Consider the following 131,088-nt stretch of genomic DNA (forward strand, 5'->3'; position numbering starts at 1 on the left):
TCTTGCAAAAGGAACAAGGTGTCTTCCCACCCTGAGCTCTGTGGTGTTCTTATTCCCAACCCTGCTCTGCTCCATTACATGTCAAACAATATCTAATACATTTTTCCTCCATTACATTTATTGTCATTCTCCATCCACTGCTCATAATTCGAATCCTGTCCGCAATTTCATTTGACTATAGTTCTTTCTCAGATATTCCAGAAAGGGTTTCCATTCTTCAATAAAAAGTCGGTTGCTTTGGCCTCTTACTCTTGCTGTCAACCTTGCCAATTCCGCATAGTCCTTGAGTTTTGTGATCCATTCACGTCAGATTGGTTTTGGAGGATCTGATCAAAGACTTTGCAACTGGAAAATGTAGGTGAAAGATTTTCAGATATACATAAAGTGGATGTATATCGAAATGAACATTATTTCCCATCTTGATTCATTTGGAAAAATAAAATTTTATTTTACGGTTTACTCTTGTTCACATTTTGAATTAGATATATATGGGGGCACTTAATCTTATCCTGCTGCTCATAACTTTCACCACCTCCATGTTTTCCAGTCAAGCTCTGCGTGTTCAGCTTTCTCCCGATTGAAGTGCAAAGTGTTTGAGAACCAGGACATACTCAAGGAAACCAAAACGCTTGTTTACAAAGCTATTGTACTACCAACCTTACTACATGCTTGTGAAACATGGGCCACTTATAAATGCCATCTCCAACTCCTCAAAAGATTCCATCAATGGTAAAATTTTACACATCACTTGGGAAGACAGGCGAACTAATACCAGTGTACTGGAAGATGCAAAGATCACCAGTGTTGAAGCAATGATTCTTCAACATCAATTTCACTGGAATGGTCATGTTGTGCGGATGCCTGATTATAGTCTTCAAAGCAACTACTCTATTCCAAACTTAAAAATGGAAAGCGTAATGCTGGTGGTCAACAAAAGAGGTTTAAAGATTCTCTCGAGGCAAATCTAAAAAAATGTAGTATAAACACCAACAATTGGGAAACACTTGCCTGTGAGCGCTCCAGTTGGAGAATAGCCTTTACCAAAGGTGTCATGGGCTTAGAAGACACTCGAATTCAGGACACAAAGGAGAAATGTTCTAAGAGGAAGGCACACTTGGCAAATCCACACCGTGATCACCTCCCACCCAGGAACCAATGCCCCCACTGTGGAAGGACATGTGGATCCAGAATTAGTCTCCACAGTCACTTATGGACTCATTGTTAAAACCGTGTTTATGGAATATAATAATAATAATAATAATAATAATAATAATAATAATAATAATAATATATTTATACCCCTCCCATCTGGCTTGGTTTCCCCAGCCACTCTGGCTTCCAACAAAACAGTAAAATACAGAATGTCTTCTAAAAGTTTGGTAGTTATTTTTCTCTTTGACATCTGGTGGGAGGGCATTCCACAGGGCGGGTGCCACTACCAAGAAGGCCCTCTGCCTGGTTCCCTGTAACTTGGCTTTTTGTAGTGAGGGAACCCCCAGAAGGCCCTCGGCGCTGGACCTCAGTGTCCGGGCTGAACGATGGGGGTGGAGATGCTCCTTCAGGTACACTGGGCCAAGGCCATTTAGGGCTTTCAAGGTCAGCACCAACACTTTTATTTGTGCTCAGATACATACTGGGAGCCAGCGTAGGTCTTTCAAGACAATCTTACTCAGCTATGAGTGATCGCCAAAGAAGAAGAGTCTTCCCATCGCCACCTGCTGCCACCTTCTCTGCCCCCAACCACCCCCCATGCTTCCTCAGCCTCCTCCTGCTCCTCCATGGTTGTCCAAAATATCATGCTGAGAACAACTGTGGGAAATACTTAGGGAAGCTCCCCTCCATCCTCTGATGGCAAGAGTTTTCCAACTTCAGAAGCATGGGTGGTTCCCCCCTCCCCACCTTCCCTATAAAAAGAACACGCCACTTATTTCAAATTTTGAAATCCTCCTGCCTTTGCTATTGTTCAGACAACTTTTGGCAGATCCCTCCATCCCGTTGTAAATAATAGATGTTTAATTTGCAAGGAGCAAAGCTCTCCTCCCCGACTCCTGGCAAGCTTTCTGCATCAGCTGCATTTCATCTGGCTGTAATTCATCCCGCTGGCTCGGCGTCCGGACTGGCAGCCGGCGTTTTCTCTCCCCTTCCCATGCTGGACGCGCCAAACTCCATCTCTGCACACCTCGCCACACTGCGGAAGGAGGAGGAAAAGCAAGAGGGAGCAGGGGGGGAATTTGCAGGATTTGAATGATGGATAGATCCAATGCTGTTTTTCTTAAAACATGTTTAGGGTTACTCAAGAAAACCAGTAGAGAAAAAAGTAGAGACATCACCTTGCCAACAAAGGTCTGTATAGTTAAAGCTATGGTTTTCCCAGGAGTGATGTACGGAAGTGAGAGCTGGACCATAAAGAAGGCTGATCGACAAAGAATTGATGCTTTTGAATTATGGTGCTGGAGGAGACTCTGGAGAGTCCCATGGACTGCAAGAAGATCAAACCTCTCCATTCTGAAGGAAATCAGCCCTGAGTGCTCCCTGGAAGGACAAATCCTGAAGCTGAGGCTCCAAGACTTTGGCCACCTCATGAGAAGAGAAGACTCCCTGGAAAAGACCCTGATGCTGGGAAAGATGGGGGGCACAAGGAGAAGGGGACGACAGAGGATGAGATGGTGGGACAGCGTTCTCGAAGCTACCAGCATGAGTTTGTCCAAACTGCGGGAGGCAGTGGAAGACAGGAGTGCCTGGCGTGCTCTGGTCCAGGGGGTCACGAAGAGTCGGACATGACCAAACGACTAAACAACAACAAGAAAACCACCATTTTAAGAGTTCACATCAAGAAAAATAAATATGGTAAATGGAGCAAGGTACAAAGATTCACAAAATGTTTAGGGGTCTGCGTGCCCCCGCGTTCACCCAGAAAAAAAGCACTGGAATGTGCGATGGTACCATGTATTTTGAACGTGGTAACGGTCATAGGAACAGAACTGGCAAACTGGGTTGTCAGGTTATGTTTTCGAGTGAATCGGAATTAGAATGTTATCCCTGTGGTGTCTTGTTGTTGTTGCTGAAATAAGATTTCACTAAAACTTTTTCATAATACAAGAAGATTAAAGAAACTAATGCAAATAAAAACAGAGAGATAGAGAGACACCAAAGGGAAACCAAAAAAAGAGAGAGGAAATGAAAATTTAAAAAGAAGTAAGATGATGTTTTATATAAAGCCCTGCCTATAATTTTGCAGGAAAATGTCACCAATCCACCTTAAATTCTTTAATTGCTGAGCTTCAGCAGCCAGGCATTTTTAGGAAACGTGTGGAGTGTTTATTCCTTTACAGTGGAACCTTGGTTCTCGAACTTAATCCATTCTGGGAGTCCATTTGGCTCCCAAAACTGTTTGAAAACCAAGACACGGCTTCCGATTGGCTGCAGGAGCTTTTTGCACTCAATTGGAAGCTGCATCAGACGTTCAGCTCCCACAAAACGTTCGCAAACCAGAACACTTACTTCCGGGTTTGTGGCACTCTGGAGCCGATTTGTTCGGCAGCCAAGCCAATCAAGAACCAAGGTGCCACTGTATTGTAAATTTAGCCTTACACTGCAAGCCTTTACATGTCTACTCAGAAGTAAGTCACAATGTATTCAAGAGAGCTTACTTCCAGGTAACTGGGTAAAGACTGGGCAGCCTTATAGTGCAATCCTAAGTATTTTCTCTTAGAAAGTCCTACTGAGATCAATAGGATTTACTCTTTGGTATGTTCCTGATCATTCTCACAGTTTCTATTATTATTATTATTATTATTAATCACAGCTTTTTCCCTGACAGGGACTCAAGTTAGCTTACCAATTTTTTTTATTTAATTCCATTTATCTGCAGAAGGTGTTGTACACAATCCCTTTCCTTGTACATTTTTTTTTCTTCACAACAACCCTGAGAGGGTAGCCTGAGAGGTTGTCATTGGCTCAAGGTGACCAGTGTTGATGTATATGTGATGTCTATGATTCCATCAACGGTGTCTCCGAAAAATTTTACACCTCACTTGGGAAGACAGGCAAACTCATGTCAGTGTACTGGAAGAAGCAAAGATCACCACTGTTGAAGCGATGATTCTTCAACATCAACTTCATTGGACTGGTCATGTTGTGCGGATGCCTGATGATCGTCTCCCAAAGCAACTACTCTATTCCAAACTTAAAAATGGAAAGTGTAGTGCTGGTGGTCAGCAAAAGAGGTTTAAAGACTCTCTCAAGGCAAATCTTTTTGAAAATGTAGTATAAACACCAACAATTGGGAATCACTGGCCTGTGAGTGCTCCAGTTGGAGAACAGCCTTTACCAAAGGTGTCATGGGCTTTGAAGACACTTGGACACAAGGGAGAAACGTGCTAAGAGGAAGGCACGCTTGGCAAATCCACACTGTGATCAACTCCTGCCCAGAAACCAATGTCCCCACTGTGGAAGGATGTGTGGGTCCAGAATTGGCCTCCACAGTCACTTACGGACTCATTGCTAAAACCGTGTTTATGGAAGACAATCTTACTCGGCTACGAGGGATTGCGAAAGAAGAAGAAGCTATTTCTTTTTCTTCACACGTTAGAAAGCATGTACCACTATAGCTCCCCTTCCATGCAATGGAATGAAATCCTGACCACTGCCCCTCCCAGGCTACCACCACCACTGAAGCAGCCCAGGCCCCCAGAGATGATTTGGGCAAACTCCAAGAGATATTAGCAGCTCCGACGAATTTCTCGGATCAAATTGCCAAGGCTGCTGAAAGCTTTGGCCGGCCATTTCAAAGGGATCGACAGCATCTTTCTGGGTCTGGGTTTTTTTAAAGCGTTTCTCATGTCGAAAAACAAAACCCTCCAGCTGCCGGCCCTTGCGTAATCCCCATATGCTGCGCCTCGAGGCCTGCGATGGCTAATGCATCCCAGGGCAGCCTCTCATTGGGGGGAAACTGTGCCGGGCCTGATTCTGACAGGGAGTCGGAGAAAGCTCTGTTGACCGAGTGCCAAGAACGCCTCTAGAGCAAGCCAGCTCGTTCATTGTTTAGTCGTTTAGTTGTGTCCGACTCTTCGTCACCCCCTGGACCAGAGCACGCCAGGCACTCCTATCTTCCACTGCCTCCCGCAGTTTGGTCAGACTCATGCTGGTAGCTTCAAGAACACTGTCCCACCATCTCGTCCTCTGTCATCCCCTTCTCCTTGTGCCCTCCATCTTTCCCAACATCAGGGTCTTTTCCAGGGAATCTTTTCTTCTCATGAGGTGGCCAAAGTATTGGAGTCTCAGCTTCAGGATCTGTCCTTCCAGTGAGCACTCAGGGCTGATTTCCTTCAGAATGGAGAGATTTGATCTTCTTGCAGTCCATGGGACTCTCAAGAGTCTCCTCCAGCACTAGAATTCAAAAGCATCCATTCTTCGGCGATCAGCCTTCTTTATGTTCCAGCTCTCACTTCCATACATCACTACTGGGAAAACCATAGCTTTAACTATACGGACCTTTGTTGGCAAGGTGATGTCTCTGCTTTTTAAGATGCTGTCTAGGTTTGTCATTGCTTTTAACCTTTTAAGCCCTATACAGCCTAGGACCCTCATACCTACGGGACCGCCTCTCCTGGTATGCCCCACAGAGAAACTTACGGTCTTCAAATAAAAACATCTTGAAGGTCCCAGGCCACAGAGAAGTTAGGCTGGCCTCAACTAGAGCCAGGGCTTTTTCGGCTGTGGCTCCGATCTGGTGGAACGCTCTGTCACAAGAGACCAGGGCCCTGCGGGACTTGACATCTTTCCGCAGGGCCTGCAAGACGGAGCTGTTCCACCAGGCCTTTGGCCAGGGCACAGCCTGACTCCCTCCCTCGGCAATCTTCGCGGAGCTCTGGTCCAATGGTTGCCAGTGGCTTGAATTAATTAATTTTATAATGAATGATTTTAGAGTGTTGTTTATGCTGTACTTTTGTACTGTTTTATTGTTGTTAGCCGCCCTGAGCCCGGCTTCGGCTGGGGAGGGCAGGATATAAATAAAATTTATTATTATTACTATTATTATTTTCTCCCAAGAAGCAGGTGTCTTTTAATTTTGTGGCTGCTGTCAGCATCTGCAATGATCATGGAGCCCAAGGAAGTAAAATCTCTCACTGTTTCCATTTCTTCCCTTTCTATTTCATAGAATCATAGAATCATAGAGTTGGAAGAGACCACAAGGGCCATCGAGTCCAACCCCCTGCCAAGCAGGAAACACCATCAGAGCACTCCTGACATGTGGTTGTCAAGCCTCTGCTTAAAGACCTCCAAAGTAGGAGACTCCACCACACTCCTTGGCAGCAAATTCCACTGTCAAACAGCTCTTACTGTCAGGAAGCTCTTCCTAATGTTTAGGTGGAATCTTCTTTCTTGTAGTTTGGATCCATTGCTCCGTGTCCGCTTCTCCGGAGCAGCAGAAAACAACCTTTCTCCCTCCTCTATGCGACATCCTTTTATATATTTGAACATGGCTACCATATCACCCCTTAACCTCCTCTTCTCCAGGCTAAACATGCCCAGCTCCCTTAGCTGTTCCTCATATTTGCCTATCTTTTTTCGCCTACCTCATAGCAAATTGTCACAACTTTTAAGTATTGGCGGTTAGGCACTGGAATATGTTTGTGTATTGGAGGGCAGGGTGTGGCCATTGCCTACCCCTCCACTTTATGGGTATTCCGGTAAAGGAATCCGGCGGTCGTGGATCCTGTCCAACGCCCCTGATGGTGGCTAGGGCCATGGCACGACCCCCGGTGACATCAGGGGGCGCTTCCAGTTGTATTTGCGTCAACAGGCTCCTCCCACTGGTGGTTAACCCTCATTAGACTCACCCCTCCCTGAGGGGGTGGAGTCACGCTCTGTTGTTTTATCCAATGCCTAAGCCAATACCTCTCACATGCCGTAATCAATAAAGTTTTGGCCTTTTTTAGCCCATTAACCTAATATACTGTGTCCATGTGTCTTTCTTATCCCCAAGCAGGTGGCAAGTCCTTGAATCACCTTGATCCCAGACCGAACGAGACCCCTCCTTTCTTCCGCCATCCAGCCCCTCGCTCCCACCCCCAGCAATAAAACAAACCCACGTAATTCTGCAGAAAAAGGGTTATCGCTTCATGTCAGGCGGACGGTTGGGGTGGGTGTACGGGGAGCGGGGAGGTGGGGAGATAATTATCCATTGTGAATCCTCCCGGCTTTTGTCTCCCTCTGAAGGGCTATTAAGTGACCCAGGGTGGCTGCAGACAGATACCTGCAGACAAAAGGATCAAGGGGAGAGAGCACAAAGCCCCCTGTGTCACGGTCCCCCTCCCCACCCTCGCTGCAGCTGCAGGAGACACAGACCAGGTGGTTCCAAAGGCCCCTTTTGTCTGAAGCTGTCAGGATGGAGAAGTTGATTCATCTCCTGTTCCATCCCCAAACTCTCTGTCAGCTGCGTCAAGAAGACATCTCTTTCCCCCCCCCTCCATCTCTCTCTCTCTCTCTCTCTCTCTCTCGTCTGCCCCTCCTTGCCCCCCGCCCACCCGATCAGGAAGTCTGCAATGACATGCCTACGCCTTAAGCTCCCTTAATGTGGTCCGGGGTTTAAACACTTGATGCCGAAAGTGGATAATTGCTGTCGGTGGGCTTTTAATAGCTGACACAGGTGCCTTTGAACAAAGGTCAGGAATCAAGTGCATCTCTCCCGGAGAGCCTTTTTCTGGCTTGCGTGGCCCCACCCCCACCCCCATGCGCCTCCACCAGCAAACGTATCTACCACCCCACCCCCAAAGACGGCAGCTCTTCTTATTATCGAGAGCCCCTCAGGAGCCTGGAGGGAACTGTTACTCATTTAGGCCTGCGTGTTCCAAATAAGAGGAGAAAACAGAGCCACATGTGCGATGGGTCCCTCCGACTCTCCCCCATTGCCCCCCAGCGGAGCTGCACCACAGAAAAATAGGTGGTCACAACAGGCAATCTCTCTCTCTCTCTCTCTCTCTCTCTCTCTCTCTCCCCTGTTAATTGAATCATCTGCTCCTCTCAACCAGAGTCGGGAATGGAGGAGAGTTCGCCACAGGACGAAAGGGCACAGAGAAGAACTTTGGGAATACGTCGGGGCTTTCTGGGATAAGGAAACCAAAAGAAATGGTTAGGTATTATTTGTTTTGTTGCATTTATGATCTGCTTCCTAGAAAAGCAGAGGGAAACCGTGACCTGCTCGTTCCAGGGTTCCCAATGAGGGGCACACACACCACAGGGGGCCAAATTTGATTTTTAAGGGGGGCAAATCGAGGAATGAGTTATTAACAGTGAATAGACTTTTAGGCTTCCTCGACGTGAATAGGAGTTCACTTTTTGAATAATAAGAATGACATGTGGTGGGGTGGCATCAGGATGTTAGAGATGCTTTGGTGGGGCATGGCCAAAAATGGTTTGGAACCACTGTGCTAGATCAAGCTAAAGATCCATCTCAGAGGAGGGCATAGTCCTCCCATTGAAAATGCCAAGCAATTATAATTATTATTATTATTATTATTAAAGGTAAAGGTAAAGGTAAAGGGACCCCTGACCGTTAAGTCCAGTCTTGGCCGACTCTGGGGTTGCGGCGCTCATCTCGCTTTATTGGCCGAGGGAGCCGGCGTACAGCTTCTGGGTCATGTGGCCAGCATGACTAAGCTGCTTCTGGCGAACCAGAGCAGCGCACGGAAATGTCGTTTACCTTCCCACCAGAGTGGTACCTATTTATCTACTTGCACTTTGATGTGCTTTCGAACTGCTAGGTGGGCAGGAGCAGGGACCGAGCAACGGGAGCTCACTCCATTGTGAGGATTCGAACCGCCGACCTTCTGATCAGCAAGCCCTAGGCTCTGTGCTTTAACCCACAGCGCCACCCGCGTCCCTATTATTATTATTATTATTATTATTATTATTATTATTATTATCATTAAAATCCCTTTGCAACATCTCGAAATTATCACTTGGCTGGGAGACTGCATTGCAAAATTCAGAGAAGTGCAAATTTCAAAGGCTGTCTTTCAGGTTGCATGCCCTTCTCATGAACACTAGTGTGCCATGGACCATGCCATCCTCTGGCTCTGAATTCCAGTTGATAGGAGTGGATTATTGGAGAGCACTGCTGAGTTTATGTCCTGCTTGCACGTTTGCCATAAGCATCTGTTAGGTCATGGTGAGACTGGGATGGTGGACTGGAGACGTCTTTGGTCTGATTCAACAGAGCTCTTCTTACAATAGTTAGAACAATGATCCTGGACTGCCCCAAGGAAGAACAAATGAGAACCTGAATCTTGGCTGATTTGTTTTTATTTAACTAATTAGGAAAAATGCCGCATTATGACATTTTCCCAAACTACCTCATATATCTTACGTAGTGTTTCTTCCTGTGACCTTTGTGTGCGAAAGAAAATCAAATGCATTTAACTAAATCAGTATTTACATTCAAAATTAAAGAGTGGCAAAGCCAATAAGAGAAGGGGGAAAGAAGCTGAACTTATAGGAAGCCTGAAAATTTGTTTATCTATATACCATGAGTAAGCAAACTAAGGCCCGGGGGCCGGATGTGACCCAATCGCCTTCTCAATCCGGCCCAAAGACGGTCCAGGAATCAGCGTGTTTTTACATGAGTAGAATGTGCCCTTTTATTTAAAATGCATCTTTGGCTTATTTGTGGGGCATAGGAATTCGTTCATTTCCCCCAAAAAAATCTAGTTCGGCCCCCCACAAGATCTGAGGGACAGTGGGCCGGCCCCCTGCTGAAAAAGTTTGCTGACCCCTGCTATATATGCACAGCATACAGTAGTACCTCGGGTTAAGAACTTAATTCGTTCTGGAGGTCCGTTCTTAACCTGAAACTGTTTTTAACCTGAAGCACCACTTTAGCTAATGGGGCCTCCTGCTGCCGCCCCACGATTTCTGTTCTCATCCTGAAGCAAAGTTCTTAACCCAAGGTACTATTTCTGGGTTAGCGGAGTGTGTAACCTGAAGCGTCTGTAACCTGAAGTGCTGACTCTGGGGTTGCGGTGCTCATCTCACTTTACTGGCCGAGGGAGCCGGCGTACAGCTTCCAGGTCATGTGGCCAGCATGACTAAGCCGCTTCTGGCGAACCAGAGCAGCGCACGGAAATGCCGTTTACCTTCCCGCTGGAGCGGTACCTATTGATCTACTTGCACTTTGACGTGCTTTTGAACTGCTAGCTTGGCAGGAGCAGGGACAGAGCAACAGGAGCTCTCCCCATCGCGGGGATTCGAACCGCCGACCTTCTGATTGGCAAGCCCTAGGCTCTGTGGTTTAACCCACAGTGCCAACCGCGTCCCTATGTCCCTATGTGTAAAGTTGGGGCAGAGCAATTCTATACTCGTATTGCACTGAGATTGAATATTGCCACTTCCTGGAGTGAAGCAGGTGAAAGCCGTTGAATTGCTCAGGTTTCGCAGCTAGGGGACCAACAACCCTGACTTGAGATATTTGCTCTTGACCATGCTCATTCTGGGCTGCAACTCCAGCTTGGTCGAGTAAGGGTCAAAGATGCTCTTAGATCCCCACCTCCCATGTGTGACCGGTGGTGATATGTGTGAGAGAGTCAAAAGAGGTGATGTTCACATGGCCTCCAAAGACTTCTCTGTGATCTAAACTAGTTTGACCTCTCATCATGGCGTACCTAACACCTGTGTTTTCCTTAAAAGTCTTGCCTCAGTGCTCCCAGCTGGTGACTTCAGTGGCGCAATGTCAGCAGGAACCAGCTGGGTTCTCAGACATGATTCCAGCAAGGGATTTTCAGAAAGTTTTCCTGGTTCAGTCCCGCAATGACCCCACCTGGACAGCTCTCATACTGACCTCCGTCACAGATGTGGACTGCTAAATAGCTCTGCGACTGAGTTTCCCCCAACATGGTGCCACCAAGAATCCCTTTAGTGCCCACCAAGACTCCCTGTTCCTCCCAGATTTATTAAATTAGTTAATGGTTTTCTCCCCGAAGGTGGCGTAATAGCTGAGGCGATAAAATCGGAAAATACTGAATAATTGTGAGCAGATAAAATGGAATCAAAATACTTCAAGAAGCTTTCGGAAAAGATGAATGGAGATCCCATATATATGTATGAATTTGGTAGCCACCTAAGAAAATAAAATAAATTTGCAAAGATGACTCTTGATTTCTGAGAATCCTCCGGAAAAAGAATCTCTCAAAGGACCTGTTGATGGCATTTTACCATTGTTGAGAGTGTATTAACTTATGGTCTGTGTGTGTGGTTTGGGAGCTGCACGGTCAGGGAAAAAACAATGCTGTCCAGGATTGTAAAGACTGCGGAGAGAACAATTGGGTGCACTCTTCCCACCTTAGATCAAATCTATGCTTCCAGGTATCATAAGAAAGCTGCAGAGATAGCGCAGGATAGTGCGCACCCCGGAAATGATCTCTTTCAGCTTCTGCCTTCTGGAAGAAGGTGCAGGGTTATAAAGACTAGGACTAGCCACCTGAGAAACAGTTTTTATCCAAATGCAATTTTGGTTTTAAACGCCGCGTAAGGTAGTCTCTATTGGAGTATACTATATTTAATTATGGGGTATCAGAGTTTTTAGGGGGTTAACCAGGCTGGGATTGCTGGGATAGCAGGCTTGCTGGTTTTTGAATGTCTGATGTAGATTTTTTCAATTTCGTTGTTCTGTATGGGACAATGGCAATGAAGATTATCGTACCTTGAGTATTCAGGCATTTGTACCTTGCAGTTCGAAAGCACACAAGAGCAAATAGATAAATAGGTACCACTGCGGCGGGAAGGTAAACGGCTTTCCGTGCGCTCTGTCTGCCGTCACGGTGTCCCATTGCGCCAAAAGCAGTTAAGTCCTCTGGCCACATGACCCAGAAAGCTGTCTGTGGACAAACACCGGCTCCCTCGGCCTGAAAGCAAGATGAGCGCAGCAACACCATAGTCGCCTTTGACTGGATTTAGCCGCCCAGGGGTCCTTTACCTTTATCTTCCTTTTTTTTCTTTTCTTTTTTTTATAAATATTAAGTTTTAACAAATAAGAAAAAATACAAAAACAAAAAGAATACAAAGTCGCAAAATACAGTACAAAAATACGAACATTAAAGACAACGAAAGAAAAAAGAAAAAGGAAAAAAGAGATAAAAACACATATAATAACAAAAAACAAAAATTCTCTCTTTCTTAGTTTCACATCTCTAATTAACTTATTTTCCCGACTTCCTCACGTCTCCCTTTCTTGTATGCCTTTTAAGAATTAATTCAGCAAATTCATATCCTATTAATTTATCCATTATTGATCTAATCTTACATTTTACTTTGTTGCTAGAACCCCTGCAGTTCATTTCAATGCCATCAACATTCAAAAATTTTACAATGTTTCTGCAAATAAATTTTAAATTTCCTCCAATCTTCCTCCACCGACTCTTCTCCCTGGTCTCGGATTCTGCCAGTCATTTCTACCTTTATCTTACTTACCTTTTACACAGTCAACATCACTTGCATACAAGCCAACTCCTAGGAGCCGATAGGTCCAATAAATTATTTGAGGGGGTCAGGCTCCCCAGAATTGATGGGCATTGCCATTCAAATGGGGTGTGTGCACCGCATCATGTGATCGATTTTGCGGGGCGGGGCTTACCTGGGGTGGGGCTTACGCAATATTTTATTCAAGTTGGCACCGCAATCACCAGCACCAGGGTCAGGCCCCTCCCCCCCAATTTGCTCTCCTCTACTGAATATGTTGTGCATTCAGGGCCGGATAATGGGGCCCTTTATATGTCCAGCTGTCCTTTGTCAACAACAAATTGTTTAACTGAAATACAATTAAGAAGAAGTATAGTAATAGTGAAGTAATTCTTAAGCTCTAACTTAAAATGATTTTTTATTCCTAGCGAACTTAATAATGCAAACACATAGGCATTTGGCAATAACAACAATTCCTTTAGAAACACAGTTTACAAAGATTCATAATCTAGTCTCTAGAAACTTGCTATAACATGAAATAATAATAGGTATGGTGCAAACTACTAATAATTATAAATAGCAAAATGTAGGCACCCTATATATAGAAAGGAGCAAACCAGTGACATTTTAGGGAGCAGGCTAGCAGGCGGGGCCCATGACTTCCATCATAGGAGCCTACACAATACAAAACACTCTTGCTGTATGTAGGTTTTATTTTATTTGTTTTTTATCTTATATTTTGGAAATGTGCATCCAGGGTGTTTCTTTTGTTTTGGGGGGTTTTTTGGGGGGGGGAGAGTGGGGCCCTAAGCTATAGCTTGTTTAGCTTATACGTAAATCCGGCACTGTGTGCATTACATTATTCACAAAAGCTTGTGTAACCCTCAGTCGTCCGCGACACTTTGGGGAAAATGTGTGGGAACGTTCAGGGATGCAGGAGAGGATATATTGTTTGATTATAGCCTTTCCAGCTTGTGTTAACAAGTTCACAATTTAGCAGAGTAACATTCCCCTTTTTAAACTCACAGCGGATGTGTTTGCTCAGGTTCGCTAAAGCCTCTGTAATAACTGTTCTGGTATTTTCACCTTATTCCCTCATAAAAGATAAGACATGACACAGTCTTCTATAAAAGTATAAAAAGAGTTTACTCACATTCTGTTCACAATCGGATCCCAGAAGGCAGACTTAGCTTAGAAAAGTAACATACAGTGGTGCCTCGCAAGACGAAATTAATCCATTCCGCGAGTCTCTTCGTCTAGCGGTTTCTTCGTCTTGCGAAGCAACCCTATTAGTGGCTTAGCGGATTAGCACTATTAGCGGTTTAGCGGCTATTAAAGGCTTAGCGGCTTAGCGGCTAAAACGTTATTAGCGGCTTAGCAGCTTAGAAAAGGGGGGGAGCGAAAAAAATCGCAAGATTTTTTGTTTTGCGAAGCAAGCCCATAGGGAAATTCGTCTTGCGATGCACATCGAAAAACGGAAAACCCTTTCGTCTAGCGGGTTTTTCGTCTTGCGAGGCATTCGTCTTGCGGGGCACCACTGTACACCTGGAAACTATCTCATAAGGAGACAGTCCCTTTATCCGCTCTTGACTGGAGGCCAAGAGAGCATCTTTGGCTAAGCAGATGTTGCTTCTTCGATGCATGTAGTCAAAGAGAGAGAGAGAGGTGGCTGCCCTGCCCTGTGCTTTTGTCGTTACCTGCACAGGTGAGGCCACGCCCACCTCTAGTCACATGCAAAGGAAGTCTGTCCCAGCCCAGAAGCAAACAGGAAGTTTACCTGCTGGCTGGACAAACATTCCTCCCCATGTGTAAACATGTTCACTCTAGGAATGTTGTGCTTGACTGCTCTTGTGTTTCACATCCGACAAAATGTTCATTCCTAAGATCATAAGAAGAGCGTGGCTGCTGGATCAGGCCAATGGTTTATCTGGACCAACGTCCTGTTTCCACAGTGGCTGAGCAGGTGATCGAAGAGGAAACCCATAAGCAGGTGATTTTATTATTATTACAATCAATCAGTGTATACATTTTATTCAATAAATAGTTTAGGAATAAGAAAGCATCCACAATAAAACAATTTCACATGTCAATGCAATTAAAACAACTTCGAATCCAATAGTGAGGCTGACTGGGGCAAAATCCTCCCTTCTGAAGTCTTGTTGAAAGAGAGAGGTGCTTTGGGTGGCCGCGAACGTTCATCCACAAATGTTCATCCTGCTCAGAGTAGGTCCATTGAAATCAATGGGCATGACTAACTTAAGTCCGTTAATTTCACTGGGTCAACTTTGAGTGAACCTTAGCTGGATCCTTGGCCTCCGTGCTGTGATTTAAGTTTGTTCAAAAATATTTTATTTTATAGAGAGGTCTTTCGAGGGCACAGCTTTGAGTCCAAACTTGGAAGACCGGCCAGATATTTTAAAACGAAAATAGTACAAAATGAAAATACAGAGCGATTGGAGTAAATGTTTGGTCCGCTGGGCTTCTCGTTTGAGAAAGGTAGAACATCGTTTCTTTCAAAACTCCAGCTCTTTGTTGCGGTTAGGATGGTAAATCTATTAGCAGAGCTGAGGCACTTAACAAGTTGAGCGGCTGAAGGGAGAGCCCTTCTGGATTTGGGGCCTGTCTGCAAACCTCTCCGAGTGACGAGTTTTTCTGAGAAGGCCCACCACCCACCATGACCATCGGGGATTTTTATTTTTCTTATTTCCTCAAAACTGTAATGATGGATGGCACCAGTGGGCTTAAAATGCAAGGCTTGACTCCGTCCAGGAACCTTGTTTTCGAAGGCAATGATGCAGCGAAGAGTAATTTCTATCAGTGCATCTCGCTGAAAGGGAATCGTTCCCAACAAGGCCCACGAGAAAGGATGTTAATTTGAGTACAGGACCTGTTTTCTCCCGGTTAGGAACTGTTTTCTGTGTCAAGGCTCAGTCACAGAATGTGTGAGGAAAGGGTGGTGGCTGCCATTAGAGCATGTGCAAAGCGCATTTCTGTACCCAACAAGTAATGGCTGCTTATTTGGGGATAAAGGGTAATGTTCAACTAAGTTCTAAGTTCTACTCAGAGTATACCAATTGAAGCTAATGGGCATAAGTATGTTAGCATTTCAACATTCTTCTTCTTCTTCTTCTTCTTCCTCTTCCTCTTCCTCTTCTTCTTCTTCTTTATCCTCCCTTCACCCTAAGGTCCCAGAGTGGGCTACAACAATTTAAAACTTCAAGAAGTCTATCAGTTGCAGGATTTTGAAAGCAGCTCAGCTGAGGAATCTGCTGTGGACTTTATCACAGCAAGGATTTTGACTCAAAGAACCCTCTCTGGGATCAGAGAAAGCAAAGACTATTTTTAACAACTGTAAATAGAGGTATATTAGTGGCACATGCTGGTGTTGGCCTAGGAGAGACAACTCTGCTAAACAGCTGTTTTTTGTGGTGAGCTTAACCACTTGGCTGAGCTTCTGCAGCGCATACACCTCACAACCCCAACAAATGGGAGTGAGAAAAGGTGCTCACCTGAGGATCTTAGCACCTGGGTGGGTTTGTATAGGGAGACATGGTCTCTCCGGTAGCCTGGACCCAAGCTATATATAACAAGCCCAGCTGCTAACAACAGAACCATAGAATCATAGAACTGTAGATTTGGAAAGGAGACCCCAAGGATCATCTAGTCCAACCCTTTGCAATGCAGAAATCTCAGCTAAATCATCCATGACAGATGGCCATCCAACCCCTGCTTAGAAAACCTACAAGGATGGAGAGTCCACAACCTCCAGAGGGAGTCCGTTTCACTGTCAAACAGCTCTTACTGTAAGAAAGATCTTCCTGATGTTTAGCTGGAATCTCCTTTCTTGTAACTTAAATCCACTGAATTGAGTTCTCCAGAGCAGGGTTTTTGGAGGTTTTTAAGCAGAGGTTGGATGGCCATCTGTCATAGATGACTCTTAGTCATCCAACTCTACAACTCTTCCTACAACTCTATTATTCTATGATTTCATGTGACAGCCCTTTAGATATTTGAAGGTGGCTAACATATCTGGTGCTTGAGAAGACTCTTGAGAGTCCCATGGACTGCAAGAAGATCAAACCTATCCATTCTGAAGGAAATCAACCCTGAGTGCTCACTGGAAGGACAGATCGTGAAGCTGAGGCTCCAAGACTTTGGCCACCTCATGAGAAGAGAAGACTCCCTGGAAAAGACCCTGATGCTGGGAAAGATGGAGGGCACAAGGAGAAGGGACCGACAGAAGACGAGATGGTTGGACAGTGTTCTCGAAGCTACCAGCATGAGTTTGACCAAACTGCGGGAGGCAGTGGAAGACAGGAGTGCCTGGCGTGCTCTGGTCCAGGGGGTCATGAAGTCGGACACGACTAAATGACTAAACAACAACAACAACAAATTTCCTCTCAGTCTCCTCTTTTCCAGTAACAAACCAATAAGAGATGAACCAATAAGAGATTTAAATGCAGTATCGGTATTCTGAAGTAATTGCTTGAGGAAAGAAGGGGATGGAGGAAATGTTTGTTAGAAGGCCTTGTAGACAGAGCCGGCCCTCCCAGGAGGCAAAGTGAGGTAGCTGCCTCAGGCGGCAAATACTGGAGGGTGGTGAATGGGCAGAGCTGTGCATGCATACACCTTGTGGCATATCCTGCAACTCCTAAGCTGATCTTAGCTCAGGTGCAACCGAAGATATGAAGTAAGATTCAATTGCCATTCCCTGGGCATCCTTTTCTCCTTTGCCTCAGGCAGCAAAACATCTTGAACCAGCCTTGCACTCTGCCCACCCTGCCCACCCCTAATGAAAATGTGGATCTTGTTTACTTCCCAACAATGAACATCACTCTTGTGTGGGTCCCCCCCCCCCTCCAAAGCCAAATTGATATTACCTTCTAATTCTCTACCTCATTTTCTAGGAAAAGGTTCAGGGAGCTTTTTTAAAAATACCCAAAACAACTAGTAACAAATGATTCATTTCCTCTGGCGCTTTTTAAACATTTATTTTTAGTCTTTATTGACCAAGAAGCTGCTCTGGCCCACACTCCCTCCTTCACCTGCTCATGCATATTGGGCCAGCAAAACTCGATCTCGTCTCAAACCACAGGTCACTGCAGCTTTCGAAACACCCTCAGGGAGCCAAAGCTCTTTCTCTGAGAGCACCAGACGAAGTGAAATCTACCGTGCACGTTTATATGATGCTTAGCTCCACTTAGTCTTGTATTTTATTCCACATGAAGGATTTGCCTTTTCCTATTCACAAAACAATCTCACAGGGGGCTTTGAGCAAGAATTAACCAGTGAGGAATGTGGAGGGAGACATCGTTCCTAAATGTCTTTGCCGTTCCTTCATGCACAGGGGAAGGAATAAAGATCAGCTAAGAAGAACAATATTAAGGCAATCACAGAATCGTAGAGTTGGAAGGGAGACCATGAGACATTTTGGGGGACAGGAGGCAGGCAGGTGTGGAGGACTCCCTGGTCCTGAATGGGGCAACTGTGCCCCTGAAGGACCAAGTGCACAGCCTGGGAGTCATTTTGGACTCACAGCTGTCCATGGAGGCACAGGTCCATTCTGTGTCCAGGGCAGCTGTCTACCAGCTCCATCTGGTGCGCAGGATGAGACCCTATCTGCCCACAGACTGTCTCGCCAGAGTGGTGCATGCTCTGGTTATCTCCCGCTTGGACTACTGCAATGAGCTCTACGTGGGGCTACCTTTGAAGGTGACCCGGAAACTGCAAATAATCCAGAATGCGGCAGCTAGACTGGTGACTGGGGGTGGCCGCTGAGACCACATAACACTGGTCTTGAAAGACCCACATTGGCTCCCAGTACGTTTCCAAGCACAAGTCAAAGTGTTGGTGCTGACCTTTAAAGCCCTAAACGGCCTCGGCCCAGTATACCTGAAGGAGCGTCTCCACCCCCATCGTTCAGCCCGGACACTGAGGTCCAGCTCCGAGGGCCTTCTGGCGGTTCCCTCACTGCGAGAAGCCAAGTTACAGGGAACCAGGCAGAGGGCCTTCTTGGTAGTGGCACCTGCCCTGTGGAACACCCTGCCACCAGATGTCAAAGAGAAGAACAACTACCAGGCTTTTAGAAGACATCTGAAGGCAGCCCTCTTTAGGGAAGCTTTTAATGTTTGATGCATTACTGTATCTTAATATTTTCTTGGAAGCTGCCCAGAGTGGCTGGGGAAGCCCAGCCAGATGGGCGGGCTATAAATAATAAATTATTATTATTATTATTATTATTATTATTATTATTATTATTATCATTATCATTATCTAGTCCAACCCTCTGCAATGCAGGAATCTCAGCTAAAGCATCCCTGACAGATGGCCATCCAACGTCTACTTAGAAACCTCCATGGAAGGAGAGTCCACAACCTCCCAAGGGAGACTTTTCCATTGTTGAACAGCTCTTACCGTCAGAAAGTTCTTATTGATGTTTATTCAGAATCTCCTTTCTCGCAACTTGAAGCCATGGGTTCGAGTCCTACCCTCCAGAGCAGGAGAAAACAAGCTTGCTTTAAAATAATAAGTAAATAAATAAAAGTTGCACACCCTTCTCTAGTTGCGATTCTTTCATTAGATGACCCTTTGGGTTCCTTCCAATTCTATGATTCTAACAGTAGCATTCCTCCCCCAGATCAAAAGCCTTCTGTGGACGCAAGCAGCCTTTTTCATTTGTGCAAGGCAAAATCCGGGATCCAGCTCATAGCTAAGAGGAAGAATGTGAACCAACTTCTCTGCCCCCAGGAGCTTACACTGCAAAAAAGGGGAAGTAATATTCAACAGATAACTGGCACAAAAAAATTGTAAGATGTGAAATATCTGATGGCTGCTTGGGGGAAAATATTCAAACATCCAGAGCCTGTCTGGAGAACATCCAACATGAAAATTCAGAGGGGTCAAAATAAAAAAAATCCTTCCAGTAGCACCTTAAAGACCAACTAAGTTAGTTCTTGGTATGAGCTTTCGTGTGCATGCACACTTCTTCAGATACACTGAAACAGAAGTTGCCAGATCCTTCTATATAGTGAGAAGGTGGGGAGGGGTATTACTCAGAAGGGTGGTGGGAATGGGAGATTGGCAGATAGCTAAGATGAGCCTGTTGACGACTCTTAACGACTGCAATAGGTCTTCCAGGAAAAGGCAAGGGGTGAGAAGGTGAAAAATGGCTTAGTCATGTATAATGAGATAAGAATCCAATGTCTTTGTTCAAACCAGGTCTCTCCATGGTTTTGAGTTTGGTAATGAGTTGCAATTCAGCAGCTTCTCTTTCCAGTCTATTCAGAAGGGTGTTAGCAGGATCAGGCACATTTCACTTTGGACCTCGCGAGTTGCAACTGAGCAGGGCTTCAGGCTAGCTTCACGAGAGAGCCTGCTAATGACATGATATTTTGCCATAGTCAGAAGGATAATTTGCCTTGTGGCTCCCTGTGTTTTGCTTCCAGGCAGCCCTGACCAAGAAGTGCTCAACTTGTCACCTTTGTCCAGAGGTTGAATGGAGGATCTGAAAACTCACTTAAAGGAGCCTGTGAATTTTTTTTTCCAGCCAAACTTTGCAGCCCAGCTGGGTTTACTGCTCTACGTACGCTTATCTGTTTTGGTTGTCAGAGTGACATATTTTCCCTTGATCTGCCATGGGAAAGTCATTTACACAAAGCAGGAAGGAAGCTGCATTGCAGGCGAGTGATGAAGGACTTGGCATAAGCCGCCTTCCCACTTTTCCAGAGCGCTTTCCGGAATCACACCACCACTGGGAATGGTGAAATCCTTTTGACACTGAGCTCAGAACTCATTCCCGGCATCCATTTGCATTGCAATGCCATGTCTTAATCAGAGGAGGCTGGTCAGAAGGAAATAGGAAGAGGCTTCTGAATCAGACCAGTGGCTCATCTGGTCCCAAATGTCCTGTGGTCAGTCAGAGGAGTGATGGGAATTTTATGGTCTTAGATATATGGTAATGTTCATAAGCCTACCAACCAAGCACTTACATAGATCAGCACAGGAAGACCGACCTGGAACCATTTTGATTCCTAAACTGAGGAAATGTTTTCTCTACAAGGACAAAGTGGGAAACCTCCCCATTGTCTCTTTCCTCACAAATCCTGTCTTAAAGGTAAAGGTAAAGGGACCCCTGACCATTAGGTCCACTCGTGACCGACTCTGGAGTTGCAGCGCTCATCTCGATTTATTGGCCGAGGGAGCCAGCGTACAGCTTCCGGGTCATGTGGCCGGCATGACTAAGCCGCTTCTGGTGAACCAGAGCAGCGCACGGAAACGCCGTTTACCTTCCCGCCAGAGCGGTACCTATTTATCTACTTGCACTTTGACGTGCTTTCGAACTGCTAGGTTGGCAGGAGCAGGGACTGAGCAACGGGAGCTCACCCCGTCACGGGGATTCAAACCACCGACCAGAGTCCTAGGCTCTGCGGTTTAACCCACAGCGCCACCCACGTCCCTGTCTTAAGGGCACATTTAAGATATGAATAGGGTGTGAGCCTGTGACCTGGCCCAGGAACTAAGTATTTATCATTACAAAGGACTGGCCAAGCTACCCAGGCAATCCAATCAAGTAACCTGCCAGACAGGAGATAAACAACAACAGGAGAAAAACAACATTCGAATTTCTGTTTTAAGACTGCCTTTTCTGTGATGTAGGTATGATGTATCTGAGGGGTGGTCTTAGGTTACACCCTTTCTGTGATGTATGTATGATGTTTCTGGGGGTGGTCTTGATCTACAGGGTGGCAATTTCAAAAGTCTTTATAAGGCCTTGCCCACCATTTTTCTGGGTTCCTCCTCCTCTCCTGTGAGTGAGGGGAGCACCCTGTTGCAACAGATCAATAAAGATCAAGCTTACTAGTTGCTTTGCTTCTCAATATTCTCTGGTTGGCCTCTGTTATTCTCTCCTACCAATAGGGAACCTATGTAAGGACTCTTATATGGGCTCTTGGATACCCCATAAGGGAAAGGGGCAATTTTTATTTACAACAGGGGCTTGTAGGAAACCATCAAGCAGGGTCCAGGCACAAGGCCACTCCCCATAGCTGTCAGCCGTCCCTTATTTGGTGGGAAACTCCCTTATCCCAGCACCATTTCCCGCTGTTGTCCCTTATTGATGATGTTCCTTAAATTTCCCGGGTTTCATGCTCGCCTGGCTCGGGAGGGAAACAGTGGCTCAGCGTCCTCTGCCTCAAGAGAGAGAGAGAGAGCGCATAAGCTGCCGCGTCTCCGTCTCTCCCTTTTCCCCCTCAGAGGCGCATCATGAGGAGACAGGTGGCGGCGGGCGGGCAGGCAGCCCCTCTCTTGCGAGACTTCTGCCACGCTGCCAGGGGAAGCCGGAGGTGGCAGCGGCAGCGGCGGCTGAGGAGGCAGCCTGAGGGAGGAGGAAGAGGAGGGGATGGGGAGGGATGCAGAAGGGCGGAGCTTCAGCGGCCACCGCAGCGGCGCAACCGGCTCATGCCGAGCTCGCGGGCGGCGTGCGCAAGAGTCTCTCTCCCTCCTTCCCTCTATCTCGGGCAGGGAAGGGCCGATGGAACTCCTCGCGGCAGGACGATGGCAGCCCCGACATGCTGCTTAGATAGTTCAAATTTTTACTACAAGTTTTCTGTCAATCCTACCAATTTATAAAAAAATTCCTTCCAGTAGCACCAGAGAAACCAGTAGAACACTTCAATCTCCCAGGACATTCTATACAAGATCTCAAAGTAGCTGTCTTATTACAAAGGAATTTCAGAAATAGACTGGAAAGAGAAACTGCTGAATTGCAACTCATTACCAAACTCAAAACCATGGAGAGACCTGGTCTGAACAAAGACATTGGATTCTTATCTCATTATACATGACTAAGCCATTTTTTACCTTCTCACCCCTTGCCTTTTCCTGTAAGACCTATTGCAGTCGTTAAGAGTCGTCAACAGGCTCATCTCAGCTATCTGCCAATCTCCCATTCCCACCACCCTCCTGAGTAATACCCCTCCCCACCTTCTCTCTATATAGAAGGGTCTGGCAACTTCTGTTTCAGTGTATCTGAAGAAGTGTGCATGCACACGAAAGCTCATACCAAGAACTAACTTAGTTGGTCTTTAAGGTGCTACTGGAAGGAATTTTTTTATTTTGACTATGGCAACACGGCTACCTATCTGTAACTACTACCAATTTATGTAACTCTTTACAATAGCTTTTCAAACAAATTATAAACTTTTCCCATTCTTTATTAAAGAGGTCCTCTTTAGATGGAGGGCACAAGGAGAAGGGGACGACAGAGGACGAGATGGTTGGACAGTGTTCTCAAAGCTACCAGCATGTGTCTGACCAAACTGCGGGAGGCAGTGGAAGACAGAAGTGCCTGGCGTGCTCTGGTCCAGGGGGTCACGAAGAGGCAGACACGACTAAACGACTAAACCACAACAGCCGCTTTGAGACTCCTTAGGGTAGTGATAAAGCGGGATATCAAATCCAAAACTCTTCTAGAAAAACTTTTCTCAATAAACTTCTATCTTGACACCTCTTACTCATCTTGTCCCTAAATGAAGAAGTCCCCACTGCTGCAACCTTTCATGGGCATAGCCAGGGGAGGACGGGGGGGGCAATTGCCCCTTCCCATCAAAATACTTAACTGAAACCAGAAATGGACTAGGCTTACTGAGTGTGTGCAGAAAAACTGCACTGGAAAAAAGGAGGAACTGCTGGAAAGGTTTTCAGCAAATCCAAGAAAACTTGTTTTGGTTTAGATTTTTTTAAAAATAAGATGGAAAAAGGTGTGTTCTTTGTAGTTTTGCGAAACAGACTCATTAACCGTATGATACTGCGTGCTATGCCTACAAAGTCCAAACCATTTTGCAGCATTTGGGTTCCGTTAATATTAGAGACAATCTCCTTTTGTTTCACTGTGGTGGCTTGGGCAAATGGGGGTGGGGTTTTTCAGCTGAACCCCCAAAGCAAAATGAGAGGTGAAGAGTGGAGTAATTGGGGGGGGGGTAGTGGGAAATTCAGGCCCTGCCTGAGTCTATATTTGCCAGGAAACTTTATCAAACCACCATCCATCCCCTCCTCCCCCCTGCACAACCCTCCCCGTCATTTTTTTTAAAATCAGGTTTCAACTGGTGTTGACTTGAATTGCAGCCCGCTTATTTGAAAAGCTTGGACAGCCAATAACCTAACTGCCCACTTGTTCTTATCTCCATGAGGACCAGGAATCTGGCAAGTTGCTCTCTTCTGAAGAGGATCTGGCAGAAGCAGGGAGTTCGCTTACCCCTTCACTGCCCTCATCTGCTGAGAGTGGCATGTGAGTCATGGGCGGGGGGTGGGGGGCTTCCTCCTCTGGAGCTAAGAGAGCAATCTCCTGGGTATTCCTGGGGAGATAAGTCCCTAAAGAGCTGTGGAAACAGAGGCGACTTCTTCTGGAATTTTAGACTCAAATTGTTGTTGTTTAGTCGTTTAGTCGTGTCCGCCTCTTCGTGACCCCCTGGACCAGAGCACGCCAGGCACTCCTGTCTTCCACTGCCTCCCGCTGTTTGGTCAGGCTCATGCTGGTAGCTTCGAGAACACTGCCCAACCATCTCACCCTCTGTCGTCCCCTTCGCCTTGTGCCCTCCATCTTTCCCAACACCAGGGTCTTATCGAGGGAGTCTTCTCTTCTCATGAGGTGGCCAAAGTCTTGGAGCCTCAGCTTCACGATCTGTCCTTCCAGTGAGCACTCAGGGCTGATTTCCTTCAGAATGGAGAGGTTTGATCTTCTTGCAGTCCATGGGACTCTCAAGAGTCTCCTCCAGCACCATAATTCAAAAGCATCAACATAGGCGCCGACTCCATGGGGCTTGAGGGGGCTTGAGCCCCCTCAAAAAAATTTTTGGGGGGGCTCAGCCCCCCCAATAATCTCGGGCGCCGCCGCCGTCCCCCGCCTCCTCCCCACCTGCTCCCTCGCCAGCCAGCCAGCCGCGCGCCCTAGCCGGAGAGCCCCGGCCGTCCCCCGCGAGATTAGGGAATCCCCGGGGGCGGGGGCTCCTGCCTCTAGCCCCAGGTTTCCCGCATATCAGCTGTTCCGGAGCTGATAAATAGGCAGCAGCACGCTCTCCCCTATTCGCTCACGAGGGGGCGGCGCCACTTTATTTGCATATTCATGAGCTTATTTGCATATTCATGAGCTTATTTACATTTCACGAGCTTTCCCGGGCCCCCCCAATATTTTTTATAAGTCTGCGTCCCTGAGCATCAATTCTTCGGCGATCAGCCTTCTTTATGGTCCAGCTCTCACTTCCATACATCACTACTGGGAAAACCATAGCTTTAACTATATGGACCTTTGTTGGCAAGGTGATGTCTCTGCTTTTTAAGATACTGTCTAGGTTTGTCATTGCTTTCCTCCCAAGAAGCAGGCGCCTTTTAATTTCGTGGCTGCTGTGACCTCATGGGTAGAGACTTCATTTTATCTGTCCTGAGTCTTCCAGCGCTCAGATTCCTTAGATGCCCATGTATTCTAGTATTACAAGAGAGAAAATTTTTCACAATCCACTTTCTCCGTTCCAGACATCGTTTTTTAAACCTCTAGAGAGACTTTGCCAAAGTGTAAGTAACGTCCCTGAAGATTTTACCCCACTACTTACTGGTGTGCTGAATCAAAAAGGATTTGAAATCTTCTTTTAATTTAAATTTCCCAGCTGAGACACCGATTGGGTATCTGATTGACTTTTGATACAATATTCTACAATATTCTACAATATTCTACCTCAGACTTCTGTCATGTTGCCTCCTTCACCTGTTTCATGGCTGCATAACAAAGGAGTGCTTGCGAAGTGTTTCCAAGACAGTGCTGTATAAATATTAACCCTACCCAGAACAGATCTTGTGTAAGGTGCAAAGAGGCCCTGGCAGGTATAAGCCCAATCTGTGCAGGGGAAATTGTGCTAATTATAGTGTTTGATGGGTGCGGACGTTTAACCCATAACAGAACAGCCAACACCTGTGGCTCACCCATCCTATTAAAATGTAATTTTTATTTTCATTTTTTAAAGCACCCATTGGTTTGACAGCGTGAAATGGCTGTGTAAAAAGAGATTTGAACTGCCACCCCCTTAGGAGTCTGCAGATGTCTTTTTTCTAAAGGGGTGGGTTTCAAGGCTTGACCGACGCTGGAAGCCATGTTCTTTGTTGAAAGATGCAGCATGCGGTCTATGTATCTCTCTGGACTGCAGTTTCCAGGCATCTTTCATCCTAATCATCACACCCGAGGAGAGGAAGAACATGTGGCTGCCAGACCCGTTTTCTGCCCAAGGCCACACACTTTCCACTCATTCTCATTCGATATCCAAAGCAGTAGAGGTAGACAACGTCTTCTTCTTTGGCTATCACTCGTAGCCAAGTAAGATTGTCTTCCATGAACACAGTCTTAACAGTGAGTCTGTAAGTGACTGTGGAGGCCAGTTCTGGATCCACACGTCCTTCCACAGTGCGGACATGGGTTTCCGGGCAGGAGTTGATCATGGCGAGAGTTTGCCAAGCGTGCCTTCCTCTTAGCACATTTCTCCCTTGCGTCCTGAGTTTGAGTGTCTTCAAAGCCCATGACACCTTTGGTGAAGGCTGTTCTCCAACTGTGGCGCTCGCAGGCCAGTGTTTCCCAATTGTCAGTGTTTATACTATATTTTTTTAGATTTGCCTTGAGAGAGTCTTTAAACCTCTTTTGTTGACCACCAGCTTTACGCTTTCCATTTTTAAGTTCGGAATAGAGTACAGTGGTACCTCAGGTTACAGACACTTCAGCTTACAGACGCTTCAGGTTACAGACTCCGCTAACCCAGAAATAGTACCTCAGGTTAAGAACTTTGCTTCAGGATGAGAACAGAAATCGTGTGGCGGTAGCACAGTGGCAGCTGGAGGCCCCATTAGCTAAAGTGGTGCTTCAGGTTAAGAACAGTTTCAGGGTAAGAACGGACCTCCGGAACAAATTAAGTACGTAACCAGAGGTACCACTGTAGTTGCTTTGGAAGACGATCATCAGGCATCCGCACAACATGACCAGTCCAACGAAGTTGATGTTGAAGAATCATTGCTTCAACACTGGTGAATGTATACCAACACTGGTATACGTTTAAAGCGTTACTATGCCACTTCACATGGGGCGCGGGTGGCGCTGTGGGTTAAACCACAGAGCCTAGGACTTGCCAATCAGAAGGTCGGCGGTTCGAATCCCCGCGACGAGGTGAGCTCCCGTTCCTCGGTCCCTGCTCCTGCCAACCTAGCAGTTCGAAAGCACATTAAAGTGCAAGTAGATAAATAGGTACTGCTCTGGCGGGAAGGTAAACGGCATTTCTGTGTGCTGCTCTGATTCGCCAGAAGCGGCTTAGTCATGCTGGCCACATGACCTGGATGCTGTACGCCAGCTCCCTCGGCCAATAAAGTGAGATGAGCTCCACAACTCCAGAATCGGCCACGAGTGGACCTAATGGTCAGGGGTCCCTTTACTTTTACCACTGTATATATTTTTGGGGGGACGGAACACTCCCCATAATACACCAGCAATAAGAAGAATAATTAATATGGTGGAATTTCCCTGGGGAGTTTCCCCTGGGCCTGTCTTCTGTCATTGCAAAACCAGAGCAAAGCTTCAAGGGACAAGAGGCATTTCGCTCATTAACGAAGAGGCTTCCTGGGTCTTTTGCCAGGAAAGTGACATAAAGCCACTTCTTAGAAAGCAGTAAATGGAAAAAGGCCTTTTATCACGGCTGGTTTATTGTTTGCCGCTCTCTCCCTGTCCCTGTCTTCTTCTGTTTGGTGTCTGCCGAGTGAAAAGGGGCTGCGCAGTCTATGTGAGCGTGGTTTGAATGACACGGCACCCGGGGGGAAATGGTGGCAAAAGCTTAATTGGAATAACATTAAACGAAGATGCGTCCTGCTTCCAGCATGAGGCCGCGGTGAATGGAGTCGGGCACCATCTAGCGGGGTGTGCCCACACTCTTTTGGTCAAGGCTTTTCAGTAAGGCTCTCCAGGCTTAGGAGAACTGTTTCTTTCTGGGTCAAGCCATTACTGGTGACTGGGGGCAGCCGCCGAGACCACATGACACCGGTCTTGAAAGACCTACATTGGCTCCCAGTACGTTTCCGAGCACAATTCAAAGTGTTGGTGTTGACCTTTAAAGCCCTAAACGGCCTCGGCCCTGTAGACCTGAAGGAGCACCTCCACCCCCATCGTTCTGCCCAGACGCTGAGGTCCAGCTCCGAGGGCCTTCTGGCGGTTCCCTCATTGCGAGAAGTGAGGTTACAGGGAACCAGACAGAGCGCCTTCTCGGTGGTGGCCCCTGCCCTGTGGAATGCCCTCCCAACAGATGTCAAAGAGATAAACAACTACCTGACATTCAGAAGACATCTGAAGGCAGCCCTGTTCAGGGAAGTTTTTAATGTGTGATATTTTAGTGTATTTTTGGTCTCTGTGGAAGCTGGGTGGGGCACAAATAATAAGTTGTTGTTGTTGTTGTTGTTGTTGTTGTTGTTGTTGTTATTCCAACTAGCTCAGTCAAGGGCTGTGAGCCACTATGGCTTTGCTTTGTCTCCACAGCTGGAGACAGCGACGCTTCTGAAAATCAGTTGCTGGAAACCATAGGAGGGATGAGTTACTCTAGCGCAGGGGTCAGCAAATTTACCGCGCCTCGAGCCGGTGTCTCCAGCGCCGATTGCGCGGTGGGCCAGAGGGCGGGGGAGTGCGTGCCCATACCCATGCGCACACCCTATTTCTGGTGCACTTCCGGGTCGGAGGAGCACCGGAAATAGCTTGTGCGCATGTGCACGGGCCTCCTCCAACCCGGATTTGCACCGGAAATAACGTTTGCACATGCGCAAATAACGCGCAAGCTATTCCCGGTGCTGCTCCGACCCAGAAGCGGGCGGCAGCGTAGCGCCGGTAAGAGTGGGCCGTGGCAGCGGGCGGCGGGGGTCACCACGGTCCGGATAAACGAGTCCCTTGGGCCTTATCCGGCCCGTGGGCCTTAGTTTGGGGACCCCTGTGGTCAGATCCTGCTTGCTGGTTTCCCACAGGCAATTGCTCAGCCACTGTGAAGACAGGATACTGAACTAGATAGGCTATCCATCGTTCTGCCCGGACACTGAGGTCCAGCTCTGAGGGCCTTCTGGCGGTTCCCTTGCTGCGAGAAGCCAAGTTACAGGGAACCAGGCAGAGGGCCTTCTCGGTGGTGGCACCTGCCCTGTGGAACGCCCTCCCATCAGATGTCAGGGAAATAAGCAACTATCTGACTTTTAGAAGGCATCTAAAGGCAGCCCTGTTTAGGGAAGCTTTTAATGTTTAATAGGTTATTGTATTTTAGTGTTTTGTTGGAAGCCGCCCAGAGTGGCTGGGAGGACCCAGCCAGATGGATGGGGTATAAATAATAAATTATTATTATTATTATTATTATTATTATTATTATTATTATTATTGGCAGAGGTGGAGCTAGCTGCTCCGGCCCCTGGAGCGGCACACATGCTGTGCACCTGGGGGCAGCTAGCCGCCACTGGGGCCGGGCTAGCTGCCCACAGGGGCACCGCCCATGGCAAGCGGTGATCATCCCAGGGGGTGCCGCCCGTGGCGAGCGTCCCAGGGGGCGTTGCCTGCAGTGAGCAGGGGGGCAGTGCGGCCGTGTCACACACACCCACACACACCCCAGGGATGACACCTGGGGCGGACCGCACACACCGCACCCCCCTTCCTCTGCCAGTGGCTATTAGCCTGATCCGGAAGGCTCGTCTTATGTTTTTAATCTGATGTTTTGCTAAGTGCCCCCTGGGGTTTATTTGTGGCAGGGGGTGGGGGTTGTATCCTAGTGCTGGTTTTGACCTGTAAAGTCTTAAATGACTCAGGACCAAAAAAAGGTCAGAGTATTGGGGGGAAATCCACAATGAATTGAAAAAAATGTTTTATTTTTATTTTTTATTTTGTTCAACACAAATATTTTATTATTAAAATAATTCAACATTAATACATACATATTACAAATATACAAACATACAGTGGTACCTCAGGTTACATACGCTTCAGGTTACATATGCTTCAGGTTACATACGCTTCAGGTTACAGACTCCGCTAACCCAGAAATAGTACCTCAGGTTAAGAACTTTGCTTCAGGATGAGAACAGAAATCGTGTGGTGGCAGCAGGAGGCCCCATTAGCTAAAGTGGTGCTTCAGGTTAAGAACACTTTCAAGTTAAGAACGGACCTCCGGAACGAATTAAGTACTTAAACTGAGGTACCACTGTACAAACAAACATTTCATACAATCCTTACAAATACTCATACATACCCACACTCAATCCCACAGATACTTCCTTTTCCCACCACCACGCCTCACTTTTAAAGTACTTCTCCAAAAAAAAACCACAAAAAAACCAGAGTCCTTTTTGTTGGGGATAATGCAGACTGAAATTCTCAGGTATCACAAAAAGTTATTTATGTATGCTATTACTGTGGCCAGTGTTTTGTTAGCCCCAAAATGGAAAACGAGCGAGGTCCCAACCAAAGAAGAATGGGGATTTAAGATGACAGAATATGCACAACTCGCAGACTTAACATATGGAATAAGAGAGCGGGAAGAACATACGTTTAGAGAAGATTGGAAAATGTTTATTGAATATATGGGGGAAATTGTGTACACCTGATAGCATTGGCAGCATTAAGATAAATTCAACAGTGTAAATAAGTTTAGATCGATGTAATAATTGAATACTGAATGGTTTCGTTTTTGTAAAATATGCAGGGATTTATGTATTGTAAAATGAACCATGGAAAGAGAAGAATGGAAGTCACTGATATTATAAGGATGTTAAAATGAGTATTTTAAATTGCTAAACAGAAAATTTAATTTAAAAATTATTTAAAAAAGAAAAAATGACTCAGGACCACAATACCACAAGGACTCCCTTTCCCCTTACGAACCTACCTGGACTCTGTGTTCACCATCAGAGACCCTTCTTTGTGTGCCGCCTCCATGAGAGGTCTGGAGGGTGGCAACACAAGAACGGGGCCTTTTCGGTAGTGGCTCCCTGTTCATGGAATGCTCCCCCCAGGAAGGCTCACCTGGCGCCTTTGTTATATATCATTAGGTGCCAGGCAAAAACATTCCTCTTCAACCAGGCCTTCAGCTGATTAATATTGTTGTAGACTTAGGATAAGCATAGAAATTAATAAATTCTGGGGTTATCTGGGATGGGAAGGGAGAAATATAAGAATATTCTGCAGCCTTTTAAATGCGTTTGTGGAAAGGGGGGGTATAGTTTTGTTGTTTCTGTTTTTAACTATTAACTTGTGTTTTATCCTGCAAACCGCCCTGAAATCTTGTGGGGAAGGGTGGTATAGAAGTCTAATGAATAATAATTATATTAAACAAATTATAATAATAGCCTAGCATGCTTAGGAAAGAAAGAGAGTATTCTTCAATAGTGCAAATGGAAGCTGTACAATTCCACCAACCCCCCAAAAAAGACAAACAGATTTTGGAACGTACGATTTGTATTTGAAAAGGGGTCTAATGTCTCACCTGCTGATGAATGCACAAAGCCAGTGGGGTCCCTGTGAAGGTGGAAGAGCCATTACTGCAGATGACCTTGCTTGATAAGCATCTCTGGGAATTAATCTGCTTGCAATTGTCTTCTCTGGGGCACCCCCTGCCCTCCCCCCAACATCTCAGCCATGGGTCTATATTTCCCTATGGCTCCAGGAAGAAGCAACCTAAGGCAATACAAGAGATTAAGATAAGAATGGGTCATGGTGACAGCAGGACTGGCAGAGCCAGCCTGGGGGAATGAAGATGCAGACTTGCCAACAGAAGGATCGGCCATCCTTTGGGATTTGGGGCTTGGGAATCAAAGCTGACCTCGGAGGCAAGAAGGATGGAGAAGAGGATTGTGATTTATGAGTCACAAGGCAGAACCTGCTCTGAGCTTTCTTTACAACATGTCTTTTGTGCATCATTTGTGATCTCTCTGATATTTGTGGAGGGTATCATTTTAAAGCCTTTCTGTTTCCAAAAACTTCGCTCATCTCTTCTCTCGAAAATAACTTTGCACACAATTTTCAGCCCTGGGTTTAAGCACATTATAGCTCCACTGTTTCCAAACAGATTCTTAAAGCACGTGCCCTTAAAAACTCTTCAGATCGCCCTATCGTTTTTTTGTTTCTCTTTCGCCTTCCCTCCCTCCCTTGGATGGCCAGAATGGATGGTTTTTTCATTCCTTTCGGAAAAGTCTTGCAAACTGGAGAATCACATCCACAGCTCAAGTCGATTTTATGCTTCCTGACTTGAGATTATGGTATTGTTAACCATTTCGGTAGCCCAAACTATTTCCATTGGCAACGCAGGCACCAAAGACACTTGAAGAGAGAGACTGCAGGCAAGTGTTGTTGGTTTTTCTGTTACCTTGAATTTAATGACATGCTCTGCATTTTGTATATTTGCATTTTCAATGTTCTCTCTTTGAATGTTTTGAATGTTTGCAGTAAGCTGCTTTGGACACAATTAGTTCTGGGAAAACAGCATATAAGCCAGTCAATCAATCAATCAATCAATCAATCAAGTGTTTATACACTAATGCTAGAAGCCTCTGAACCACCTTTACTGGGGTGCTTGGTTTCAGAAGATGGCATTGACTTCAGCTGATGCAGCCTAGAATAGCATTAGCCTTTTTTGCTGCTGCATCACACTCATTCCCGGCATCCATTTGCATTGCAATGCCATGTCTTAATCAGAGGAGGCTGGTCAGAAGGAAATAGGAAGAGGCTTCTGAATCAGACCAGTGGCTCATCTGGTCCCAAATGTCCTGTGGTCAGTCAGAGGAGTGATGGGAATTTTATGGTCTTAGATATATGGTAATGTTCATAAGCCTACCAACCAAGCACTTACATAGATCAGCACAGGAAGACCGACCTGGAACCATTTTGATTCCTAAACTGAGGAAATGTTTTCTCTACAAGGACAAAGTGGGAAACCTCCCCATTGTCTCTTTCCTCACAAATCCTGTCTTAAAGGTAAAGGTAAAGGGACCCCTGACCATTAGGTCCACTCGTGACCGACTCTGGAGTTGCAGCGCTCATCTCGATTTATTGGCCGAGGGAGCCAGCGTACAGCTTCCGGGTCATGTGGCCGGCATGACTAAGCCGCTTCTGGTGAACCAGAGCAGCGCACGGAAACGCCGTTTACCTTCCCGCCAGAGCGGTACCTATTTATCTACTTGCACTTTGACGTGCTTTCGAACTGCTAGGTTGGCAGGAGCAGGGACTGAGCAACGGGAGCTCACCCCGTCACGGGGATTCAAACCACCGACCAGAGTCCTAGGCTCTGCGGTTTAACCCACAGCGCCACCCACGTCCCTGTCTTAAGGGCACATTTAAGATATGAATAGGGTGTGAGCCTGTGACCTGGCCCAGGAACTAAGTATTTATCATTACAAAGGACTGGCCAAGCTACCCAGGCAATCCAATCAAGTAACCTGCCAGACAGGAGATAAACAACAACAGGAGAAAAACAACATTCGAATTTCTGTTTTAAGACTGCCTTTTCTGTGATGTAGGTATGATGTATCTGAGGGGTGGTCTTAGGTTACACCCTTTCTGTGATGTATGTATGATGTTTCTGGGGGTGGTCTTGATCTACAGGGTGGCAATTTCAAAAGTCTTTATAAGGCCTTGCCCACCATTTTTCTGGGTTCCTCCTCCTCTCCTGTGAGTGAGGGGAGCACCCTGTTGCAACAGATCAATAAAGATCAAGCTTACTAGTTGCTTTGCTTCTCAATATTCTCTGGTTGGCCTCTGTTATTCTCTCCTACCAATAGGGAACCTATGTAAGGACTCTTATATGGGCTCTTGGATACCCCATAAGGGAAAGGGGCAATTTTTATTTACAACAGGGGCTTGTAGGAAACCATCAAGCAGGGTCCAGGCACAAGGCCACTCCCCATAGCTGTCAGCCGTCCCTTATTTGGTGGGAAACTCCCTTATCCCAGCACCATTTCCCGCTGTTGTCCCTTATTGATGATGTTCCTTAAATTTCCCGGGTTTCATGCTCGCCTGGCTCGGGAGGGAAACAGTGGCTCAGCGTCCTCTGCCTCAAGAGAGAGAGAGAGAGCGCATAAGCTGCCGCGTCTCCGTCTCTCCCTTTTCCCCCTCAGAGGCGCATCATGAGGAGACAGGTGGCGGCGGGCGGGCAGGCAGCCCCTCTCTTGCGAGACTTCTGCCACGCTGCCAGGGGAAGCCGGAGGTGGCAGCGGCAGCGGCGGCTGAGGAGGCAGCCTGAGGGAGGAGGAAGAGGAGGGGATGGGGAGGGATGCAGAAGGGCGGAGCTTCAGCGGCCACCGCAGCGGCGCAACCGGCTCATGCCGAGCTCGCGGGCGGCGTGCGCAAGAGTCTCTCTCCCTCCTTCCCTCTATCTCGGGCAGGGAAGGGCCGATGGAACTCCTCGCGGCAGGACGATGGCAGCCCCGACATGCTGCTTAGATAGTTCAAATTTTTACTACAAGTTTTCTGTCAATCCTACCAATTTATAAAAAAATTCCTTCCAGTAGCACCAGAGAAACCAGTAGAACACTTCAATCTCCCAGGACATTCTATACAAGATCTCAAAGTAGCTGTCTTATTACAAAGGAATTTCAGAAATAGACTGGAAAGAGAAACTGCTGAATTGCAACTCATTACCAAACTCAAAACCATGGAGAGACCTGGTCTGAACAAAGACATTGGATTCTTATCTCATTATACATGACTAAGCCATTTTTTACCTTCTCACCCCTTGCCTTTTCCTGTAAGACCTATTGCAGTCGTTAAGAGTCGTCAACAGGCTCATCTCAGCTATCTGCCAATCTCCCATTCCCACCACCCTCCTGAGTAATACCCCTCCCCACCTTCTCTCTATATAGAAGGGTCTGGCAACTTCTGTTTCAGTGTATCTGAAGAAGTGTGCATGCACACGAAAGCTCATACCAAGAACTAACTTAGTTGGTCTTTAAGGTGCTACTGGAAGGAATTTTTTTATTTTGACTATGGCAACACGGCTACCTATCTGTAACTACTACCAATTTATGTAACTCTTTACAATAGCTTTTCAAACAAATTATAAACTTTTCCCATTCTTTATTAAAGAGGTCCTCTTTAGATGGAGGGCACAAGGAGAAGGGGACGACAGAGGACGAGATGGTTGGACAGTGTTCTCAAAGCTACCAGCATGTGTCTGACCAAACTGCGGGAGGCAGTGGAAGACAGAAGTGCCTGGCGTGCTCTGGTCCAGGGGGTCACGAAGAGGCAGACACGACTAAACGACTAAACCACAACAGCCGCTTTGAGACTCCTTAGGGTAGTGATAAAGCGGGATATCAAATCCAAAACTCTTCTAGAAAAACTTTTCTCAATAAACTTCTATCTTGACACCTCTTACTCATCTTGTCCCTAAATGAAGAAGTCCCCACTGCTGCAACCTTTCATGGGCATAGCCAGGGGAGGACGGGGGGGGCAATTGCCCCTTCCCATCAAAATACTTAACTGAAACCAGAAATGGACTAGGCTTACTGAGTGTGTGCAGAAAAACTGCACTGGAAAAAAGGAGGAACTGCTGGAAAGGTTTTCAGCAAATCCAAGAAAACTTGTTTTGGTTTAGATTTTTTTAAAAATAAGATGGAAAAAGGTGTGTTCTTTGTAGTTTTGCGAAACAGACTCATTAACCGTATGATACTGCGTGCTATGCCTACAAAGTCCAAACCATTTTGCAGCATTTGGGTTCCGTTAATATTAGAGACAATCTCCTTTTGTTTCACTGTGGTGGCTTGGGCAAATGGGGGTGGGGTTTTTCAGCTGAACCCCCAAAGCAAAATGAGAGGTGAAGAGTGGAGTAATTGGGGGGGGGGGGTAGTGGGAAATTCAGGCCCTGCCTGAGTCTATATTTGCCAGGAAACTTTATCAAACCACCATCCATCCCCTCCTCCCCCCTGCACAACCCTCCCCGTCATTTTTTTTAAAATCAGGTTTCAACTGGTGTTGACTTGAATTGCAGCCCGCTTATTTGAAAAGCTTGGACAGCCAATAACCTAACTGCCCACTTGTTCTTATCTCCATGAGGACCAGGAATCTGGCAAGTTGCTCTCTTCTGAAGAGGATCTGGCAGAAGCAGGGAGTTCGCTTACCCCTTCACTGCCCTCATCTGCTGAGAGTGGCATGTGAGTCATGGGCGGGGGGTGGGGGGCTTCCTCCTCTGGAGCTAAGAGAGCAATCTCCTGGGTATTCCTGGGGAGATAAGTCCCTAAAGAGCTGTGGAAACAGAGGCGACTTCTTCTGGAATTTTAGACTCAAATTGTTGTTGTTTAGTCGTTTAGTCGTGTCCGCCTCTTCGTGACCCCCTGGACCAGAGCACGCCAGGCACTCCTGTCTTCCACTGCCTCCCGCTGTTTGGTCAGGCTCATGCTGGTAGCTTCGAGAACACTGCCCAACCATCTCACCCTCTGTCGTCCCCTTCGCCTTGTGCCCTCCATCTTTCCCAACACCAGGGTCTTATCGAGGGAGTCTTCTCTTCTCATGAGGTGGCCAAAGTCTTGGAGCCTCAGCTTCACGATCTGTCCTTCCAGTGAGCACTCAGGGCTGATTTCCTTCAGAATGGAGAGGTTTGATCTTCTTGCAGTCCATGGGACTCTCAAGAGTCTCCTCCAGCACCATAATTCAAAAGCATCAACATAGGCGCCGACTCCATGGGGCTTGAGGGGGCTTGAGCCCCCTCAAAAAAATTTTTGGGGGGGCTCAGCCCCCCCAATAATCTCGGGCGCCGCCGCCGTCCCCCGCCTCCTCCCCACCTGCTCCCTCGCCAGCCAGCCAGCCGCGCGCCCTAGCCGGAGAGCCCCGGCCGTCCCCCGCGAGATTAGGGAATCCCCGGGGGCGGGGGCTCCTGCCTCTAGCCCCAGGTTTCCCGCATATCAGCTGTTCCGGAGCTGATAAATAGGCAGCAGCACGCTCTCCCCTATTCGCTCACGAGGGGGCGGCGCCACTTTATTTGCATATTCATGAGCTTATTTGCATATTCATGAGCTTATTTACATTTCACGAGCTTTCCCGGGCCCCCCCAATATTTTTTATAAGTCTGCGTCCCTGAGCATCAATTCTTCGGCGATCAGCCTTCTTTATGGTCCAGCTCTCACTTCCATACATCACTACTGGGAAAACCATAGCTTTAACTATATGGACCTTTGTTGGCAAGGTGATGTCTCTGCTTTTTAAGATACTGTCTAGGTTTGTCATTGCTTTCCTCCCAAGAAGCAGGCGCCTTTTAATTTCGTGGCTGCTGTGACCTCATGGGTAGAGACTTCATTTTATCTGTCCTGAGTCTTCCAGCGCTCAGATTCCTTAGATGCCCATGTATTCTAGTATTACAAGAGAGAAAATTTTTCACAATCCACTTTCTCCGTTCCAGACATCGTTTTTTAAACCTCTAGAGAGACTTTGCCAAAGTGTAAGTAACGTCCCTGAAGATTTTACCCCACTACTTACTGGTGTGCTGAATCAAAAAGGATTTGAAATCTTCTTTTAATTTAAATTTCCCAGCTGAGACACCGATTGGGTATCTGATTGACTTTTGATACAATATTCTACAATATTCTACAATATTCTACCTCAGACTTCTGTCATGTTGCCTCCTTCACCTGTTTCATGGCTGCATAACAAAGGAGTGCTTGCGAAGTGTTTCCAAGACAGTGCTGTATAAATATTAACCCTACCCAGAACAGATCTTGTGTAAGGTGCAAAGAGGCCCTGGCAGGTATAAGCCCAATCTGTGCAGGGGAAATTGTGCTAATTATAGTGTTTGATGGGTGCGGACGTTTAACCCATAACAGAACAGCCAACACCTGTGGCTCACCCATCCTATTAAAATGTAATTTTTATTTTCATTTTTTAAAGCACCCATTGGTTTGACAGCGTGAAATGGCTGTGTAAAAAGAGATTTGAACTGCCACCCCCTTAGGAGTCTGCAGATGTCTTTTTTCTAAAGGGGTGGGTTTCAAGGCTTGACCGACGCTGGAAGCCATGTTCTTTGTTGAAAGATGCAGCATGCGGTCTATGTATCTCTCTGGACTGCAGTTTCCAGGCATCTTTCATCCTAATCATCACACCCGAGGAGAGGAAGAACATGTGGCTGCCAGACCCGTTTTCTGCCCAAGGCCACACACTTTCCACTCATTCTCATTCGATATCCAAAGCAGTAGAGGTAGACAACGTCTTCTTCTTTGGCTATCACTCGTAGCCAAGTAAGATTGTCTTCCATGAACACAGTCTTAACAGTGAGTCTGTAAGTGACTGTGGAGGCCAGTTCTGGATCCACACGTCCTTCCACAGTGCGGACATGGGTTTCCGGGCAGGAGTTGATCATGGCGAGAGTTTGCCAAGCGTGCCTTCCTCTTAGCACATTTCTCCCTTGCGTCCTGAGTTTGAGTGTCTTCAAAGCCCATGACACCTTTGGTGAAGGCTGTTCTCCAACTGTGGCGCTCGCAGGCCAGTGTTTCCCAATTGTCAGTGTTTATACTATATTTTTTTAGATTTGCCTTGAGAGAGTCTTTAAACCTCTTTTGTTGACCACCAGCTTTACGCTTTCCATTTTTAAGTTCGGAATAGAGTACAGTGGTACCTCAGGTTACAGACACTTCAGCTTACAGACGCTTCAGGTTACAGACTCCGCTAACCCAGAAATAGTACCTCAGGTTAAGAACTTTGCTTCAGGATGAGAACAGAAATCGTGTGGCGGTAGCACAGTGGCAGCTGGAGGCCCCATTAGCTAAAGTGGTGCTTCAGGTTAAGAACAGTTTCAGGGTAAGAACGGACCTCCGGAACAAATTAAGTACGTAACCAGAGGTACCACTGTAGTTGCTTTGGAAGACGATCATCAGGCATCCGCACAACATGACCAGTCCAACGAAGTTGATGTTGAAGAATCATTGCTTCAACACTGGTGAATGTATACCAACACTGGTATACGTTTAAAGCGTTACTATGCCACTTCACATGGGGCGCGGGTGGCGCTGTGGGTTAAACCACAGAGCCTAGGACTTGCCAATCAGAAGGTCGGCGGTTCGAATCCCCGCGACGAGGTGAGCTCCCGTTCCTCGGTCCCTGCTCCTGCCAACCTAGCAGTTCGAAAGCACATTAAAGTGCAAGTAGATAAATAGGTACTGCTCTGGCGGGAAGGTAAACGGCATTTCTGTGTGCTGCTCTGGTTCGCCAGAAGCGGCTTAGTCATGCTGGCCACATGACCTGGATGCTGTACGCCAGCTCCCTCGGCCAATAAAGTGAGATGAGCTCCACAACTCCAGAATCGGCCACGAGTGGACCTAATGGTCAGGGGTCCCTTTACTTTTACCACTGTATATATTTTTGGGGGGACGGAACACTCCCCATAATACACCAGCAATAAGAAGAATAATTAATATGGTGGAATTTCCCTGGGGAGTTTCCCCTGGGCCTGTCTTCTGTCATTGCAAAACCAGAGCAAAGCTTCAAGGGACAAGAGGCATTTCGCTCATTAACGAAGAGGCTTCCTGGGTCTTTTGCCAGGAAAGTGACATAAAGCCACTTCTTAGAAAGCAGTAAATGGAAAAAGGCCTTTTATCACGGCTGGTTTATTGTTTGCCGCTCTCTCCCTGTCCCTGTCTTCTTCTGTTTGGTGTCTGCCGAGTGAAAAGGGGCTGCGCAGTCTATGTGAGCGTGGTTTGAATGACACGGCACCCGGGGGGAAATGGTGGCAAAAGCTTAATTGGAATAACATTAAACGAAGATGCGTCCTGCTTCCAGCATGAGGCCGCGGTGAATGGAGTCGGGCACCATCTAGCGGGGTGTGCCCACACTCTTTTGGTCAAGGCTTTTCAGTAAGGCTCTCCAGGCTTAGGAGAACTGTTTCTTTCTGGGTCAAGCCATTACTGGTGACTGGGGGCAGCCGCCGAGACCACATGACACCGGTCTTGAAAGACCTACATTGGCTCCCAGTACGTTTCCGAGCACAATTCAAAGTGTTGGTGTTGACCTTTAAAGCCCTAAACGGCCTCGGCCCTGTAGACCTGAAGGAGCACCTCCACCCCCATCGTTCTGCCCAGACGCTGAGGTCCAGCTCCGAGGGCCTTCTGGCGGTTCCCTCATTGCGAGAAGTGAGGTTACAGGGAACCAGACAGAGCGCCTTCTCGGTGGTGGCCCCTGCCCTGTGGAATGCCCTCCCAACAGATGTCAAAGAGATAAACAACTACCTGACATTCAGAAGACATCTGAAGGCAGCCCTGTTCAGGGAAGTTTTTAATGTGTGATATTTTAGTGTATTTTTGGTCTCTGTGGAAGCTGGGTGGGGCACAAATAATAAGTTGTTGTTGTTGTTGTTGTTGTTGTTGTTGTTGTTGTTGTTGTTATTCCAACTAGCTCAGTCAAGGGCTGTGAGCCACTATGGCTTTGCTTTGTCTCCACAGCTGGAGACAGCGACGCTTCTGAAAATCAGTTGCTGGAAACCATAGGAGGGATGAGTTACTCTAGCGCAGGGGTCAGCAAATTTACCGCGCCTCGAGCCGGTGTCTCCAGCGCCGATTGCGCGGTGGGCCAGAGGGCGGGGGAGTGCGTGCCCATACCCATGCGCACACCCTATTTCTGGTGCACTTCCGGGTCGGAGGAGCACCGGAAATAGCTTGTGCGCATGTGCACGGGCCTCCTCCAACCCGGATTTGCACCGGAAATAACGTTTGCACATGCGCAAATAACGCGCAAGCTATTCCCGGTGCTGCTCCGACCCAGAAGCGGGCGGCAGCGTAGCGCCGGTAAGAGTGGGCCGTGGCAGCGGGCGGCGGGGGTCACCACGGTCCGGATAAACGAGTCCCTTGGGCCTTATCCGGCCCGTGGGCCTTAGTTTGGGGACCCCTGTGGTCAGATCCTGCTTGCTGGTTTCCCACAGGCAATTGCTCAGCCACTGTGAAGACAGGATACTGAACTAGATAGGCTATCCATCGTTCTGCCCGGACACTGAGGTCCAGCTCTGAGGGCCTTCTGGCGGTTCCCTTGCTGCGAGAAGCCAAGTTACAGGGAACCAGGCAGAGGGCCTTCTCGGTGGTGGCACCTGCCCTGTGGAACGCCCTCCCATCAGATGTCAGGGAAATAAGCAACTATCTGACTTTTAGAAGGCATCTAAAGGCAGCCCTGTTTAGGGAAGCTTTTAATGTTTAATAGGTTATTGTATTTTAGTGTTTTGTTGGAAGCCGCCCAGAGTGGCTGGGAGGACCCAGCCAGATGGATGGGGTATAAATAATAAATTATTATTATTATTATTATTATTATTATTATTATTATTATTATTGGCAGAGGTGGAGCTAGCTGCTCCGGCCCCTGGAGCGGCACACATGCTGTGCACCTGGGGGCAGCTAGCCGCCACTGGGGCCGGGCTAGCTGCCCACAGGGGCACCGCCCATGGCAAGCGGTGATCATCCCAGGGGGTGCCGCCCGTGGCGAGCGTCCCAGGGGGCGTTGCCTGCAGTGAGCAGGGGGGCAGTGCGGCCGTGTCACACACACCCACACACACCCCAGGGATGACACCTGGGGCGGACCGCACACACCGCACCCCCCTTCCTCTGCCAGTGGCTATTAGCCTGATCCGGAAGGCTCGTCTTATGTTTTTAATCTGATGTTTTGCTAAGTGCCCCCTGGGGTTTATTTGTGGCAGGGGGTGGGGGTTGTATCCTAGTGCTGGTTTTGACCTGTAAAGTCTTAAATGACTCAGGACCAAAAAAAGGTCAGAGTATTGGGGGGAAATCCACAATGAATTGAAAAAAATGTTTTATTTTTATTTTTTATTTTGTTCAACACAAATATTTTATTATTAAAATAATTCAACATTAATACATACATATTACAAATATACAAACATACAGTGGTACCTCAGGTTACATACGCTTCAGGTTACATATGCTTCAGGTTACATACGCTTCAGGTTACAGACTCCGCTAACCCAGAAATAGTACCTCAGGTTAAGAACTTTGCTTCAGGATGAGAACAGAAATCGTGTGGTGGCAGCAGGAGGCCCCATTAGCTAAAGTGGTGCTTCAGGTTAAGAACACTTTCAAGTTAAGAACGGACCTCCGGAACGAATTAAGTACTTAAACTGAGGTACCACTGTACAAACAAACATTTCATACAATCCTTACAAATACTCATACATACCCACACTCAATCCCACAGATACTTCCTTTTCCCACCACCACGCCTCACTTTTAAAGTACTTCTCCAAAAAAAAACCACAAAAAAACCAGAGTCCTTTTTGTTGGGGATAATGCAGACTGAAATTCTCAGGTATCACAAAAAGTTATTTATGTATGCTATTACTGTGGCCAGTGTTTTGTTAGCCCCAAAATGGAAAACGAGCGAGGTCCCAACCAAAGAAGAATGGGGATTTAAGATGACAGAATATGCACAACTCGCAGACTTAACATATGGAATAAGAGAGCGGGAAGAACATACGTTTAGAGAAGATTGGAAAATGTTTATTGAATATATGGGGGAAATTGTGTACACCTGATAGCATTGGCAGCATTAAGATAAATTCAACAGTGTAAATAAGTTTAGATCGATGTAATAATTGAATACTGAATGGTTTCGTTTTTGTAAAATATGCAGGGATTTATGTATTGTAAAATGAACCATGGAAAGAGAAGAATGGAAGTCACTGATATTATAAGGATGTTAAAATGAGTATTTTAAATTGCTAAACAGAAAATTTAATTTAAAAATTATTTAAAAAAGAAAAAATGACTCAGGACCACAATACCACAAGGACTCCCTTTCCCCTTACGAACCTACCTGGACTCTGTGTTCACCATCAGAGACCCTTCTTTGTGTGCCGCCTCCATGAGAGGTCTGGAGGGTGGCAACACAAGAACGGGGCCTTTTCGGTAGTGGCTCCCTGTTCATGGAATGCTCCCCCCAGGAAGGCTCACCTGGCGCCTTTGTTATATATCATTAGGTGCCAGGCAAAAACATTCCTCTTCAACCAGGCCTTCAGCTGATTAATATTGTTGTAGACTTAGGATAAGCATAGAAATTAATAAATTCTGGGGTTATCTGGGATGGGAAGGGAGAAATATAAGAATATTCTGCAGCCTTTTAAATGCGTTTGTGGAAAGGGGGGGTATAGTTTTGTTGTTTCTGTTTTTAACTATTAACTTGTGTTTTATCCTGCAAACCGCCCTGAAATCTTGTGGGGAAGGGTGGTATAGAAGTCTAATGAATAATAATTATATTAAACAAATTATAATAATAGCCTAGCATGCTTAGGAAAGAAAGAGAGTATTCTTCAATAGTGCAAATGGAAGCTGTACAATTCCACCAACCCCCCAAAAAAGACAAACAGATTTTGGAACGTACGATTTGTATTTGAAAAGGGGTCTAATGTCTCACCTGCTGATGAATGCACAAAGCCAGTGGGGTCCCTGTGAAGGTGGAAGAGCCATTACTGCAGATGACCTTGCTTGATAAGCATCTCTGGGAATTAATCTGCTTGCAATTGTCTTCTCTGGGGCACCCCCTGCCCTCCCCCCAACATCTCAGCCATGGGTCTATATTTCCCTATGGCTCCAGGAAGAAGCAACCTAAGGCAATACAAGAGATTAAGATAAGAATGGGTCATGGTGACAGCAGGACTGGCAGAGCCAGCCTGGGGGAATGAAGATGCAGACTTGCCAACAGAAGGATCGGCCATCCTTTGGGATTTGGGGCTTGGGAATCAAAGCTGACCTCGGAGGCAAGAAGGATGGAGAAGAGGATTGTGATTTATGAGTCACAAGGCAGAACCTGCTCTGAGCTTTCTTTACAACATGTCTTTTGTGCATCATTTGTGATCTCTCTGATATTTGTGGAGGGTATCATTTTAAAGCCTTTCTGTTTCCAAAAACTTCGCTCATCTCTTCTCTCGAAAATAACTTTGCACACAATTTTCAGCCCTGGGTTTAAGCACATTATAGCTCCACTGTTTCCAAACAGATTCTTAAAGCACGTGCCCTTAAAAACTCTTCAGATCGCCCTATCGTTTTTTTGTTTCTCTTTCGCCTTCCCTCCCTCCCTTGGATGGCCAGAATGGATGGTTTTTTCATTCCTTTCGGAAAAGTCTTGCAAACTGGAGAATCACATCCACAGCTCAAGTCGATTTTATGCTTCCTGACTTGAGATTATGGTATTGTTAACCATTTCGGTAGCCCAAACTATTTCCATTGGCAACGCAGGCACCAAAGACACTTGAAGAGAGAGACTGCAGGCAAGTGTTGTTGGTTTTTCTGTTACCTTGAATTTAATGACATGCTCTGCATTTTGTATATTTGCATTTTCAATGTTCTCTCTTTGAATGTTTTGAATGTTTGCAGTAAGCTGCTTTGGACACAATTAGTTCTGGGAAAACAGCATATAAGCCAGTCAATCAATCAATCAATCAATCAATCAAGTGTTTATACACTAATGCTAGAAGCCTCTGAACCACCTTTACTGGGGTGCTTGGTTTCAGAAGATGGCATTGACTTCAGCTGATGCAGCCTAGAATAGCATTAGCCTTTTTTGCTGCTGCATCACACTGTGCCACCCTGCTCCATCCACCATGACAGAGAAATTATCCCTCCATCGGCAGCAATTTTGGGTGAGATTTTGCCGATTCTGTGTGAGCAGAGGAAGACAGTCAAGGTCATGGGTAGGCAAACTAAGGCCCGGGGGCCGGATCCGGCCCAATCGCCTTCTCAATCCAGCTCGCGGACGGTCCAGGAATCAGTGTGTTTCTTCTACATGAGTAGAATGTGCCTTTTTATTTAAAATGCATCTCTGGGTTATTTGTGGGGCATAGGAATTCATTCATTATTTTTTCCAAAATATAGTCCGCCCCCCACAAGGTGTGAGGGACACTGCTAAAAAAAAGTTTGCTGACCCCTGGTCAAGATGATCAAGGGTCTGGAAACCAAGCCCTATGAGGAACAGTTGAGGGAGCTGGGTATGTTTAACCTGGGGGAAAATAGACTGAGAATAGACTGAGAGGAGATATGATATCCATCTTCCAATATCTCAAGGACTGTCCCATGGAGGAGGGAGCAAGTTTGTTTTCTCCTGATCTGGAAGGCAGGACTCGAGACAATGGCTTCAACTGATTCTACAAGTTTTTTAAAATAATTGCAACAGTTCTGACTTTGGATATGGGCTAAGGTGGTGTAGGGCTGGGCGATATCTGGTTTTCAACATTGTGCTATATCACCAGCTAAATGTCGTGATATAAGTCCTAGGACCCACATACCTACAGGACCGCCTCTCCTGGTATGCCCCGCGGAGGAACGTAAGGTCCACAAATGACAACACTTTGGAGGTCCCAAGTCGCAAAGTGGTTAGATTGGTCTCAACTAGGGACAGGGCCTTTTCGGTACTGGCCCCAACTTGGTGGAACGCTCTGTCACAAGAGACCAGGGCCCTGTGGGACTTGGCATCTTTCCGCAGGGCCTGCAAGACAGAGCTGTTCCGCCTGGCCTTTGGTTTGGACTCAGTCTGACCCTTATGTTTCCCTCCCCTTACAGTTTTGATTTATGTAATGACAGAATATTATGAATTATGGAAAGGATTTGCTGTGACAATTATTAATCAAGATACAAGAGATGGGAGGAGGAGGAGGTCATGGAAAGAAGGTAATGAAAGTGGAGAATTTGAAAATGATGGTTTTAGTTTTTCTTTTTTTCTGTTTTTGTCTTTTTTCTCTGTAATTTTGTCTTTTTTTTCTTTTGTAATTTTAAAAATTCTTTTTTCAATAAATATTATTTTTTTAAAAAAACAAGTACATGATGTGCAAAAGGCTCACCGTCAGTGGTGCTTTATCAATCACATTATTATTTTGCAAGTGAATAATGTGATGCTAACAAACATATTTTTAGAAAGCAGATTTTGTAAAGAGCATTTTGCATTTATAAAGCAAGGGTGCCCTCTACTGCTGCAGTCGTGTTTTACTAAAACTCCTTTTTTCCCCCTCACAGCCCTGTACCCACTTACAAGGGAGTAAGCTCTATTAAACTCAGCGAGACTTACTTCTGAGTAGGCACATACAGGGCTGTGTTGTCCATTGACGAAAGGAAGGGGCACTCCGAGGAATAAATCCCTTATTCATAAAAACGTGGAATTAACACAATGCCTTATTTGTATCTTAGATCCTCTGTGCTAGCAAGGGACCTGAAACTGTCTCGTAAAATCATGTGCATTTCACAACAGCAACTGTTTTTGCAACTGAATTGTGAGAAATCATAGAAAAATATGACATAATGAAATGTATCTTTTTAATTTTAATGGAATTTTAATGTGATGCTGTGACTACCTTTTTAAAAAAAATTCACTGATACTTAATGTGAAAAACTGAAATTGTTTCATTGTGGGTTTTAATTATGTGCTGTTATCTTTTCGTTTTTGGTTGTTTTATACTTGTAAACCGCTTTGAGTTAAGAGCAGGCAGGGGCGGGGTCTTCAAAGCCACTGTCCAATAAGAAGCGTCCTTCCAAGAAGCCCTAGCAAGGCGGGAGCTTTGTTTATTCCCCGCCGGCTGATAGGCCGCCGGCAAAGGGGCGGTAGAAAAAAGGGCCAATCCGCGTTCTCGGCTCCGGCGCGAGCTCTCTCTTTCGAAACCGTTGGCGGCCGGCGGCGGTTTGTTTGTTTTTTCAGCAGAGAGGATGGCGCGAGTCCGCGCAGCTGAGGTGAGGGGGAGGCTGTATCCTAGCAACGCAGGAGAGCGGGAGGGGAACTGCCAATCCTGCGCCGTTTTCTGGATTTGGGGCGGGAAAAGGGGGCTTGGCCCCCGCCTCGTTCTCCTGTGACGGACTGAGCGCGGGGCGAATGGGATCGCTTTCTTCTCAGCCTCTCCCCGCCTCCCCTTACCAATCTCGGTTTTCCACGCCGTCCGCTTTAAGGGTGCCTCTGAGCATGTGCAGAGTGAATTTACCTCAGCGTTACCCGACGCATTGGAAATTAAGGGGGATAGGGAGGGAAAGGAGACAGAAGGCAAAAATTGTTCAGTGTTAATGCGCCCCGCACAGGCTTGTGGGACCTATATTTATATGTAATAAATAAATAATGTGTGTGTGTGTATATTATTATTAAAAATAAATTATATTGCATATATATATATACGCACACACACACACACACACACAAATATATATGTATGTGTGTGTGTATATATATATATATATATATATATATATTATTTTTTACATTTGTAGGTCGCTTTATATTGTCCAAGGCGACCCAGAGTGATTTGCGAGTAAACAGATAAACAAAAACCCACGTAAGGAACCTAAAAAACAAGTTGGGGGTGCATTAAAAGCACCCTACCCAATTTATAAAATTGTAACTCCCAAGACCCACAAATTATTGGCACTTCTAGGAAAGCAAAAACTAAGGGGGGTGCCCAAGGCATGACCTCCAGGAGGATGGTGGCAAGAAACAAAACAAAAACCCTTTGGTAAAGGGATTTATTTCTGCTATAACCATTTCTGCGGGAACTGCTATTATTGTATTATTAATTGTTATTATTGCAGCATTTTCTATTGTGCTCTTGGGTAGGTTTCTCCAGGGAGGTTTACATGTAAAAGAGCAAACCCACAAAAAACAAAGCGTTTAATATTAAAGTCAGAGTTGGGGTAGTTATATGAAATGCATGATACAGTATGTGGCTGCTCAGTTTTATATATCATTAACACAATCCACTCCATGCCTTCAGCACAGATTTATGGCTTGTGCAGGAGGAATAATCAGGGGAAATACTCAATCCCTAATAATAATAATAATAATAATAAAGCATACAAAGGTGGAAAGTGGGAGACCCAAGAGCTTTATTGCTTTCAAGGTGAGGGGAAGTGATCTAGCGAAGGATGGCAGGATAGCTTATTCCATGGTCTTAACCCCATCATCCATTAATTAGCCTTAAGCGTGAAGCTCAACATCAAAAAAACGAAGATCATGGCCACTGGCCCCATCACCTCCTGGCAAATAGAAGGGGAAGAAATGGAGGCAGTGAGAGATTTTACTTTCTTCAGCTCCATGATCACTGCAGATGGCGACAGCAGCCACGAAATTAAGAGACGCCTGCTACTTGGGAGAAAAGCCATGACAAACCTAGACAGCATCTTAAAAAGCAGAGACATCACCTGGCCAACAAAGGTCCGTATAGTAAAAGCCATGGTTTTCCAAGTAGTGATGTATGGAAGTGAGAGCTGGACCATAAAGAAGGCTGATCGCCGAAGGATTGATGCTTTTGAATTATGGTGCTGGAGGAGACTCTTGAGAGTCCCATGGACTGCAAGAAGATCAAACCTCTCCATTCTGAAGGAAATCAGCCCTGAGTGCTCACTGGAAGGACAGATCGTGAAGCTGAGGCTCCAATACTTTGGCCACCTCATGAGAACAGAGGACTCCCTGGAAAAGACCCTGATGTTGGGAAAGATGGAGGGCACAAGGAGAAGGGGATGACAGAGGAAGAGATGGTGGGACAGTGTTCTCGAAGCTACCAACATGAGTTTGACCAAACTGCAGGAGGCAGTGGAAGACAGGAGTGCCTGGCGTGCTCTGGTCCAGGGGGTCACGAAGAGTCGGACACGACTAAATGACTAAACAGCAACAACAAATGTTGGTTATATGAGGCTGGATATATCCCAGCCCTTCGTGGCCTCGTCTCTCTGCTCTTATATCCCACTGCAACCCCACCAATTACATTTGGAGGGTGGCCACTTATGCAATGTCAAATAAAAATAGGACGAGGGCACGCGTAACATTTGCACATGGCCATTTAAATGTACAGTTGCAACATCTGAAAGTCGACAGTATAATTAAATGGAGAACCTGTAACCTTTTATCCTAGCGGGGGCAAACTGGGTGAGTGACCCAAGGAACCTGTTTGTTCTGCTGTCCAGCTGTCTGCAACTTCAAGGCACATGGCGATCTTCCTTCTTAGGGTTCTTTATCTTTACCAGGCATGGCCAAACTTGGCCCTCCAGCTGTTTTTTGGGACTACAATTCCCATCATCCCTGACCACTGGTCCTATTAGCTAGGGATGATGGGAGCTGTAGTCCCAAAACAGCTGGAGGGCCAAGTTTGGCCATGCCTGCTTTAAACCAAACAGTGCTTCATATATTATTATTAATTAAATTTCTTAATTGCTTTAGCCCAGGGCAACCCAAAGTAACTTACAACCAAGCAGGCAATAAACCCCACATAGATACATTAAAACCGATATAGAGGACAGTTCTCTGTAAAGTAGACCCCATGGCCACCCTAAATCTTTGCTCCATCACCCTCTGACGCCTGGAACTGCCTCACCCACCACCCTGTGATGACACTGTGTCCTTATTTTCAGCTTAAATGCTGGAGGACATGTCACTAGACTAAATGTCACAATAAAGGTAGATATGTAAAAAAAACCCCCCACAATTCTGCTCAAGGCATTTAGCTGGACAGGTTGCAATCCTAATTTTAGTGGATGGCAGCCAGTTATCTGTAGCCTTTCATGATACATTTCCTGGCCAGCCAGAATGAACAATAGTCATGAAGCAGCTATACAGGTATCGACAATTTATTAGACGTGTGGGATGGAGAAGTTGATTTGTACCCCGAGGTGTCGTGTGTGCAGTAAGTGGGCTGATGCTGTAAAATCTTGCAATGCAGGCAAACGAGTTCGACTCATCGGACGAAGAACCCTCGGAGGAAGAACAGGTACCCTTTCAAGTATCCTGGTAGGTCCAAATTTCCTCAGGGGACCCCTTCCAGAATTCCTTTGGAGCAGCTTAGCATTCTGGCCACTAGCCACATTTCACAGCTTGCTTAATTTTCTTCATATGGGGTGTTAAGGGAGGGGTAGTTGTGCTCATTCTGGGGCAGTTTGTCCACCTTGGGTCCCCTGCACTCGGCTCTTGCCTGTGGCTCCTGGAAACTGGCAGTATGCAACAGCAGCCACACACCAGGAACAGCTTCGACTGGCCGGCTAAACCAGGTGACGGTAGTCGATGGGTCTCAAACCCACACTGAGTTAGGGACTTCCCCTGCATGCGAAGACAGGCTCTGGCAGATTGAGCGGACGAGACCAGGAGTGGGTTTCTGCACATGCTGCAGAGGGAAGTGAGGGGCAGATGGGGTTCATTATTCTGTGAAAATAGCCCATATAAGATAAGGAAAACACTGATCCTAATCCTCTGCTGCCTTATGGGATATCTTCGGGAGAAGAAAAGGCTAAGGAGTAAACCCTACACAAACCCAGAATGGAGTCCCCAGGAAACCTTGTACGCCTCCTTCCAGCAACTCCTGCAGCCAAGCTGGTACCAAACATTTTGCTCTGTTTTCCTTTGGACCACATCAATGAGTCTGGGCAGCTCAGGACCTCCATACACGCTGCCCAGGCATGCACCTCGGAGAGGACACTTCGGTGCTGCTAATGAATTCACCCCGAGCCACACACCATTGTCTCTTGAGACAGACAGATGCCAACGAGTTTGTACTATTTGAAACTTCTGAGCTGTCTTCAAGGGCAGTTCCACAACAACACATTGCAGTAATACAGTCAGAACATTGTATGAGCGTAGATGGACTGCGACTTGACTATTTTTGTCCAAAAGTAGCCACAGGTGGTGAACTGGCTATAGCTGATAAAAGGCATTCTGTGCTACAGAGGTCACTTCTGCTGTGTGCTGAATCTAGAAGAAACACCTACACTCTGAACCTGCCTTGTCAAGGGGCAGGGATAACCTACCTTGTGATGGGTATAATATGGCCACTTTTCAGCACATTCTGCCAAACAAGTTGCTAAGTCATAGCACAGGTGTCAGCAGACTTTTTCAGCAGGGGGCCAGCCCACTGTCCCTCAGACCTTGTTGGGGGCCGGACTATATTGGGGGGGGGGTGAACGATTTTCGCCCGCACGCAAAGAGGCCTGAAGATGCTTCGCTCTACTTGTCCCAGTTGTCGCCCCAATAGCTGCAGTTGGGCTTCTCCAGCTAGGCAGGCGCTGTGGCAGGGTAGGAGGCTGCAGTTGGCAGAGGAGCCACAGACAGAGGTAGGGAAACTGAGGCATCGCTGGGGCTTTTACCCACCACCTGCTGCTGCTTCCCAAGAGGCACTGCGGAGAAGATAGAGCCGCCCGTCAATCCACGGCCACCGCAACAATCTGCCTGAACGCCATGGGACGAATAATAATAATAATAATAAATTTTATTTATACCCCTGCCAAAGCCGGGCTCAGGGCGGCTAACACCAGTAAAATTACAGTAATAACATAATAGGGGGGGGGAACAATTTAAAATACAGGTTAAAATGCAATTTAAAATGCAGCCTCATTTTAAAAGTAGCCCATAAATCAAAACCGTAAGCGGAGGGAAACATAAGGGTCAGACTGAGTCCAAACCAAAGACCAGGCGGAACAGCTCTGTCTTGCAGGCCCTGCAGAAAGATGTCAAGTCCCGCAGTGCCCTGGTCTCTTGTGACAGTGCATTCCACCACATCAGGGCCAGTGCTGAAAAGGCCCTGGCCCTAGTTGAGACCAAGCTAACCTTGAGGCTCAGGACCTCCAAAGTGTTGTTATTTGTGGACCTTAAGGTCCTTTGCGGGGCATACCAGGAGAGGCGGTCCCGTAGGTACGTGAAGGAGGGAGGCAGGGAGGCAGGTGGCGACAAAGAAAGCACATGAGGAAGCGGCGTGGAAAAGGGGCTTGGAGAAGGAAAGAAAGAAGGGCGGACTGGGGGAGCAGGAGGAAAAATGCAGCCGGCAGCCGGTGTCATCCGCCCCCTTCACAGCGCCACCCTGCTGAGGCGGGCGAGCCAACTCCCACCATCGACAGCGCCCGGCATGGGACAAGATTGTTCCGTTCCTGAGGAGAAAAGCGCCACTGTGTGAGGGAGAGGGAAGAAGAAAGATTGCACGCACTGGTGATCCATATCCACGTGCCAATTCCCAGACCGTCCACAGGCTGGATAAAGAAGGCAATTGGGCCTGATCCGGTCCGCGAGCCCTAGTTTGCCGACCCATGTCATAGCAGCTTTACCATTTTGCATTGAATGCAGGTACCCTGTGTTTATAACCATCCAAAGCATACTTTACATTTCTCCTTTTGGCTGCAGAGATTATTTGTAACAGAAAAGAAAAACAAGAAAACTGCAGTAGTACACTATCAATGGGTTTAGTGGAAATCCGTTATACCCTTGGATCGTAAGGGGAGCGTCCCCTCTTTTAAGCTATTCAGTAGCATAGGCAGTACCCCAGATGTTACCCACAGTTCACTTGGGTGGCTGCACAAGGTTCTCTCATTTCCAAAATTATTTCATACTAATTGATCAGGCACAACCTTGTAATTTCCATATTGTGTTAAACATACCTTCTTATATACCCCTATGTTTTACAACTTGAATGTCCCTCCACAGGTCAGGATCATAAATCCTTTCATCTGAAGAATCTCTGAGGGCCTTTCCAGACTAGTCTTTTTATATTGTGGGTGTGTTCTGCAACATGTTCTTTGCACAATAATAATGCGTGGAGTGGTTGTATTACTCTGCTTTAGCTTGTTCTGTGGTGCTTCCTCAATTTGTTGTTGGCATTCATCTGTCTCAGGAGACAATGGAGGAGTGTGCCTTTGAGGGTGAAGTCAAATGGTTGGAGAGTTACAGCACCTGCTGTGGCTGTAGAGACTGATGCGGGAGAGACATGTTTTGATGCAGCTGGGGCAGATGAAGGCAGCCGGTTCACTGCTGCAGATGCACCATGGCGTTTCTTCTCACAGCATTCCTCCCCGCGGTCATTCCTCCTCCCGTCAACCTGGCTTCCCCAATCCTTCCACATTATTGCACAACAATACTGGGACAAAGATCAGCTAAAACTTCTGGGATATAAAATGTTACAGGTTTTCAGCAGGATGTTGTGTGATAGGCTGGAAATGAAGCAGTGTGACCGTCCCCAGAGCTGTTGCAGGCTCAAACAGTGTTGAAAATGGGGTCACATGTAACCACCCCGATAGCATCATGAGCACAAGCTATGCATGTGCAATGAAAAGGACATCTAGAGAAGTTGTGAGCTAGATTTTAAACTCTTTTCCTGCTGACGATGTGGCAGACCTGTAGTTGTAAAGAGAGCTTGCCGATTGCAAATTTGCAAATTTAAATGCCATTGTAAAGGTTTTTAACTTTCTTTCTTTCTGTAGGTTAGCCCTATCACCAACCTATTCCCAATTTCTGGGAATTTGCTCACTACCAGGTATGCAATAACAGCTTAAAAACTGATTTAAATGCTCATTCATTTGATGGGGGGGGGGGAATCTTAACTTACCCCACGCCACATTAATCTGCCTATGTCACTACATGTGAGGTAAAATGAAACACAACTGTTGGTGGTAAATAGACATAGATGCCTTGCATTTAACAAATACTTGTTATATTTCTAGCAGTACTTGATATGTTCTTTCATGCATCCACACTGCATCATTTTAGGTTGCCGATTCAAAAGTATTAGAAGAAGCCTTCAGAAAGATATAGGTAATTATATATCAGTGCCCTGGGGATCTTTCAGCCTTCCTTCAACGCCTGGTTGCTCCATGTTTACCTTTTCTTATGCCTTGCAACTGGCATAGGATTCTGGGATAAGCACTTTTGGTGTTCTTAATTTTCCTTTTCCCCTTCTTTGTGTAACATCTTTCCTGATAAAAGGTTCCAGAAGAGACATTTCTTCTTCCCTTTCACTTGAGAGAATAGCTCTTAAGATGGCATTTGCCACCTGCAGTTTGTATAATGTTATTGCTTTAAGAATGATTTAAGATTTTTATTTTAAATGAATTGTTTTTACATTTTAATTTAAAAAAATTACAATTAAAAAAATGATTTCAGCATTTTAAGAATTTAGTGTCTAATTGGGGGACACCTTTTTACTGATCATTTTTTTAAAAATTAGTTAATCAAAAAATTATTAAATGTTGCTGCTCTCCTTGGAACATTTATTTTCCTTGTATCCTGAGCCGAGCACTAATTCCACCCTGCTGTAATCTAATTCCAGGGCAGTGCTGCAATTTCAGTTGCTAAAATTAGGCGAGCTTTATTAGGCGAGCATCTGTGGTTTGCCTAATAATCTGGTCATGGAACGCACAAATTCCTTTTTGTAAAGTCAGTTTGAATTGTTTTCTGAATTAGGATTCGCAAGGCTTTTATGGTTTCGTGTAGCATTTTAACAAGGCGAACAGCTTCGTTCCTTTGCAGATGAACTGAAGAGCTACGGGGTGCAGGATGTCTTTGTCCTCTGTACCAGAGGAGAGCTTTCAAAGTACCGTGTCCCACACCTCCTAGAGGCATATCAGAGCCAAGGGATCGCTGTGCACCATCACCCTATACCTGATGGAGACACTCCAGACATAGCCAAATGCTGCCTGATTCTAAAGGAACTGAGAAGCTGCCTCGAAGGCGACCGGAAAACCTTAATACAGTGAGTTCCAGTGCGCCAGGTCTTTTGTCCTCTCTCCACAAGTGAAGATGGCCACAACCTGTATACACCCACCAAAGTTTCCTGCTAACACCACAGTTCAGAAATTTGCCTTCTAGCTTCTGCCACCCCCTTGAATGCTGCCACCGTTCCCATGTAGGTGGGACAAAATAAAATGCAGATGTGCCCCATCCTAGAGAATCTTCCTAAATCAAGAAAATCCTACAATTGAATGCTTTAGGGCATAGGTAGGCAAACTAAGGCCCGGGGGCCGGAACCGGCCCAATCGTCTTCTAAATCCGGCCCGTGGATGGTCCGGGAATCGGCGTGTTTTTACATGAGTAGAATGTGTCCTTTTATTTAAAATGCATCTCTGGGTTAGTTGTGGGGCATAGGAATTCGTTCATTTCCCCCCCCCAAAAAAAAAATAATAGTCTGGCCCCCCACACAATCTGAGGTACAGTGGACTGGCCCCCTGCTGAAAAAGTTTGCTGACCCCTGCTTTAGGGAAAAGTGCAAGAAGAATTCTCAGGGACGATTCACACCCTGGCCAGCACCTCTTTAATCTTCTACCCTCGGGCAGGAGATATAGAAGTATAATCAGTCGTACCAAGAGGCTAAAAAACAGTTTCTATCCGTGGACTGATAGGCTGCTGAACAGAAAATAATATAGTGCAACTGACTTTCGGGGTTGGTGTGTTGTGCGACAAGCACAGAGAGTGCAATGAGATTGAGTGGGGGGGGGGAGGCTCAGTTAATTTCATTGTACACAGGTTGTACATTGACAATAAAGGTATTATTATTATTATTATCAGTGTGCTTGCGAAGTCAGGATGAGAAGGAAGATGTGTGCCATTCCCAAGATTTGATTTTAGATTTTTAGTAATTATATTTTATCCTGCCTTTGCTCTAAGAAGCTTCTTCTTCTTCTTCTTTGATGAAATCCAGCATCTCCTGAGCTCTGCGAGTGCGGCTTTCTCCCGATTGAAGTGCAGAGTGTAAGAAGCTGAAAGGCAGCATTCAAAAGATTTCCAGCACTCTCCCATGCGGCACCCAGATTCGCTTAGCTTTAAAAAATGGTGCCACAGAGAAGCTTCTGTCCTATGCAACAATAAGGGTTCATTATAAGAAAACTGGAGAGTCCTTATACACAGTCATCGTAGGCTAGGACTGGGTTTTTGAAGGGGAGCTCAAGAAACACAGAGCTACACGGAGCCCTGAACAAACCTATGATAGGGCTTCTTTCCCCAACCTGACACTGATGAAAGTCAAATGCCCAAACATCTGAACTGTACCAGATTTGGGGTGGCTGTGTTAAGGATATTGCCTCTCAATATCAGATTGGAAACCTTTTTCTGGAACAAGACAGAGCTGGTTTGTTGTGACTCTTGATACTATCACAGTGTACAGTGGTACCTCGGGTTAAGTACTTAATTCGTTCCGGAGGTCCGTTCTTAACCTGAAGCACCACTTTAGCTAATGGGGCCTCCTGCTGCCGCCCCATGATTTCTGTTCTCATCCTGAAGCAAAGTTCTTAACCTGAAGCACTATTTCTGGGTTAGCGGAGTCTGTAACCTGAAGAGTATGTAACCTGAAGCGTATGTAACCCAAGGTACCACTGTACGTGTTCTGTTTTTGAAAAAAAAAAAATGCCCAATCCTTTTTTCCCCACTTTCAGCTGTTATGGAGGGCTTGGAAGATCCTGTCTCAGTAAGTAAATACTTTTTCTAAAAGCATTAATTAGTTTAATATTGGCATTTTCCTGCATAAATCCATCTGATCATGAAACTATGTCCTCTAGTATGTTACACAATTTTCTCCACCAGTAGTCTCAGACTCATCTTTGCAGATGTAAAAGGCGGAAGCTCTTTCACAGCTGAGTTAGAGGAATACTCCTTGCCTTCTACTCCCTAGGTATAACAACAACAACTCTGGAAGAAGAACATCACTGGCAGAGCGCAATTTTTCCCCCGCAAGTTGCGAGAACTATTAATCTTTTATTTTTATTACTGAGGTGCCCATGAAATGCCAAGATGGGCAATAAAAAGAGGAAGGTGGAACTGCCTTGCAAGACCTGTGTCATGGTGAAGAGTATGAGATTGGCTCTAGAAGTCCTTGCTTTAAAGCTCAAAGATTGTTGTGGCACCTGAAATACTCACAGATGTATTATGGCAGAAGCTTTCATGACCAGTTATTCTCAGCTCGCAGGTTATATACCCATTGGTGACAAAGGTCATGAAATGCAGAAGGCATAATATGATATTTCTGTGCTGCCCTATAGCTCAGCTGCGACTTCCCTGGGGTTCCTTAAGCAAGCCACTCTCTTAGCTTCAGCCTCAACAAGTGTAAGGAATGCTTCACAAGAAAATGTGCTCTGAGCATGTACAGCAGGAATGGAGAACTTACAGCTCTCCAGATGCTGGGACTACAACTCCCTCCATTCCTAACAATTGGCCACATCTGGACAGCCAGATGTTGCTCATCCTTCACATACAGCATAATCCCTGGCATATATAATCGGAAGTAATCTCCCCTGAGTTCAGTTGGACTTGCTCCCAGGTAAATGCATATAGGATTTGCAATCTTAAAACGTATTAATGCCCTGTGGAATGCCCTCCCATCAGATGAAAATGAGATAAACTACTACATGACTCTTAGAAGACATCTGAAGGCAGCCCTGTATAAGGAAGTTTAAAATGTTTGATGTCTCACTGTGTTTTTATATTTTGGATGCTGCCCAGAGTGGCTGGGGCAACCCAGGCAGATGGGCAGGGTACAAATTATAACATCATCATCATCCACTGTTACTATTGCTCTTATTATTATTATTATTCACTCAGGCTTTCAAGCAGGTTCTGCCTCCTCACTAAATACAACTGGTTTCCTTAAACAGAAAATCTCTTAGGTTTTTTCTTTTTCTTTTTTTACAGTAGCAGCTTGTCTCCTGCTTCAGATATCCGACACAATAGGCCCACAGCAGGCCATAGACAGCCTGCGAGACTTGAGAGGTTCAGGAGCTATACAAACCATAAAGGTATGAGGGAAGGCCATGATGGGCCTGCTTGGTAGTGGGAGGACAAGTTAAAGGGCAACAGCTGACTAAAGGCAGCGTTTTGTTTGGCACTGAAAATCTTTCCTGGCTTTCTCAGAGTTAAAGAAGGATATCAGTGCTGCTGGTGACAGTATCCATAATTCACCCTTTCTGCTCTTGGCCACAAGGCCATACCAGAATCCTGCATTGCCCTTACAGAAAACAGGCTTTCTAGACATGAGAAAAGCGAAACTGTGGATAAGCCCTGAATATTTACAGAGCATTATTATTATTATTATTGGGTGGAATTCAACATTGTGCTCTTCCAGTCATTCCATCTGTGCAAGCCTTGCAGCTTCCCAGGTGGAACAACCCCCCCCCCTTTCCTATCCTCCCCCATGTGCTGTTCTTTGGGTTGTTCACTGGACCCCCTTGAAGCCAATTTCAAGGTGAGGAGAGGGCAGGAAATCCCTGTTGCACAAGTGGAAGTCCTTGCACCAGGCTTCTGCTGATGGTGCTGGTTTAGTGAATCCTACCCAGCATCTCCCATTGTCCTCTTATTCAGGGAGCTTGCCGTTTAATGGACTGCAAAAAATCAGGGACATGTGAGCAGAGGATCCTGGGCCTGATCTCTCTAAGCAAGTTCAGCTGGGAGGGAAGAGAAATTGAAAGATACTCTAGGACCCTACATTCCCAACAGACAATGTTTTGTAGAACCCGAGAAAGGAAGGGGATCTGCTTGACAGCTAAAAAGTGGATTGGTAGGGAGTCAGGAGTACTTCCTTTGGGCTTTCAGAAATCTGTTCTCACAACCACCTTTCACAACTGTCCTCTGCTCATTTTAGCATCTGTGATTAGAGAACAGGTGCTGCAGCTTAGCCACCCTGCTTTCCCTTGCAGCAATACAATTACCTGCATGATTTTCAAGAGACTCTGGCTGTCCATCTAGCAACAGAAGGTGCAACAGCAAGATCAGTATCACGATAAACAGCGGCAGTGGAACTGAGCTGCTTCTTACATGGCCATGCTGCCAATTGCCTTTGCTTGGTGCATGCAGGTGAAAATGCACCTGTCTCCAACGTCTCATCGGAATTTAATTAGTCAGGTTATCCTGGCACTGTCTCCCTGGCAAGCTGTCTGATGCAAAATACAACAAATATAAGCTGTGAGGGTTCTCTGTGAGCAAGAGCAATACTATAATGTTTTCACAGCATAAATTCACGTTTTAAAGGGTACATTTGTCGATGGATTCCTGAAACATAACATTCTCAATATGTGGTTGAATTCACAATAAATATGATTAGTTTCAAACCTTCTGTTCATATTTTTAACTCTCCATCCCACGTCTTGTTTTCTGTGCTTTGGTGGGACATGTTTGTTCTCTGTTCTTGCATCTCCCTGGTTTGTGGGAAGCCCTACAGAAGAAAACAGCATCTGGCATTTTTAAACTTTAGGGTGCGTCAAAAGGTTTCCTGCTATGTCCTAGGACACAGCCGCAACAGCTGGCATTCTGGATGATGTCTTTAACATGGGCTGCCTTTCCAAATGTTTCTCTCCCATGAGGTTTGAACAAATATTGCACAAAATAGTGCCCCTGCAAGCTTGCACCTCACTTTCCTGTTCACTTCTCTAGAAACCTATGGGCTGTTCCCGTAACAGTGTGTATTAAAGTGATTGTCCTCCAAGCTTGCCTGATTGCCTAATCTGACTTGCCCCCCAGTGATTGCCTATCCTGAAACAATTTACTGCTATGCAGGCTTTCTAAAAACCAGCTGGTACCTGTCAAACCAGAAGTACCTCCTGTTGCATTTGAATTCCCCCACCCCAGTCTGAAATCATCAAGGGCAATATTGATCTATTTGATGCAGCCAGCCATATCAAAAGTTAGCTTAGGCAGCAACCCTAGTTGATGTTAGCTTGGATGGGCTGCTTGTTTAGCGCTTTTGGAAGCCTCTGTAGAAGTGGAAGTGCTTTTTTTTTGTTTCAGCCTCAGAGATACCTACATATGCAAGTCGTACTGTATATCCATCTGGTCCATTGCTGTCTACTCTGACTGGCAGTTGATCTCGAGGGTCTCAAGAGTTCTTTCCCATAAACTGCTACCTGCTCTTCAAAAAAACAAAAGCCAACCCAAAAAAAACAAACCCAGGAGATATCAGAGCTGAGGAGCCGTTATCACTATCCTATGTTTATGGGATAGGTAAAGGGACCCCTGACCATTAGGTCGAGTCGTGACCAACTCTGGGGTTGCGGCGCTTATCTCACTTTATTGGCCAAGGGAGCTGGCGTACAGCTTCCGGGCCATTTGGCCAGCATGACTAAGCCGCTTCTGGCGAACCAGAGTAGCTCACGGAAACGCCGTTTACCTTCCCGCTGGAGTGGTACCTATTTATCTACTTGCACTTTGACGTGCTTTCGAACTGCTAGGTTGGCAGGAGCAGGGACCGAGCAACGGGAGCTCACCCCATCGCGGGGATTTGAACTGCCAATCTTCTGATCTGCAAGTCCTAGGCTCTGTGGTTTAACCCACAGCACCACCCACGTCCCTTGTTTATGGGATACCTGTATATTGTTTATGGGATACCTGTATATTGTTTATGGGATACCTGTATATTGTTTATGGGATACCTGTATATTGTTTATGGGATACCTGTATATTATAAAGAGATTCACACCTCTCTGCAGTTTCTTCAGTTTCTCCTACACTTACACCCTAGTACCTTATACAGTGGTACCTCGGGTTACATACGCTTCAGGTTACAGACTCCGCAAACCTAGAAATAGTTCTTCAGGTTAAAAACTTTGCTTCAAGATGGGAACAGAAATCGTGCTCCGGTGGCGTGGTGGCAGCAGGAGGCCCCATTAGCTAAAGTGGTGCTTCAGGTTAAGTACGGACCTCCGGAACAAATTAAGTACTTAACCTGAGGTACCACTGTATGTAAAAAAAAAAGGACCACAAAGCAAGCTTTGAATTAAAGCCGACATCATATTTTAAGAGAGGCAAAGGCAGTTTGATGACAGCACCAGTATCTTATACACAAATGTAATGTTTCTCTCCTAGAGGAAGTTGTGGAAGACAAATGCTACACACCCATCATGGGCAAAAACCTCGTTTGCTGTCTTAAAAGCACACATACTAAAAGAAGCTAATATGGCTGCCACCTGTATAAAGATGTAAAGTATCAGTCACAACACAGAAAGTAATAGGTAATCTTTTTTACGTGAACATACTGCTATGGACACTGCATGCCATTAAAGCTATGACAGGCACAATTTCAGATCCTTCAGCAAATACTAGAGATGCAGGATCAAGTGAACATAATCTACCCAAACATGTGACACTCGTCGCCAATAGATAATGATGGTTTTGAATATGCCAAATGAGATGAATATCTATTTTTAAAACTGCACAGCTGTCAGAATAAGGACTTGCAGCTTCTTATTATCCTGATGTACTGAATTCATTTTAAAATCAAGTTTCATAGCTGTACAATGCAATCAGAAAATGTTTTACAGGATCTTGAAAACTTGGAATATGAGGTAAGGACTGGCTGAAATTTCTTCATTTCCATTCCTATTTCATCCACCCCTATGGACTTAGGTCAGCAATGCTCATGGCTGTCTTCCTTGGACCTATAATAGGTATCAAACCGACCTGTTTGTGAATAAAAAGCAGCTCCGTTGTGCTCTTGAAGTCCTTTGTTCCAAGGAGCATGAACCTCTCAGCAGCTCTTGCGGCAGAGTTGACTTCCACCAGCAATGGGCATAAGATGCTCAACAGGAGTGACCAGTTTCAGTCTGGTGTGATTGACTTCCCCTCTAAAGATCCAAAGTGTTTTGCTTTACAAACCAAGATTCCATACTTGGAATCTCTTATAGAGTGAAAGCCTAGCTTGTCCCTGCTCCTGCCTAAGAACAGAGGCAGTATTTTCCAGGGTCAGGCCAGAAGTCTGGCTTTGCAAGAATCCATTTGAAACTGACCTGCTGCCCCCTGAAGGACATTGGTCTAGCTTCTAATCACCTTTGCTCTAAAGGCAGACCTGCTGTTTAGCAGAAGGTGTCCTTTTTCAAGTTATTGCTTTACCTTTAAAACTGGAACAGTATTACCTAGCAGCGGCTGGCTAAAGTCAGCAGTTCCAAAGCACTTTGAAAAAGCCAAAGCAGTAGAAGAAAATGAAGTTTTATCCGTCTTTGAAGTTTTTATTGTATTGCACTAAGGAACAGCAGGGATATTCACCCAAACTCGTTGAACAAGTGTCTCAAATTGTATGCAATTCTACCTGCAAACTCACAAACTATTTTTATTACCACGCTTGACCCAGGTTGTATGGTAATTTGAGACCGCTACACAAGGTATTTTTTTTTTTTTAATAGGGTGGTTTTAATATGTACTCTTCACCGGTAATTCCCTCTTCCCCTACCATATCCACTTAGTGTAGAAAATTAAAGCAAGGGGCATTCAATGTTTGCCGTAAATATAGGAAGTTTGAGCCATGCACATTATAGGGAGGTAATATCCAAACGGTAAAAAATAGAACTACAATTCTTCCTGCAGTTGTTGTCATGTATTCATCTATAAGACACACAGAGGTTACCTAAGAGATAACATACAGAAAAGCATTCAGTCTTTCAGGAGCACTTGGTACCTACAGGTGACAGCTAGATGGCAGTCCACAACCCAAATGATCCACTACGAAGTCAACTGAACAAAAACAAAATTCTATTATACTAAGGACAGCAATTAATACTATTATAATTGAGGGAATGGGCTGTTCCTTATGGAGTGCAGGGTCAAAACTGTCCAAAGCCAGAGGTAACCGCTTTACATTAATTTAGATGTGATTTTCATCACTTTAAACATCCCAGTAAAATTTAGAAAATGAAACCATCTTTCCATGAGTATTAAAGTATGGGCACAATTTAAAGGGGCAGGAGAAGAAGATGTAGGAGTCGTCTTTCCCCCCACCAGTTGCAACTGTGATCGTCAGATTCCACTGCTAAATCTTGATACTAGATTCTTCTTTGAAAACAATCCTTTCGTCTTGTGGCTTTTCTGCATGCACTTCGCTGGAACCAAGTTTGCTGGATGCCATCTTTTAAGAGCTCACCAAGACATAAATCATGCTGTTGGAAGAAGGATAAACAGAATAATATATACATCTCTTTTAAATTTAGCAGAAATATTTCTGCTTTGTTGCATACTAGGAGTACCTTCTGTGTTCAGCCTTTACCACTGAGCTTGTTATGTACCACCATAAGCCAGAGCCAGATACTCACTGGTACAACCACAAGGGAAGTAGATATCTGCACACAGTTGTTACTGCTGCTGGCACTCACTCTTATTATAAACCGAGTGCTTGCAGTGGTTATTTATTGCCTGGTGCCCTCAACACAAAAACATGCATATCCCCCAGCAAAAGCACCACAGAAGTTCACAACCTGGCGCCTCTGGTAGGCAAACTTGTCTCTCTTGCCAAGGCCTAAAGTAAAGGTAAAGGGACCCCTGACCATTAGGTCCAGTCGTGGCAGACTCTGGGTTGCGGCGCTCATCTCACTTTATTGGCCGAGGGAGCCGGCGTACAGCTTCCAGGTCATGTGGCCAGCATGACTAAGCTGCTTCTGGCTAAGGGAGCTGGGCATGTTTAGCCTGGAGAAGAGGAGGTTAAGGGGTGATATGATAGCCATGTTCAAATATATAAAAGGATGTCACATAGAGGAGGGAGAAAGGCTGTTTTCTGCTGCTCCAGAGAAGCACACACGGAGTAATGGATCCAAACTACAAGAAAGAAGATTCCACCTAAACATTAGGAAGAACTTCCTGACAGTAAGAGCTGTTCGACATTGGAATTTGCTGCCAAGGAGTGTGGTGGAGTCTCCTACTTTGGAGGTCTTTAAGCAGAGGCTTGACAACCATATGTCAGGAGTGCTCTGATGGTGTTTCCTGCTTGGCAGGGGGTTGGACTCGATGGCCCTTGTGGTCTCTTCCAAATCTATGATTCTATGATTCTATGAACCAGAGCAGCATACGGAAATGCCGTTTACCTTCCCGCCGGAGCGGTACCTATTTATCTACTTGCACTTTGACATGCTTTTGAACTGCTAGGTTGGCAAGGCCTAGCACAGTTCTAATAAACAAACTCAAGTGGCAGTAGCAAAAACATGCTTTTCTGGCAATTCAAGCAACCGTTGTGCACAACTTTACTTTGCTTACATTTTAAAGCATCAAAATATCTGAAGAGCATGGCACTTTTTTTAAAGAAAGAAGTTTTGTACAAATTCCACGTCAGATAGCAACTTCAGAAAATGCATCTAAATGGTAGGGATTTGCTTTCTAGTTAAGAGCTGCGTTGCCTTTTAGGATCCAGTGGCAAGGCCCTGTTCCAGGCCACAGTTTATCAAGAGGCATCTCTCAAGGCCTTCTCAGTCACACCAATCCAATTACGGAACTCCACCCGCCCCCTGCTGAAAAGGAGGCAGGTCATGAGACGAATTCTGGATAACCTTGAGACACGTATGAGATGCCTGGGCTTTTAGTAATTTTTAAAAACCCAACTATTAATACTTAATAACAAATTCTGTACAGTGGTGACCCGCAAGACGGAAAACTCACTAGACGAAAGAGTTTTCCGTTTTAGAGGTGCTTCGCAAAACGAATCTCCTATGGGCTTGCTTCGCAAGACGACAATGTCTTGAGAGTTCCTGCTGGTTTTTTTTCCCTTTCCCCCCTTTTTCTAAGCCGCTAAGCCACTTATCAGCTGATCCGATCAGCAGATAAGCCGCTAAAAGCCGCTAATAGCGCTAATCCGTCAATGGGCTTGCATCCAAGACGAAAAAACCGCTAGACGAAGAGAATCACAGAACGGATTCTTTTCGTCTTGCGAGGCACCACTGTATAATGCTTATCTTACTTTCCTAAATCGTCAACCACCCTGAGTTGCTGGAAAGACAGTATGAAAAGTTCTGCAACAAATAAAAATGAAATTTGTGACTTACCCATATAGGTAGTAAAAAAAAGATAGAAGGTAAAATGCTAGTTTGCACCATCCTTCCTTCTGGCAATATGCTAAAATATCTGCATTCATGATGGTTGTGGGATCATAGAGTCCTGGGCCGCTCATTACAGGCCTGCTCATATACCTGGAAAAACGAATTTGCATTTTTAAAAGGTACAAGAAAAGAAATTTTGGTATTCAGAAATTCAGCAATGAGAAGAAATAAAAATGCAGTTGCATTCATGGAACTGGAAGATCTCTCTTCACCTCCTTCCACCTTATCAAAATGTATTGATTTATTAGACTTGCATTCCACCTTTCCTCCAGTATGGAGCCCAAGGCAGCCTATAAGAAGCCTAAGCCTAAAGGAATTGCACCAGTTTAGTGAAGTGCATGACAAAATCCAAGCTAACCAAAACATTCCCTGTGATCCACTGCAACGCTGACATATCTAGATCGCACTGAAGGAGGTGGTGCCAGACATTCCAGCTTTAACAACTAGCTACTGACCTGATTCCTCTGATCTTGACTTGTTTTTGTTATTGGTTTGACAGTGAAAAATAAAATGTCCCTTGCAATGATTTCATGAAGCAAGGTGTTTGGGGCCAAAAAGGCAGGATACTAACAGTATATATACTGCATTCATCAGCAACAGCTCAGTACAACATACCTATGATTACTAGATAGTAGGGACAAGCAGCAGATGGGTTATCTCCATCCTACTCTGCGTCCAACACTGGACAGAGCACTGGACCAGATGAATTCTTGGACAGCTCTTTACACGTTTATAAAGGCGAAAGCAGGCTCAAGGCAGAACTACGGAGCTTATCTTCTTAAGTTAAGCCCTTACCCATGTGCTTTAAGTATCAGAAAAAGGAATCTCCCTCTACTTTGCAAACAGAAGTCATGGAAATGGCAGAGAACCATGTAGGACACTGAAGATTTAATTTAGATCCAAGCTTGCCTCCTTTTCTGATTTCCTCTCTCCCAACAATAAGAGGTGGAAACTTGTTTTGCTTTAGATTAAGGCCAAGACTTCCAGAGCCCAATCGATGTGCAACATACACACTGAACAGCTTTGGCTGTTGTTGTATTATTCATTCTTCGACAATCCTACGTGAAAAAGACTTCATCTGCATCGTTAACCCAATTCCTCCGCAGGCTTAATTTCCACAGGAAGTCTACACCAAACCGTACAGTAAGAAGTGCGTTTCCATGAATAAATTGAGACTGAACCATGCCCAGAATTACCTCCAAATATGGTAAGCCAACAACGGCATATTGAGACCCAGTGTGAGCCATTCTGTTGCACACAGAAACATAACACAGAAGAAAGCGTGGATGAGGTACTCCGGAAGCACAAGCTGCAAAGGAAGACACACAAGTCAAGGCAGTTCTGCTTCCACATTTAGTGTATGTTACTTGCGTTACAGTGACAGGGGGTGTACTGCGTCAAAAGAAAAAGTAAGGGGCAATAAGCAAAGCCAGCATTAGACAAGAGAAGCCAACATAATAGTTTCAACATACTGTGTCATGAGTGTGTAAAACGTGCAAACAATACTTGGTACAATTTGCATAAAACTGGCTACTGCTCACATTGAATACCATTTATACAATCTGCGGTATGAGAATAAAAAAGGCAAGTTTGCACATTTGGAGAGGGTCATCACTCAAACTGAGGACTCGTATATATCTTCCATTTTACAACTTACATCCCAGGGAAAGTTAGATTTTCCATAGGCAATGCCCATCTGTCTTCATATTAGACTGGCAGATGGCCTTACAGCAACCCTCCAAACGATTTCTGCTTACAGTGAGCTACATCCAAACCACAATTTACAGGTGGGATTTCAGCTACCTAACCAGGTGCCCTCAAACTGTTTGAGATAACTCCCATCAACCCAATTGTTGGAAATGGTGGAAACTGTGCAAGTCTACACATACAGCAAAAGAGGAGGATGTTTGGTATTTCTTTTATATTTTATTTGGGGAGGACACAGAGATCTCTGGTCTTGCCCACTGCATTGTTTAATCAAGTAAGGTGGACACTCACTCAACTAAGTTTTATTTCCTTGAAATCCATCAATGAACTTCTCCCTTCAAAATCAATTTAGCAGATTTCAAAGCAATTCTGAACTGTGTTTGCTTTCTGCATTCTGTGGTTTTGGAAAATTTCACTTTCAGGTTCACTCAGTTACATCTACAAATTATCAGGACTAGAAACTTACATAAAATCCTGAGAATTTCTGTATTCAAACCAAGACTCAACAACTGCACAATTCCTTGCTAACCTTCTATTGCTCCATTTCTACAAATTTTGGATGTCCCAAACTATTCAGGTGAAGCTGTGTACTACTGGTTGTCTAAATCCTGGAACTCTAAAATGCTGTGTATGTTATAAACCAAATGTTTTCTTTAAAAAGCATTTTTTTCCTTTACAAATAATTGTGCAGAGATAGGACCAATACTCTAACATAAACAATGTACACAAATATAAACAGCACAAATCCTGCTGTGCAGAAGGGAACAAACGGTGCCTAGAATCAACTTAACAGGAGCCCATTTCTTACGTTCTACGAAAAGCAATTTACATTTCTAATATATTCACTTCTTAACCATCATGCTTTCCAGTGAAAACCTACGAAGACAGTGTACCCTGTTTATATGGGAGCCTGTTATCATAGACAGCAGTTTGTAGCCAAGAAAAACTGGAAACCATCAACCACAGATGGTAACAGAAACTGCTGTTGATCTGATATTCCTCACTCTGTCTGAACTTGCAGTCATTGTTGTATCCAGTATGAAAGGAGGAAGCACTGCAGTTAACACAGACTATTCAAATCTGCATGTTCCCAAATACAGGTTGAGATTCCAGCTGTGCGTCTGCTAAGCAATAGGAGACCTAAACACGAAAGTTATTACAAGCATTCAGCCACAAAGCATTAAAAACTAGACCATCTTGTGGCTAAAATTATTGTCAACTTGCTGGCCATTTCCTAATCTTGCACGTTAACCCTGCTTTTAAGAGTCCTGCACTTCTTTTAAACCTATTGCATCCCTATTGGGAGGAAAGCATTTATAAGTACGCTCTTTAGTCACGAGAAAGTCTGCAGACTCTCACCTGTATATTTAAAACATAGTTGTCCAACATGCATATGGTAGAATCTTTTTGATTAAAAGTCTGTGATAAGGGAATGCATACATGTAGTGAACATTTTCTCACCCTCCCAAATCAAATGAGAGATGACCGAGCAGGGTAAACTGTTCCATGCGCAACCACTATCCAAGCTTGCGACATTCTCTCAATTCCACGTGTCTGCTTTGTGGAAGCAGCTTCTAGCAGTTGTACCCATACAGCCCATGACCTGCTTCTAGCTGATCGGTTTACATTCAGCACTGACACCCACTGGCTCAAAGTTAGCAGGGCAATACTGAAAAATCATCTAGCTGGAGGTGTAAACCCCATTGCCCTCCAGGTGATGCTTGACTTCAGCTCACATCAGGATCCCTGCCCAATGGCCGTTCTGACTGGGGCTGATAGGAGATGGAGCCCAAACACATCTGGAGGACACATCTCCCAAACACATCTCCATTCCTGCTCTCGCTGAATTTTGTTTCCCCCCAACTTACTCAAGCACCCCTGATTAATGGAGTAGCTGAAGGCAAAAGGGAAAAACTTTGAGTGAAGGCAGAGGTTAACACCTGAGAAGTTGTTTCATTTATTTTAGCTCTCCAATCTGCTAAACAAGTACATGTACAGTTGAAATGGTACATATATAAAATGAGTGTCTGCCATCTTTTGCTCTCTATTTAAACAGTGCAACCTGCTCCAACAGCTAACAGCAGTGTCGGTAACATCTCCTGAGGCTGTGGCAACAATTTTTCCTAAATCACAAAATGTAGGGATTAAATCCCCCACCAGGAAGGGCCACCTCAAATTAGGAGTCCACAGACTGCAGGTTATCCAGCTCTGGTTTAAACTGAAAATCTTTTAAAGAACATGGACTACGCCTCTCACTAAGGTCTGGTGCAAATGTAACAGCAGCTACCTACAAACCCTGGGCTGTAACCGATGCGAGCCCAACTGAGAGGACACCCACTGAGCTTAATGGACATAAATTAGTCTTAATTTCAGTGGGTTTACTCTGAGGAGGACTGGCACAGGACACAACCCCATGTATAAAAAAATCTATATCAAGGGGCCAGACTTGGAATAGCACACTCCTGTATCCCTGTCCCCCAACTACCCAATATGAATTCCCATAATTATGGTTTTGTGATCTGCACCAACACTAAACAGGGTTCACATCAGAACCAGAGTTTGAAGCCATGTTTTGAACTAGATTTGCAAACTCTGGTTGAGAGGAAACCTGGCATTTTCCTCGTTAAACAACAAGTGTCAAATCTATTGGATTCTTGCCAGCCTGGCTTAGTTATAGAAGAATTTAAGCATGTAACAGTTTTCCCCATCTCTTATTAAGCAAGCCAACTCACAACGCACAAAGTCCATGAAGTTATTACAACCCCTGAATAGACAAAAGACAGGCAAATGAGCAAGCACACCGAACAAAAAGAAGTCAACAGAAATAATACAGATGTTCCTAACAAAATGAAAAGTAGAGAGTGGCATTAAAACATTAAACTAAAAAGCAGTACACACCTTTAATGCAATTTTGACTCTCTTAATCTTTTTAACCTTTTCAACTGTCTTTGTACCGAAAATGTAAAAAGCAGATTGAAAGAATGTTAGTATGACAGCTGACAAGATCACCAGCAGACAAGCAAGTCAGAACTTCAAGCTTAGAGGAAAAGAGAAAGAAATCTGCCAAGAAATCTTAGATCTATTACATATTATCAAGTAACATTTTACTAATGCATCGTAAGTCAATATTAATTACCAAAAACCTGGCTAAGAATGAATGCAAAGAGATCTCTCTCACGTAAACTTACAGGATTGAGTGTATTACACTGGTCTATGGGATTCTTGTAGTCAGTCTTCAGCTCATCAAAAGCTATAATCTAAAATAAAATTAGAACAGTTGGACAGTAGGGTGAGAACAGCTCAAATGGAATGTGTAGCCCTGTTCAAAAGCACCACGCCCTGAAGAGACAAAATCCTAGTTTCACGTTTACAGGAAACCCTCCCAAGGGTTAGATCCCAGCCAGCTAGTCTCTTAAAATGTATGGAACAGCTAGGCAGAGTCTGGACACAATGTGAAAGAACTCAAAAGACATTTCCTGTCGCCACAAAAACACTCCCTGACCTGCGCAAGACAGCTCAATTCACAGGTTTCTTCATCCGGTTTCTGGGGCTAATGAGGGAAAGCCCAAGCTCTCCTTTAACTTGGAAGCAGGCAACGCTCCTTGACACAATTAGCTAGTCCAGTGAAATACGATAACAACATCTATTCTATAGGCAAAAGATTGCTAAAAACAGTACGGCTATTTCGTAGCACTCTCATGACCCAGCCACATGGACACATTTTATCCTGATGCTACTTAGTTAACGCTTCCCACTTCTGCACAGTGTAACCCCAGCCAAACATTTGCTGAAGGGAAGCAGATTTTGCAGTCGTGTCAAGTTAAGAAATTGGTAGTAACTGGAAGGGGGGGGGAGAGGTCTGGGAGGAAAGTGCCCTTTGTTCTATCAGGCTCCAACCTCCTGAGCGAGCTCACTTCTGATGGGCAACAAAAATGCTCGCCATCTCCCTTTTGCTAATACCTGGGCAAAGTCACATTAATTCACCCCAGGGCTGGAGTATTAGGAGAGAAATAAAACAACAAGTTGCCGCAAGATTCTGGTTTGGCAACTCCTGGTTGACCCAAATACCTCGAACCCACCACTTCAGTGCCCCACAACAACTCCTTCCTTTACCACCTGCGGACAGGTCCTATTTATCCCCCCCCCAATATGCATCCATCTCTGGCACACTCCCCCCCACCCAGAAACCCTCTGAAATCATAAGTTCATCCAATCACCCACACACCCCACTTTTCCCTCTCTTATCTCCTCACCCCCAAATACATACCACTTATAAGACCACTTGCCTTCTCCCTCCTGGGGAGGAGCACCTATTCGCCCCCCCACACACACACACACACGTAGCTCTCCCCTGCTAAGCCCCACAGATTGCCTATGCAATGCCATGGGTAAACCACTAATGCAAACACCCGGAATGCCCTTCCTCCTTCCCACTTCACCCCCAAACCCAAGCTGCATCCCCACCCCCACCCCGTGTCTCCCTCACCCCATGGATCATTCATTTTCCCCCAACACACACACCAAACTCTATCCCATGAGAACCCCACTTTGCTCCTCCTCAACCCCAACACACAGCCCCTCCCTCCCTTCACGAGGAGCCCCCCTAACCCCATACACCCCCATGCAACCACCCCCACCCCCCCTTCCCCATGGATGCCCCCTAACACAGCCCCCTCGACCCATGGACCGCCTCCCATACAAACACCCCCAGCTCCCCTTTCCTCCATGGCTGCCCCCTCACACAGCCCCCTCATGAGGAGCCCCCCCTCTCCCCACGGACCCCCCCTAACCTTCCCAGCCCCATTTCCCTGCCCGCATGAGGAGTCCCCCTCACCCCATGGACCCCTCATGCCCCCCTCTCTCCCCACGGACCCCTCCCCAACTTCCCTAACTTCCACAGCAACATTTCCCTGCCCCCCTGAACCCATAGACCCCCCATGCAAACACCCCCATGGCTGCCCCCTCACACAGCCCCTCCCTCCCCTCATTAGGAGACCCCCTCTCTCTCCCCCCACAGACCCCCCTAACCTTCCCAGCCCCATTTCCCTGCCCCTCTTGACCCATAGAGCCCCCATGCAACCACCCCAGCCCCCCATTCCCCATGGTTGCCCCCTAACACAGCCCCTCCCTCCCCTCATGAGCCCCCTCGACCCATGGACCCCCTCCCACGCCATCACCCCCAGCTCCCCTTTCCCCCATGGCTGCCCCCTCACACAGCCCCTCCCTCCCCTCATGAGGAGCCCCCCCCTCTCCCCACGGACCCCCCTAACCTTCCCAGCCCCATTTCCTTGCCCCTCTTGACCCATAGAGCCCCCATGCAACCACCCCAGCCCCCCATTCCCCATGGTTGCCCCCTAACACAGCCCCTCCCTCCCCTCATGAGCCCCCTCGACCCATGGACCCCCTCCCACGCCATCACCCCCAGCTCCCCTTTCCCCCATGGCTGCCCCCTCACACAGCCCCTCCCTCCCCTCATGAGGAGCCCCCCCCTCTCCCCACGGACCCCCCTAACCTTCCCAGCCCCATTTCCCTGCCCCTCTTGACCCATAGAGCCCCCATGCAACCACCCCAGCCCCCCATTCCCCATGGTTGCCCCCTAACACAGCCCCTCCCTCCCCTCATGAGCCCCCTCGACCCATGGACCCCCTCCCACGCCATCACCCCCAGCTCCCCTTTCCCCCATGGCTGCCCCCTCACACAGCCCCTCCCTCCCCTCATGAGGAGCCCCCCCCTCTCCCCACGGACCCCCCTAACCTTCCCAGCCCCATTTCCCTGCCCCTCTTGACCCATAGAGCCCCCATGCAACCACCCCAGCCCCCCATTCCCCATGGCTGCCCCCTCACACAGCCCCCTCCCCTCATGAGGAGACCCCCCCTCTCCCCCCCACAGACCCCCCTAACCTCCACAGCCCCATTTCCTTGCCCCCCTCGACCCATAGACCCCCCATGCAAACACCCCCATGGCTGCTCCCTCACACAGCCCCTCCCTCCCCTCATTAGGAGACCCCCTCTCTCTCCCCCCACAGACCCCCCTAACCTTCCCAGCCCCATTTCCCTGCCCCTCTTGACCCATAGAGCCCCCATGCAACCACCCCAGCCCCCCATTCCCCATGGTTGCCCCCTAACACAGCCCCTCCCTCCCCTCATGAGCCCCCTCGACCCATGGACCCCCTCCCACGCCATCACCCCCAGCTCCCCTTTCCCCCATGGCTGCCCCCTCACACAGCCCCTCCCTCCCCTCATGAGGAGCCCCCCCCCTCTCCCCACGGACCCCCCTAACCTTCCCAGCCCCATTTCCTTGCCCCTCTTGACCCATAGAGCCCCCATGCAACCACCCCAGCCCCCCATTCCCCATGGTTGCCCCCTAACACAGCCCCTCCCTCCCCTCATGAGCCCCCTCGACCCATGGACCCCCTCCCACGCCATCACCCCCAGCTCCCCTTTCCCCCATGGCTGCCCCCTCACACAGCCCCTCCCTCCCCTCATGAGGAGACCCCCCTCTCCCCACGGACCCCCTAACTTTCACAGCCCCATTTCCCTGCACCCCTCAACCCATAGACCCCCCATGCAAACACCCCAGCCCCCCATTCCCCATGGCTGCCCCCTCACACAGCCCCCTCCCCTCATGAGGAGACCCCCCCTCTCCCCCCCACAGACCCCCCTAACCTCCACAGCCCCATTTCCTTGCCCCCCTCGACCCACAGACCCCCCATGCAAACACCCCCATGGCTGCCCCCTCACACAGCCCCCTCCCCCCCCCTCCACTCACATGCCAGATGGCGAAGAAGATGAGCGCGGCGGTGAGGAGCAGCGCCAGCATGTAGCAGAAGGCGGCGAACGTGAAGGCCATGGCGGCGGCGGCGGAAGACGAGGCCCCGGCCGAGCGGCGCGCGGGGGATGCCGGGCCGGATCATTCAGGGCGGCCGCCAAGAGCCCGGGCAGCGACGGCGAGGCCGAGAGGGGAGCGCCACTGCGCACGCGCGGGCCACGGGGACGGAGGCGCCCCTCCCTCGGAGGCGCCCCGCAGCGGCCACTCGCGGCCGGCGCCGGAACTGCAGCGCCGCCCGGACCCGCGTTTGTTCTCCTGTCCCCGTTTCTCACGACCAGGGCCGGATTGAGGTTCAATGCTGCTCTAAATTACTAGAAGTAACGGGGCCCTTTTTATGTCCAACTGCCAACAACAAATTGTCGCTGTCTTTTGTGTTGGATATATGCTGTATGGTAACTTATGGACCTAATAGGCATCTCAAGCCATTTGCACATGCAGAATGTAGGCACCCTACATATGTTGTTGTTTAGTCGTTTAGTCGTGTCTGCCTCTTCCTGACCCCCTGGACCAGAGCACGCCAGGCACTCCTGTCTCCCACTGCCTCCCGCAGTTTGATCAAACTCATGCTGGCAGCTTCAAAAACAGTGTCCCACCATCTCGTCCTCTGTCGTCCCCTTCTCCTTGTGCCCTCCATCTTTCCCAACATCAGGGTCTTTTCCAGGGAGTCTTCTCTTCTCATGGGGTGGCCAAAGTTTTGGAGCCTCAGCTTCAGGATCTGTCCTTCCAGTGAGCACTTAAGAATGGATAGGTTTGATCTTCTTGCAGTCCATGGGATTCTCAAGAGTCTCCTCCAGCACCATAATTCAAAAGCATCAATTCTTTGGCGATCAGCCTTCTTTATGGTCCAGCTTTCACTTCCATACGTCACTACTGGGAAAACCATAGCTTTTACTATACGGACCTTTGTTGGCAAGGTGATGTTTCTGCTTTTGAAGATGCTGTCTAGGTTTGTCATTGCTTTTCTCCCAAGAAGCAGGCGTCTTTTAATTTTGTGACTGCTGTCACCATCTGCAGTGATCATGGAGCCCAAGAAAGTAAAATCTCTCACTGCCTCCATTTCTTCCCCTTCTATTTGCCAGGAGGTGATGGACCCAGTGGCCATGATCTTCCTTTTTTTGAGCAAACCAGTGATCTTTGAGGGAGCAGGCTAGCAGGTGGGGCCCATGACTTACATTATAGGACCCTACACAACACAAAACACTGTCACTGTATGTAAGGTTTCATTTTGTTTTTTATCTTATATTTTAGAAATGTACATCCAGGGGTTTTTCCCCCCATCGCATGGCAACATGGGCAAATGGCTTGAGATACCTATTAGGTTTTACCATATTGCATATATTCAATACAAAAAACAGCAACAATTTGATGTTGTTGTTGACATAGGACAGCTGGACATATCAAGGGCCTCATTGCCTTCAGTAGCTTAAAAGGTAAAGGGACCCCTGACCCTTAGGTCCAGTTGTGACCGACTCTGGGGTTGCGGCGCTCATCTCGCTTTATTGGCCGAGGGAGCTGGCGTACAGCTTCCAGGTCATGTGGCCAGCATGACTAAGCCGCTTCTGGTGAACCAGAGCAGCGCACAGAAACACCGTTTACCATCCCACCAGAGCGGTACCTATTTATCTACTTGCACTTTGACGTGCTTTCGAACTGCTAGGTTGGCAGGAGCAGGGACCGAGCAATGGGAGCGCACCCCATCACGGGGATTTGAACCGCCGACCTTCTGATTGGCAAGTCCTAGGCTCTGTGGTTTAACCCACAGCGCCACTCATGTCCTCATCAAACCTAAATCCGGCCCTGGGTCCAGCATCCTGTTCTTACAGGAGCTGACCAGATGCTTGCAGGAGCACTCCCTTCACTGCCTTTTTCACTCCCCCAGCACACAGGGACGACTTCCCCCTTCCCAGTGTGACTCCCAAGCTTTCTTTCCTGGGAAAGTGACAGCCAATTTGGACTTCACCTAGAAGTTCTCTGAAGAAAGGACCCAAAGTCTTGACTGCCGCACAGGCCGCTGTGTCAAATTGAGCCCTGGATCAAAGGACTTGCAGATGCCAGGGGAGAAATCAGATGCCAGCCTGAGTCACAGCAGAGACGGCCTCATCCTGGAATCTCAAGGTCTAGGTCTTGTAAAGCGAGAACAGGATGCTTCTGAGCATGCACAGACTTCCATTTTCCATCTCGGTGAGTTACTAGTGTGCCCAACAGGCAGTCTCTCCACATCCTGAGATCATCATGTTGTTTAGTCATTTAGTTGTGTCCGCCTCTTCGTGACCCCCTGGACCAGAGCACACCAGGCACTCCTGTCTTCCACTGCCTCCCGCAGTTTGGTCAAAATCATCATCCGAGGCCCCAAACCATCTGCTTCTTCCGCAGGTCCAGAAGGTGGTGATGAGAGAATGAGCCACAGGATGCTGCCTTATACAGAGTCGGACCCTCTACCAGAGCTATGGCCTCCTCTGCAATAGCCCATTTAAGGAAGACCTGACTGGCACCAGCCCTTACCCTCATTTCAGCACCAATGATATGATTAAATTTTATGTTTGATAACATTCACGTGTATTTTTATTGACTTTATTTTATGTTGGTTGTAAATCACTTTGGGACTTCTTTTTTTCTAAAAGGGGAGCAATGTATAAATTGAATAACCCCTCTGGGAGAGGAACCCTGCCCCTTTTATGTACATACTTCTGCCAAACCCTAAAAAAATATGCTATGCAATATCCCTAGTATATGAGCTCAAATGCCTGCGCTAAACAGGCTTTCGAAAACTAGCACAACCGCATTGCCAAGGAGCCAGTTTGCGCACCACACTTCGTTTGCAACATGCCAGTAGTTCGATGCTGCCTATTGATCTGCATCACATGCGAGAGCCAACTTTAATGTTTCTAGGTCGAAACGTTTTCTGAGCAGGGTGGGAAACAAGGCAAACTGGGGATCAGCGAATGGGAGGCGGAGGAAGCAATGGAAAACAGCAATTTTAAGTAGGATTCCACAGATTCAAACCCAGGTCGAGAATTCCACTTAGTCTTAACTAGGCTCTGGACAGTAGGACTCGAACCAATAGTTTCAAGTTACAAGGAGATTCCGACGAAACATCAGGAAGAGCTTTCTGGTGGTAAGAGCTGTTCGGCAGTCTGGGGTGGCAGACTCTCCTTCCTTGGAGGTTTTGTAGGCAGAAGTTGGGTGCCCACTTGTCAGGGATGATCTAGTTGAGATTCCTGCATCTCGGGGTTGGACTAGATGGCCCTTGGGGTCCCTTCCAACTCTACAAGTCTATGATTTTATGGTTTCTTATCATAGCAAAACAGAAATGAAAAAAACCCTCACACCTTTCAAACAATGGTTAAGGTTGCACTGGGAATGGATGGAAAGAAATTAATTTAAGGGAAAGAAAAGGTGGACAGGAGGAGACTGCAATCCACCACATTACTCCTGATCTTAGAAACGGGGTTAATAATAATAATAATTTATACCCCCGCCCTCCCCAGCCAAGACTGGGCTGGCTAACACCAAATATAAAAATAATTGATTAGAATACAGCTTAAAAAAACAAAATTAAAATACAACATTAAAACATAAAAATGCAGCCTCATTTCAGTGGAATTCAATCAAAAACTTTTTTGGGGATAAAAACGTCAAGTCTTCACCAAGGCAAACTATCCAGACTGGTCCTACATGGGCCAGGAAAAAGCCAGGGAATCCACTTGGAAATGGCCACTGTAGCTCCAAGTTTCTGGTACTAAATGTGCTTGTGTGAAGCCCCCAACCACGGTCTGCTGGGGACGCCTCTTTTGCAAATTCCCTCAAGCGGAAGACCCACACGAGAGCCCCACTGACCCACCAATAATTTTGCAGAGGACCTTTGCATTCTGCAAATACAAGCTTATCCATCCTTTGTGTTGGCTTCACGTCATCAAATAAAGAACACACTCCTTCAGAGCATACAAGATTTATTTCAGGTATTTACAGCCTGCTTTTCAATTTGAGAATGAGAACTTCCATGGCACATTTTGTTTTCTCCCCATGGAAATTGCTCTTTATTATTTATTTGCATTTATACCACGCTCTTCCACCAGGGGAACTCAGGGCAGCTTTAGGCAATGCTTCCTCAATAAATCTTTTCCAAGTTTATAAATCGAAATACTATTAAAAAGTGTAATTTTTGCAGACTCGGTTAATCTCTAGCAAAGAGGAATCCTAAACTACTACCATATTAAAAAGGGCACACTGTCAATAGAAAGGTTAATTTATTTACTCCGTTAGAAAAATTATAGTTTTCTTATGGGAATGTCGATTGTTTCCCCCGCCCCGCCCCAATTGTGTGTTTGTCTTTCTTAACACGGTTGATAATAGGTATGCAAAAACTAAAAATCCAAGGCTGGAATGAATATTCCAAATTGAACAAAGTTAGACGACTGTCATTTAGTCTAAAAGTAAAAAAAGAAGAAGGAAAGAAAGATGCTCAGCACAACACTTTAGAATAATGCCACTTACAAAAAGGACAATAAGGTCTCCTAAACGTTAAGAGAAAGGAAAATACCAGGCTTTGTTTTTATCACCAGTGTCAACTGCTCTCAAGTGTTTTAACAGCCCAGATGTATCATCGGCTGCTGCACAAGCTCAAAAACTTGTAGGATTAGGCAGCCCAGAAGGGGCTCAAAGCCAACAGCAACTAGACTGCCTGATTATCTTGCCAAGCTGGGCAAGGTTCCAGGGAGGTGCAAAAGAAGGGCAGCCCATCCATTCTCCAAGGCAGGGGCAAGCAGTTTTATGGCCCGTGGGCTAAATCCAGGACGATTGAGTTTCCTGCTGCCCCAGGAAACAGAGGAGATTGCTGCCTGGCAACCCCCGACCCAGATCCATCTACTCCTGGCCCTGCCCGGTTTTAAGCAACTCTAGGCAAAAGAGTTTCCTGCCGTCTCAATCCAAAGGTGAAAAGCCAGTTTGCTCCCAGAAGTCAACAAGAGATTTCACATTTTAGTGTCACCAACAGAGATCTATAGATGCCTTCTGCCATGCAGGAGAACGTTGTTCCAGAAATGATGCGAAGCGCTTGCTGCGGAATGGAACAGAGATGGGAAACCTGTGGCTGTGCAGGTGTTGCCGGGACTCGGCCCCAGCCAATGTGGCCAATGGGCAGGGGATGATGGGCATTGTAGTCGAGGAGTGGGGAACCTCCAGCCGGCCGGGTGACACGGGCTGATGAGCTCATTTCCCCCAAACAGTGCCCAATTCACCCATCCGATGACATAGCTGGTGATGTCAGCTGACGGGCAGGGCTTTCTCCTTTAAGCGAGCAAGAGCGAAAAAGGTTAAAGGAACCTGTACAATGCAGATTCTTTCCCTCCTACCCACCCATTGCTTGCTTCAAAGGGAAGCACTTTAAGCTAGCCCCCAAACGCAGACACGGTAGCGGGGACAGCCTTAAAGCAGGCACTGTTTTGCGTTCAGCAACACCTGCCCCCAGGTATAGAGCTGGATCAGCTGGGAGGGAGGTGAGCCCATGCGGCAAAGTATATCCAGTAAGTGGCCTGAGAATGGTTGCTCATCCCAGAGCTTAAGAAGAGCAGGTCAAAGCTGTACAGAACAGACAGGGGAAATCCACCGGCAGGCCAGGCCTGTGTTCTCTGTTGCCAACCCCTCCCGCAGGCAGGGCGATTAAAAGTTCAAGCACCGAGTCCTGCACCCGGGCAATCCAAGTTGTGCGCCGAGAAAGGTGAGCTGCTGTGACCTGCGCACAATTGACTCAACCCTAGGAGGAAAGGAAGGAAATGTGCAGGGCACCAATACACTGGCTCTCCCTCACTGTTTTCAAAGAGGCAAGCCAGCACTGCCCCACATGCTTCCGACATGATCGCCTTTGCAGCTGCAAGGAGCTAGGGGCATTCCTTCCCCAACGTGGTGCCCTCCACAAGTGCTGTTGGGGCTGCCACTTCCATCATCCCTGACCGCCGAGCTAGCCGGCTTTAGGCTTAAGGGGAGCAAATAGGCCGAAATGTTTGGAGACCACCAAGGTGGGACTGAGACTAGCTTGAAAGAGGAACAGGTCAGGAATCCTGCAAGCGGAATTTTGAATGTGTGCTACCTGCAGAATCACAGCATGTATCACACAGTCCTGTCCGTGGGTCACGGAGCCCAGAGCAGAGCTGTGCTGGACATTCAAATACTAAGGAGCAGGGTTTGTTTTCGTGGATCTTTTTGGGTTTTCACCAGCCAAAGCACCCCGCTTTAAATCGTGGCAATAGCAGCCGCAGAATCTGCCCCTCCAGATGAAATTGATCAGGCACCGTGTGCCCTCATCTTTTAGGCAGAGTCGGCCTGTGTATCAAGTCTAGTGTTTAAAAACTGGCAGCACAAGATTCTCTTACAATCAATGGAGAGATAAAGAAATGTAAAAAAGAAAAGAAAGGCACACAGAGAAGTGCTTGTATAAAAAAGACAAGAGAACAGTTAATAAAAACTGCGTATAAAGACTTAAGGAATGGATGTTCACCAGAGTGTTACTGAGCCCTTACGGATTTTTTGATTATTATTTTTAAGAAATCTACTTCCCTTTTGACTAGTAAAAGAAAAAAGAGGGACTATCTACTACACACGGAGAGAAGAAAAATAGACGGGTCAAACTTTTGAAATATGTTGATGCAAGATCAACTGAGAATATTGTTGGAATTTTAAAGAGCAAAGGAAACGGTCCATTCTGAAAAACTGAAGAAGCGAGGGTATGATTAATACTTCAGAAAAATTGCATTTGAGGTTGGTTCTAAACCCTTTTATGTCTAGAAGATTCAAGTCACTTAAGAAAATGCTGTTTTCACATACAAGCCATGAAGGGTCCAGTTTCTGTCCAACAAGGATGCCTCTGCAGCTCAGGCGAAGGGGGAAGAAAAGGCTACACATTTGACTGGGAACATCCTGCAAACAGAGCCCACGGACACAAGCAAGAGCGATACAGAGGGTCCCATTCATCTTAAGCAGGGCTTGCGCAGGAAGCATTCCTTGGAGGGAGACTGTGCCACATTACCTGTCACAGTTACGAGTTCCAGATTAAGCCATATAGAAATATTAGTCACAAGAGGGAGGGGAGGTGGAATTCTCCCTGCAGGAGAGCAGTTCCCTTTTAAAACAGTTAGTAAAGAGAGGGAAGGGAAAACGACCCCTTGGGCAAAGTTTGGCTACGCAGGAACTGCCGCATCTCCCCACGCTTGTATAAACTTTGCACGCACAAAAATATATATGTACATACATACACACACTGCAGGAAACGACTATAAATACAGTGCATCTTTTGTGGGTCTAAAAAGGAGGAGGAGTCGGAGGAGGAGGAGTCGCCGTGTCTGGTTCCAGTTCACGCCAGGCTGGAATGCTTAAAGAGTCTTTCAATGGAAGAAGCCCAGTTTCTCATGCAGCCACTCCTCTGTGAGGTCTTCTGTATTCCTGATTTCAAATACCTTTAGTAAAAAAAAAAAAGGGGGGGGAAGAAAAGTAGTCTGTTAGCAACTATGGTCTCGGCTGATACAACAAGCTTTTCTGCTTGTGGGGTGGCACCTCGGTAAAACCACGTCTTACTGTTTGTAGCAGAGTTTTCCCCGGAGGCAGAGGGCAAGGAGTCATACTCAAATTCACAGTCAAGAGCTTCAACTGCTTGACTGGTTGCACAGGCATTTCTGTTACAGTGGTACCTCGGGTTAAGTACTTAATTCGTTCCGGAGGTCCGTTCTTAACCTGAAACTGTTCTTAACCTGAAGCACCACTTTAGCTAATGGGGCCTCCTGCTGCCGCCGCACCGCCGGAGCACGATTTCTGTTCTCATCCTGAAGCAGAGTTCTTAACCTGAAGCACTATTTCTGGGTTAGTGGAGTCTGTAACCTGAAGCGCATGTAACCTGAAGCGTATGTAACCCGAGGTACCACTGTACTATTATATACAGGCTATTTACATTCCCTCTTTATCTCTCCAGCACGGTATAATCTGGAGTCCAGTACAGTGGTGCCTTGCAAGACGCAAAGAATCCGTTCTGTGATTCTCTTCGTCTAGCGGTTTTTTCGTCTTGCGAAGCAAGCCCATTGACGGATTAGCGGATTAGCGCTATTAGCTGCTTTTAGCGGCTTTTCGGCTTATCGGATCAGCTGATAAGTGGCTTAGCGGCTTAGAAAAAGGGGGGAAAGGGAAAAAAACCCGCAGGAACTCGCAAGACATTTTCGTCTTGTGAAGCAAGCCCATAGGAGATTCGTCTTGCGAAGCACCTCCAAAACGGAAAACTCTTTCGTCTAGCGAGTTTTCCGTCTTGCGAGGCATTCGTCTTGCGGGGCACCACTGTAATTAACAATCCTGACACAGCAAAACTCATAGTATCAGCAGCACACATTGTCTTACTTCCAACCTTGTTGTCAACATGCGTGCTGAGTGTGTGTGTCTGTGTGTGTGTGTGTGTGTGCTTTCCTCGTGCGGAAATTGCAGCCTGCAACTTCCTCCCTTTATTTGCACCTCCAGCTGACACCAATCAAGCCTAGAGTGCCACTCCTACACACTAAAGAAAAAAATCTGGAACCCTCTTTAAAACTTCCAGGAACTTCTATCTGTGTCTTAAATAATGTTTTCCAAACAGAGAAACCTTTGCACAGGCAGAACGCTTTGGTAAGCTGTCAGCATGCGGCGACACAACCCAGGAAGAGATTTGACTGGCCTGCTAAACCGGGTGAGGGAAGGCCAATGGGTCTTGGTGACTTGGGCGGACGAGACCAAGAGTGGGTTGAACGGTCAAGAAGGCAATTCCTGCACAGGCTGCAGCGGGAAGTGAGGGACAGGTGGGGTTCATTAACCTGGGAAAGCAGCCCATATAAGAGAAGGAAAACACTGATCCTAAACCTGGCTTCACTTCAAGAGAATAAAAAGGCTCAGGAGTAAATCTGGGATAGAGTGCCTCCTCCTGGCAACTCCTGCAGCCTAGCTGGTGCCAAATGCCTTGAGCTGATTTCCTTTGGACCCCATCAGTGAGAGCCAGTGTGGTGTAGTGGTTAAGAGCGGTAGTCTTGTAATCTGGGGAACCGGGTTCGCGTCTCCGCTCCTCCACATGCAGCTGCTGGGTGACCTTGGGCCAGTCACACTTCTCTGAAGTTTCTCAGCCCCACTCACCTCACAGAGTGTTTGTTGTGGGGGAGGAAGGGAAAGGAGAATGTTAGCCACTTTGAGACTCCTTTGGGTAGTGATAAAGCGGGATATCAAATCCAAACTCCTCCTCCTCTTAGAATCATAGAATCATAGAGTTGGAAGAGACCACCAGGGCCATCGAGTCCAACCCCCTGCCAAGCAGGAAACACCATCAGAGCACTCCTGACATATGGTTGTCAAGCCTCTGCTTAAAGACCTCCAAAGGAGGAGACTCCACCACACTCCTTGGCAGCAAATTCCACTGTCAAACAGCTCTTACTGTCAGGAAGTTCTTCCTAATGTTTAGGTGGAATCTTCTTTCTTGTAGTTTGGATCCATTGCTCCGTGTCCGCTTCTCTGGAGCAGCAGAAAACAACCTTTCTCCCTCCTCTATGTGACATCCTTTTATATATTTGAACATGGCTATCATATCACCCCTTAACCTCCTCTTCTCCAGGCTAAACATGCCCAGCTCCCTTAGCCGTTCCTCATAAGGCATCGTTTCCAGGCCTTTGACCATTTTGGTTGCCCTCCTCTGGACACGTTCCAGTTTGTCAGTGTCCTTCTTGAATTGTGGTGCCCAGAACTGGACACAGTACTCCAGGTGAGGTCTGACCAGAGCAGAATACAGTGGCACTATTCCTTCCCTTGATCTAGATGCTATTACTCCTATTGATGCGGCCCAGAATTGCATTGGCTTTTTTATCTTCTTCTTTGTGTCTTGTTTATGTAGTGACCGCTCTCCACATTAAATGGGGGGCGCACTTTGCATGATCATGCGCAGCCCCCAGGACCCTATGCAGCACCATTAGCACAGGCTTGGCTTTGCCTTCCCCAGGTGGAATACCTGGAGGTCTCCGCCTACCTCAGCCAGTTGCCCAATCCCGCCTGGGGAGGCGTGGCCCAGGTGATCAGGCCAGGTAGGGGGAGGGACCATCCTGCCCACACAATAGGGGAGGATCTTACCTGGGAATCGTCAGTTGGCTCCCACCCTACCCACCCTCAGTTAAGACTTCTTTTGCAGGTTAACCTTTTCTCCACAGGTACACAGGGGCTGCTATGTCAAGGTCGCTGTCAAAGGGCTGGAAAGGAATCCCTCTGCATTGGCAGGTTTGCCTTTCCCATAGCACAACATCACAACTTTGGTGGTATCAGGCCTTGGGCAGAATCCTTTAGTTTATCTTCCCTAAACTCCTTAGAGTAGTGATAAAGCGGGATATCAAATCCAAACTCTTCTTCTCCTCATAATAATAATAATAAATAATAATAATAATAATAATAATTTATTATTTATACCCCGCCCATCTGGCTGGGCCTCCCCAGCCACTCTGGGCGGCTTCCAAAAGAATATTAAAATACTATAATACATCAAACATTAAAAGCTTCCCGAAACAGGGCTGCCTTCAGATGTCTTCTAAAAGCCTGGTAGTTGTTCTCTTTGACATCTGGTGGGAGGGTGTTCCACAGGGCAGGTGCCACTACCGAGAAGGCCCTCTGCCTGGTTGCCTGTAACTTGGCTTCTCGCAGTGAGGGAACTGCCAGAAGGCCCTCGGTGCTGGACCTCAGTGTCCGGGTAGAACGATGGCGGTGGAGACGCTCCTTCAGATATACTGGACAGAGGCTGTTTAGGGCTTTAAAGGTCAGCACCAACACTTTGAATTGTGCTCGGAAACGTACTGGGAGCCAATGTAGGTCTTTCAAGACCAGTGTTATGTGGTCTCTGCGGCCGCTCCCAGTCACCAGTCACTTTATCTGGTCAGCCCAGGAACTCCATACACCCTGCCCAGGCTTGCGCCCCAAGGACGTCACTTCGATGCTGCTAACACAGAGGTCCGACTTCACCCTCGGAGGCACACTCCATTGTCTCTCGAAACAGAGGGAGGCCAATGACAAACACTGAGCACATCCCTGATACTTAATCCGGAGACGTCTGCTGTTGGGCAGTGTGGTTTGGAGGATACAGCCTCCCAGTCCAATTTGGACCCTGTGGGTGGGTCAAGACTGGCTCGCTGGCCTGAGAGTCACCCACCCCTGATCTGCAGGATCTCTGAGAGGGGCAGAAAAAGAGGAGCTGCAGCTGCTGCCCTGCCCTAGAAATTGCCTGAGGAACAGGGGAGCAGAAGAGGAGTGCATTAGCCCCTGTGGTGTTATTTAATGCTTCCTCCGAATGCAGGCATAGATGTCAGCTCAGACCGCTATTGATTCATGCATCGATGTAAAACGGAAAGATGGGGGGGAGCGAAGCTCCATCACACAGTACAGATTAGTTACTGCACTCAAAACCAGAGTAGGGAGATTATGGAAAACATGGTGGGGTGGAAGGAAGAGTCTCCTCAGGGGAGCGATGGAAGGGCCAGGCAGGAGAACACAACCCTGCTCAAGAAAGGCTACCTAGGAAGTGCTGCTGCTTGCTCAGAGGATTAAGGGCACAGTAGGAAGCTAGTTAAATCAGAGAGCCAATCAGAAGGTCGGCGGTTTGAATCCCCGCAGTAGGGTGAGCTCCAGTTGCTCGGTCCCTGCTCCTGCCAACCTAGCAGTTGGAAAGCACAAAAGTGCAAGTAGATAAATAGGTACCACTCCGGCGGGAAGGTAAACGGCGTTTCCGTGCGCTGCTCTGGTTCACCAGAAGCGGCTTAGTCATGCTGGCCACATGACCCGGAAGCTGTACGCCGGCTCCCTCGGCCAGTAAAGCGAGATGAGCGCCGCAGCCCCAGAGTCGGTCACGACTGGACCTAATGGTCAGGGGTCCCTTTACCTTTACCTAGGAAGCTGAAGGGTACAGTAAGCTGAAAGTCTAGGTTTGCCCTGCCCTAGATGCCTGGGGCAGAGGGGAGCTGTGGTCCAAACCATGTGGATGGCGCCAGGTTAGAGAAGGCTGGTCTAATTCTTGTCTCCCTTGGAAGCTGGAGCACACAGCTAGAAATCCAGTTCCCCACACCAGATTTGCTCTGCAAGACTGTGAGCCAGACAGCTTGCGCTGGTCCCTGTCCGCCCTGAATAGGCGTGAAGGCAGGCGAGAGCGGGCGCCCCTCTCTTGCCCGCCTCCCCAACCCATCTGAAACTTACAAGGGTTATCCAGAGGTGAAAGGATGCCATCGGCCAGGGCTGTCCGTGTGCATGCCTGGGTGTCCCTATCCCTCAAACCACAAAGCACACCTGTGAATTCCCGGCACACCTGTGAATTCATGCACATGTAGCTGAGTGACCAGCCCTTATGAAACTGGAAATGGAAAACCAACTTCTTAATTTTTTTTCTCTCTTTCTTCTCCTTCCACTTTCTCTTTTAATTCCTTTTCTATTCCTCCCTCCCTCCTCCTCTCTTTCTTTCTCTCTAGTTCCCCCATCGCTCTTCTCCATCTCTTTTTTGCCTCTGGATCAATGTTTTCGTTTGGACCACACACAAAAAAGGAGATATTTGACAATAATCTTTGTATTTTTCTTTATAAACTCCAATAACGTTAATTTTTTTTTTTTTAAAGGAAGTGCAAGCCCAGTGAAGTCTGAAGCTAGCCACAGGACGCCTTTCCCCCCACATGCCAGAGGATCTCTTGCACAAAAAGAGACAGTGACTCAGTGCCAGTTCTCTGCCTCTCTGCACAACTAGCAGAGCAGAGTAATTTTGTCTAATTTATAGGGGCAGATCTGTATACTGCGCACAGGCTACAAAGTTCAGTTTTCCCCTTAGCACAGAATTTTATGGGCACCACATTACAGTGGTACCTCGGGTTACGAACGCTTCAACTTACGTTTTTTTGGGTTACGAACGATTGTAACCCAGAAATAAGTTGTCCAAGCTCTCTGAGGCCTCGCCGCTGCCTGGAAGGTTAGGGTTAGGGTTAAACCCGGACATCGGCGGGGCCTACGGAGCTCTCCGAGGCCTCTGCGAATGCCGGGAGCCAATCCCCGACATCCACGGGGCCTACAGAGGCTCTGCGACTGGGCTCCAGCCGCAGGAGCTCTCCGAGGCCTCCATGAATGCCGGGAGCCAAGCCGATTGTGATTGTGGAAGAGGACCCTGAGCCCCCTCCAAACAGTGAGATTGGAAATAATTTTTTTTCATCTAAAATACTGTCTTATTTATTTTATAGTACAGTACCTTGATTATTGCCTTCATTTTATGGATCAATGGTCTCGTGAAACAGTAAAATTCGTGTTAAATTGCTGTTTTAGGGGGTGTTTTTTCATCGTCTGGAACGGATCAATCCACTTTCCATTACTTTCAATGGGAAAGTCCACTTCAGGTTAAGAACGCTTCCGGTTAAGTACAGACTTCCGGAACCAATCAAGTACTTAACCTGAGGTACCACTGTACACACATGCCCTGATAATAGATTTAAAACTGACAGAAAAGTTTAGGCAATGGGGAAAGCATCAAGTTAGCATGACGAATCAGACCATTGGTCCATCTAACTCAGTGCTGGCTACACCAACCGGCAGCAGCTCTCCGGAGTCAGGAATCTACCCAAGGACCCCTCCTGCACGCAAGGCAGATGCTCTAGAACACATAATTTCATTTGCACGCCACCTTTCCACAGTTCAGACCACGCTCAAGGCAGCTTACAACATGAAATAAAAACACGTCACTGCAACGTAACAAAAGTAGTCGTGAACAATAAATCAATCATTTAAAGTATGCAACCAGAAGGAGCAATTTGTGTGTATATATATCACAACAGGATTGAAAATGATACAAAACAACAATAGCACCCGCACCCAAGAAAGAATCCAAAACAACACCCCAGCTCAAGATTCTGCCCAGCAGCCTCAACTTTTGCAGCTGGAGTCAGTCCAAGGTCCTGCCTTCCAGGCCAGGTGAGAAAAGGCCTGCAAGCAGGAAGCAGATCTTCCAGGACTCACAGCTAAGATAGATTTCAGCAGCCTCAGCTTTTGCAGCTGGAGTCAGCCAGCAGCCTCCCCCCCCCCCCATTAAGCCACAACCCTTCCCCACAATGCAGTAAATTAGTACCCGGCAAATTCTGGGCGCCTTCCACTCTTACCTTTGTGAGTTCCGCCGTCTGTACGAGCTTATTTTTGCTGCCGGCGTACATCATCTGTTGCTCAGGCTTGCACCCTGCAATTATTGGGAGGAAATCGGGATCAGGAGCCAAGCAAGACCAGAATTAAGGCAGTCTGTTCAGGAGGAACGGGGCAGGGGTACAGATGGAATAGGCCAGCCGTTTTATTGCCTGCCTGCTGCTTCTCCCCACTCGCTACTGGCTCCTTGCTCTGCTAAAGCCTTTGCCAACCTGCCAGATGCTCTGGACTGCAACTCCCATTGGGCCGATGGGAACTGTAGTTCTGGAGGGCACCTGATTGGCAAAAGCTGCTCTACTAGAGTCTCGTCCCTTGCAAGTCGCCCCTTTCCATTTATTAATTGATTGCATTTCATAGAACCATAGAATCCTAGAGTTGGAAGAGACCACAAGGGCCATCGAGTCCAACCCCCTGCCAAGCAGGAAACACCATCAGAGCACTCCTGACATATGGTTGTCAAGCCTCTGCTTAAAGACCTCCAAAGGAGGAGACTCCACCACACTCCTTGGCAGCAAATTCCACTGTCGAACAGCTCTTACTGTCAGGAAGTTCTTCCTAATGTTTAGGTGGAATCTTCTTTCTTGTAGTTTGGATCCATTGCTCCGTGTCCGCTTCTCTGGAGCAGCAGAAAACAACCTTTCTCCCTCCTCTATGTGACATCCTTTTATATATTTGAACATGGCTATCATATCACCCCTTAACCTCCTCTTCTCCAGGCTAAACATGCCCAGCTCCCTTAGCCGTTCCTCATAAGGCATCGTTTCCAGGCCTTTGACCATTTTCGTTGCCCTCCTCTGGACCCGTTCCAGTTTGTCAGTGTCCTTCTTGAACTGTGGTGCCCAGAACTGGACACAGAGCAGAATACAGTGGCACTATTACTTCCCTTGATCTAGATGCTATACTCCTATTGACGCAGCCGAGAATTGCATTTATATCCCACCATTTCCTCTAAACTCTTAAGCGTTGCACCTCATGGGCTTCGAAATCTAAGCCTGGCTTTGTTGGCCTGGCTCCCTCCAGAGGGTGTTGGACTACAACTCCCATCAGCCCCTCCCAGTGCACGATGGGAGTTGTAGTCCAACAACAATTTCTGGAGGGGGCCAACGAAGGCGAGTGTCAACACTTAAAATTGAGAGCATGGGGGTCCCGAAAAGGGCAATTCACAAGCTTAACCAACACCACCTCGCCCCCATGTGGGCTGTTCTTAGGGCAATCCTAAGACGTGTTTGTGTCCCGTCCGATCAAAACATGGCCCCAAACGGAACTTGCTGTCCTTATGGCAATCAGCCGTTTCCATCTTGAAGCCCAGCAGGTGGCTGTGTTTTGCTTTGCAGAACTGTAGAGAGCTGGAAGGGCCCTCATAAGGTCATCCAGCCCAACCCCCTGCAGAGCAGGAATTTGTACGGGAGAAACTGCCCCCCATCATCCAGCCGGAGCTTGACTTACCGACGGGGCTGGAGAAGATGAAGCAGAGCGGGTAAGAGACTCTCCCGTCATCGTGCTGGTACTTGTAGCTGTAGACGATGAACGTTTTCTCAGAGTTAAGGGAAATGGAAGCAGGAGGGGTGGGCAAGAGAGGATCTTGAAACCTGCCTGTTGCAATGTGCTCAGTGTATCTGAGTTTTTAAGCAGAGTTTACAGGTGAGGAGGGCAGTTCATACCTGGGGCTGCTACGTTCGGATCAATGAAACGCTAAAATGGACTAAAGGCAGCCATGATTGTACCAGACAGTTGGAAGCACTTCCCAGGGACTCTTGTTTGGTCTGAGCAGCGCCTCCCCACCCCCACCCCACTCCGCTTTCCACCGCGAGGTCCCATCCGCACTATGCATTTAAAGCAGAATCATCCCACTTTAAAACAGTCACATCTTCACCCTAAGGAACGCTGGGAAATGCAGTTTTGTTTGTCATATTCTTTAAAGAAAAATAAGAAGTACAAAATTTTAAGTGCACCAGGTAAACGAAAATGTGAAAATAAAACAAAATAACACCCGTGTAAAAAACAAAAAACTATAAACATTACATGATTGTTACGGTAGTTAACCTAAAACTTAACCTAATAAAGGTAAAGGGACCCCTGACCATTAGGTCCAGTCGTGGCCGACTCTGGGGTTGCGCCGCTCATCTCGCTTTATAGGCCGAGGGAGCCGGCGTACAGCTTCCGGGTCATGTGGCCAGCATGACTAAGCTGCTTCTGGCGAACCAGAGCAGCGCACGGAAACGCCGTTTACCTTCCCGCTGGAGCGGCACCTATTTATCTACTTGCACTGGTGTGCTTTCGAACTGTTTGGTTGGCAGGAGCAGGGACCGAGCAACGGGAGCTGACCCCGTCGCGGGGATTCGAACCGCCGACCTTCTGATCGGCAAGTCCCAGGCTCTGTGGTTTAACCCAGTGTCACCTGCGTCCCCCCCAAAAAAAAACAAATAAATAACACAAAAACACACCCGTTTAAAAAACAAAAAAACAATTAACATTACATGATGGTTATGGTAGTTAACCTAAACTTAACCTACTACAGTGCTCATAAAAATGAATTCCAAATATTGTTAAATTTGTCCACGGCGAGTCTACATTTGTAAACGGCTTGTTCATGTGTTACAGGTTTGTACGTATATTCTATCCACTCATTGAAAAGAGCTGCATTTAAATCTTTCCAGTTCCTCAATATCTGTCTTTTTGCCTTGGTAAGGGCGTGGACACTCCATTCATATTTTCCCTTTCTTAGGTTCAATGTCCTGCTTGTCCATTGAGGCCCCAGCTCTTACCTAGCTTATAATGGGCGCTCTAAAGACAGCCTCTCACCCCTTGTGGGCAAGAACTGTAAAAAGGGGCCTTGTACCAAGCCAGAACATTGGCCCACCTATCTTAAAATTGTCTACGCCAGTGGCTCCCAAAATATTTGCACCATGGACCACTTGAAAATCGCCGAGGTTCTTGGCAGACCACTTAACTGCTTTTCTGCCTAGTGTAGCAATTGTAATACACCATAGGGACATGGGTGGCGCTGTGGTCTAAACCACTGAACCTCTTGGGCTTGCCGATCAGAAGGTCGGCAGTTCGAATCCCCGCGACGGGGTGAGCTCCCTTTGCTCGGTCCCTACTCCTGCCAACCTAGCAGTCCGAAAGCACACCAGTGCTAGTAGATAAATAGGTACCGCTGCAGCGGGAAGGTAAACGGTGTTTCCGTGCGCTGCTCTGGTTTCTGTCATGGTGTCCCGTTGTGCCAGAAGCAGTTTAGTCCTGCTGGCCACATGACCTGGAAAGCTGTCTGGGGACAAACGCCGGCTCCCTTGGATGAAAGTGATATGAGTGCCACAATCCCATAGATGCTTTTGACTGGACTTAACCAACCAAGGGTCCTTTAGCTTTACCTAATACGCCATGCTAGACGCCGTAGGGTTTTTAATTGCACTTTTACAGACATGCTGCAGACCACCTGAACGAAGCTCATGGGGCCCCAGCTGTCTGGCAGTAGCTCTCCAAGGTTTCAGGCAGGGGCTGTTCCCATGTGGGGATTGAACCTGGAATCGCCACCACTGACCCATTGATTTGTACACCTGTTTTGTGGCCCAACCCACATGTCCAGGCGGAGCCGAGTGTGCTAGCTTGAGGCTTTTGCAAGCACCAATATGCAGACCAGAAATGGATTCTTCTAAAGCAAAAATTGCCGCCGCCAAAAAAAGGATATCGAGGTTGCCTCTCGGGCAGCTCGTCTTTTAGCTCATCTGGAGAAATGCCCTGGTAGAATTAAAAATAAAACAAGAGATGGGGTTGTGCACACAGGAATCCCACAGATATATCCAACAGCTGTATAAAATGGTATACATAACAGTAACTAAGTTATCTAAGCTACACTGGCTCCCAGTACGTTTCTGAGCACAGTTCAAAGTGTCGGTGCTGACCTTTAAAGTCCTAAATGGCCTCAAAGGTCCAGTATACCTGAAGGAGCGTCTCCACCCCCATCATTCTGCCCGGACACTGAGGTCCAGCGCCGAGGGCCTTCTGGCGGTTCCCTCCCTGCGAGAAGGGAGGTTACAGGGAACCAGGCAGAGGGCCTTCTCAGTAGTGGCGCCTGCCCTGTGGAACGCCCTCCCACCAGATGTCAAAGAGAACAACAACTACCAGACTTTTAGAAGACATCTGAAGGCAGCCCTGTTTAGGGAAGCTTTTAATGTGTGATGTATTACTGTATTTTAATATTTTGTTGGAAGCTGCCCAGAGTGGTTGGGGAAGCCCAGCCAGATGGGCGGGGTATAAATAATTTATATTATTATTATTATTATTATTATTATTATTATTATTATCTGAAGCATGTTCCCTTAAAGAGCCCTTGACCATTTTATTCTGTGAACCACCCTGATATCTTATGATGAAGGCTAGTATATAAATCATCACCACCACCACCACCAGGTACTATTCAGATATCAGCTCCACCCAGCAGGGACGAATCATACTGTGGCTGATGGGAGTTGTAGTCAAAAACATCTGAACAGCACCAGCTTGGCAAAAGCTAGGAAATAAAGCCCACTAAACTCAGTGGGGTTTGTTTCTGAACAGACATGCCAAGCGCGACGTTGCTACTACTGCCAAGACCAGCCAGGCGCGGCTTCAGAGCCTCCTGCAGGAACCAACATTGCAAAGGGCAGAGCTGGTGTGGCGTGGAATACAGACAAAAAAACGATTTTCCAAATGGCGCAGCGGTTCACTTTCAAAATCCAGCAGTAAGAAAATCTTTGCTGTGAGAAGTTGCAGCCCCAGCTTGGAAGCAGTTTGTAGCTGGAGGCGAAGACACAAAATCCACACCATATAAATAGACTATCCACAAACCTCATGTTCTTCATCCAGAACCACCAGCTGCTTATCCTTGTCGATCTTCACTATAATAAAAGGGGGAAAGGAATTGAAATGAACCCACTGAAATTAATGAACACGACTCAGCTAGGACCACTGATGTCAAGGGTTCTACTGCTTCCTTTTTTACAGGCTTACTCGCTGGCTGCAGCCAATTAACAGTAAAAATCTCCAAATGAGTCCAAACTCCAATGTTTAAAATCTCTGGTAGAGGACAACGATCCAGAGATCACGTTAAAGGTGGCCAAATTCTGTGCGATTGCCATAAAACTTAGGGAACAAGCTGTGATACCACCACGATTAAGGTTTTAAATGACAACTTCAGGTTATATTTTAGTGAGTAAGATGTAATTTATATATTTTAATTGCTGCTGCATCTGTACTGTCCCTGTTATACTGCACTGCAAATTTAAATGCATCCCTATTGTGTTTCGTGACTTCCCTGATGTTGTATGTGAGCTGGAACTGGTCTGTGACCAAAATAATAAATTAATTCAATTAACAGTAGCACAATTAACAGGCCAATGTTCGGAGCAACTCTTAGCTGACCCACCAAGAGGATTCTGGACACTGTTCCAAGGGCTGAATGCTAGAAGCTGGCAGGACCAGAGGCAAAAGGAGGGGGAGGAACGACAGGTGTGTATGTTTTCCTTTGTGCAAGAGGCTATTTTCCACACCTATTTATGTTCCACACCCAGTATGTTTCCGAGCACAATTCAAAGTGTTGGTGCTGACCTTTAAAGCCCTAAACGGCCTCGGTCCAGTATATCTGAAGGAGCGTCTCCACCCCCATCATTCTGCCCGGACACTGAGGTCCCGCTCCGAGGGCCTTCTGGCAGTTCCCTCACTGCAAGAAGCCAAGTTACAGGGAACCAGGCACAGGGCCTTCTCGGTAGTGGCACCCTCCCTGTGGAACGCCCTCCCACCAGATGTCAAAGAGAACAACAACTACCAGACTTTTAGAAGACATCTGAAGGCAGCCCTGTTTAGGGAAGCTTTTAATGTTTGATCTATTACAGTATTTTAATATTTGGTTGGAAGCTGCCCAGAGTGGTTGGGGAAGCCCAGCCAGATGGGCGGGGTATAAATAATTTATATATTATTATTATTATTATTATTATTATTATTATTATTATTATTATTATTATCTGAAGCATGTTCCCTTAAAGAGCCCTTGACCATTTTATTCTGTGAACTACAAGACGTCTGCTCAGCCAGGGCAGGGAAGGAGAATCAGGAGAAAGAAGAAACATTTGGAAAAGAACATAAGCCGCGATAAATCCACTTATCTTTGTAACCATGAGGGCAGTAATCTCTTTCGATTTCTTCTTTTTAAAGGGATCCTCAGGCTGATAAAAGAGGCTCCACGGAAGAGCCACTGAAGCCGACAAGGTCAGCTCTGGACAGACAGACCCAAAGCTTAATTACGGTGTTGACATAATTTGGGACAACTTGGAGAAGATACCTCCAAGACTCTGCTGGCCATTTAATACCCTACTGCTTTGCTACACCAGGAATTGGGAACCCCAGGGCCAGAGGCAACCCTCAGGCCTCCCTCTAAGCCACACCCCTCTCCTCAAGCCCCTCCCCCTGTCTCCAAACCTATTTGGCTGGCTTGTGTCCTCCAACCAAGAATACCTTTTGCTTGCATGGAATGAGGCTTATATACAGTCATACCTCAGGTTAAATATGCTTCAGGTTGAGCATTTTCAGGTTGCGTGCTGCGGCGACCCGGAAGTAACAGAACGGGTTACTTCCGGGTTTTGCCGCTCGCACATGCGCAGACGCTCAAAATAACGTCATGTGCATGCGCAGAAGCAGTGAATCACAACCGCACACAGGTACGGGTTGCGTTCCACTCAGGATGCAAACAGGGTTCCAGAACGCATCCCGTTCGCATCCAGAGGTACCACTGTATACACAATGTGTGTTTGTGTGAAGACAAAATGTGAGAGAGCCCCCTTATCTTTGAACGGCTGGAATCTGAACAAAGGCAATCGCAATGGCCATTGCTCCACCCACTTCTGCCTCTAGCCCCGCCCACTACTGGCTCATCTCTCTCCCCCCCCCCCTTCCCACCTCAATACTTCTCACCGCCAGCATTCGAAATTAGGCAGGCGCCGGGCGCATTTTGCACCTGGCTATCGGCCACTTGTGACCAAGTGAAGATGACCGGGCGCCAATATAGTGCTTGATCTCTCCACCATCTCAAAGCACCTGCCTGGGGATCATTGGATCTTGGCTGTTTTCACACACTAATACCACGTCCTGTAGAATTTTGTATTTTATCTACACAACCAGAATGAATTTCAGGGAACAATTTTGAGCTGCCTGGCCCCAAAATGGCAACTAGGCATTCCGCTTTGGCTATCGTAACCTTGGTTTAAGGAGCCATTTGCCGCCTAGCTTATATATAAGAGTTTCTAACACTGATCACTACCTTCCAACAACATTTCTCCCGCTATACAAAGTTGGGACTGAGTGCCTGCATCTTGCCTCTGGTCACTCAGCGGACTCACAAATCCACAAGGAGAGCTCTGCTGGATCAGGGCAATGGTCCCCTCTAGTCCATCACCCTGTTCTCACAGTGGCCTGCGGGAAACTAGCAAGCAGGATTCCAGCACAAGAGTTCTCTCCCATCCGGTGGTTTCAACCAACTGGTAACCTGTGGCAGACACAAAGGTTGCCACTCAACCAGCTCTCCAAATTGCCTAGGACACAGGGTTTTTTGTTCGTTTTTTTGCTGACATCCAAATGCAAAAGTTCTTTCAACTGTGCTCTCAGAAAGCAAAGTGCAAGGAGGCCTCTGGCCAAACGCAGAGTCCACAATGCCCTCTGCTCTTACTCAGCAGATCCTTCTCCACCCCAACCCAGCGCAAGGCCTTGAAACCCGGGTGGGCAGACGTCTTACTGATAATCGCAGCATTGTTCGTCTCTTTGCGGAAGCGGAATTTTCTCAGCTTCTCCACAAGGTCTTCGGCCACGTCACAAACCACGAGGGATTCACTCTGCGGGGGGGGGGGGGCAGGGAAGGAGAGACAAGGAGGGAGATGAATAAGACATTCTTATTAAGACATTTAAGTCAGCCACAGCTCTCTGATCCCCAGCTGTTGGAAGGTCTGGCGCAAAGCCCCAGAAACTAATAAGAGGAAACAAGTAGCTACAGTGGTACCTCGGGTTACAGACGCTTCAGGTTACAGACTCCGCTAACCCCGAAATCGTACCTCGGGTTAAGAACTTTGCTTCAGGATGAGAACAGAAACCATGCGGCAGCAGCGGGAGGCCCCATTAGCTAAACTGGTACCTCAGGTTAAGAACAGCTTCAGGTTAAGAACGGACCTCCAGAACGAATTAAGTTCTTAACCCGAGGCACCACTGTATTCTGAAATGCTTTGTGCTCTGTGATCCTGCAGTGAGAACAGAGGAAGCAGCCTTGCACAAAGTCCAACCATTGGTCTATCTGCTCAGTACAGTCATACCTCATGCTACGTTTGCTTCAGGTTGCGCGTTTTCAGGTTGCGTCCCACAGCGACCCGGAAGTAACGGAACGGGTTACTTCCAGGTTTCGCAGGTCTCGCAGACACACAAAATGACGTCACGCAGATGCGAAGAAGCGGCGATCCGCAGGCGCCGGTTGCTTTCTTTTCAGGTTGCGAAACGGCCTCCGGAACGGATCCCGTTCGCAACCAGAGGTACCACTGTATTGCCAACGCCAGCCTTCCCCAACGTGGGACCGGGGGCTGATGGGAGTTGTAGCCCCAGTATGAGGAAGGTTACTGCAGACCAGGGATAGGGAACCTGTGACCCCTCTACATATTGCCAGGCTGGCTACAGCTCCCTTTTCCCTTAACCATTGGTCATGCTGGCTGGCGGGAGTCGGGAGTCCAGGCACGCCTCCCTATTCCTGCTGCAAGCGGAGAACTTGAGGAAAAGGACTTTTCTGCTCATGCCACTGGGAAAGTCCAGAAATAGAGGTGATCTGGTTGGCCACTGATGGTGGATGAGATAAGCCAGCAAAACCTGGCTCTCCAGGTGTTGCTGAACCACAACTCACAAGGTTTCTACAAGGATAAAATGAGAAGGGGAGAATCGTGTATGCCTCCATGGAAGAAAGTTGGGATATAAAAATAAGCAAATAAAGGGACAAGATGAAGTTATCCCCCCCGCCAGGACTTAGACCACACCAGAGAGTTTCTGGATATACATCACTGCCTCAATGTTCATCTTACACTATACAGATAAGACAAAACAAAACCTATCCTGCAAATTCCTTGGCTCTCTGCAGTGAAATGCATCTCAGATAGTCATTTCCAGCATGGAAAGGCCAAGCTGATGCAAGTGGAAGGACCGCAAAGAGCAGAAACAGGAGAGAAAAGGCAAATCGTTGCCGCAAAAGAAGTCCCTCGTTATTCTAGCCTGAGCTTCTCTGCTCCGACAAGTAGCTTTGTGAAAATGTACTCCTGGCGGCTACACTCACAAATAAATGCAGCTCAGCGATTGTGTCAGGCGGAGGCACAGCCCAGTTCCCTGAATAGGCTGCTTCCAGGTACTTGCACCACCCAGAAATCATTTGCTCATCATAGGAGGCCCTGAGCCAGCAAGGCAGCCGTAAGCACCAGAACAGCTTACTGCAGCCCTGTTGCCAAGGAAAAGAGAATGAAAGGCATTTGCGAGTCTCTAGCTTGCATCTCCCTGCCGTGTGGGGATTTGGAATGACTTCTGTGCAAGGATTTAAACCTGTTTAAATGCCAGAGGGTTTTTTGGGGTGGGGAGCAGATGGACTCCACTTCTGCTGCTGCTGTTTCAATTGTAAGCTGCTTGGGGCAGGGACCATCTGATTGTTTCTTTTGCTGGAACTAAAAATAGTTTTTATTCAGAATCTAGTAGAGGAGCTTCAGCTCCTGTGCAAACCCACAAAGCACCTAATTCCTGGGGTGGGGAGGAGGCAGAAATCTTGACAGTAAAACTGGATTAGGTTTTGCAAGACAGACATGCCCTACTTTTCTCTTCTTCTTTTTTTACTCACAGCCAGACTTAAGGCTAAGAGCTCTCACAAACAAAACAGCTCAAGGCCACTAAAGTCTAACCGAAGCCTGTTGAAAGAGGCTTTCAGCACACAAGCCAATTTCCTTGAGAACTAGCCTTTTGAGCATCGCAAGGAGTTAAGAATTTTAGAGAGGTTCGGCAGGGCGAGCGAAAAACTTACAAAGGGGATGTGGCCATGGCTCAGCTGGCAGAGAATCTGCTTTGCACACAGAAAGCTCCAGGTTCACTCCCCAGAACATGCAGGTGTAGCTGGGAGAGACCCCTGCCTGAAACCCTGGAGAGCAGCTGCCAGTCAGTGTAGGCAGTGCTGACACACTGGCCTGACACAGGAGAAAGCAGATTCCTTTGCTTCCAAAGTGCCAAGACCAAGACCCAAGGCCATCTAACCGAACTGCCCTCCCTGCGCAAGCACCAGCCCCCTCCCACCAGCTGGCACTGATTGCTTCCAAAGAATGGTTATTATTATTATTATTATTATTATTATTATTATTAATAATGTGCATACTGCCCTTCTTCGTACATAGATCTCAGGGCAGTTCACGCCATAAAAATACAGTGGTACCTCAGGTTACATACACTTCAGGTTACATACGCTTCAGGTTACACACTCCACTAAGCCAGAAATAGTGCTTCAGGTTAAGAACTTTGCTTCAGGATAAGAACAGAAATCACGCTCCGGCAGCACCAGGAGGCCCCATTAGCTAAAGTGGTGCTTCAGGTTAAGAACAGTTTCAGGTTAAGTACGGACCTCCGGAATGAATTAAGTACTTAACCCGAAGTACCACTGTACAAAATAAAAACAAAAAATTCATAATAAGAACAGTGACAAAGACGTGATGATGGTTGGAGGGTGAACAGAGAGTTAGACATAAGCAGCAGTGGTGGGTGGGCAGAAAAGGAACAAGAGGATGTTTATACTGGTGTGAACATCCCCAAGAGACTAGAGGCAGATAGCAGATTCAGCCCTTTCTGGGCTCCCTGAGTGGGTTTTGGGGAAGAGGAGAGAGAAGGCAGTCGTGGGTGGGGTGGGCACCCTTACCTCAATGATTTCCCAAAGCAAAAGCATCCCATTTTGGAAAAGTGCAGCTGTTCTACTTTAGCTTTCTCCAAGAGAACAATTAGATGCACAGAAGGAGCCAAAAGGGAACTTAAGATGTATGCATACACAACCTTTTACACCAGATAAGCCAAACACAACAGCCAGCCCGGTTCCATATTTACCATTAACAGAAGCAGATTAGAATGACTAGGCAAGGGTGTGCCTTGGAAGAGATACCAAGTAAAAATTCCATCCTCTCACAGCTCTTTATGTTATTTTTTTCCAGGGTGGCTAAAGTGCATAATGACACACAGACAAGAATCACAATTGGTGTTGATCCAGATCGTACTTAAAATGAAGGAGTCCCATTGACCGCAAGAGAACTAGCTTCCAAGTATCAATAAATAAATTAATAATAATAATAATAATAATAATAATAATAATAATAATAATAATTTATACCCCAGCCACTCTGGGTGGTTTCCAGCAGAATATTAAAATACAATGATTCATCAAATATTAAAAGCTTCCCTAAACAGGGCTGCCTTCAGATGTATTCTAAAAGTCCGATAGTTGTTTATTTCTTTGACATCTGGTGGGAGGGCGCCACTACCGAGAAGGCCCTCTGCTTGGTTCCCTGTAACTGGGAGCCAATGTAGGTCTTTTGGGACCAATGTTATGTGGTCTCGGCGGCCGCTCCCAGTCACCAGTCCAGCTGCCGCATTTTGGATTAGTTGTAGTTTACGTGTCACCTTCAAAGGTAGCCCCACGTAGAGCGCATTGCAGTAGTCCAAGTTGGAGATAACCAGAGCATGCACCACTCTGGCGAGACAGTCTGCGGGCAGGGAGGGTCTCATCCTGCGTACCAGATGGAGCTGGTAGACAGCTACCCTGGACACAGAATAGCACTGTGCCTCCATGGACAACTGTGAGTCCATTAGTGGGAACAGGGTTGAAGTATTCTGGGACAATGCAGATTACATGCTCCACTTTAGGAATAAACATTTACAGTGTAACCTCGGGTTAAGTACTTAATTCGTTCCGGAGATCCGTTCTTAACCTGAAACTGTTCTTAACCTGAAGAACCACTTTAGCTAATGGGGCCTCCCGCTACTGCTGCTGCCACGCCACCGGAGCACGATTTCTGCTCTCATCCTGAAGCAAAGTTCTTAACCCGAGGTACTATTTCTGGGTTCGCGGAGTCTGTAACCTGAAGCGTCTGTAACCCGAGGTACCACTGTATTAAGGGGAAAGAGTCCTAGCATCAACCCCTCCCATCACAAGTTACAGATAGGTAATAAACGGACATAAATCTGATATCAAGAATCACACCTTCTCACCTTCTCACTATATAGAAGGGTCTGGCAACTTCTGTTTCAGTGTATCTGAAGAAGTGTGCATGCACACGAAAGCTCATACCAAGAACTAACTTAGTTGGTCTTTAAGGTGCTACTGGAAGGAATTTTTTTATTTTGTCCCATCACAAGGACAAGGACCCAGGCTGCGATCCTGGACAGACCTATGTGGGGGTGAGTTCAGTAGGGCTTTCTTTCAAGTAGGCACACACAGGACTGCACTTTCCACATCACAGAATGTGGATTTATCCCCGGTGGAGCATTTTTCAGCCACTCATCTCCACACCCTCTCCATTCATGCTTGCAGTGAGTGACGAGGGGAAATTTAATCCACATTCCTGGTGTGAGTACAGACATAATGTATACTCGTCCTGGATTAGGGAGTACAGGAAAACACACTTGCGCATGGCACTTAAGTGTGGCAAAGAGAAACAAACCCAGATCACTCTTTGGAATGCACCCCTGATCCTGCCATTTCCAGAGGGCGAGTGGGTCAGGGTGGGGCAGTAAAAATAAGACAAAAAAGAGGGTGCGGGGCAAGGAGGCAGCCTGGCCAGTGCCTTTTCCAAGCACAGGTCCCACTAAATGCAAAGTGGGTAAAATAATAATAATATATTTTATTTATACCCCGCCCTCCCCAGCCAAGGCCAGGCTCAGGGCGGCTAACAAGTAATAATAAAAACAAGCTGAATGAATACAACTTAAAAACAAGATTAAAATACAACATTAAAACATTAAAATCTGGCCCTTTCCTTGCAACGAAGCATCACAGTTTTTGGGTTTTTTTTCTTTGAGGGACAGGAGTCTTCTCTAGCCTTCCCAGAAGTCTGGGGAAATGTATTGTTTTAAGTTTTAACTTGGTGTGCTTGTTTTATTTATTAAATTTGCACACCGCCCTTCCTCCAAAGAACTCAGGGCAGTTCGCAGCATAAAAAAACACAAAATAAAGATAATGAGAACAAAAACAAAACAAACCTGTAACAACAACAACAACCCCCCCCCCAAGATACTCACAGTTACATAGGCGGTTTAAACAACTACCAAACCATCCCTGCAGCGGGAGGACATCGCCACATCTATTTTTTGTGTGTCAAAAGTCATATTTATTGCTCAAAATGCCATATCGTCCTCTCCCTCCCCCCCCCACCGACGACGGAGACCCCCAGCAGGGACATGGGAGGGGTTTTTAGACACCCCACCTCGGAACTCTAAGGGCACAAACCTTCCCGGGAATGTGGAAGCGGCGAAGGAGCCAGCCCGGGCCTCCCCTCGCCGCCCCAGTGATCCCCCCCTACTCACCATCTTGCTCCCGCAACAGCCTTTCCCTCCAGTCCCTTCAGCAGCGCGGCCCCTTTAAGAGCCCCCGGGTGCCCTCCCCGGCTCCCTTTCAATCCGGCCTCAGAACCGCTCAGCGCGCATGTCCGTCCCGGCCCGCGAGCCAATCCGAGGAGCAGCTGGGCAGGGTTCGGAGGCGCCGCCTGAGCTACGGCGGGCGGAAAGGGCCAGTCCTTGTTACCGTTTTCTTTTTCTCCCCCCCCCCACCCTCTCATGTGATTATCCTCCTCCAAGGCAGGCATCCGTCCAGCCGCCCACGCCTAGAGAGGCCCGAGACTGTGAAGGCGCCCCCCGCGGCGTCCCCGGCCTCTCTCGATAGCCCGGGGGCGGGCGGGGATTCTACTTCCTGCCCCCTCCCGCCTTGCCCGCCAGGAAGCGGCGTTGCCATGGCAACCAGGGGGGGCTGTGGGGGAGAGAGAGAGACGTTGATAAATTTAAAACGCGCAGGTGGCTGACAAATAATAAAAGGCATGAGAAACTGAAACGCGACAGCCGCGTGTTTATTGGCAGCAGGTTTGCTGCAATCGAACAAACAAATTTTATTTTATTTATACATATATACATGCTGTACATACATACCACCCATAAATCTCAGGGCAGTTTGCAGCATTAAAATGCAAGATGGAAACCTGAAACACATAATAAAAACAATAATAAAACAAACCTATAACGCACCTCCCCCAGGTGAAAGGTCAAAGAACCCCTGGAAGGTGAATTTCAGTCAAAGGAGACTACGGGCTGTGGCGCTCATCTCCCACAAGCACACATGTTAATTTTATGCATCACTTGGGAAGACAGGTACTGGAAGAAGACCAGTGTACTGGAAGAAGCAAAGCAACACAGTACATAACAATCATCCATGTCGAAGCTGTTAAGTTGTGGGTGAACATGTCAGACGACACAGCAATTCTTTAAACAGCTCTTCTTTATACAGAACTTAGGCTGAGGAGCTCAGTCAGCCTGCTTATATAGAGATCCAGAACAATGCAACTGTTGCCATTTTCTAAAACTATCCAATCACTGAACGACACTTTTTGATCCTTCATTTGCATACAAAACTATCCAATGACTGAACGTCACTTTTCGATCCTTCATTTGCATAACTATCTACAGTATCCCCCTGCTGGCCCAGGGTGAGAACTTCAGTACACAACAGAAGCAATGATTCTTCAACATCAACTTCGTTAGACTGGTCATGTTGTGCGGATACCTGATTATTGTCTTCCAAAGCAACTACTCTATTCCGAACTTAAAAATGGAAAGCGTAATGCTGGTGGTCGACAAAGAAGGTTTAAAGACTCTCTCAAGGCAAATCTTTAAAAAAATGTAGTATAAACACCGACAAATGGGAAACACTGGCCTGCAAGCGCTTCAGTTGGAGAACAGCCTTTGCCAAAGGTGTCATGGGCTCTGAAGACACTCGAACTCAGGATGCAAGGGAGAAATGGGCTAAGAGAAAGGCATGTTTGGCAAACCCTCACCATGATCAACTCCCACCCGGAAACCGATGTCCCCACTGTTTCAGTGTATCTGAAGAAGTGTGCATGCACACGAAAGCTCATACCAAGAACTAACTTAGTTGGTCTTTAAGGTGCTACTGGAAGGAATTTTTTATTTAAAACCGTGTTTATGGAAGACAATCTTACTCGGCTACAAGTGATCACCAAATAAGAAGAAACAGCTAATAACAATAATTACCATTATATTTACATCACTCCTCTTTCCCTGACACACACACATATGCATATAACACCCCCCCCAATAAAATATCAGTTGATAATACTGATTAGGTTAGAGGCTGGTGCTGGTAATGCCAAGGTTGCAGGTTCGATCCCCACACGGGACAGCTGCATATTCCTGCATGGCAGAGTGCAATAAAAAGTTTAATTGGTCTAATTCAGGGGTCTGCAACCCGCGGCTCCGGAGCCGCATGTGGCTCTTTTACATCTTTGCTGCGGCTCTGGGGCGGATACTAGCGAGGGGAGGAGGCGCATTGTGCGCCCCGACACTCCTCACTGTGGCGGGTGCTGTACTGGCTGTGACGTCGCATGGGGGCGGTGCGTGCATTAGTCACGCACCACCCCGACGTCACCTTCCCGCCCGCTGTCAGATCGTGGCTCCGGAGATATATTTGTTTTAAATGTCGCAATGGTTTTGCGGCTCCCAGTTGTTGTTTTTTCTTCGGAAACGGGTCCAAGTGGCTCTTTTTGTCTTAAAGGTTGCAGACCCCTGGTCTAATTGGATAGTGCTCAGGGTCCCTTCCAACTCTGCAATTCTATAATTCTATGCTTCTCTTTCTTTCTTTCTTTCTTTCTTTCTTTCTCTCTCTCTCTCTCTCTCTCTCATACACAGGACTCAGCTAGACTGCTAAAGAAAAAACAATTTACGTATATTCCTTGTATATACAATGGAATTTGCTGCCAAGGAGTGTGGTGGAGTCTCCTTCTTTGGAGGTCTTTAAGCAGAGGCTTGACAACCATATGTCAGGAGTGCTCTGATGGTGTTTCCTGCTTGGCAGGGGGTTGGACTCGATGGCCCTTGTGGTCTCTTCCAACTCTATGATTCTATATGCGATATAACATTGTGCCAACAACTACCAGACTTTTAGAAGACATCTGAAGGCAGCCCTGTTTAGGGAAGATTTTAATGTTTAATAGACTATTGTGTTTTAATATTCTGTTGAAAGTCGCCCAGAGTGGCTGGAGAAACCCAGCCAGATGGGCAGGCTATAAATTGTTATTATTATTATTATTATTATTATTATTATTATTATTATTATTAATTTTTATTTATTTATTTATTATTATTATTTATTATTATTATTATTATTATTATTGCCACCAGATGGCGACGTGGAGTCCCGGGTTTTTTCTCTACCTCTTTTCCCTGTTCAAATTTACAGCGCCTTAAAGTGAGATGCTTCTTCGATGTGTCCAGATCTGGCCACACACATTCCACCTGCGCTATATGATGCCCCGGCTCCCCCCGCGGAATTCTGGGAGCTGTAGTTCGTGAAGGGGTTGAGGCTCCGCCCCTCACGTACCGCGCAGCGTTTGACGGGGGAGCGGAGAACGAAGGGCAAAGAGGAAGGGAAGAAAGGGCATCTGCGGAGGCTTCGTTGGCCCCTGGCGGGCATGCGCGTGGTTCGTTCGCGCAGGCGCCGTGGACCGACAACAAAGGGGGACTGAGGCGGCGGCGGCGGCGCCTCTCACTCCCCGATGGCTGCCGCGTTTCTGGTGGCGCTGTACGAATACTCGCCCCTCTTCTACATCTCCGTCGTCTTCATCTGCTTCCTGGTCACCAGCGGCCTGGTCATGGGCTGGTCAGTGGGGAGGGGGGGTCAGAGGTCACGGGGGGAGGGGGAGGAAGGAGGGGGGGTCCAGGGAGGGGGGGGCTTGGCTGGGGGGGGGGAGATATTTATTCCAGTGAATGGAGGGGGGTAAGTGGGAGATGGGGAGCTGTGGAGGGAGGGAGGCATATTATTATTACGACAGTATTATTATTATTATTATTATTATTAGGGCGGCATATTATTATTACGACAGTATTATTATTTATTTATTTATTTATTTATTTATTTCTCTCCTCCCAGACAGAGACTCAAGGCGGCTTTCAAAAATTTAAAATAAACACAGATTAAAAGGGGGAAAGCCATAAAACGTATAGAAAAATAGTCGTTAGAGACGTAATAAAGCTCTAAGGGGGTGAGGGGGTGCTGCATCTGGGAAAGTGGGGGGGATGCTGCTATAATAATAATAATAATAATAATATAATATATTAATAATAAATTTATTTATTATATTTAGCCCGCCCTGGCTGGGTTTCCCTAGACTTCCCCAGACTGGGTGGCTTCCAACAAAAGATTAAAAATACATTAAACCATCAGTCATTAAAGGCTTCCCTAAACGGGGCTGCCTTCAGATCTCTTCTAAATGTCAGGTAGTTGTTTATCTCTTTGACATCTGGTGGGAGGGCATTCCACAGGGAGGTGCCACCACCAAGAAGGCCCTCTGCCTGGTTCCCTGTAGCTTTCCTTCTCGCAGTGAGGGAACCGCCAGAAGGCCCTCAGCGCTGGACCTCAGTGTCCGGGCTGAACGATGGGGGTGGAGATGCTCCTTCAGGTATATTATTATTATTATTATTGTTGTTATTATTACTTCTCTCCTCCCAGACAGAGACTCAAGGCTGCTTTCACAAATTGAAAACAAACACTGATAAAATGAGGAAAGCCATAAAACATGTAGAAAGATAGTCATTAGAAACGTAATAAAGCTCTAAGGGGATAAGGGGCTGCTACATCTGGGACAGTGGGAAAAGGAAGCTAGATTGTGGTAGCATAGATTGTGGTTGTTGTTATTTATTGTTCCGATACCTCCCTTTAGCTGAGGATCATGGGGTGGTTTACAATATAAAAACACAAAAATACATATTTATACCCTGACTTTCCCCATGACAGGCAGCTTAGAAGCAAAAGTAAGAACAACTGAAAACATGAGAGGGGAAACAATAATTTAAAAGCAATTTGAAAATGATGCAATATATCTACACACTGACACAAATATATATAAATCTATGAAATCCATACATTTAGTGCGGGCAGAGGGGCATACGGTAACATTTAACATGAACCCCACCTGAAGTGTCTAGGGACCTTGAGCCTAGCCCACAATATGCTATTCCAGTCAAACTTAACAACAGTCTTTTGAGTAGGATAATTTTGAGACCCACATAGCTGCAAAACATGGAGGTGCACAATTTTATTTTTCATTACGGGGGGTGAGTGGATTGCATTTTTAACATGAGGGAGCAAATAAGAGTGGTAGCCCAGCCCTGTGGTAAAATCCACATGCAGAGGGTCCGTTTCATCGAGGAGCAAATACAGTGGTGCCCCGCAAGACGAATGCCTCGCAAGACGGAGAACTCGCTAGACGAAAGAGTTTTCCGTTTCGGAGATGCTTCGCAAAACGAATTTCCGAAAATGTCTTGCGAGTTCCTGCTGGTTTCCCCCCCCCCTTTTTCTAAGCCGCTAAGCCACTTATCAGCTGATCCGATCAGCAGATAAGCCGCTAATAGTGCTAATCCGCTAATCCGTCAATGGGCTTGCTTGGCAAGACGAAAAAACCACTAGACGAAGAGAATCACAGAACGGATTCTTTTTGTCTTGCGAGGCACCACTGTACAACAGGGTTGAAGATTGAGTCATTTTGTTTTAAGACAGTTGTTGCTTTTTGGCTGTACCTTCACCAGATTTGACTGTTGTTAATATTAAGCGTTTCTGTTGATTTTGTGCTGCTTAGGTTTGGGTGGGACGTTCCCGTGATTCTGAGGAATTCAGATGAAGCTGAATCGACTGTGAAAGTGTCCCAGAAACAGATGCGGCAAGTGAAAAACCCATTCAGCTTGGAAATAAAAAACCTGGAAACGGCTTCAGTTGCAAGTCAGTAGATTGTGTGTTTCGGTTGCTGTTCAAATTTTCTCCCCCCTCCCCCTTCCCTGCTCTGCCAAGCGCTGGCTATCGATTTACCCGTAGCAACTATCCCTGTTAGACCCTTTTAACAGAAATGAGTTGACCCAGTTTAAGCTGGCCCCTGCAAAGAGATTATTGCTTCCTTGATCTGCTTGACGATATTTATTTCTTCTAGCATATGGTCATGCAGAGGAGATACACCATGTACTGTGAACTGGCATTCTTGCTAATGTAGGTTTTACACTGTCAATATGAACGTGGCGGCATGAAAACGCCACTAATCTCATGGATACCTGTGCTCTGTGCCAGAGGGATGACAGGATGCAAACACATTAACAGGGATCAGAGCAAAGGCCCATTTATTCCAGCATCCTGTTCTCAGGGTCTGAGTGTCACAGCTGTGCAGAAGAGCTCCCCTAGTGAATTGTTAGATAGCTGCCACCAAGTGACAATAGCAACACATTTTGGGCTTGATCGTTCTTCTCCAGGAGACAATAATAATAATAATAATAATAATAATAATTATTATTATTATTATTATTATTATTATTATTATTATTTATTTATACCCCACCCATCTGGCTGGGCCTCCCCAGCCACACTGGGCGGCTTCCATAAAAACCAAAAATACAATAAAATATCACACGTTAAAAACTTCCCTGAACAGGGCTGCCTTAAGATGTCTTCAGAATGTCAGGTAGTTGTTTATCGCTTTGACATCTGCTGAAAGGGCGTTCCACAGGGTGGGTGCCACTACCAAGAAGGCCCTCTGCCTGGTTCCCTGTAGCTTTGCTTCTCGCAATGAGGGAACCGCCAGAAGGCCCTTAGTGCTGGACCTCAGTGTCCGGGCAGAATGATGGGGGTGGAGACGCTCCTTCAGATATACCGTATTTTTCTCTCCATAGGACGCACTTTTTCCCTCCTAAAAAGTAAGGGGGAAAGTCTGTGCGTCTTATGGAGCGAATGTGTGTTCCCTGGAGCCAAATCGCTGTTGTCTTGTGCCCCTGGGCTGCTCTTTGGGGGTGGGGGGAGGAGCCACGGTGCTCTGTCGGCAACCTCCGCTTTCCCCTGAAGCCCCGGCAATGTTTACAAGCAGCGGGAAGGCTGTGCGCTCCCGGGCTGCTCTTTGGGGGTGGGGGGAGGAGCCACGCGGCTCTGCCGGCCGCCTCTGCTTTCCCCTGAAGCCCGGACAAGGTTTGCAAGGTTTGCAAGCAGAGGGAAGATTGTGTGCTGCTGGGGTGATTTTTGGGGGTGGGGGGTGGGGAGCTACACTGCTCTGCCTGCAGACGTTGCTTTCCCCTGAAGTCCCGACAAGGTTTGCAAGGTTTGCAAGCAGAGGGAAGATTGTGTGCTGCTGGGGTGATTTTGGGGGTGGGGGGAGGAGCTACACTGCTCTGCCTGCAGACGTTGCTTTCCCCTGAAGTCCCGACAAGGTTTGCAAGCAGAGGGAAGATTGTGTGCTGCTGGGGTGATTTTGGGGGTGGGGGGAGGAGCTACACTGCTCTGCCTGCAGACGTTGCTTTCCCCTGAAGTCCCGACAAGGTTTGCAAGGTTTGCAAGCAGAGGGAAGATTGTGTGCTGCTGGGGTGATTTTGGGGGGCGGGGGGAGGAGCTACACTGCTCTGCCTGCAGACGTTGCTTTCCCCTGAAGTCCCGACAAGGTTTGCAAGCAGAGGGAAGATTGTGTGCTGCTGGGGTGATTTTGGGGGGCGGGGGGAGCTACACTGCTTTGCCTGCAGACTTTGCTTTCCCCTGAAGTCCCGACAAGGTTTGCAAGGTTTGCAAGCAGAGGGAAGATTGTGTGCTGCTGGGGTGATTTTGGGGGGCGGGGGGAGGAGCTACACTGCTCTGCCTGCAGACGTTGCTTTCCCCTGAAGTCCCGACAAGGTTTGCAAGCAGAGGGAAGATTGTGTGCTGCTGGGGTGATTTTGGGGGGCGGGGGGAGGAGCTACACTGCTCTGCCTGCAGACGTTGCTTTCCCCTGAAGTCCCGACAAGGTTTGCAAGCAGAGGGAAGATTGTGTGCTGCTGGGGTGATTTTGGGGGGCGGGGGGAGCTACACTGCTTTGCCTGCAGACTTTGCTTTCCCCTGAAGTCCCGACAAGGTTTGCAAGGTTTGCAAGCAGAGGGAAGATTGTGTGCTGCTGGGGTGATTTTGGGGGGCGGGGGGAGGAGCTACACTGCTCTGCCTGCAGACGTTGCTTTCCCCTGAAGTCCCGACAAGGTTTGCAAGCAGAGGGAAGATTGTGTGCTGCTGGGGTGATTTTGGGGGGCGGGGGGAGCTACACTGCTTTGCCTGCAGACTTTGCTTTCCCCTGAAGTCCCGACAAGGTTTGCAAGCAGAGGGAAGGCTGTGTGTTCCTGGGCTGCTCTTTGGGGGTGGGGAGCAGCAAATTGCTGTCTCTCAGTGCCTCCTAATTCAACTGCAAAGGATTGCCTAACTGGATTCTGAGCTCCATTTGAACTTTAAAAATAGTAAGTTTGGGGATTTCTTCAAGTAGCAGTTTTGCGGAAATAGTCATAAATACATGCAAAGCATCTCCACAAGCCAGCAATAGTAATTTCAGCTAAAACTGAGCAGGTATCTGGCTCAGGAACAGTTTAAACTGCACAGCTATAACCAGACATCCTGTGTGTGTGTGGACCATGTTCCTAGTAGCTAATCTTTACTGCTGAAAAGAGGCTCTGATATTCCACTCCAACTCTATAATTCATTATACAAATTCTTACAAGTACAGTCCACCTATACTAAACCAAAAACATTGTGTTCTCTTGGTATTGAATGGAAGCTATTTATTTGCCCTCTTTTCCTCCTCTGTTCTTTGCTCAGTCACTCCATTTTGAATCTTCCTTTCAAAACAACCATGCCTGTTTTGAGAAAACTTCAGAGATTTAGGAACTGGAGCACAATCATTTGATCTTTTTGCTGTTCCTCCATACTCCAAGCACTTCTCATTTGCACAGCCCTGGTTTCTCTCCCTGACTATTAATATTCTTGATTAATAACAGTAAAATGCTCAAATTTTAGTTTTTGTGACTGCTGCCAATACTGACTTCCAAGTGATAATGAAAACAGCTACATTATAATGGAATGTGTCCTTTTTCCATTCTCATCATTATATACCGTGGCTCGCTTTAAAGCAGCAAAGTGGACAGGAGCCACACACACTTAGCTGTTTTAAATAGTTTAGTACAACATTTGAGTCAGATTTTTTTTCTTGTTTTCCTGCTCTAAAAACTTGGTGCGTCTTTTGGTCAGGAGCGTCCTATGGAGCGAAAAATACGGTACTGGACAACTACCTGGGCTGAGGCCGTTTAGGGCTTTAAAGGTCAGCACCAACACTTTGAATTGTGCTCGGAAACGTACTGGGAGCCAATGTAGGTCTTTCAAGACCGGTGTTATATGGTCTCGGCGGCCACCCCCAGTCACCAGTCTAGCTGCCACATTCTGGATTAGTTGTAGTTTCCGCGTCACCTTCAAAGATAGCCCCACGTAGAGTGCATTGCAGTAGTCCAAGCGGGAGATAACCAGAGCATGCACCACTCTGGCGAGACAGTCCGCAGGCAGATAGGGTCTCAGCCTACGTACCAGATGGAGCTGGTAAACAGCTGCCCTGGACACACATTTGACCTGTGCCTCCATGGACAGCTGTGAGTCCAAAATGACTCCCAGGCTGCGCACCTGGTCCTTCAGGGGCACAGTTACCCCATTCAGGACCAGGGAATCCTCCACACCTGCCCGCCTCCTGTCCCCCAAAAACAGTACTTCTGTCTTGTCAGGATTCAACCTCAATCTGTTAGCCGCCATCCAACCTCCAACCGCCTCCAGACACTCACACATTACCTTCACCGCCTTCACTGGTTCTGATTTAAAAGAGGTAGAGATTGAGACAAACAATCTAAATGTGCTTCAAACTTAGTCTCACTCAGAGAAGTTGCATGTGTTATGACGTTAAAAAGGTAAAGGTACCTCTGACCGTTAGGTCCAGTCGCGAACGAATCTGGGGTTACGCGCTCATCTCGCTCTATAGGCCGAGGGAGCCGGCGTTTGTCCGCAGACAGCTTTCCGAGTCATGTGGCCAGCATAACTAAGCTTCTTCTGGCGAACCAGAGCAGCGCGCGGAAACGCCGTTTACCTTCCCGCTGGAGCGGTACCTATTTATCTACTTGCACTTTTGGGCGTGCTTTCAAACTGCTAGGTTGTCAGGAGCTGGGACAGAGCAATGGGAGCTCACCCTATCACAGGGATTCAAACCACCGACCTTCTGATCGGCAAGCCCTAGGCTCTGTGGTTTAGATCACAGCGCCACCCGCGTCCCCCTTTATGAAGTTAGTTTCTATGAAATAAGGTTTTGGGTGCTCCTCACACATGCAAGTTTTCTGTGGTGGTCTCACCAAGTCGCTGGCATCCAAATGGCAGACTGTTTATTTCCCCCATCTAATCTGGATTTACTGTTTACAGGGGAAATCCAGTAAAAAAAATAAAATAAAAAATAATCTATTGGCATTTCAAAAACCTGGTGGCAAATTCATCCGTTGTCTGGAAAAGCCCTTTCATCGCCTGAAGAATTGCTGTCAAGCATGAAAGATTTAGGGACTTGGTGATTTTCATCAAAAACGATGCTTTTCCTGCTACATAGTTATTTGGAATTGACGTAATGGGTTTCCCCCCCCCCCAACCTTTGGACCTTTCAGTTTTCAAAACTCCTGTTTGTGACTCCATGTTCTTTTCTTTCCCCTCTCATCATAAGATGGCATAACGCTGGTGCCTGATTGCCTGGAAGACTGCCTCCTTACGTGCTACTGGGGCTGCAGCGTGCAGAAGATCCACGAAGCTCTGCAGAAACATGCTTACTGCTTTCGAATAAAAACGCCACAGGCCTTTGAGGATGCAGTGTATGACGAGTACCTCTACCGCCAGCAGTATTGGTATCCTTTGATCAGAGTCGCGTATCTTTGGCTTTGTAGAGTTGCAGAATCTTGGAACAGCTCTGCTTATAAGCAAATCATCTAAAGCAGGTTTCTAGCCCCAATGGATCTAGCAAAAAGTTGAGAAAGCCAGGAGAGGAGATTCCAGAGAATGGGTGTCTAGTGCCCTTACTGCCCATCAGTCTTCCTTGTACTTAGTCTATTTAAAATCAACAGCCTCATTATTTAGAATATAAACCTCATTCTTGAAAGGTTTTGAGGTTCATTTCCCCTTTCACAGGACAAGAGTGGGCTGCAGTTTGGAAGTCTTCCTTTTCGCTGCACATAGAAATGAATGTGTAAATTGGAGAATTAACTTGAATGCAGAATACCTTTTGGCTCTAGGTACTTAATTCTTTGGAAGCTGTCTGCCGTAGCTCTCTTTCCTCTTAGCATGCTGCTTGGCTTCCACTAAACAGCTGATCAGCAGAACGTAAAGCAGCCCCTTTGGCCATATACCCTGCTACTACATGCACTCCTTCACTATCATGGAAAGCCAATGGACATGTTTAACTATTCTCTTAGTCTGCTTTGGGGGAGATAACATAGCTCAGTGGTAGAGGGTCTGCTTTGCATGCAAAAAGTCTCACGTTCAATCCATGGCGCATCCAGCTACCAATCATTGTCAAAAGTACAGGACTAGATGGACCAATGGTTTGGTTTGATGCAAGACAGTTTCCTTTGTAGCAGTTGCACAATCAAAGGAGCAGGAAATCGATAACTCCTCAGTCTTTTGTCAGCCCTTGGGTGCTGATGGTTGTCTGCCATAACAAATGTGGTCTAAATAATAATAATAATAATAAATTTTATTTATATCCCGCCCTCCCCAGCCGAAGCCGGGCTCAGGGCGGCTAACAACAATAAAACAGTACAAAGGTACAACATAAACAACATTCTAAAATCATTCATTATAAAAATTAATTAATTCAAGCCACTAGCAACCATTGGGCCAGAGCTCTGCGAAGATTGCCGAGGGAGGGAGTCAGGCTGTGCCCTGGCCAAAGGCCTGGTGGAACAGCTCTGTCTTGCAGGCCCTGCGGAAGGATGTCAAGTCCCGCAGGGCCCTGGTCTCTTGTGACAGAGTGTTCCACCAGATCGGAGCCACAGCCGAAAAAGCCCTGGCTCTAGTTGAGGCCAGCCTAACTTCTCTGTGGCCTGGGACCTTCAAGATGTTTTTATTTGAAGACCGTAGGTTTCTCTGTGGGGCATACCAGGAGAGGCGGTCCCGTAGGTACGAGGGTCCTAGGCCATATAGGGCTTTAAAGGTTAAAACCAGCACCTTAAACCTGATCCTGTACTCCACCGGGAGCCAGTGCAGCTGGTATAGCACCGGGTGAATGTGATCTCGCAGCGAAGACCTCGTAAGGAGTCTCGCTGCAGCATTCTGCACCCGCTGGAGTTTCTGGGTCAGTCTCAAGGGCAGCCCCACGTAGAGCGAGTTACAATAATCCAGTCTGGAGGTGACCGTCGCGTGGATCACAGTGGCTAGGTCAGGGCGAGAGAGGTAAGGAGCCAACTGCTTAGCTTGGCGGAGATGGAAAAATGCCGCCTTTGTTATAGCTGCAATCTGCGCCTCCATGGAAAGGGAGGTGTCGAAGATTACACCCAAACTCTTAACGGACGGTGCTGGCACTAATTGCGCCCCCGCAAGAGATGGGAGTTGCCCCCCCAATCCCATATCGCCCCGTCCCAGCCAGAGGACCTCTGTCTTCGAAGGATTTAGCTTCAACCGGCTCCCACGTAACCATCCAGCCACAGCTTCCAAACATCTGGTCAGTGTGTCTGGGGCCGAGTCAGGATGGCCATCCATCAACAGATAGAGTTGGGTGTCATCAGCATACTGATGGCAACCCAGCCCAAAACTCCGGACAAGCTGGGCGAGGGGGCGCATAAAGATGTTAAAAAGCATCGGGGAGAGAATTGCACCCTGAGGCACTCCACACATCAAGGAGTGGCGCGATGACAGTCCCCCCCCCCAAGCGCCACCCTCTGTCCCCGACCAGAGAGAAACGAGCGCAGCCATTGAAGGACTGTGCCCTGGATCCCCACGTCGGTAAGGCGGTGGTCCAAAAGTTCGTGATCGACCATGTCGAAAGCTGCTGATAGATCTAGAAGAATCAGCAGCCCTGACCCGCCTCGATCCAGCTGTCTACGAAGGTCATCTGTTAGGGCGACCAGAGCCGTCTCGGTCCCATGACCAGCGCGGAAGCCAGACTGGAATGGATCCAGAGCCAATGTTTCATTCAGAAACCCACCAAGCTGTTCAGCAACCGCTCTCTCAATCACCTTACCCAGGAATGGAAGATTCGAAACTGGGCGGTAATTGGATAGATCTAAAGGATCTAATGATATTTTCTTTAAGAGCGGGCGCACCACTGCCTCCTTCAGTTCCCCTGGGAATGTCCCCGTGCCAAGGGACAAATTGATGATATCCCCCAGGGGGGCCCGCACCTCGTCTGGACACGCTCTAATCAGCCAAGACGGGCACGGGTCGAGAGGACAAGTGGTGGGCTTTCCAGCTCGGAGGAGTCTGTCCACATCGGCTGGGGATATCCGGTCAAAGTGGTCCAGTACTGGACCCGAGGACAGTCGAGGGGCCTCCAGTTCCTTTATTGTATCCAAATTGGCAGGGAGGTCATGGTGGAGCGACAGGACCTTCTCCGCAAAAAAGCTCGCAAATGCCTCACAGCTGTGTGTCGAATTGTTATTTAAATTTGGCTGTCCCTCAAGGGACGTTAAAGACCTAATAATACTAAATAATTGCGCTGGGCGAGAGCTAGCGGATGCAATGGAGGCCGAGAAGTATGACTTCTTAGCAGCCTTCACCGCCATCTCGTAGGTTTTCATAAAAGCCCTATAAGATGTTCTTGAGGCTCCGTCACGGGCACCCCGCCATACTCGCTCTAGCCGTCTGAGGTCCCGCTTCATTTTCCGAAGCTCCTCGGTAAACCAGGGAGCCCGGTTTCTGCGGGGTCGCAGAGGGCGCTTAGGTGCGATCTCATCGATGGCTGCCAGGAGCTGGGCATTCCAGCCCTCAACAAGCTCAGTCAATGAGTCGCCAGGGGGAGCAAGGTCCCGCAAGGCTTGGCGGAATCTCTCGGGGTCCATCAGCCTCTGCGGGCGAGCCCAAATTGGCTCGCCACCTAAGCAGGGTGGGGGTGGAAAGTCAATCCTGGCTTTCAGAGCGTAGTGATCAGACCATGGCACCTTCGTCGGAGGAGACATGATCACATCTATACCGACGCCAAAGATCAAATCCAGCGTGTGGCCTGCTTGATGTGTGGGGCCCGAAACAAACTGGGAGAGCCCTAGTGTCGCCATGGAAGACACCAGGTCCAGAGCCTGTGAGGAGGGAGTGGCATCGGCATGGATGTTGAAGTCCCCCAATACCAATAGGTTAGGGAACTCCAAGGCCCAGCCGGCCACCGCCTCCAGCAGGCCTGACAGGGTGGCTGCTGGTGCGCTAGGTGGCCGGTACACCAGCCAGACAGCCAAGCTCTCCTCGGAGCCCCACACTAGGCCAACACATTCGATGCCGGGGATCGATGGCGATGGTAGAGCCCTGAAAGGACAATCTTCCCGGATTAATAATGCCACCCCTCCCCCCCGGCCCACAGTTCGCGACTGGTGGAGGACAGAGAAACCCGGGGGCGCCATCTCTCGTAAGGTAACTGTTGCCCCTTCGCGCACCCAGGTCTCCGTCACACAAGCCAGGTCGACCCCCTGCAAGAGAAAGAAATCTCGCAGGGTGGCGGTTTTATTGCCTATAGACCTGGCATTGCACAGCACCAGTGACGGAGGTGAGTAATCCTTGCTCAATCAATGAGCCTCTTGGGTTTGCCGATCAGAAGGTTGGCGGTTCGAATCCCTGCGACAGAGTGAGCTCCCATTGCTCTATCCCAGCTCCTGCCAACCTAGCAGTTTGAAAGCATGCCAGTACAAGTAGATAAATAGGTACCGCTGCAGCGGGAAGGTAAACGGCGTTCTGTGCGCTCTGGCACTTGTCACAGTGTTCCATTGCGCCAGAAGCAGTTTAGTCCTGCTGGCCACATGACCCGGAAAGCTAGCTGTGGACAAACGCCGGCTCCCTCGGCCTGAAAACGAGATGAGCGCCGCAACTCCATAGTCGCCTTTGACTGGACTTAACAGTCCCGGGGCTCTTTACCTTTACCTTTGCCATAACAAATATAAATTCTAGTCCATAGTAACTTAGATCTTGCACTAAGAAAAGGCAAATTGTGATTGGGCCCAATTTTGTAAATAAAGCAGATTTGCCTGCATTTGCTAATCTTCCATAATTCATTCTTGGTTTTTGCATAATTTATTCTTTCCACGTTAACCACAGGGAGTGGCAGTCATGCAGAGCACAGAGGCCACCTCCCTGTGGCTACTGGAAATCTTAAAAAGAGTGGCGGGGGGACCCAAACCCTTGAGATTAATCAGGTATAATCTGATCCCTACTCTCCATGCAGCAAGTTTCTCTGACGTCAGTGAGACTTTGAAATACACATGTGTAGGATTGCCCTGACAGAGGCCGAACTTTGTAACAAATGCTAAATTCCGTGCTTGTAACAGATGGAACGCAACACAGTTTGTCTGTTGCCGGGTAAAGCCAAGTTTGATGCTAGATACATGAGTGCATCTTGAACCTCAGCCTGTCCAAGAACATCTGTGGCACAAACATTGCATTTGTCTTTATTTGCGGTTCTGTTCCTTGACACAAACAAAGCATCAAGACATCTGACAAAGCGGGAAAGCACTGCCAGGTACCCGAAGAGACACAAATCATTGACTTTGGCCCCGTGCCTAGGTCTCGGTACCCGCTAGTTGCACTGCTGACGCTGGAGGATGAAGGCAACAGAGAAATATATGACATTGTAGGTAACCTCTTTCTTGAGAAAAGGAACTGGGACAGGAGTTTGCTTTGAACTGTCTGTGAAAAATTGCCGGCGAACAGAGTTGGCAGGGGACTTGCTGTTGCTTTTTGTCATAGCTGTTGGTGTGTGCTAACATTCCTTCTTTAAAATGACATCTCCTCCTGGATCCTTGGATTAGAAAAGGGGAAAAATTGGTTATTAGAGAGCTTGCCACATCCCACAGATTGAGAAGCTAGGTCTGTTTTAGTCTGCTGGAAATCGTCACAAAGTTCATTACCCATCACTTCACATGCATAAGTTTTACCTGGGTGGACCTGAAATTTGGGTAGGCGATTAATGAAACTGAACTGGTTTACTTAATTTGCCTTCATATGAGGCAGAATTACTACCATCGGGGATTTCACTAGACTCAGAGTAGGAAACCTGATGACTGCAATGATTTCTATATGAAGAAATAAAATGAAGGTTGTATAGTTCACTCTGAGGTGCTTTAAAAACAAAACAAACCTTTAGATACAGTTGTATTCTATTTGGAACATTTTTATAATTGTAATGATTTTATTCGTTTCTGTAACTATTGTATATCATTGTAACCATTTCTGGCACTTCATGTTAAAATCTTTCTAGTGGTTAATAAATCTTTTGAGATTTATCACTAGCCCGTAAAAACAGGCAACCTAAACAAAGACGTGTAGCAGCAAATAAAATCAATAGTTAAGGCAAGCCATTAAAATTGAGGAAGGAATTTTGCCCCTCCACTTAAAATGATGTAATATGAAAGACCGCGTATAAATTTCAATGCTCTCGGGGTGGGTATGTATGCGCTGTGTAATATATTAGTAAAAATCGATGGCTGTGTGGCAGGATGAATATTGGAATGTGAACCCAAAGTGATCAAGGCAATTCTAAACAAGATATGGGTATTAGCTCCTTGGAAATGACGATTAAGGACTGTTTGATTATTTCATCGTCTACAATGCCTTGTTTTTAAGTTCTTCACAGTCGGGTGGGATGTTGTTTGAACAATAAGCAGCATAGAATTCAAATGTTTTCTTTTCTTTTCATAGATTTCTATGGTATCTATAATTCACGTTACTGATGACAGTTACAGGCTTTCCTGTCGAATCCTGTATCAGTATCTCCTCATGGCCCAGGGTCAATTTCATGATCTGAAGGTAAGCTTTGGGATTTGTGGTGTGTTTTACATCTCAAAAGGGGCTGGAAATAACTGCCTCGGTTTGTATCAGGCCAGTTGCCCATCCTGTCCAATATTAGCACTGTTGAGTATGATAGCCATGTTCAAATATATAAAAGGATGTCACATAGAGGAGGGAGAAAGGTTGTTTTCTGCTGCTCCAGAGAAGCGGACACGGAGCAATGGATCCAAACTACAAGAAAGAAGATTCCACCTAAACATTAGGAAGAACTTCCTGACAGTAAGAGCTGTTTGACAGTGGAATTTGCTGCCAAGGAGTGTGGTGGAGTCTCCTCCTTTGGAGGTCTTTAAGCAGAGGCTTGACAACCATATGTCAGGAGTGCTCTGATGGTGTTTCCTGCTTGGCAGGGGGTTGGACTTGATGGCCCTTGTGGTCTCTTCCAACTCTATGATTCTATGATTCTATGAGTAGCAGCAACTCTCCAGAGACTTAGGCAGATCATTTCCTAGGACTGCTAACGCCGTTCTTTTAACCTGGAGGTGCTTGGGCTTGGGTGTAGAGAAGGGTGCCCCTGGGCCACCGATCTGTGCATTTTCCACTAGTTCTGCAACCCAGAAATGCCAATTCCACAACTGTAGAGTGATCAAAACGCATTTTTGCAAATGCAGTTGGTTGCAACCCAGGTATGCAGCAGAACGAGATGAGATAATGGACTGTAGGTGACTCGTCACATTTTTGAATTCTCCCCCTTTGTAAAACACTACCTGCAAGTAAAAAATATAGAATATTCATAATAATTTTATTATTTATACCCCGCCCATCTAGCTGGGTTTCCTCAGCCACTCTGGGAGGCTTCCAGTAAAATAGAAAACCACAATAAAACGTCAAACGTTAAAAACTCCCCAATACAGGACTGCCTTCAGTTGTCTTCTGAAAGTTGTGTAGTTCTCTGTCTCCTTGACATCTGATGGGAGGCTGTTTTATTATTAATAAAATAAAATTATAATCTCCTTAGGAAGATTTTAGCCTTGGTCTCCCTTGCTTCCTGTTTGTAGCTTTCCTCTTGCACGATCCTTTCCGCATAGGGGAACACTTAAAAAATAGCATTGCCTACATGCAATCTGAAGTGGTGCAGGCTGTTTCTATTACCTAATCCTACAGTGCATGGAGGCCAAGTTACATTTCTCTTGCTAGAAACCCGGGAAAAATTGGGAAATGTTATATACATGCATGATGCAGTTTTTTAAAACACAATTTTGTAAGCAGTGTGAACTAAATCCTCTTCTGGGACCTCTCTAGGTAATGAAGCTTAAGTTTCATTAGTTCCAAAGCAGAGTCTCCCCATGGCATATTTTGAAAATATGTAACTTCACAGATAAGAATTAACGAGCAGTTGATAGATCTATAGTCCTTTTATTACAGCGTCATGCTGCAAGCACAAGCACACAGCTCTCCGCAAGGAGGGCAGTTGGCTAGTCTAATCCGACTTCCGCAGCATTTTAGGCACCAACGGGAAGTTCCTTCCTCCCTCTGACTCCTTTGCTCTCTGATACGTTCAGACCTCCAAGTCCATGGCGGGGGGTCCCCCACACTCAAGGGACGTCTCAACTAGCTGCCCCCTCCCTTCCGGTTCTGTTGTCATTATCTCATAACTGGGTAACTCCTCCCTAAGCCGTTCAGCTTCTGTCTCTCTGCTTCTGATCACGCTGTGGACCGGGGGGGGGGGGGGCGGCGACTATTCCCCTTCCAGCTCTCCATCAGAGAGAAGTGGTCTGCCATAGAATACATTCCCCAGTCCTTGTCTTCAGACCACTCCCTGACACCTGGGCACTGAAACACACTCTGTGTGTGTGTGTGTGTGTGTGTGTGTGCGTGCTTTCAATATTCTTAACATATTGTGCCATGGGTAGCCAAACTAAGGCCCAGGGGCCGGATCCGGCCCAATTGCCTTCTCAATCCGGCCCCCGGACGGTCCGGGGATCAGCGTGTTTTTACCTGAGTAGAATGTGTCCTTTTATTTAAAATGCACCTCTGGGTTATTTGTGGGGCCTGCCTGGTGTTTTTACATGAGTAGAACGTGTGCTTTTATTTATAATGCATCTCTGGGTTATTTGTGGGGCATAGGAATTCATTCATCCCCCCCAAAAAAAATTGTCTGGTCTCCCACAAGGTCTGAGGGACTGTGGACCGGCCCCCTGCTGAAAAAGTTTGCTGACCCCTGTACAGTGGTACCTTGGGTGAAGAACTTAATTCGTTCTGGAGGTCTGTTCTTAACCTGAAACTGTTCTTAACCTGAGGTACCACTTTAGCTAATGGGGCCTCCCGCTGCCGCCCCGTGATTTCTGTTCTCATCCTGAAGCAAAGTTCTTAAGCTGAGGTACTGTGTTAGTGGAGTCTGTAACCTGAAGCGTCTGTAACCCAAGGTACCACTGTATTGTGCCTAAACATTTGTCTCTTTTCTCCCTGCCTCTTCCCGTTCTCAACCCCTAGCAACTGTTCATGTCTGCCAACAGCAACGCCTCATCTCTAAGCAGCCCTCCCTCGGGTGACAGGACAGAGGACCGTGTCCTCCTTGAGAAAGCTGGGCTGGCTGAGGACGAGGCGGACCTGCCAGATGAAAACAGCAAGGACTGCATCGTCTGCCAGAACAGGGCTGTCAACTGGGTGCTCCTCCCTTGCCGGCACACCTGCCTGTGCGACGAATGCGTGAAATATTTCAAGCAGTGCCCAATGTGCCGGCAGTTTGTTGGGGAGTCCTTTCCCCTGTGCGGCCGAGACGAGTAAAGAACTCTGGGGGCGGAAGGACAGAGCGGTGTGTACTTTTATCCAGGCAGAGAGAGAGAGGAGAAATTCATGTAAAGAGTTGACAAGATGAGTTTGGACCTTCTGGAATAGCACCGAAGACCTTCCCTTCCACTTGAACTTTGGTGGCTGGTTGTCTGGCCAGCTCTAAAGCAAGGTTGGCACTGTCGGCATTGCCCTTGAGCCAGTGCCACCAACTGGACTCACACACTTCAGCCCCGACTGGGCTAGGCGAGCTGGGTAGCACTTCCAGAGACCACCTTCTGCACAGGAACTGGTCAAAGTGCTGTGGACTCACAGCTTTGAGTTGTGAGCACCGGATTCACTCCAACAAGAAGACAGTTGTCGCACAGCAGAGTATAGCAGAGCATGAACGACTCGGAGAGCAGCTCTGTAGAATATCTTCTTTATTCTGTCTACAACTATAATACACAACTATGTACAGAGCTAAATGAGGTCTAAACGAAAATGCTGAACTGCACTGAGTGTCTGCAGCTGCTCTTAGCAGCAACCTTATCTATACACACAATCTCTCTCTCTAACACTCAGTCTCTCTCTCTCTCTCTCTGATGTAAGGCTGGAGCGGAATAAGTAGAGAGCAGAAACTGCCCCCTCCTCTCTGGAGAATCAGCAGAGAACATCAGCAGATTCTTGGATATGGGAGGGGTGAAATCTCCTCAGGCACCTTCCCTTAGCAGTGGATTTGATTTGGAAGCAACGGCGATGCTAAGGCTTGGGTTGCGCTGCTGCCTCTGCCTCCGGCAACAGTGCAAACAGTGTAATGCCTGTGCTGTGCGCATTACAGGCAGAAACAGTGCTTTGAACTCTGTAGAAAGGATATCTCTTTGTATGTGCACATAAATTCATTGGGTATTTTCACGACACTTTTCACCGAGAAGTTTCTCTCGACAGACTGATTTGGAGAAAGAGGAAATATCCCCTGAGAACACTTAATTTGTATTTATGTTCTTGTGTGTGTGTTTTAAATTGCTGTCAGCCTGGTTTTCTACTTGATAGTAATGCTGCTCTTTTCAGTTGCAGGAAGTGGGGAGGGGACAGAAGCAAAGAAATAAAATATAGAAAGAGTTTTTCTTGCAACTCTTCAGTAGGTCCACATATATTTTGTGTACCGTATCTCCTTGCGTCTGGTGTAAGCTGGGCAGTCAAGACTTGGGAGTCACTGGCAGGAATTGCAAAATGCTTGGGAGCATGCAAGAGATTTGCTAATGCATGCGTAGTGCCAAACGTGAGTTGTCCCACCAATGACAACTCTGAAGAAGTGTGCATGCACACGAAAGCTCATACCAAGAACTAACTTAGTTGGTCTTTGAGGTGCTACTGGAAGGAATTTGTTTATTTTGACTATGGCAGACCAACACGGCTACCTATCTGTAACCCACCAATGATGAAAGTCTCCAAAGGGCAGTAATGACACAAAGGTGACGTTGGTTGAAGATGAGATCCCGTTTTTGTTTGTTTTTGAGCACGGGACATTAGGTTGCCTGGACAACTGCAGATCAGATCCGCTTTAAAGATTAAAGATCTTATGGAGCTCCTGTCCAATATGATTATTGTTTCCCAAGTCACAGTCCCTGCATAGGTCTTTAAAGCAGGTGTGGAAGGCTTCTTTCCCAAAAGGGCTGCATTCCCTCGTTGGCCATATTCTTGGTACCACATACTGGGGGTGGGGGCAGTGGCACAATGCCAGTATGTGCAGAACCCCATGGATGTGACTCAAGCCTTTGTATATAGTGGGTTGCAGTCTAACCATGAAGAAGTGGGCAGTTTCCACCCGTCTGCCCCCTTTCCATCTTCCTTGCAAGAGTCATTTTTGTAGTTTGGCTGCCCACCATTTTTAATGTTGCATTTCAAAATGCTGTAAGCTGCCCTGGGGCCTTAGTCCCAAAGGCTAAATAGGGGCGCATTTAGTCCCCATGCTTGCAGTTCTTCACCTCTGTTTTCAAGTAATAAAATCAGTACCCTGGAAAACATCCTTTAACCCTACTGCCAGATCCCTTAGGACTTAAAACGATGTGCTTCCGGGGGCTTTTTGTAACCTTCAGTCCAGGGCTGCTAGCTCTACACTTTATCCAAGACTTCCATTTCTACTTTAAGCCAAGCTGTTGTGGGCATCCGTCTGCCTCGAGAGACGGTGGAGTGTATCTCTGGGAGTGAAGTCAAACAGCTGTGGTAGCACTGAAGTGACCTCCTTGGGGCGCAAGCCTGGGCAGTGGGTCTGGAAGTCCTGGGGTGCCCAGACAACGAGATCCCCCTCCTGGCCTTACTGATGTGGTCCAAAGGAAAGCAGAGCAAAACATTTGGCACCAGCTTGGCGTCAGGAGTTGGCCTTCTGGCGGTTCCCTCACTGCAAGATGTGAGGCTACAGGGAACCAGGCAGAGGGCCTTCTCGGTGGTGGCACCCACCCTGTGGAACGCCCTCCCATCAGATGTTAAGGAGATAGACAACTATCTTACTTCTAAAAGACACCTGAAGGCAGCCCTGTTCAGGGAAGTTTTTAATGTTTAATGCTGTATTGTGTTTTTAACATTCGGTTGGGAGCTGCCCAGAATGGCTGGGGAAACCCAGCCAGATGGGCAGGGTATAAATAATAAAATTTTATTTTTATTTATTTGCATTGTGCCACTGCCCACCTCCCCAGTAGGTGGTAGCTGGAAGATTGCCCACGAGGAAATCTGGCAGAAAAGGCTCTCCACACCTGCTTTAAAGACAAAAGCAGAGACTGAATTGGGAGACAATCACCATATTGGACAGGAACTGCGTAAGACTGCAAGGCGTGCAAAACTGCTATTATGATTCCTCAGTGAGGCAGAAATCATCACCATCATCATCATTGTGTGTGTGTGTGTTTGGCTTGTGGTTCCTTGCCCCTGGTAGCATTCCCACATGTCGGGTGTCTCCAGCTGCTGATACAGCCCTATCCGTCTGCTGTTTCGGCAGCCTCTTGGGGCTGCACCTGAGCCGTCGACGTCTAGGCTCAGGAAGCGGCTCCTTGCTTGCAACATGGCATGAGAGAATGAGCTGCAGCTCCTCCAACAGATGGCTGCCGTCATGTTGGCAAGGCAAGGCTTCATGTTTGCGTAATTAGTCGCATGTCATATTGAAAGGGAAGGCCTGTTTGCATGCAAGAGACCTTCACGTGGTTCTTGGAGTTAAGAGGCAAACTTGTTTGGGGGAGATGCGGCTTCTTTCCAGTTGCTCCTGAAACAAGTGTCGACAGGGCTAAGAATAATAATAATAATTTATTCATTCATTCCCCGCCCATCTGGCGGCTTCCAACAAAAGATTAAAAATACATTAAAACATCAGACATTAAAAACTTCCCTAAACATAGCTGCCTTCAGGAAATAAGGTGGCAAGAAGTTGTCAGTCGCGCTCCCATCATGGAGGTTTATATGATAGGCTTCCAATAATTTTTCTTTATATCCCGCCCTCCCCAGCCGAAGCAGGGCTCAGGGTGGCTAACAACAATAAAATAGTACAACATTCTAAAATCAGTTCATTATAAAATTAATTCAACTCAAATTGATGGCAACCATTAGGCTAAAGTTCTGTGAAGATTGCCAAAGGAAGGAGTCAGACTGAGTCCAGACCAAAGGCCTGGTGGAACAGCTCTGTCTTGCAGGCCCTGCAGAAAGATGTCAAGTCCCGCCGGGCCCTAGTCTCTTGTGACAGAGCGCTCCACCAGATTGGAGCCACAGCCGAAAAGGCCCTGGTTCTAGTTGAAGCCAGCCTAACCCCTCTGTGGCCTGGGACCTTGAGGATGTTCCAGTGACACCTTGCCGTCCCCTCGGAATAAGACAGCACTTGGGGACATGGCTCAGTAGCAGAGCACATGCTTTCCAGGTGCAGTATACTGTCAGATCTTCAGTTAAAAGGGTGAAGCAGAAGACTTCTGCAAGAATGCCTAGCTACTGCCAGCACCTCTCAGGTGGGCGCCATTGCCATTCTAAGAGAGGGAGGCATTCACATTCTTTTTCTGGGATATGCCACCAAAGCTCGCTTCTTGTGGTTTAGTCATGTCTGACTCTTCATGACCCCCTGACCAGAGCACGCCAGGCACTCCTGTCTTCCACTGCCTCCTGCGGTTTGGTCAAACTCATGCTCGTAGCTTCGAGAACACTGTCCGACTATCTCGTCCTCTATCATCCCCTTCTCCTTGTGCCCTCCATCTTTCCCAACATCAGGGTCTTTTCCAGGGAGTCTTCTCTTCTCATGAGGTGGCCAAAGTCTTGGAGCCTCAGCTTCACGATCTGTCCTTCCAGGGAGCACTCAGGGCTGATTTCCTTCAGAATGGAGAGGTTGGATCTTCTTGCAGTCCATGGGACTCTCAAGAGTCTCCTCCAGCACCATAATGCAAAAGCATCAATTCTTCTGCGATCAGCCTTCTTTGTGGTCCAGTTCTCACTTCCATACATCACTACTGGGAAAACCATAGCTTTCACTATACAGTGAAAGGTTGGCAAGGTGATGTCTCTGTTTTTTAAGATACTGTCTAGGTTTGTCATTGCTTTTCTCCCAAGAAACCTGTCTTCCCAAGTGATATGTAACATTTTTCTCAGGCACCATGGATGGAATCTTTCAAGGAGTTGGAGATGGCGTTTATAAGTGGTCCATGTTTCACAAGCAATACAGTAAGGTTGGAAGTAAAATAGCTTGGTAAACAAGCATTTTTGTTTCCCTGCAAATCTCACGGGCCTCAAACAGCACTTCAATCGGGAGAAAGCTGCACTCACAGAGCTCAGGCAATGCTGGATTTCAGCATCAATGTCGCCCATTGTGGCAAGATAAATGCCCAGGTAGGAGAAGTGATCAACACTTCCCAATGCTACTCCATTGAGTTGAATTTTTGTAAGCTTCTGCAAAGATATTTAGGATGGTTTGGAGGTCATCCTCTGAGTGTGCGCACACTACGTTGTCATCAGCATATTGAAGCTCTATGATAGAATTTACAGTAACCTTACTCTTTGCTTTCAACCTACAGTGATTAAAGAGCTTTCTATTTGTTCGATATATGATTTCTACTCCGGTGGGGAGCTTCCCATCGACAAAGTATAGGATCATGGCGATGAAAATAATAGAGTTGGGGCGATAACACGTCCCTGTTTAACACCTGATCCCGGTGTGAATGGTTCACTTTGAGAGCCATTGTTATCTGCGATTGTTGCTGTCATATCATGGAGGAGCTGAAGGATGTTCACAAATTGATCTGGGCAGCTGATTTTCAGAAGGACAGTCCACGGGGCATTACAATTTACAGTGTCAAAGGCCTTAGTCAGGTCAGCAACTGGTAACAGGGACAGGACCGTGAAATTGGTCCAGTTGCCTCATTACTGTCTACACCAGGGGTTGTCAACCTGGTCCCTACCGCCTACCGTTTCAGTTTTCTAGGTGGGGCGAGAGGGGGTTCTGTGACACAAGCTGGGGGGCGGTAAGGAAATTTTACCATCAAGAAAGATGCATTAGTGGGTGGTGGGTATAAAAAGGTTGACTACCCCTGGATTTCAGACTAGGTAGACTGCAGCCCCATCAGGAGATATCAGAGATGGAACCATGTTCTCTACCACTGAGCCAGTTGCCATCTCATTCCACAACCTGCATTTTGCAAGGGCCAAGAGTGCCAGACAAGGACCAGAGTGACCCAGGTTCAAATCCCAACTTGGGCCATAGAATTTGGCAGGTGAGCTAGAGAAAGTCAGGTCAGCCTAAGCCAGTCATGGCCAAACTTGGCCGTCCAGATGTTTTGGGACTACAACTCCCATCATCCCTAGCTAACAGGACCAGTGGTCAGGGATGATGGGAATTGTAGTCCCAAAACATCTGGACGGCCAAGTTTGGCCATGCCTGGCCTAAGCTATCCTGTAGGAATTCTCAAATATGGCACTGTGGTTCTGACAGTTGCCCACTAGATGGCACTTTTAACTTTACTTAGGAGAGCAGCTATAGTTTCAAATGTGCACTTTCCCCCCCAAATGGTGCTCATTTACTGCTGCACTTGACATCTGCAAACAAAAGGGCACAAAGTTTCAAAAAGCTTGATCTGTCTGCTTAGCCTTGTGAGGTTCCTCTAGGCTTTTCCCCGCCTTGCAGCCACCTCCCAATTTAAGACAACCCCATTTAGTTGCTGGCATCAGCCTGTCTTGGGAGACGATGGAGGGTGAAGCCTTTAGGGATGAAGTCGAACTGTTGGAGAGTTACAGCGCCTGCTGTGGCTGCAGAAACCAATGTGGGAGAGACATGCTTTGTTGCAGCTTGGGCAGATGAAGTCGTCCTGTTGGGTTGCTGCAGATGCACTATGGAGTTTATTCTCTGTGCTCTCCTCCCAGCGGTCATTCCTCCTCTGGTCATTGCTGTAGATGCACAACCTGACTGTCCATCTCCAGGCACTGCGGTCATCTGCAAGGGATTCCCACGCAGCGGGGTTAATGTTGCCAGCCTTCATGGCAAGTTTGCAGACATCTTTGTAACAAAGTTACAGAATTGATTCTAGAATGTATTTCAATTAATTGACTGTGCAATTTTATGTACACGGTGCTACTTTTACCTGTTGTTAGCCACTCTGAGCCTGGCTTTGGCCGGGGAGGGTGGGATACAAATAAAAATAACATTATTTATTTATTTATTTATTTATTATTATTATTATTATTATTATTATTATTATTATTATTATTGTTGTTGGTCTGCCAGTGGGCCTGGTGCCTGAAGCCAGCTCCTTGCAAAGCACATCCTTGGGAATCCTGCCATCTTCCATTCTGTGGACACGACCAATCCAGATATCGCTGAGACAGAAGCGCGAACTCACTGGGAATGTGGGCTTCAAAGAGCACATCTTTTGAGACTCTCCCGTCATGTGATGCCCCAAATCGCCCTGACGCAGAACATATGGAAGGCCTTGAGGCGTTGCTCCTGGAAGCTGCGAGTTGCCCACGACTCACTTCCATTAAAAAATCCTTCCAGTAGCACCTTGTTGTTGTTGTTTAGTCGTGTCCGACTCTTTGTGGCTCCCTGGACCAGAGCACGCTAGGCACTTCTGTCTTCCACTGCCTCCCGCAGTTTGGTCAAACTCATGCTGGTAGCTTCGAGAACACTGTCCAGCCATCTCGTCCTCTGTCGTCCCCTTCTCCTTGTGCCCTCCATCTTTCCCAACATCAGAGGCTTTTCCAGGGAGTATTCTCTTCTCATGAGGTGGCCAAAGTATTGGAGCCTCAGCTTCAGGATCTGTCCTTCCAGCGAGCACTCAGGGCTGATTTCCTTCAGAATGGATAGGTTTGATCTTCTTGCAGTCCATGGGACTCCAGAGTCTCCTCCAACACCAGAATTCAAAAGCATCCATTATTCGGCGATCAGCCTTCTTTATGGTCCAGCTCTCACTTCCATACATCACTACTGGGAAAACCATAGCTTTAACTATACAGACCTTTGTTGGCAAGGTGATGTCTCTGCTTTTTGCAGTAGCACCTTAGATACTAAGTAAGTTAGTTATTGGCATGAGCTTTCATGTGCATGGTATCTGAAGAAGTGTGCATGCACACGAAAGCTCATACCAGTAACAAACTTAGTTGGTCTCTAAGGTGCTATTGGAAGAATTTTTTATTTTGTTTCGACTATGGCAGACCAACACGCCTACCTACCTGTTACTTCCATAAAGCAGCGTTCTCAGTGTGCAAGCCTGGTAGACCTTCATCTTGGTACTGGACATTGGCACTGAGTATGCAGGATGCCTGCTTTTGAAGAATCAGCTTTGCTGCAACTGCTACAACCGGGTCACAGTTAACAGCAGCTCTCATTCAAGGAACTGAAGGCTGCATAGCGATGCAAAGCACTGGTTCATCTGACTCAGCGCTGTCTGCACTGACTGGCAGCACCTCTCCAGGGTTTCTGGCAAAGGGAGACATTCCCAGCTCTACCTGGAAATTCTGAACCTGGAACCTTCTGCATGCAAAGCAACAAGGATAAGGTTAGCTAGCCTACTGGTCTGGACCTTTTAAAGGGAAAATATGATCCACCGAATAAGAGTTAGATGAATCCAACTCTACAGTTCTGGGAACTGAGAAAAACGAAATGTCCACCTAATCAATGGAGTTATGGAATCACAGAATCATAGAGTTGGAAGGGACCCAGGGGTCATCTAGTCCAACCCCCTGCAATGCAGGGATCTCAGCTCAAGCATCCATGGCAGGTGGCCATCCAACCTCTGCTTGAAAACCTCCAAGGAAGGAGAGTCCGCCAGCTCCCAAGGAAGACCGTTCCACTGTCCAACAGGTCTTGCTGTCAGAAAGTTCTTCCTCATGTTTAGTCGAACTCTCCATTCTTGCAACTTGAAGCCCTGGGTTCAAGTCCTCCCCTCCAGAGAAGGAGAAAACAAGTATGCTCCATCTCCCATGTGACAGCCCTTGAGATATTTGAAGATGGCTATCATCTCTCCTCTCAGTCTCCTCTTCTCCAGGGTAAACACACCCAGCTCCTTCAAGCGCTCCTCATAAGGCTGGGTTTCCAGACCCTTGATCATCTTGGTCACCTTCCAGCTTGTCAACATCCTTCTTAAATTGTGGTGCCCAGAACTGGACACAGTATTCCAGGTGTGGTCTGACCAAGGCAGAATAGAGTAGTACTATTACTACTGCTTTGGTTAGGTTATATAAAACAGCGAGCACCATAAAAGAAATACGGTAAGTGGGGAGTGGGAAATGATAGAAGATCAAATATTAGGTTAAATAGAAGTTTCTTAATCCTACTTGTAGAATAGATTGCGTTTTAAAGAAAGGCATTCTGAATCCTAAAATACCATTTATGGGGGAGGGGGTAATTAATGTATATATTTAAACTGTAATCCGTATCACTTTTGTAATACGGTTTGGAATGAAAGATAAAAATTAGAAAACCAAAGGCTACTTGTTAACAATGGCTCAGTAGGTAGAGCATGAGACTCTTAATTTCAGGGTTGTGGGTTTGAGCCCCACGTTGGGCAAAAAGATCCCTGCATTGCAGGGGGTTGGACTAGATGACCCTGGTGGTTCCCTTCCAACTCTACTATTCTCGTAGTGTAGGAATCACAGATAAATAATCCCTGGTAAAGGGGCATAGAAATCTCCAAGGAAGGAGAGTCCACCAGCTTCCAAGCGAGTCCGTTCCACTGTGTGTGTTTTTTGTTTTAATTGAATTCTGATTGTATAGTTTTTCTTCTTCTTCTTCTTCTTATTATTATTATTAAAGATTTTCTTGTTTTTTAGAAGTATGTGTAATGTCTCTCGTATTTTTTCCATGTAACATTTTTACAAATCAGTTTCATTTGTTGAGATGTTGGGGGGGGAGTTGGGGGGGGTCGGGTGGCGATGTTTCTATTTTGCTTAATGTATGTAGGGTTTGGCGTCAGCGTCACTTGTGCAGGTTCTCTGCTGTTCACTTGTGTTCCTTTGGGCGTGAGAGAGGTTGGGGTTGGCCCAGGGTGTGGTTATTCATTTGTGGTTGGCTGTGGTGGTCTTTGTTTTCGTGTGTGAGTGTGGTGGGTGGGTGTTTTGGGTCAGGTTAGCCATACTGATTTGTATGCTGTTGGTGGATTATTGTCATTGTCTTGTTAGGCTGTGTATGTGATAAAGGGGAGCCATACCGGGGTGAAGGCGTCTTCTTCTGTTTGTCCCCATGTCAGTTTCAGTTTATTGGTTAATTTTTCTAGAAAGGCTGTTTCCTACTATTTGCTATTTGCTACCATTTCCTACTATAATACTATTTGCTACCATTGGTCCATGCTTACTCCTGACAGGTCTCTCCAGTGTCTGGCTATGGTGTTTCTGGTTGATGAGAGTAGGTGGGTTATGAGTTCTTTGTGGTGTGAATGGGCCATGTTGTCTTGGAAGAAGTCCATTCCACTGCTGAACAGCTCTTACTGTCAGAAAGTTCTTCCTGGTATTTGGTCAGAATCTCATTTCTTGTCATTTAAATCCAATGCAGATACAGATTTAGAGGGGCATGAGCTGTTTGGTCGCACTGGGCACGGAGACTCAGGGGCACTGCGGCTATGATGCAGAATGGAAGGCGAGAGGCCGGTGGCACCAAATTTTGGCATCGCATAAACAACAGCTGCCAGGGCAGTGACTGCCACTAAAGGGAAATCTCAGGACACACCAACAAAGGAAGAGTGGATTTGTAAATTAAGTGAGTATATAGAATTGGCAAAATTAACTTCAATTATAAGACATCAATCAAACCAAACGTTAAGAATGGAGTGGAAGTATTTCGAAGATTATATGTCAAAATGTTGTTCTAAAAATGACATGCTAATAGGCTTAGAATAAAAAAAGTAAGCAATAACAAAACCAGTAAAGAAATAAGGAAAACTCAGAATTTAACAATAATAATTTATTATAGGATGCAAGGGGGAAAAGGTAGAAAGAAATATAAAGAAGTCAAATTGCTGTGGAAGGAAGTAGAGGGTGGGAGGTGGGTTTTATAATTAAGTGTATAATTATGCAGCTGTTGTAATTTAGATATAATATTTTATGTGGGGGAATTATTGGGAATTTTGGTTATTATGTATATATGTTATGTTTCAATAAAGATCTTTGGGGGGGGGGACAAATGATTTTTGGCGTTGCATAGCTCGTTAAAAGATGATGCTGTTAAGGTGCTACACTCAATATGCCAGCAAGTTTGGAAAACTCAGCAGTGGCCAGAGGATTGGAGAAGATCAGTCTACATTCCAATCCCAAAGAAAGGCAGTGCCAAAGAATGCTCCAACTACCGCACAATTTCACTCATTTCACATGCTAGCAAGGTTATGCTTAAAATTCTACAAGGAAGGCTCAAGCAGTATGTGGACCGAGAACTCCCAGAAGTGCAAGCTGGATTTAGAAGAGGCAGAGGAACCAGAGACCAAATTGCAAACATGCGCTGGATTACGGAGAAAGCTAGAGAGTTCCAGAAAGACATCTACTTCTGCTTCATTGACTATGCAAAAGCCTTTGACTGTGTTGACCACAACAAACTATGGCAAGTTCTTAAAGAAATGGGAGTGCCTGATCACCTCATCTGTCTCCTGAGAAATCTCTATGTGGGACAAGAAGCTACAGTTAGAACTGGATATGGAACAACTGATTGGTTCCAAATTGGGAAAGGAGTACGGCAAGGCTGTATATTGTCTCCCTGCTTATTTAACTTATATGCAGAATTCATCATGCGAAAGGCTGGGCTGGATGAATCCCAAGCCGGAATTAAGATTGCCGGAAGAAATATCAACAACCTCAGATATGCAGATGACACAACCTTGATGGCAGAAAGTGAAGAGGAATTAAAGAACCTTTTAATGAGGGTGAAAGAGGAGAGCGCAAAATATGGTCTGAAGCTCAACATCAAAAAAACGAAGATCATGGCCACTGGGCCCATCACCTCCTGGCAAATAGATGGGGAAGAAATGGAGGCAGTGAGAGATTTTACTTTCTTGGGCTCCATGATCACTGCAGATGGTGACAGCAGT

General features: G+C 46.9%; 4 protein-coding genes across 13 annotated transcripts; 2 read left to right on the forward strand and 2 right to left on the reverse strand.

Moving 5' to 3' along the window:
• The first annotated feature begins 46,016 nt into the window (after window positions 1-46,016).
• On the forward strand, window positions 46,017-58,251 carry CDKN3 (cyclin dependent kinase inhibitor 3). Of its 9 annotated transcripts, none has more exons than XM_082219854.1 (8): window positions 46,017-46,164; window positions 49,131-49,198; window positions 52,645-52,697; window positions 52,931-52,975; window positions 53,690-53,912; window positions 55,588-55,619; window positions 56,840-56,943; window positions 57,841-58,251. In XM_082219854.1, the coding sequence occupies exons 1-8, from the start codon at window positions 46,141-46,143 to the stop codon at window positions 57,925-57,927; spliced, it is 636 nt and encodes a 211-aa protein (XP_082075980.1). In that variant the 5' UTR covers window positions 46,017-46,140; the 3' UTR covers window positions 57,928-58,251. The 9 variants fall into 9 exon arrangements, with proteins under 9 accessions (XP_082075980.1, XP_082075983.1, XP_082075976.1 ...); XM_082219850.1 differs by lacking the exon at window positions 46,017-46,164 and adding an exon at window positions 46,197-46,378 and having other exon boundaries at window positions 56,843-56,943; XM_082219849.1 differs by lacking the exon at window positions 46,017-46,164 and adding an exon at window positions 46,202-46,378.
• A 2,865-nt stretch (window positions 58,252-61,116) lies between these two features.
• CNIH1 (cornichon family member 1) lies at window positions 61,117-72,650 on the reverse strand. Of its 2 annotated transcripts, XM_082220054.1 has the most exons (6): window positions 72,463-72,650; window positions 68,883-68,951; window positions 68,593-68,640; window positions 65,184-65,296; window positions 63,934-64,077; window positions 61,117-62,064 (listed from the first exon to the last, which is right to left on the reverse strand). In XM_082220054.1, the coding sequence occupies exons 1-6, from the start codon at window positions 72,541-72,543 to the stop codon at window positions 62,037-62,039; spliced, it is 483 nt and encodes a 160-aa protein (XP_082076180.1). In that variant the 5' UTR covers window positions 72,544-72,650; the 3' UTR covers window positions 61,117-62,036. The 2 variants fall into 2 exon arrangements, with proteins under 2 accessions (XP_082076180.1, XP_082076181.1); XM_082220055.1 differs by lacking the exon at window positions 68,593-68,640 and having other exon boundaries at window positions 72,463-72,645.
• Window positions 72,651-76,455: 3,805 nt separating this feature from the next.
• On the reverse strand, window positions 76,456-100,496 carry GMFB (glia maturation factor beta). Its single transcript, XM_082220090.1, has 7 exons — window positions 100,294-100,496; window positions 94,466-94,562; window positions 91,531-91,580; window positions 90,390-90,441; window positions 88,150-88,230; window positions 86,667-86,740; window positions 76,456-79,970 (listed from the first exon to the last, which is right to left on the reverse strand). The coding sequence occupies exons 1-7, from the start codon at window positions 100,294-100,296 to the stop codon at window positions 79,899-79,901; spliced, it is 429 nt and encodes a 142-aa protein (XP_082076216.1). The 5' UTR covers window positions 100,297-100,496; the 3' UTR covers window positions 76,456-79,898.
• Window positions 100,497-103,425: 2,929 nt separating this feature from the next.
• Window positions 103,426-120,697, forward strand: CGRRF1 (cell growth regulator with ring finger domain 1). Its single transcript, XM_082219335.1, has 6 exons — window positions 103,426-103,651; window positions 105,627-105,766; window positions 110,547-110,724; window positions 115,493-115,640; window positions 116,708-116,815; window positions 119,288-120,697. Exons 1-6 carry the CDS (start codon window positions 103,548-103,550, stop codon window positions 119,579-119,581), a joined length of 972 nt encoding a protein of 323 aa, XP_082075461.1. The 5' UTR covers window positions 103,426-103,547; the 3' UTR covers window positions 119,582-120,697.
• The last annotated feature ends 10,391 nt before the right edge of the window (window positions 120,698-131,088 follow it).

This window comes from Podarcis vaucheri (assembly GCF_965113315.1).
Source record: "Podarcis vaucheri genome assembly, chromosome: 1".
NCBI lineage: Eukaryota > Metazoa > Chordata > Lepidosauria > Squamata > Lacertidae > Podarcis > Podarcis vaucheri.

Coding starts and splice junctions, on each gene's coding strand:
- CDKN3 (XM_082219849.1), top strand. CDS start 46,304: ATGGGATCGCTTTCTTCTCAGCCTCTCCCCGCCTCCCCTTACCAATCT. Junction 46,379..49,130: donor CCACGCCGTCCGCTTTAAGG/GTGCCTCTGAGC, acceptor CTTGCAATGCAG/GCAAACGAGTTCGACTCATC. Junction 52,976..53,689: donor AAGCCTTCAGAAAGATATAG/GTAATTATATAT, acceptor GTTCCTTTGCAG/ATGAACTGAAGAGCTACGGG.
- CNIH1 (XM_082220054.1), bottom strand. CDS start 72,543: ATGGCCTTCACGTTCGCCGCCTTCTGCTACATGCTGGCGCTGCTCCTC. Junction 64,078..65,183: donor TTGGCTTACCATATTTGGAG/GTAATTCTGGGC, acceptor TCGTTTTTCCAG/GTATATGAGCAGGCCTGTAA. Junction 62,065..63,933: donor TTTTTTTACTACCTATATGG/GTAAGTCACAAA, acceptor TTCTTCCAACAG/CATGATTTATGTCTTGGTGA.
- GMFB (XM_082220090.1), bottom strand. Junction 88,231..90,389: donor GCCCGAGAGGCAACCTCGAT/ATCCTTTTTTTG, acceptor CTGAGAAAACGT/TCATCGTCTACAGCTACAAG. Junction 86,741..88,149: donor CATCTTCTCCAGCCCCGTCG/GTAAGTCAAGCT, acceptor CAATAATTGCAG/GGTGCAAGCCTGAGCAACAG.
- CGRRF1 (XM_082219335.1), top strand. CDS start 103,548: ATGGCTGCCGCGTTTCTGGTGGCGCTGTACGAATACTCGCCCCTCTTC. Junction 103,652..105,626: donor AGCGGCCTGGTCATGGGCTG/GTCAGTGGGGAG, acceptor TGTGCTGCTTAG/GTTTGGGTGGGACGTTCCCG. Junction 115,641..116,707: donor ACAGAGAAATATATGACATT/GTAGGTAACCTC, acceptor TTCTTTTCATAG/ATTTCTATGGTATCTATAAT.